Source organism: Aulonocara stuartgranti (assembly GCF_965226115.1).
Source record: "Aulonocara stuartgranti genome assembly, chromosome: 12".
NCBI classification, from domain to species: Eukaryota; Metazoa; Chordata; class Actinopteri; order Cichliformes; family Cichlidae; genus Aulonocara; species Aulonocara stuartgranti.
In genome coordinates, this window is record NC_138948.1 from 16,553,341 (window position 1) to 16,697,519 (window position 144,179).

The window sequence follows — 144,179 nt, forward strand, 5'->3', positions numbered from 1 at the left end:
TTGGACCATGAAAGTAAACAGCAAAGCAATGAGTGACCCTCTGGTGAATTGATGCAGAGGATAATCTCCATATAAACTCTGTTTAAAAGGGACGGCGATGACAGATTTACTGTCCCAAAGCTGTGGGGCTGCGAGCAAACACAGGAAGACAGCCAGGAACACGAGCATGCAATGTGGTCTGCGTGTATCCACGCTGAAAGCTTCATTTGAAATATATAAGAGGGGAGATGCTGACATCTGGCAGCTAGCAGTTATGGAAAAGTCCAGATTATTGGAGATTAAAGGAGCTCCTGTTGCATTGAGTTTAGGACAGCACCTTACCACTTGCATCATTTATACATTAAGCTTGCCAGTTATTATTTTTAAGTCAGAGATAAAATGCTTAACCTAAAAAATGTCAGATGAATAATGAAAGACATGCTGGAAACATGCTGGAGGCAGGGTGAAGGTATGGGCACATATAGCTGCCAGTGGACCCGGGTCACTAGTGTTTATTGATGATGTGACAGCTGATAGACGTAGCAGGATGAATTGTGAAGTGTACAGGGATATACTCTCTTCTCTGGTTCAGCCAATTGCTGCAAAACTGATCAGACTTCACTGTGCAACTAGAAAAGGACCCAAAGCATACTGCAAGAGCAATTCAGGAGTTTCTCAAGGCAAAGAAATTGGATATTCTTCAATAGCCATCTCAATCACCTGATCTCAGAACAGCATAGCATGCATCTGAATTACTGAAGACAGAACTGGATGAGAGAAACCTACAATCAAGCTTAAGTGAATGTGGCTGCAGTGAAAGCAGAGCATCTCAAGGGAGGAAAACCCCAAAACAATCAATTCTCAATCACTAAACACAATGAAATCCATCCTTGAAACTAGAACCAGACAATGTTATTCTTAAAGAGATATTTTCTTTATTAGAGAAGTTAAATGACTAAGCAAAAAATGGAAACATTGCCTATTGTGTCATTGCATGAGAGCAAAGTCCAAAGAAAATTAGTTTCAAAAGCAGCAATCAGTTTGTCCCTGAACATTGCTTCTATTGATGCTTTTTCTGTGCAGTAAGTCAGACCATCTGACTAGAAAATCAGGTTTCCTTTGAGTCGTGACCGGAGAATTCATCCATTTATAAAGCTTTCGAGTCTCCTGCTGCTGTGGGGAAGGCCAGAGAGGATCGAAGAGACGGCAGACTGACAGCCACACACAATAACGCAGGCAGAGCTCCTTCAGTGACAGACTGCTGCATCCTCGATGCATGAAGGAGCGTTTCCGCAGGTCCTTCCTCCCTGCAGCTGTCAGACTGTACAATCAGAACTGCTCCCAACAAACATAGATGTCTACATCTGCGCTGTAACTGCAATAATTTAATCAACCGATTCAACCTGGTTCGCCTCTTATCTGTAGTTATTTGTATTTAATTTATTAACTGTACAGTACTCTGTTTATAGTAACCATTGTCCATATGTAAATATGTAAGAAAAATTGTGTATGTTTCTGTCCTGTGTACTGTTTGTTTGTTTGTATATATGTCTTTCTGGCTGCTGTTACAACCAAATTTCTCCTTGTGGGACAATTAAAGGATTATTCTAATCTAGAGAAAAGCAGTAAAGCGTTAAAAAAGGACAATAGACCAGATTTTTGTATTCATATTCATGTCTTGGTTTTGTATGGTAGCATTATCCTGCTTGTCTTGGCACTGAAGCGAGCTGAAATGGGTTGAGTGGCACACAGAGACAGGCTGAGGCACGGGGAAAGAAAAGGTGTCTGGTGGTGAGTTCATCTGCAGGTATTCAGACACGGAGGAGCACGGTTAATGTAGGACAGCTTTCCAGCAGGGCATTATTCAGCCCTAAATATAGACAGGGCAGAAGTAGGCCGAGCTGACAGCACTGCCAAAAGCCATAAAAATAAGACTTGATGTGAAGCCTTGTGTACAGTGAGTGAGGACTCACGGTTACACGTTCAATCTTCACTTTCCGCTTTCTTTTTTCTGCCCTGATTGAATGTGCAAATGTTTAAATAAATTCAATTAGCTGCTATTTCTGAGCTGTACTGAGCTTGTACATAATAGAAAAAGGTGGCAAAACAGTGTCAAAGCACCGTAATTGTGAAAAAAATATATACAAAAATGTCATTTTTATACTGGAAATGGCAGAAACACATACCTGTATATACACTTTGCCAAAACAAAATCAGTCTGGAGTTTAAGTGACGCATCATAAGCATTGCTCTCAGATACAGAATATATGGAGCAGGTGATTAAAGCCTCCCACAGAGTCACTGATATCAGTAAGATGAGATGTCTGCGAAGAACCCAAAGGATACTAAAAGACAGTTCTCACCCCAGCTGCAGCCTGTTCACCCTGCTGCCATCTGACAAGTGATACAGAAGTATCTGAAACCGCTAAACTCCAGACAGTTTCTCCTCTCAGGCTCTGAAAGTACTGAGCTCACCCTGTACACTTCACAAGTAATGGCTTTATTACTTTATCACTTGTCTGTTTATTCACTCATATTTAGTTTTCTGGAGGCATGCAGGGGCTTCATTGCAATTTCATTATGCAGCCTTGTGTTACACAATTAAAATGAGGCTTGAATCTCAAACTCCTCTGTATTAGCTCATTTGTATTAGCTCACTGATTGTTACAGCTGTAATCGCAACTAGAGAAACAACAGTCTTCAGAGAATTTCTCAAACATGTCACCAGCTCAAAATCATATTCCTGAGCAAACCTCACTAAATAGCTAACTGATCATCTGCAAGGGAACGGCTTATTCTGAGAGTTTCACTCAGGATTTAGAGTGTCACAGAAACAGCACTCGTGGGTGTTGCTAACAACCTTCCTATGGTCTGTGACAGTGGATTCATTTCTGTAGACCAGAGTGCAGCATTTGAATCATATCTATCTGTCAGACTCCAACCTACTCATGTAAATGCGGAGTCGTCTTCAAACATTAGGGTTAATTATGGAGTTCCACAGGGCTCTGTGCTTGGACCAAGTCTATTTACATGATACTTATTTCCTTTAAGCAGAATTATTATAAAATATTCATTCATTTCATTTCATTCTCTCCCACAGAGATTCTTTTCCTCTCTTTTCTTTCCTTCACCCCAAATGGTTGTGACAGGGGGGTAAGGGAGATTTTCCTTCTCACCATCTCCACGTGCTTTTTAATTGGAGGTCATCTGATTTCTCTATTTTTGTCTTGTTATTTAGTTTGTTTGATATTGTAGGTTCTGTAGCCTGCGATATAAAGCACACTGAGGCAATAGTTGTGAGTTGGGGATATATAAATACAATGAATTTAATTAAATGAGGAAATCTTTTCCCTTTTTTTTTGGCTGATCCTTAAGGGGTCACCACAGCAAATCGTCCATCTCACCCTATCCCTAGCACCCTCCTCACACCAACCCTCTCCATCTACTCCTTCAATACATCCACAAACCTCCTCTGTGGTCTTCCTCTTTACCTCCTTCCTATGTACCCATGTGTAACTCTGCACCTTAAAGCAAGAGATGGAGAAAAATACATTTGCAAACACTTCAAAGTTAAGCAGTTAATAAGAATGTGTTGGTGGAAATAAGGGCATGTCACTATTTTAACAGAGATATGAACAGTTTCATCCTTTGAATAGGCGTTTTATTATAGTTTAGTGAGAAAGAATGACACAATTTTGAAAGCTGGTAGGGAGCCTGAATTTTAGTAAAAGACAGTTCAGCATGGTAGATTCTCATCATCTTCATTCGTGAGACTTCATGGGCATTCCTCTGACTCAGTACACCCCCTCCCTGCTGAGCTGACAATTCCTTTTCTAGAAACTCTGGCTTTTATCCACACAGCCTTAGTACAAACTTAACATCCTCATATCAGCCTTTCACCTTTTTTCCCCTGCACCCTTTTCAAACTCTTCCTTGTTGGACACAGAGCCACTTCTAGTGGGGCTGAGCGACGTAAACACCAGTACAGTGATAAGCCTCGACTTGTTCCGTGCACTTCGACCCAGAAACATCTAAACTGTATATTTCACAATTACCATCAATGAGGTATGTTAGCGTTCCTGCAGAAGGAAAAGAAGGTTACCTGAGCTTTGCATAACTGAGGCTGGAATGGAAGATGTGCGTAAAACCAAATAGATTTTCCAGCTACAGTTACACCTCACACTAAATAAAAACATGTGTCCACTTTCACCTCATGATACCTTTGCTAATTTTAGAAAGGTAATTCTGGGCGTGGTTGTGAAAATGCAAAACAGCAAAGTTCAATTGCACTTCTCAGAAAGAATGGCGGTAAATACTTCCTCAGAAAATTGATTTACCTGTTTATTTGTCTCCATTTCTCTTTTCAAGAGGTTTTTTTTTTTGTGTGTGGCTAGATCTGTTACACAAGAGTGACATGATTTCAGATGGCTACATGCTATAACCACTTATTAAGGAAGGTTGGTTGAAAAAGTCCCTGAAGGTTGCGAAATCCATTTTTATAGACCACAAAATGGTTGCAGGTCGTAAAAGAGATTCATACATATCTAACCAGACGCACTCAGTCCAGCCTCTGCGGCCTGGCGCACACACACACCTACAGTGATCGTGACTCATTAAGAAAGTCCCACTCTCTGCTTTACAGGAGATCCTGGCAGTGACTCATCACAGAACATTCAGGACGGGTTTCACATTTTGGGGATGAACGCTGCCGGCTCTACATGTGGAGGAAGCAAGGAATAAATGTGTATTCGTGAAGGTATCTGTCCGTTTGTGTGTGAGGAAGCTGCATCATCTGGCTGTTACATGACAGTTCTTTACATTTCACCCTTTCACTTTGTTAAACTGAAACGGGAGTAGCTATGATCACTCGGGAGATTAAACCAAGGCAGCGCATGTGGTGAATGTGGATTTTGTATCAATTAAGAAATCTAAAGTCATACTTTTAGCTGAGTGATGCCTTGAGTTTCTCCCAAATTCACCCATAAACCAAAAGTATAAGAACATCAGTAATTAACTGGCAGGACTGCAGTGTAGGCACCAGATTTTCTAAATAAAACCACCGAAGTTCATCCCGATATAAGACATCTATCGTCCCATAACGATATAAATCACAAAATTTTTACATTTTCTGTAAATTCTGTGAAAATCGGGCAGCTCGACCCGCATGAAGTGTTTCCAGCTGGGCTTCGTATACCTGGAGTCGAGTGTTTTAACAGATGCATGAAACGATACATTTTTAGACATAAGTTGTAAAGGCCGCTGTTTTCTTTGTGAGTATTTATTACACAGCGGTGCTGCGGGGAAAAGCCTGTTCTAACGTTTGAGTCTAAGGTTTATTTTTTAGCATCTGGCGGCTCTTTTTTGCTTCTCATCCATAAATACTCGGCATAATCTTTCACGTGATTCAGTTTATTTTGAAAAGTCTCAACAGGATCTTGAGCTTTATTGTGAAAAGTTTATGTGGAACAAACAAGCGGACACCCGATGGTTTTACCGTCATTGTTGCTAATGACAACGCATAAAAACAGGCGCTTGTCCATCCTTAGTGTGGTTATATTAAATATAAAAGAAAGAGAGAACTTTAAGAAATTAATATAGCCACTACAGTGACCATCAAAAAGATGAAACAATATTACTGTAAACAGTTTATTTTGCGACACCACGAAACAAACAATAGCGTAAAATGAAACGATAGACGTTTGTATATGTTATCCGATATATAGCGTTATATCGAACAGCCCTAGTCCAGATCCATCCACTCGATGTTGTCGACTGATATCATACCACACTTGAAGTTAATCCATTCATTTGTGTGAAGCCTTTTTTTTCTAAAATAAGAAAACCTCTGGCTCCTGGTGAAATGTTGATGTAATCCTGGAGGGTAATGTGCAAAGTAAATGACATTGCCACCAGTGGAGCCATAACACAGCATGGCTGAACACCAATCATATCATCTTGGGTCTTTAAATAATTCATTAGATTTTTCTTGTTGATTCTTGTGGAGCATCAAGGGCCTCGCTGATGTGTTTTTGATGCTTTGAGCCTCACAGAGTTAATATACAACGCAGCACATCGGGTGTTGGATACAGAGACAATACTTGTTACTGGGTCCTAATGACTGTAGTCTAGAGAAGAATAAACACTCCAAGGTTCTCTGCACACCAGTCAGCTGCTGTTTTTAATTGCTTCATGCACAAAGTATTGAACAAGCAAGTCATAAATTAGCTTGTTTTTACTTGGGGGCATTTCTTGGAAGCAACTCACGAACAACATGAGCAACCACATCTCAGGGGTCCTCTTTGCTTCACCCAACTCAAAGATCTGCTCAGTGACTATAGAGCAAAAGCAGTGGGAACACTGACTCAATCAGCTGTTGCCTTTTTGCGCTCTTCCACCATTAGCCACAACATTAAAACCGCAGACAAGTCAAGTAACATTGCCTTATTAGAATGCAGAGTTCACTTAAGACACATAAAACCCACCTAAACATTGTTGGAGGTCAAGCACAACACGCATTGTCCTCCTGGGAGAGGCTGCTGTCAATGTGTCAATGCCACAGCGCAAAGAATCTAACCAGAGCCAGGTGCATCAATCCGGCCACCAAACTGCTCAACTCCCAATCCAGTCAGGCATTTATGGGAGACAAGTCTCATCCTGAAAGGATTTTCTCCAGCTTTCCTAATCCAGAAACCACATGACACCCCCAGAGGTCCCTTGTGCCTGACCCAGTAAGTCACAATAGGGGTCTCACACTGTGTTAGGCAGCTGGTTTTAATGTTGTGGCTGACTGGTGTATAGCTATTAAAACAAAGAGAGAAAAACCAGGAAATAAAGACATTTGGACAAGACGACAAGTGCAACATGGGTTTATTGTCAAACTGGTTATTAAGACATGAACTCAATTAATGCCATATCAAATCTTAAACTCCGCTGTAGTAAAGTGCAGATTCACATCAAGTTGCCCTGGGTGTCCTCAATACATTTGCTATGTCTGCTTTTTTTTCTTTTTAAACTGTAATATGAAATCCTAAGAATTATGAAAAGCCCTTTTTTAAAATTTCCAACCCACACATCTAAAGCTAATGTGCAAATGAGATAATTCACAAAGCTTTCCTATTCTGTATGTAGAGGCATCCTCCCACTCGTGTCTTCAACTCCTCACACAGCTGGATGACAGCTGTATAAGACAAACAGATCTACCCTTGCTCTGCTCTAGTTTGGAGTGTAGGTGTTGTCATGAAAGGTCTTCTGCAGTGATTGGTTGGTTGATATGTTGCTGCACGCGAACAGTGGGACAATGTTTACCCAAACGTTTTTTTTGGGGGGGGGGGGGGGATAAAAATTATTAAAGAACGACAGTATTTAAAGGTCGGCCATGTATGAATGTTAAAGAGGTCACTTCTGTGTACGAGCCTGCACTCGCCAGCGGTTGTGAACTGTTAGTTTGGCCGCTGTGGTTTCTACTGGCAGTCACGTGCATTGTGGAATCTCCATGAGCGCCACTTCACCAAAATTCCCATTGTCAACAATTTGTGTAAAGTCAAACAAAAAACAAAAGCAAAAAACCCACTCTGCTTACAAGGAACGCACCGTGGGGGGGCACTCGCATTTCTTTCACACACGCACTCACGCAAAAAAAAACAAAAAACAGTTGCTCAAATTCATTCACTCGTCTTACAACAATCAGTACAATGTTTTTTTGCACCCCTCTCCCCCTCCTTTTTGAGTGAAGTAGGTGGATACTGAAGAAAACGGCAGCAATGAGGTAAACACAACAACTCATGAGAGATATTGCACAGACAAGTGCCGGCACAGAATACAACAGTCTCTCTTTCCAACAGCCTAGCCTGTGCATAGAAAGAATAAAGCACTTATGGTGTTTGCACGCATTAAACCCTTCTTGTAAAGCTTTGTTGTACACTTAAGTGGGAACGACAAATGAGTCTCGAATCCACAGCACTTGGCAGATGTCCAGATTTGCATGACCAAAAACTAGGTGTATTTGTAAAAGTACAAAAGAACTAAAACAAACAAAAAAAAAAAATAATTTCTAATGACTGAGGAAGGGTCCATGACTGTTGGCAAACCAAAAATATTTTTTAAAAATAATAATAACAACCTGAACTCCCAGTATATGTAGAAATGCCTTGAGACTGAGAAGACGTGAGCAGGCAATGTTGAGACTGGGTCGCAGCCAGCATGGAGAAAAATCTCTCAAGTTTCATTTAATAAATAGAAGTAGATGAATATGCAAAAAAACAAACAAAAAAAAAAAAAAACAAAAAAAAAAAACCCTCAAGCAAAAATACATAAACCCCTTTGCTCAGTTCATCCAGAGATGCAGCTGTTTGTGTCAATGTTGCAATCCACTCCTGATGCATCCCCAAAAAAATTGGGCCAGTTAATCCAAATCATTTTAAGTCCATCCTGGTTAGTTGAGGACTTTTTGTGTGCACTTAATTCTTCCAACAAGTCCATACTCTCCATGTAGTTTGAATTTGCAAACCTAACCCACATAATTGTCTCTGTTTTTCAAGCACCCTGTGGGTGAGGCGTTGAGATTATGTTGCTCCTTTTCACACTTTTCCCCGTGCACCCATCCATTCTTCTCCACTCCTTCACAATCATTATCTGTGGAGCAAGACGAAGGCCTCCAGTTTCTCTGGGATGTTTCCCCGGTAGTCGAGGCCGTGCTTGATGATAGCCCTGGCGGCTAGGCACTGCAGAGTGGTGTGGTTAATGGGCTGGATGACATTCCTGGCCAGCTCCTTCTCATCCAGGAGGTCGCAGGCCGTTTGCTGGAAGGCGTTGGTGCTGTCGAAGTGAGTCCCGCAGGAAATGAGCAGGTTCATGATGTCAGGGTGACCGTTGGATGCCGCTATGTGGAGGGGGCTGGTGGATACAAAGATAATAGATCTGTAAGAGGATTATCCTGTACAACATACAAGCACACATGTCTTCTTATCCACTTTCTGCCATTTTCCCCCAGAACAAATCTAGGTGAAAACTAAAAGCTGGAGAGTGTGGGTGAAACAGAAGCGCGATATTTAAAAACAGACCTGTTGTCATCGTCATCTCGACTGTTGACATCTGCCCCACACTCAAGTAGGATTGAAGCGACCGTGAGGGAAGGGAACTTGCAGACGGGATAACGGCCCACGCAGGTAGTGTTGCGGTCGACTGCCAAGTGCAGTGGGCTGAAGCCATTCTTACCACATGGGTGGAGCTTCAGGAATCTAGAGATGCAACAGTGTCAGAATGAAAGGCAAAGAATTATGAATATGAACAATAAGTTTGATTAAACTAATGTTTTTTTTTTTAAAATCAACATTACTGACAGAATTGCAAAAAGCCTGTGGCAAAGGTCAATTAACATCCTGCCGGTTTGCTAAAAAAACAGTTGTATATGTGACTGAAAGGAACATTAACAAAAATCACTGTCACAGGAAACTTTTAGACCCTTCCAACTGCCATATTGTGTACAGAGACATATGTGACCTTTATAAACAACACTGAGGAGATTTTCAATAGGAACACACCTATAGATGGTCTCCTTCTTGAAATGGTCCTGCTCTGCAGTACATGGCACCTTCTCTAAAAGACAAATGAGGTGGAGAATAATTGAGAGGGCCTTGCTGAGCTGAGCAGGGTCAGGAGGCATTGGTCCACTTTGTTTAATGGCTCGTTCAATCTCCATCACACTCTTGGACAGTATCCCCATCAAGTCCTCAAACGACACCGATGTCCCCAAGAGCCCCTTGGCCCTGTCCTGCAGCATGAAGGAGAAGAGCTCAGCGAATGACAGCAGGCTGGAGGAAGTCATGGGACTGAGGGGGTCCAGGTTGCTTTGTTGCATGTCCAGCGCGTACTTCCACAGATTTATGCAGCGTTCGAAGTTTCCAGAGTCAGCATAGACGGCACCACGGTAACGGATGTAGTAGGAAGTGTCTGGGTGTTGTGGACCGAGGATTCGCTCTCGGATGAGCAGAGCCTGCATGCGCATCTCATCTGGGTCAGAAATAAGTCCATCCAGCTCTTCTGCGTTTGTTACCTAGAAAGCAGATTTAAAAAGTAGCAGAGTGACTTGTGACTTCAGCACCAAGACGCATATCGATATATGGGTCTTGGATTTAATCTATATAGCTAATTAACAAAGTTTTAGGCTACATCTCCAATACTAAAGACCAGAGTGTAACATTAAAGGTTTTCCCCAGAAAAATGAAAACATTTACTTTTTCCATCTTGATATCAAAATGTGACATCATGTGAAAAGAAAACCTATTTCAAGAGCTTTAAACACATTGCAAGCCCACTTTAAGGTGGTGCTGGGTAAATGCACTCACCTCTCTAGCATAATCGTATGCCATGATCAGCTGCTTGGGTTCTGGCTTCTGGATGATGTTGTTACTGTCCATGTACCTCAGATCCATGGCTCTTTTCCAGTATTTTAAAGCTCCAAGCAGATCTCTTTTTTTGTCTACAAACGTAGCTCCCAAGAGCTCCAGGGCATCAATGCGCTCTGTGTGCCTCGTCTGCAGAGACAAAATATGTGATTTATGTGATCCTCACACAACTCTACACAAACAAACTTTAACTGTAGGTGACAGGAAGCCTGACCTGCTGATGCGTAGTCAGGTAGTCTACAATATTAGTATGGCCTGTAACACTGGCAGAAAGTAAGGGTGTCATGCCGTAGCCATCCTGCTCCATGGTTGCGCCATACTGCAGTAACATCCGCATGATCTCCAGGCTGCCTGACTCCGCACAGTCGTGAAGCGCCGTGTTGCCTGTGAACAAAGAAGACGCATGTTGTGCAGTGAGTTAAACATAAGACCTAGATTAGCTCACAGAAGACTAGCAGGAATTCAGTTTGCAAATCCATGACTACATCCATCCTATTACCTTGATATAGACTTAAGGAATTTCTCTCTCCATGTTATCATAAGCTGGTAATTAAAAAAAAAAAAAACATTTAAAAGGCTCAATGACTGATGCTAAAGTTCTTATGGATGCTACCACTTTACATTTATTTATTCCATAAGATGAGTCATATTCACTTTTTTTAGCGGTTTCATCAGTTTTAGAACAGAAAAAGAGAATCAACTTCTACAAAGGATTTGAGCAAACAGACACACATCACATGAAGTATTTTTCAGCACAACACGGACAAAGAAAAACAACAACAACAAACAAACCAAAAAAAACCCATGCAACACAATAAAAAACTAACAAAAAAACAAATAAGCAGTTCAAAAGACAAAGACAAATATGAATGTCTAACTAGGAAGAGCACAAAATGCATTCTTTAAAAGTTTAATCCATTTAATTTAGTTTCCTTTTAATTGATAATGTTCCATTCCAGGGATACCAGAGATCTAGTTTAATCCAGTTTAGCAACAAAAATAAGACATCTCTCCACCTTGGGGGTTTCCCAGGAATTTACCAAACTCAAAACAAGGAAGTACTCCCAATCACACTTCTGTTTAACTCCATTCACTACTGAGACTAAATACAACTATTAAGAGTCAATAAGAAGAAGACAATTAGTCACCAAGCTTCGAGTACCTTGGTGTTATTGTGGTGCTGAATTTCAGAGAAGCTGTTCTGATAACAGTTTCTTACGACTGCAAACTTACAGAGTGAAAATGCCTGAAGCGCGCTTAAATTAGCATATCAGACCACCGTATGGACCTATGTGGTTCACCATTAAGGAAAACACAGGGCCAGACATTTGTACAACAGAAAAGTCTGAGAAACTCCACTGGTTCTTTGGACTGCAGGACGTAAAGGTGAGTCAAGGGCAGATAACTTCCATCATGAATTGTAAGAATATTTAGGGATGACCACAAACTTCCAATGCCACATTCCTCAGATAAAAGGGAGAAACTGCACTTTGTAAGGTGAGCTAAGCTATTGTTAAAAAGAAAAAGGGAGAACCTATTACAAACAATTACAGTGAAAAATGAAGTTCCACCAGCAGTGTTTTCAGTCTTGACTTGTTTGCCTTCGTTGGAGGGTATGTCACATTGTCAGTGAAACCGTGCAAGAGTCACACAGTGGTATTGTAGCCAAGGAAAAAAACAACAACAAAAAAACAATAAAACAAACCCACAATTTGAAAGTACAAAAAATAACATTCAAGATCACTCATGGAGCAGAAGCAGGACCATTTCCACCACTGCTACATTTACTCAAGTCTGGCATGTTAAAAGTAGGTCACTCAGTCCTGAAAAATCAGGTTCAGTTTTCCCCAAAGAGGAAGGGATCTACAGACACACACACGTGCTTACTGAACTTTGAGTCCCATAAAGATAAGTAAATCCCTTTGAGGAAATTCAACACATGCCATGACTGGGAATTATAAACACTTCAAGCTCACCCCCCTTTTTTTTTTTCTTCTGGTTAACAGTGCGTTTGTTTTTCTTTCTGCTCTCTGAGGCTACTCCACACTCAGTCAGATGAGACCAAACAGGGTTAGTTTGGGATCAACCAGCAGTTATATTCTTTGGTTTCTGCAAACATAACAATTCTGGACAGAAAACTGCAGCAGCAGCGCTACAGTTTCCCCCCTCAGTTAAATATGTACAAGCAAAACTGGGTAAACAACAAGAAAGCCATGTTTATACTAAAAAATGGTTTAAACTGACTTTTGATTATATAATCAGTGTTTTAATGTGGTTTGGATAAATAACACTGATTGGAAAAACTTCAAGAAATGATTTAAGATTTGTTTGTCTGCATTAATCGATTCAAGATGACACCTCACCAAACAGGTTATTTACTGAAAGTCTTTCATGAACTGAAAAGTGATGACTTTTCTGAGAAGGAAGTGAGCAGGGCACAACTTCTGAAGCAGTCTAGTCATCTGTGATTATTTTGTCAGGACTGTTTTTCTCCTCTAACTTGCTCACTTTCCTGCCTAAACATAAGCTTTATTGTTTTTGAAATGTTTCCAGTCATATCTAATAATAGAGATTTACCCTCTTATGTCAATACAGCTGTTTTGTGAAAAGCAGTGTAGAGAGGGTGGTTTGTGCCCTGCTCTTGAGTTTAGTGCTAGTCACAGGAAATTAAGTATAAGCTTCAACTATATAGTTCTGATCACACAAGAGCTAAAAGTAGGGACTTTAATGTGCCAATCTAGGTAGGTATCCAAAGGTCTGTGGTTGTAATTCACTGTAAAACCGTGAATTCAAGCCTACCAAAGCAGCCGTTTCCATAGAAAGAGAAAACAATGAACATCCTGAGAAGTTAAGTGCTTTTATTTTTAACCACACGTATAAAAGACAATGATCTTAAAGACAAATTCTTATTGTTCCTGTATTTAGAAAACACCATCCAAAGTATGAGCTTCCAGACACACCCTGACACACACGCACGCATCCAGGCTGACGTAGCTAGCTTGCAACTTTCCACTGTGAAACCAGAAGTTCATGATTTGCTGTTGAGTCATTTCATACAGGAAAAAAAGCAATTGCAAATTAGTTAATTTTGTCATCCGATAACAAACCCTATATTTGGATGCATGCGTGTCACGTGCATTTTGCCCATTTGTTGCTCGATTTTCTCAAACTATCTGCTATCGGCTCAAAAAAAAAAAAAAAAAAAAAAGGAAAAAGAAAATAGGGCTTATCATCCATGTAGTCAACATTTTACTGTGGAAAGCTTTTTACAGACTCACCTTTGATGCTTTTCCTGTTGACATCTGCCCCTTTCTCCAGCAGGTACTGCGCTATCTCCTTGTGCCCCTTGTAGCATGAAATCATGAGACAAGTATGGCCGTGTCTGTTGGCTACTTCCAGGTCAGCATTGTGCTCCACCAGGTATTTCACAATATCCAGGTGGCCGTCAAAGCAGGCCGCCCTCAGGGGCGTTGAGTTGGTCAGCGTTGTGCTGTTGACAGAAGCTCCGTGACCCAGCAGGGACTGGACTACCTTCAGATGTCCCGCTGCCGAGGCAGCCCAGAGAGGGGGCGCCCCTCGATAGTCTCCCCGTCAAAGTTCACCGATCCACCGACCTCGACAGGAGCACTGCAGCACTCCAGCAGATACTCCACCAGGTCCAAGTGGCCGTACCGGGCAGCCATCAGGAGCGGGGTGGCCCCGTTTGTCTTCTCGCCCATTAACTTGGTCACCTCGTGCCCATCTTTGTTCTCCAGCAGCTTCTGAAGCAGCCGGAGCTTACCATCTCTGGCTGCGTTAAACACCGCGGTCTTTAAATCCATCCCCGAGACTTAAATTCACGGTTTAATGGTAGTTAAAAAAATGGCAGCGCTGTCTGTCAAACAATGGGGTCGACGACCCGTGGATGTGTAAGGTCGCTGTGGACAGGTGAAGCTTGGCAGCCTTTGTTTATAACAAGCTTCGACTTTCTAGCTAACTGTTAAACCAATGCGCTACCTTTTCTTGTTGTTGGGGATTAAAATCCGCAAATAGTTCGTGACTTTCTAAATCTCCAGCTTTAAAAAGTTGACACCACTTAAATCTTAATCTATATTACTAACTCAGACGTTTTTAGCCCAGTTAGCAAAAGTGGCTAGTCAACTTCCTCGATCCGTTTAGCTAACCGACTAGCTCCGCTTAGCCGAACCACTCTTCACCGCTGCTCATCCACTGACATGTCCGCTCCACTCGAGAAGCCCTTCTTCCTTAGATCTGTCCCCTTCGCTGGTCATTGTTCCCCAGCATAACGTTACTCCTCAGTGGGTTATTTATATTTGCTTTCCAAGGGCCGAAGTGTAGAAATCCACCCCCACCCGTTTACGCTGCTGCTGCTTATGCTAGCTTAGCCAGGAAAAACGACGTTCAGTCAAACAAGCGAGGGGATATCCCCCACTAACCGTGCCGCGTTTCTCTCTCACAGACACACCTCGTCCCCTTCCAAAAACCAACAGGCGTTACCACAAAAACGGCAGGTTACCAGTCGTCCACACAGCCGCTCAACAAGCTGGCAGGTCCGCCAAAGGAAAAGAAGGTAAACAGGGGAGGCTAACTAACCACCCACGGCTCAACCGGATGATCACGACTCGGTTTGTGTCAAATCACAAACCCGACGCAGTCTTTTTTTTTTTCTCCAGTGGAGCACATGATTGACAGGTGGACAGCCAATCAGAGAGCTGGAAGCCCTGTTACGCAGACAACAACAAAGAGTTAAAAGAGAGTGTTTTTCAAGCACCAATGAATTTTCTTACTACCATAGAAAGAGAAACAGAGGCACAGGAAAGACTCAAATACTGCACTGATAGCTGAGGAAGACACACGGTAATGCACATCCTCAGCAGCTTCCAGAGGCAGTTTGAAATTAAAGAGACAGCATGAAAAATGATTAAAAAAAATTATATTAATGACTATACTTATTTATTTATGTATGAAGTTATTCATTCAGTCTGATCTTTTATTTTTCCTTTAACTTATTTGTTAGGGTTAGATCAACTATTGCAATAAAAACGCGGGACTCACAGTCATTTGGAGATTCCAGTCCCACTAACATCTGCATCAATACCCTGTAATACATTAATCATATATTGTATGCTTTATTTATTTAGTTTGCAAATTATTGTTTTTTGTTAATAACTGTAATATGCTTGGTCAGGACAGTGAGACAGGTTGATGAGGCCAGACAGGATTCTTTGTTGACACTGATGTTTGCAGATGACATTGTGATCTGTAGAAAACAGTAGACAGTAGAAAACAGGTGAAAGAGAGGTTGGAGAGGGGGGAGTTATCACCTTTTTTCAAGCATTTGTCTTAGGTGAATGTAACTGACATGTATAGATAAACCACAAGGCATATAAATATACAATCATACTGAAAGTAAAGTTAAGTCACGTTTTCCTATATGGATATATATTTAATAGAATAAAATCTTGTATAACAATTTTTCACCATAAACTTAATGGGGATAGGTGCCTGATGAGTGTAGTAGCATATAGTTATTTTTGTACACATACCAAGGTCTTGTAATCATATGTAGATGTATGCATACATTTTACTGTATATAAACAGAGAACGAGTCCCTATTGATCTTCTAGTTATATAAATAACATCTACCACCTTTTTATTTCAACTTTTCTCACTTTGATTATGCACATCAGTTTGCCAACAGTACAAATGCACCAAATAATACTATAACTTGGGATATAGTTATAGTTTATAATAACAGAACCCAGAAAACATATCAAGTGTTCAAGCTGTGTTTACCCCTGCACAGCATCCACTCTTCTTTGACAATCTGTAAATATCTGTGAACTTATGAGACCAGGTGTTGGACTTCTGGGAGATGACATCTGTAAAAGTCCCATTCATGTCTGATTCTAGATGCTCAACAGTTCTGGGTGGGTCTGCTTTTTCATATTTATTCATTTAGCTGCAAAATGTTTTCAGTTGGAAAAAGGTCTGGATTGCATGCTTGGCAGTTCAGCACCTGGACTTTTCTACTATGATGCCACGCTGTTGTAATAGCGGAATTATATGATTTAGTCTCGTCTTACTGAAATATGCTATGTGCAGGATCCATCCATCCATCTTCTATTGCTTAGCCAGGTCTGGGCCATGCGGACAGCAGTTTCGGCAGAGATGCCAAGACCTCCCCTCCCCAGCCACTTACTCCAGCTCATCCGAGTGAACACCGGGGCGCTCTCAGACCAGCCAAGAGACATCATCTCTCCAGCGTGTCCTGAGTCTACCACGGGGCCTCATCTAGAGCTTTTCCACATTCTACTGTGAATAAAATGCAGGTTTATGAGTTTTTCTACACAACATTCTACACACTTCCTAAAGATCGAGCTGTGTGTAAATTTGTTTTTTAAAATGAGAAAAATAATTAAATAAAGAATAAGACTGCATGTGACAAAGGAAATAAACGGAGTCTTGACACCCCTGACCTAAAGGAAACCATGAACATGCTTTAGAAAATTGTGATGGCCTTGACAATATCACCCCCCTCAGGATAAAAGAAGCATGAGCAGATTGTGTTATCTAGAAACCCAACACCTCAATGTAGTTTATTAATTAATGGTGACTAAATAAGTGCAGAATTTAACATTTAAACAAAAAGTTTATTCATCCATCCCACAATAACTTAACAACTTCCCACAATGCCTCGGAGCTAAACCTGTGCAAATGGAAATGCCAAAATTGCACCACATAAAACATGGCGACCTCTGGAGAGAGAATAACAGATCAAATTGATTGTTCTTGAAGTTTTTGTTGTTTTTAATCACTTCTATCCCAAGTAGGACACTTCTATAAACCTGGACAATAAAATGAAACAAGCTTTTTTGGCTTCTTTCAGTGGGATAATATTTGTACACTGAATTTTTTTTTCTTTTCCCATCCCTGACTGAAAAGGTTTAACATATAACCACAATCTTTTAGCTTTCGATCTGTTCTCATCTCTTTTCATATAGCTGTGTATAGTAAAATTATGTAGGTTAAAACAGCTTCTTTATACTTGTGCTTTAGCCAATGTCTATGTGAAAGAGATACATTTACAGTAAGATGTTTGTAAACCACAAATAAAGATCCACGTGATTCCTGCCTGAAAGTCAAAACCACCCAGGTGAACTAAGCCCATAAACCATTGCATGTGACCTACACTAGTACAAAAAAACTGCTCACCAAAATTTGTAGTGAAACCCCTAAAAATAAACATGCATGTTTAAGATTTCTTTCTGCACTGCTAAATAAATGTCAAAAAAGGGTGAGATGAGAGTTTTGAAACATCAAATTATAACTCGTATTCACTTGAATTATCTTCTATTCAAGCAACAATTCTTCCGACCACACAAATGTTACAATATTGTTGTACAAAACCAAATGGACAGCGTCGGCTCAAAGAAAGACAGTGACTTAAGGAACTGGTGCACCTCTAACAGCTGGGATTGCCACTTAACAGACAAAACGATGCGGTTTTAAATACAAGAATGAGTCATTTCTTTTTTGTCTGCCACAGAGTCACACAGATGTAATAATAAAAAACAACAACAACAAAAAAAACCTACATCCCATATGTTAGAATTTATGTTGCACACTTAAACCGATCAATATTTCCCCCAATGTAAAAGAGAGCAAATGGAAACAAAGCAAAAACGTACTTTTAATTTATAGAGATTTTCTTTAAGGAATTAGGTTTGCAGTCACTCGTGGTATACCTTCTGCACTTTAATTCAATCCTTCAACCCAACAACCACCTTATGAACAAAGGGTGTCAAACTAATATTGGATTAAAGGACTGCTTACTCTCTGCAGAGCACAGCAAACTCCTTTCTAACTACTATCTAAAATGGCAAAGCCGATCAAAACAAAAAACACAACATCTACCATTTCTCACTTAATAAAGTGAGTTTTAGTAACACAGGAAAAAAATGCAACAGATTTTTCATAAACAAATCCAACCTTCGCACTGAGAGTGTGGCTTTTGAGAGCTAGTGCAGATAAAGACAAATATCTGCAGTATCCTTATAATATGACTACATTTAGTCCCAGTATCCACTTGGGTGCTTATTTCAGAGCAGTTTGGGATGAAAATTGGAACAGATCATGAAGACAGGGGTTAGAAAAGGACACATTTAAAATAAGAACACATTTAGAAATCATTTCAAATATTCAAATGACTTAAAGTTTTTCTTTAGCTATATGGCCGGTGCTTGAACTGCTTCAAATACAGATAGTTACAAGCAACACAATCAAGTCTTCCTCCTGTTTTTTTTTTAATCCTCAAAAACACTTTTAACCCACAACTATTTTTTCTCCTCAAGACTAATTTGCATAAAGTTGTAAGAACAGCTGTACTGATTTAAGAGGCCGCATCAGATTGTAGGACCTGGCCGCTTGATATGATTCAATTACAGATCAGCGCGGCTGTTCCTATGCACTCCATGCACACAAGCTCAAGAACAGACAAAGGAAGTGATGAGTCAGATCTCAGAGGCTGTTATGAGCCCACACGCGTTGTCGTGGTCTTCTTGTCAGAGAAGAAGCTTCGCAGCAAGACCACCTGGCTGATGCTGACCACCAGAAGGATAATGGCTTCTCCGATGGACCAGAAAGCGACGCGGGTATTGAGGTCCTCGGCGCGACTGCGTCCCTGGGCCTCACGGAGGCGAAAGTGTGTCTGATAGTCGATCACCGACTTCAGAGCCTCATGGATGGACACGCAGGCTGACTCCATCTGTAAATGGTGAAGATTGGAAAACAAAACTGATTTTAGATTTTTGGAAGATGGCTGAAAATATTTACTAAATTCATCCACCAGGAACATTAAATCTGCAGGGCTGACAAATATGAGTCTGTCACTTAAGGGAGGGGTGGTTCTTGTATTTATATCATTGGTATTCTTTTGGCAACAGTGGTTTTGGCAGTGCTTTTTAATTATATTTCCTTAGCTAATATTACAGTAGGCAGATGATATTTTGTGCTTTTTCTAGTCTGTCTGAACAGACATATATTTCAGTATTTGAACATCCCACATCTTGCTGTCTTTTTCTGCCTTTAGTTTTGTGCCTGATAAATGACAACCATCATTTACTTAATCTAATGAAACACAAAAAGGTGATAAGGTCAGACATTTCCAGAAGGAGGGGACTAACATCTGCAACATTTAGCAGGAATTTTCCCCCCATTATTCTAAAAAGAATGACTCCAGCTCAGCCATATTTTTAGGATGTAATCAGCTTCCCTGAAGTAATTGCACAAAGTTCAAACGGTCATTTTCTGGGTTTGTCTGGGTCTCTCCAAATGTCTTTTTTTTGTTTGTTTAAAATCGTTCTTTGGTAGATCACTGGTTAGGATCACCGTCTTGCTACATCACCAAATTTCAGCCTTCTTTTAGTTGATATTATCTTGTGAGAGTAGCCACAGTACTGAGATTTCATTTACAGATAAAGCTTGTCTGGTGACCCTTTCTATCTGAATAAAATAAACAAACTCTGCAAGGTGGCTGCTCTGCTTTTTGGGGGTTATTTATCACCAGGATTTATTTGCTTTTAATTTAAAGAAACTGTGTTGGTTCATTTGTGCAACCAGGATGAAGACAGGGTAACCGTTTAGGTTATTTCGCCCTAACAAATACAATGAAGGAAACATCAGTGAGAGAAACAGGCAGTTAACAGGTTTATGTGTGCATCCTCACAGTTTACCTGAGTAAGAGCAGTGACTCTGTTCTCGTTGGGGAAAAGTGGAGGGTCATCGCCAACCTGGAAGTCAAAGTAAACTGTCTTATGGGTGAAGGTGGAGAACTCATTGCTGAAGCAGAATTTGTAGGTGCCGTTCTTGGCTGCTGTGAAGGTAAAGCTGTCATATTGCTTCTTCATCTCCTTATAGAGTGTTGTGCCATCTGGGTCCTCCAAGCGGCAGTCCACATCGTAATGACCACCGGTCACCACCTGGGAATCGAAAGCACAGAAGGAATGAGTAACAAAGCCAAGGAGGGGTAGGATGGATACTGACAAAGTGTTTTTAAAAATATATATGGATAGTGTTTTTGCTTACAGGTCAGATTCTTTATCAATTTCATGTCTGAGTCCTACACATGTTTTCAGTGTCAGTGCAAATTAATCTGAACACAGTGTAGAAACAGAGTTTAAAACAACTGCCCCAACATAAGATAAGACAACCTTTATTAGTCCCACACGTGGGAAATTTGTTTTGTTACAGCAGAAAGTGGACAGTGAAAAGTTATATATCATCAGATTGTTATTACAGGCTAATTATGCACACAATTAAAAATAAAAACAATCACCCAGATTAATCTTCATTTATTGCACTTTTTCTCTTTTTTGGCAAATACACTTGAGGCACCAGTATGTGATTATTGCACTTTAAAAATAACACAACACTATGATCCTAATGTATACTTGTACAATAATTCCCCACTCGACCTGTGGGCTCGTCAGCCCTTGGTATTTCTCAAGCTTCTTGTATTCCTTCTTCTTGATTCACTTGGTATAGCTACATCCATCACCGTGGCCTTCTTCCTCTGATGGTCCACCATGTGGACATTATATTTGATTGGTTAACCATCACCAGTTTGTTTGTCTGCATCTGGAGGTCTAAATGGATGTTAGCTTGGGTTACTCTCAATCACCTTTGGGGTGTATCCCATTTTGACCTCCGGATTTCCAGACCATACTCGTCAAAGATGTTCCTGTATACGATGCCACACACTTGGTTATGGTGTTCAATGTATGCCCTACCTGCTAGCATCTTGCACTCTGCTGTTATGTGCTGGATTATCTCTGGGGTATCTTTGCACAGCCTGTATGATAGACCTCGACCTCTAAGGATCTTTTGCTACCATGAGTAGTGTTTCTGTGCCGTCTACCCTGTCAAGCTTTAACCAGCCATTGGTAGAATCTTTCAATATCAGCCACTTCTTGTGTTTGTTATACACCCTGCATGTGTGTGTGTGTGTGTAGTTCTAGTGAAATGTTTAAGGCACATGTCACAGATAATGAACAAGATCATTTAATAGTATTTATTACTTATAACTAGGCCTGCTGCTACCTGGACACCTCTTATTAAATTTAAATATTTACCTGAAGATCTTTCAGGTAGAAGTACAGTAACTGAGTTGGTTTACATTTCTAATGTTTATCAGACATGCACATGAAGCTGTTCATGTCCCTGGGTTTTCATCTTTGACGCCTGATACAGATTTCAAGGGGACAATCTATACTCGATTTAATTTGGGGGGGAAAACGACAAGGATGATTCGCATGGATGGGAGGGATCGAAAGAACAGACACGCACCTGGAACTCCAGGGTGCATTTGGTGCCCATGATGATGTCTTCGTAGAAACACTGTTTAGCGTTGTCTGGCAGCTCAAAAGTTAGCTCGGAGCCGAGCACCCACCCACAAAGCAGCTGGGCCCAGAGCACCTGAAGCAACACCCGAAGCGATCCGTGCATCCTGAAGACTGAGAGCCGACAGCTTCTAAGAAAAAAACTGTAAAAACAACAGATTTAAAACTAAAACCGTCACCGAAGGTGGCGAAAATACCGACAAGGAAAACCCGGACACTGATATAAGCGGCTAGCTGCTAGCTTAAAGCTAACTAGCGAGCTAGCTGGTCTTTATATTTTAGAGAAAGAAAGAAGCTCGGGATTTGTAATATGTTTCAATGGTTGCTGTGTTGTTGTTTTATTAGGATATAAGTAGTAACAGGCGTTAAAATAAATCCAAATATTTACGATTTTAGATTATGTTTTACTTAGAATTACCTACTCACCCCAGTCCTCACCCGGATGCAACTAATGCTAAGACGCGTATTACTAACGACACATCTCATTGGCCGTCATCCGTAAAAGCCCGCCTTTGCTTGCTCTCACTGGTGGAAAAACATAAAAGGAGGAGCCATTGTAACATCACGTGGGCCACAACCACGTAAGTGTGAGCAAAGCGTAGCTTCCCTTTTAGTACCTGAATCCAGGGCTCCAACGTGGCCGCCGGTTAAAATGAAAGTGAAGGCAGTTTGAATGGAGTAGAAATGCTGCTTAAGCCCTATCGGTATAGCATGGTGGTTACATTTATGTTACTTATAACCAAATTTCATTAGACACATTAAATGTTTCGTAACAATTTGGGATATTTAACCCCCATGACAGCGTCACACTCTGGCAACAAAACATGTTTTTTTGTTTGTTTGATTTGTCTTGTTTGTTTATTTCCTTTTGTCTTTTTTGTTATTACACTGTGCCTTAAGTTTTATATTCATTTATTTTTATATAATGACACAATATATAAGGAGTAAGGGGGTGAAATAATCTTTAAAATTTACCTGTATGTGGATGAATGTGTGAAGAAGTATATTTGGTTGTTGAAAGGAAAATTTTGATTTCATTTATTACTAGAAAAACATTTTGGCTCATTTTCTCAGTTGCATTATGGGTTTAGACCACTTTTCCAAACTACTTTGAGCTCTACTTTGGGTCCTTTCTGTATGGTGTAAAATGAATGACTGACTTAAATATTAGTGGATAGTTTTCATTCACAATATGTAGTAGACTTGATTTTAAAGGTTATCGTGCCAGATAATGATCTATTTTCCCTGTGTGTTTAAAACAAATATATAGAAAAAATTGTTTTTAAAACATTTTTGCTGGAGTTGAACATTGCAAAGTAACCCCTAAAATCATGAAAAAGAAATATTGCTCTTGAGTACATATTAGCATTTCTGTTGTGAATTGTAAGAATGAAAAACAAAAACAAAACTATATCATTCTATTCATAGCAGGCTTACCTTTTAAATGTTCAGGACAGCTGTCTTCAAACCCTTGCACTTTTCCACTTAGAGATGTTATAGATGGCAAGGAGCCAGACTTACATCGATCCTCTTGCCTTGCAAATAAAAACTCTCCATGCCTTCATTATACATTTACATCCCATCCCTATAAGCATTTATATTTATCTCTCAATCTTTATGCCAACAAAACGCACACTGAAAACACCACAATGTCTTTCTCTCACATCTAATATTCATGTACTCATTTAATACTTTTGGGGTGTAGACCATGCCAACACCCACAGATGTTGTATCATTTTAATATTCCCATGACACAACGCCCCTCATAATGTACGTTGAGTGCATCTTCCTGACAGTTGTGAAATTGCATCTCACCCTGAAAACAAGCTTCACATGAACATGCAGTGTGTATGCAGTGAAAGCAAAACAAGCCACAGAAATCAGTTAGATGGATTTTATGGTTGGGTTATGGTTAAGCAGGAAATAAAGCAAATGCATTATGAAGCAGGTGTCGAATGAAAGGTATCAAAAACAGTCAAAGGTTAAGAGGAAAGACTAGAGTTTAATTAAACGAAAGTGGGAGAAAGTAGGTGTGGAGAAAGGAATGACTTTTTCATCAGACACACTGGAACATCATTAAAATATTCAACTGTGGAACAGCTTTGCGTCTTTCACTTTCACGCCCCCCCGCCGCCTTTTCTGAACGTTGAAATGATTGGGTCGACGCTCACTCCATACCACTTGGGGCAGTAGTGCGCCAAATAATCGAAAGCCAGCTGTAAATGCGCCTCAATAAAGAAGAGAAGAGGAGCGCCGTAAAGACAAAACAAAGCCACACATTTCAACGAACAGGCGCTGGTCGCTTTTTTATTTTTTGTAATCAAACAAATTTCATTCATTATTCATAACGATTACCGGCAATATCAATAAAAGGCTTGCATCATGCCGAGTAGTACGTCTTTGCTGGAGGCCGATGAGGGAGAGTCCGAGGTCCCACCGCCGCTCCTGCACGCTTTCGCCGGTATGGGCCTTGACGAGCAGCACGGCGCTCATAGCCAGACGCCCGAACTAGCTGACGAGAGCCTCCCCTATCACCACCTCCCGCTCTCCCATTTCAGCCTCCTCGGTACGGTCCTCGACTTGAAGCCCTTGCCACTGCCTCGTCCGCCCTCGGGAGACGAAATTAACAAAACGGCAGCGGCTGAGGACGAGCCATTAGTTGCAACCGATTCCTCGTTGCTAACGCAGGCCCACCACCGCAACCAACACCTCCTTTCTGGGCCGGCTAGCTCCGGGATGGAGCACATCGAGACTGTGTTGCTATACAACGGAGACGAGCGGGACGATCCTGCGGTCGGCGGCGCTCTCCCGCCGGCTAACAGCATGACGATGCTACCGTCCGGCGGGTTCGGGGAGCCGGATTACGGAGAGGCCGAGACATCACTGTTGAACCGGCGTAAGAGCGTAAACACGACCGAGTGTGTGGCCGTACCGAGCTCGGAGCACGTCGCGGAGATCGTTGGCAGGCAGGGTGAGTCGCTTTCTTTTTGACTGCTTGTGGAGCTAACGTTAAGGTGCTAACGGAGTTTAGACTAAACTTTGTGGGGAGAGTTAGGCAGGACCGAATTAAGGGACAAAATAAAGAAACTTGAAGAATCGCGAGTTTATCTTCTAATTAATTAAAGGCGTGGAACAGAAAAGCAACGAGATAAAACTAAGTTATAGCTTTAAAAAAAAAATCGTCGCGAAGAAAAGTGGCATAGTCAGCTACTAGCTTAGCATTCCTCCCCCTTCAAACTGGGTCAACAATAACACCCTCGCCCAACACCCTGAAAAAAGTTTACAGCTAAAGTTTTATTGGTCTCCGGAACCCACTCTGTGGCCTCGGTGCAGTAGCTCGCCTATATCACGGGTATGCTGTCAGTGAGCCTCCCCGTAGCCGTGTTTCGCTGAGCTAAACCAGCCTGGGCTTTGTCTCGGAGGAGAGGGCACCATTCTTTTGCCACATCAGCTGCAGGTTATAGTTAGCTCCGTGACATAACCGATATGATTTCAGCTAAACATCCCCTCGCTGTTCTTAGACCCTTATATGTGGTCTTTGTTTTATCTAAACTTTACATAGATGGCTGGACTCGGTTAGTGGGGCAGTGTGATTATGTTTGAGAGTAAGTTGGGGGATGGTGCACAGACTGCGGTGTTGACAACAACAGGAAATGGCTCTGGTAATGATGCTGGACTCTCAACCACTGCTGAATGGAATATTAAATTTATAAGCTATGCAACTTTTATGTGGCATTAATGACTGGAGACCTGTGCTGTAGTGCTTGTGTCATGATCTTTTATTAGTTCATTAGTTTATTAGGAGATGCAGAGTTTCAAGAGTTCAATGTTGAATCTGTGAAGGTTAATGTGGTTCCCTTATGTGTTTTTTAACTTGCCCATGTGACAGGCTGTAAGATCAAGGCACTTCGAGCCAAGACCAACACCTACATTAAGACACCAGTGAGGGGGGAACAGCCAGTCTTTGTTGTGACGGGGCGTAAAGAAGATGTGGCCATGGCTAAAAGGGAGATCATGTCTGCGGCTGAGCACTTTTCCCTTATCAGAGCCTCTCGGAACAGGACCGGCCCTCTTACTGCAGGAGCCAGCCTCGGGACTCCGGCTTTACCTGGACGGACTACCATTCAGGTCAGCAAGCTTGACTTTAAATGAAAAAAAAAAAAAGAAGTCATTCAGGGGTTGAGAACAACCGTTAGGATGACTCTGTGTTATTAGTGTCAGTATCTAGGCAAAATTATTGTATAAATAAGGCTCTCTGTTGTGTTTTGTATTTTAAAGTGTGTGTAGCTAACCTTTATCGTTTTAACTGTACAGGTGCGGGTACCATATCGTGTTGTTGGGTTGGTTGTGGGTCCTAAAGGTGGGTATTTAATTTGTATTGTTTGCATGTATGTAACTGCTGAAAGTCATAGTTTTAAAGAAAGTCTCTAAAACAAAAATCAGAATTGCCCTTTAGCTTAATTATATGTTGTTTTAGCATAGATGGCAGGAAAGGTGTGAAACATACAATTTAGGACAAAAAGAGTCAGAAAAACAAATTTCATGTTAGTAGATGCAGACTAAAAGTGTTTTTTGGATGATATAGGCACTATGGGACTGTTCAGTTGTGTAGCTCTGCTATCAGGCCCCACATCTAACGGCTTTCTGTTTCTGTGTTGTCTAATGGATATCCTGTATTTCTAAAAGCCTCTGCATCTTGATATCCATCAGCTCAAGTCCAGAAGATTCCCTGTCGCTCTCAGCTAGTCTTTGTACACATTAGCACCTGTGTGTGGAAAAAGCCCTGAGGCTGATTATGATTTGCTCACTGTCTTTAACTCTTTGCCCTGTTGACATTACCAGCTGTGTGTCAAATAGCATGGGCTGTTTTTTTGTTTGTTAAACCAACCAAACTTGCGATAATACCTGTAGAGGAAGTGGTGACGTGTCAAAAAAAGTCACTGGAGTTGAAAATTTAGGATGAAACACTGCGTCACACAAACACAGAGTCGAGAGGTGTGCTGTGGAGTATTTACAAGCATCAAAATGCACTCTAGGATATTGTTCTCGGTTAAAAACACAGTATTGACATTTGATAAGGTTTCCACACTGGATCTGAATTCAGTGTTTTGGTCAGGTGGTGTGGATTTCAGCCAGATGAGTCAGTAGGCCAGCCTGTAGTTGAGCACTGTAATTACTGCACAGCTGTGCTGTTTCCATTTTCAAAGCAACACACACAATGATTAAATAGATCTGAGTGTGGGGCGCTGGTTTGACTCACTGGGTTGAGCAACGGTGATGCATATGCTATAAGGTTAATGCTGAGGCCCGCTTTTGAGTTATGTCTTTCTCCAAGCTTCTCTCCTGTCCTGTCCAAAAAAAAAAATCTATAAAAAAAACAACAACCAAGAAACAAGTGTAACTGCCGTAAATGCACAATACTGTCGTTTAGAGCAGGGCGATATGACCAGAAATATTTCTGACGATATACATTTGAAAATTTGCGATAACGATGTAACTGACGATATAATTGACACTAGACAAAATACTTTACAACTCCACAACTTTATTTGTGCAAAAAAACCCATCAATGTATTTTCACTTAAACAAGCAGCTGTTTTTTTTTATGTGCATTAAAGTTATATAAAAACTTAACAGTGCAAATTCCTTGCTGACAGTTTAACCAAAAGGCATTTCCAGTGGAAATTGGCCGACATATTCTCAGTATAACCATGTATAATATCCACGAAACTTAAAAAGAGGTTATACACACACAATACGGTAATATTATGTTGAAGCGCAGTACGTATCACTCCGCGAGACTCCTGTCTACGATAGCCGTAATGCTCCGACAATCCATCAAGCGGTGCGGGTTCGTAGCTTAGCAAAGTCGTACTAAAACATTCGACAGATTTTCGAGTGCGGTGTACCACATAAAATCGTTTCGAGGTCAGTAAACACAACCAGAATTCATACATAAGGCACATGGGATTATAAGGGGCACTGTCGATTTTCAGGAAAATCAAATGATTGATTTTAAGTGTGCCGTATTTTCCAAACAACACGGTAATAACGACGGCCCGCTAGCATGCGCTACCAAAAATAGTGCTTTGTTGTGTATCTGACGGACGAAAGCTAAACCAGTTCCACACCACTGAAGTTGCAGCATTTTTACAAACCAATTCTGGTTCATCCGTTTCATTTAACGATCCACTTTCGCTCTTCTCATTCTGCTTTTTCTGCCATGTGTGTATGTAAACAAAGGCACTGCACATGCGCGTTTTACCATATTCTATCGTGATATTTCATTTTCCTATCGTTGCCCAAAATTACACCGGTATCATCATGAACGGTATGATATAGCCCAGCCCTACTGTCGTTGTGATTAAAATCTTGAGTATTTAGCTGTGACTGCAGTTTCTGTGTGACTCAGCTTGGCCTATTTTGTCAGATTGTCAAGCTGCAGTTGTTAAAAGACAAACAAGTACACAGAGCTGTTAGTGATGCAGTCTGAGATTTTGATGGACTATTATTTGATTTATGAGATTTGTACCACCAGCTACTAAAAATTAAGTGTCCATGTGCCATTTGTTTGCTTTACATTGGTGGCTGCTCATATTAAACATGGACAAAGTTTCTGATCATGAGGTTAAGGTTAGGTGACACTTTTGTTCAAGCACTTTTTTTCTACTCTTGTATCTGTGTGACGTCAAAGGGGGGAGGGGTATATCCCCAATACAGCAATCTCACTGCTCTGACTATGAGGACCTAAGCCCCGCCCACGTCATATTCAGACTCTTGAAAATGTGAAAATGAACATATTATATCCACTTCAAACTATAACCGACAGTCATGTTGCAAAGTGAGCAGAACGTTGATTGAGTCTTTGTATTCAACATGTGTCTCTCATGTTTTGAGTGAAAGAGCTGGTCTGGTCATATCTTTCAGGAGCAACCATAAAACGCATTCAGCAGCAGACCCACACCTACATTGTGACGCCGAGCCGGGACAAAGAGCCAGTGTTCGAGGTTACGGGCATGCCGGAAAACGTGGACCGGGCGAGGGAGGAGATAGAGGCCCATATCGCCCTCCGCACCGGAACCTGTGGGGGCATCGAGGCTCCAGGTGTAGACAACAATGACTTTCAGTTCAACGGGACAGATGTCAGCTTCGAGACATCGGCTGTTTTGGGAGAGGCCGGATGGCTTCAGGCAGTTGCATCATCACCAGGCGGCGGTGGCTTGCTGCCACTAAACATCAGCGGTACTCAGCGAGTCAATAGCAATATCAACAATGGCGCCAGGATGTCTTCCAACTACCGCAACGACAGCTCCAGCTCCCTGGGCAGCGGCACCAGCTCAGCCGATTCTTTTTATAGCAGCGGGAACGTCAACCGACTGGCAGACGTCAGCCCGACCGGCCCGTTTAATGCCAACGCTAACAACAACAGCAATGGCGGCAGTGCAAGTTTCTGGTTTGGCGAGGGCCTTCTTCCCGTGGGGTCTGAGGAGCTGGTTGGGCTGGGAGGTGGAGGCTCCTCCTCAGGATTTGACCCATTAACCATTTCCACTGCCCATTCGTCACACCCTACTGCACAGCCACACATCTGGAGCCCCTTTGTGGACCACCAGCCCCTCCAGGCCTTTGATGCTCTTCAGTCTCAGGTAAGAGAAATTTAACAGCTGCAGTTTTATGGCCTCCTGTGCAGTTTTATTTTAGTCTTTTTATGGTCAGCAGCGTGCAGGGGGAGTTTGATATGCAAATTGCAGGCTCAGAACTGTGATTTATCACAGATGTGCATTTATAAGGATTTTGTTATAACATTAGAAATCCCTTAAAAAATGATGGTGGATATAAAACTTGGTAAGCTAAGTTAATATGTTGTTTCTCACTAACTTATTTGCCTGCATAGCTCAATTTTAACATAAACTTTTTGATGGTGTCCATTTATCTAATCTTCAACACCTATGATGTCTCCAGACAAGCCAGCCTGGGACACCCCGGCTCTCGCCAACCTTCTCTGGGACCGATGCCCTGGAGCATCCTCAGGCCCAGCGTGTTCACCGGGGACCGTTTGGCTCGGCCGGGGCTCTCGACGCTCACAGGTTCCCCTCTTACAGCTCAGCCTTCTCCTCCTCAAGTGAAAGCACCGCCTCCTCTTCCTCCCCTCCCGAATCCTCGCTCGCCTATCGACTGGGGCTCGGATCAACAGGGAGGGGACAGGATTTGTGCGTCCAGTGTATGAATAACCAGGCGATCGCCGCCTTGGTTCCTTGCGGCCATAACCTCTTCTGTCTAAATTGTGCCACCCAGATATGCCAGGGTCCAGATGCTGTGTGCCCTGAGTGTCTGTCCCCAGCCACCCAGGCCATTCAGCTTCACAATATGTGATTTTCTTCTTCTTCTCTTTTTTTCCCCTTAATTTCCTTTATAACTGATTAGAGATCAGCCTGCCCAACACTTATGGTTCATGACGTGTGTGTGTGTAGGGGAGGGAAATACAAAACTGACCCCAGGTCAGTGTCTAAGTGTAATTCTCATCTGGCTTCCTTTAAGCTGGTGAAGCAGAGTAGGTGAATAAGGAATGATGTTGATTTAGGGCCGAGGTTAGGGTGCTGAGCCCGTTCACGTGCCTGGTATTGTGAAGTCTTCTTCCTTGATTGATCAACGAGAGGGTTCGAAACCCTCTATGTAGCATTGGGGGGAGGGTGGGGTTGGGATAGATATATTTTTTGATTCATATTTTCTTTTTTGTCCTTAAAATCTTTAGTTATTGTTATTTTTTTGTACCTACCTATAATTTTATTTGTTTTAAATTGAGTTTGAATTCTATTGGCCTTTTTTGTCTACATCTCAAACGTTTTTTTTCCTTCTTTAAAATACATTGAATTATGGCCAAGACCCTTTGCCTTTATTTTAAGTAAAAAAAAAAAAAAAAAAAAGTAGAGGCAAATGAGTTTCCATGAGTTCCACATGTGACTGTATAACTACACTATTAAGGAAAAATAGTGTTCTTCTTGTTACTTAAAAACAAACAAACAAAAAACCAAGTTAATGCAGTAAATCTGATACAGCGTAGGTCGTCTTTTCAGAATTCATGTTTCCCAGATGATTGGTGCAAATATCATCAGGCTACCGGCGCACACCTGCGCGTCTTTAAAAAGGATGTTTACATTCAGTAGGACTTGAATGAGAGGTTTTGAGTACTGCTAATATAATAACAGTGTAACACACACGGACACACACCCGCGGCGTGTTTTGACTTTATTAACTACAATTTGAAAGTTGTCGCACTCCAACGGCAATCTCTCGTTGCCTCATTTCTTTATTCTTTTCCCAGAATAACACCGACAAGTGAGTAACTTTTTTTTATTACTTTTGGGGTCGAGATACCGCTTCAGTATCGCCACGTTGCTTTCCACTTATACTTACAAACTGTTTACGGTAAACTTGTGCCTAATTCCACTCTGAGTGTAAACAGAAGTAAACCGGTTCAGCGGACACATGGCGTTGCTCTATCTTTAAACAAACTTGTGGCCTTTTTTTGGGAAGCCAGTAATGAATTCACAACACTATCTTCAGATCCAGATTTTCGGGCTCAAAAGAACACAAGCTGACAGACCGAAGTCTTAATATATTTGTCGAGGTTCAGTCTCCCAAGACGCTCCTCGCTGGAACAAATCTTGTCTCACGAGGACTCTTTCTTTCGCTTCCTATTTTCCCAAGCTGATATCGAGTGTTGCGTTCATATTTTTTGGCACCAAACTTTCTTATTTTGTCCATTTCTGTTGTCACATTTCCCCACCCCCACCTGAGTTTATTTACTTCTAATTTATATGTCCGTTACGACCTTGTATGGAAACAAAGTACTGTTTTTCAGCCAAAAACAGATATGCACAGCTTGTACCTTTGGAAACATTCCTCCTCCCTGTTGTTAAAGTATTTACTCTTACTTAAATCACACCTGGGAGCAAAAAAGAGATTTTTCTGAAACTATGAAGACAGCTGTGATCTGGAACAAATCCCTGTACTGTACAGGCAGGCTACTGATTCTTTTCTTTTTTCTTTTTGTAGACATCTCAGTAATATCCTTCTCTTTCACTTGAATGTCGACTCGTTTGGACGGCTCCACCCCGTGGCTGTCTCTTCACAGCTTTTCGGTTGGAAGTCAGGAAAATGATTCCAATGGGATGCAAAACTGAGATGAAGGCCGCTCGTTGCTTCACTTTTGTAATCCCACGTCTCTTCTGCCAGGCCTATGCAAAATTCATCTCAGCACGAAGCACTAAGTGAAGCTTCTCGGGTTTCAAACAAACAAACTTTGGGGTTAAACTTGTAGACAGAAATAATCCGTCTGTTTATTTTAGTTTTTTATTCCTATTACATTTCAGTTCTTTAATGAGATGTTTTAACGGTACACACTTCACCTTTAACCAGCTCAGTTGCTTTTGTCCTGTGCACTACTAAGCACAGAGCTTCCCCATTATCATATCACACTATTGACTGGCCGGGACAGGCATGTTATCGACTTTCCTCTCACCTTCTCATCTCAAATCGTAGCTTTAAATATCTGTGTCTTTAGACTAGTACAGGACAGAATGAGCTCACGGACACTTTTAAAAGGGGGAAGCACTGGAACGAGTTCAGCTCGGACTGCGCTCGCACTACATTAGGTCAGTGCTGTCTCTCTGGTGTGTGGACACTGGATTGCAGTCCCTCTAGCATTCCAGCTGTAAACAGTATTTTGGGAGTTTTTACACAGCTTTGCTCCGTTTCTTTTTAATATCCATCATCTTGGCTTTCATAACAAAATGCAACCAAACAAGTCCCGCTTCTGCCCCCCTCTTTGGGTCATCCATCCGTCCCGTTGTATTCTCAGCTCTACGATGAGCCGATCTCCTTTTAGTCTTTCTCTCTCTGAGGGAATGCAATACACTGTCGGCCCTCAGTTTATCGATATGAATCTATTTACATTTTTGTGTATGTATTATATAATGTTACTGTTAATGACTGATAAATATACAGAACTTATTTTTATTTTGTTACATTTCATATATACATAAATATATATATCTTTAAAATGTTTACAATAAGATTTTTGTAAAAAAATGTTTCTTTTTTTTCTTTAATTTTCTGAGTGATTAGGTGAACGAAGAGTTGGAAACACAGACATGTTTCCACGCAGGAGAGTGTCAGTGCTGTCTGCTTGTAGTCTAGGTATTAGTTTACAGTATTGATCATAATAGTATTGATAGCTGCCGTTTAAACCTAGTGGAAAATGGAATGTGCATCACGAGCATGTCTTCATAATTTACCGCCAATGTAAAGCATCACACTGCAACTGTAAAAAGGCCAAGGATCCAAGCTGCCTGTCATGTCTGTACACCACCAAATTAAGAACGGTATACTATTAAAATGTATCTTAGATTATCTCTATATAAATACATATATTGTTAAGCTGTACCAACAGTTCAAAGTATTTGCTAATTTTACTACTTTTGTTATGTATATGTAGGGGGAGTCTTATGGCATATAAATTCTTTCAAATTGAGTCAGGAGTTTAAAAGCAGACTATATTTTATAACGGCCTTTTAAGTTATTGTGGCCAAAGCACTGATATTATATATTTGCTGTAAAGAGAATTTAAGAGTTTTATTTTTCTGATATTAAAGTTACTTAATAAAGACTGTTTCATTTTAAGCCATGCCAGACTGCTGTCATTTTTTTCTTTTCATATTTCCCGTGGGATTGTTTTCACGAGGAGTTCAGATTTCATCAGAATTACAACATACGGGAGGATGTTTTTTGCGATTGAGTGGGAAGGTTCAGGTGAAATTTTAAGTTATTATCTCAAAAGTTCAACTCAGACTTCTAAGTAAGTTGAAATTTTGGAACGCTAACCTTGAAACTCTTATGAGAAGGGTTTGTTTTGTTTTGTTTTCCCACCAGTGGCAGAAATAAGCTTTCATTTTAACAGGTATTCCTGACGAAAGCAGCACCACACTCCTCACTAGTGAGCATTAATGTCCCTCAGGACCTGCAAAAATTGAATTATTGGATCAAGATTGCAGAAAAAAGAACGATGCAAAGTGCAGCCTTTGAAAAAAATATTGATATGGAGTTGGGTAAGCGTTAAATAGCACGAGGACTTTGTTCTTTGAATTCTGCTGCTCAGACTAGGGTGAAGTTAGAAATTGTGATTAGAAATTCCAGTTTGGAAACACAGCACATAGTTGTTGTTTTTTTTTTTTTTTTTTATAGATTCAATAATTTGCCGCTCATCATCTCTGTAGATAAAGCAAAAAAATAGAAATACAGTGTGTGTGTCAGTGTTGGAGCGTTTTTTACATCCATTTTTTATGGCTTTCTCTACATTACTTTTTCCATATGCTTTACAGTAGCCGTAGGGATTTTTGTACTTGTGTTTCTTTTATTTATTTCACACCACTCAAATATCCAGCCTTGTACAGAAAGAAATCAGATATTAGAGGCAGCACGACTGAACGTAAGATGTACACGACTGCTAACGGTTTTCATCAGGCAGTAAATTTGAAAAAGCCCACCCACATGTGCCTTCTATTCTTTTTAATTAAACATCAGCTGAAGTGCACGTTGTTCTGCTGGTATTATAAAGAATGTGTGTATTTACAGAATGCTTGTTGCCCCAGAGGTTTTGAGCTGTGACAGTTGGAAAACTACACGTGTAAATAAGGCAGGGTCTGCTGTGTCCTCTGACCTCATGGATGTCCTTTAAAAATCATTTTCTTGATTTGTTGTCCAAATGTCTTCTGTGACAAACGAACATGGAAAAAAATGGGTGCAACAGAGCAAAAAGAAGAATGAGGGGAGATATGAAATATAGCAAAAGTGCATTTGAATGAGGGGGTGGGGTCAATATTTACCCACTTTTCTTTGCAAAGGGCATCTCCAGGACACAGGTGGGATTCAGGTATGGGCTCTGAGTGGATGGGGTATTGAAAATCTTCTTTGTTGAAGTCATTTTTTTGTTGATTATATGCTTTAACTTGTTACAGCAAAAGATAAAACTGTTCTTTATCTTTAGATGTCTTCTTGTGTTAAAACTTCTACCACTCTGACTAAAGCACAAGTCCCAGCAGAGGAAAATCAGCCCCAAAGCATAACGCTGCCACCGTAATCATGATGTCCCTGTGATGTGCAGTGCTGTAGGAATTATGGCTACAAAGTTCAACATGGCCCCACATGCTTTTTAATAACCTGGTGTACACGGTTGCAAAATGTATTCAGGGTTGGATGGTTCATGTCTTGCCACTACAGCCCATTTAGTACACGACCATTGCTCGCCAGAAATTCCTGCAGCTCCCCTAATGCTGCTGTAGGCCTCTCAGCAGCCTCCAGACCAGTTTTCCCATCAGTTTTGGAGGGATATCCAGGTCTTGGTTGTGCCATATATATGTGTCTCCAATGATCGTGTGCCATGGCATACCCACGCACCCTTCTCTTGATTGATATATTTTTCATTACTTGTTTTATAAAACATTTGTCTCAACTCTTCTTTGTACACTTAAATCACCTCTTAAGATCAGAGGAATTATCAAAAGTGGAGCCAGTAAAAGTAGCAGCACTGAAACAGACATCAGCTGAGCTTTTCAATCCTTTGTTCTTTGTTGAAATTCAAAGTGTTCTTCTAACTTTAACTTGAGCTCTGGTGTAACTGTACACTCCCGTGTGTCTATCCAGGCCTTTTCATTAAGGATCACCTCATTTAATAATTGCTTTCTTATGTTGCTGTGAAAAAAAAGAACAGGACACTGTGTAGAGAATATCAGGCCATTTTTAATTATAGACTCTCACATAAGAAATACAGGTAAACTTTATATCTGCAATTTGTCATAGTAGTCAGCATCAACTCATCTGAGCTGTCTTTTGGCTCCTATAATAACCGCAAGTTATATAAAAACATCTGTCCACCTTAAAGCACAACATCATATAACGGACTCTATTCTTCAGCATAAATTCTCTATCCTGTTTCCTGCCATGCAATAGATTAGATCCATAATAAGAAGTGTCAAGATTTTAACATTTTTGAACACAGCTCTTCAAAATGATGGTGACATAATGCAAACAGGGATGAGGAAAGCGAACCACGGCTTAGTTATGGTTACTTGTTGGGTTGTGAAGATCCCTGTGAACAAAGAATAAAAGGACAGACGGACATTCGTGAAGAAAAATCCTTTTCATGAAGCTATGACTGAGCGGAAGTTTGTGTGTTAAAATAACAAGCGTGAGTTGATGGTTGCGAGTGATCAACATGTGACAACTTGCATCAAACAGTGCAACAGAATCCATCAGACGCGCTTTTCTTGACTAGTTTGTCACACTTCACCCGTTTCAGGTTTCAACCTGCAAGCGAAGTGGTCGTTTATTAGAGGTGGACCGCTAATAACCAGAGATTTATGTCTTTAAGGTGCCTTTTTTTTAATAGGACGTGCTAAAATTTTTACATGAATTCATTAGATCATTTGAGTAAGTTACGTCTATGCAGATTCCCTCTATTTGCCTTTACTACAACACACAAACATCAGTACACAGCAGGTGCTGGTTTCTACTCTCTTCTGATGATAATTTGCATGTAATGCAGAGCAAATGAATCACTCCATTTTAAAAAGGGCTTTCTTTGACATTAAAATTCATGCAAACACTGACATGCATTTCGAAAGCAAAGTTATTTACATGGATTAAAGAGGAAAACAAAACTGCAAATCAAAAGAAGAGGAAAAAAAGTCTGATAAGCCAAAAGAAAAACTAAGATGTGTTTAAATGAAAAGTGAGAGGGCAAAAGGTGTCCCAATGCTGCATACAGTATGTTTTCATTACAAAGCATCACACGATGCTGCCTGATCACAGCCCTGCGTTAGCTGTAAACCAGCCTATTTGCTCTACTGTTCATTCGCCACCTCAAAACAATGGTTATTGAATTAAATCGAGGAAAAAAAGTAAAGTGCTAAAAATTTACAAAGAAAGGTAACAAAAATAAAACCAAGAAAATATATCAATATTGCTGTTAACCGCCTTAAACTCTCCTTCTCTTTGTGGGTAAACTACACACAGGTGACCTGGATAAGTGGGCTGCAAGTCATAAGGTATTTAAGTGCAATTAGGTCTAGGCCTTTAAAATCCAATTAAAGAAACCTCAGCTAACAGAGGTTGAGAAACAGCTGCCAGTGACTGGACTTTCATGCTGTCATGATCACACATTTATACCGTTTCTCAGTATTTATCGCTTTGGTTTGCCAAAACAAAGCCTGCTCATTATTCTGCAAGCACATCACAGATAAAAATTAGCAGTCTGCCTCTGCTCTGCTCATCTTATCGTACCCAAAGAATCTCAGCTTTTCTCTTTGTGTTCTCAGCACAAAAGTGAGGAGGTACAGAGCCCGAGTATCATGGCGGCATTATGGAGGGTGTATCTGAAACCGATGGGAGGCGACCATGGTTTAAAAGAAGACTGAATGATCATCTACAAAGGCCTCTTGCCAGAAATGAATCATTTGTGTATGCTTATGTGAATTTTGTTATGTGCAGTGTGTGTCTGGTGTAAAGCATGTTGTAACGCTGGTTTTGAAGTGCTAAGCTAACAAACGTTATTACTTATTTTTCAGTTATTCTTGAGACACCAAACGTCTGCTGGGAAATCTTGACTCTGAGCTTTTGTACGAATGTTACTTTGACGCCCATCTAAATGCAACATCTAGCATGACAGAAGGCTCTTCTAGTATGATAAAACACCCCGCCACAAGATCTCCAATCCAGATGTTCTGCTCATTGCACAGAACACTGTATAATAACTGGTGAAACTAGGACATCAGGACACCCATGGGCACAGACTTGCACCTATCACTTGAAGTCCAAACCTGTACTTTGACAACACCACACCAAAAAGCAAACAAACAAAAAACCCCAAGTCCACAGAGATGTTTCAGTTAGGGAGCTGGAAGCAGTCTTCAGGCACGGGGGCATGTTGTTTTCTCCTGCAACATTTGTGGATGGGTGAGAATCGAGCTGGTGTTGAGGGGTTTCCCTCCTCTGAGTGTTGGGGGTGCTGCTGCTTTGCTATTCAGCCTGACAGCTGAATGAACCTGTGCCTTTCTCCAAGTGTAAAGCAGTCTGTAACAGTTTAAATAAAACTTGACACACCACAAACCAGTAATACACAGATGTTTTTGCCTGCGTGTGATTTTAATATCCGTCAGTAGTGGGGTGGTTGTGTTGGTGAACATTCCAGTTTAATGGGGTCTGCAGGTCAACCTTGTGCATGTTTGGTGATTTATACTTTGAAGCTGTGTGACTTTAAGCCATTCCAGTCATTCCAAATTAAAGCCATCTATCAAAAATGTGGATAAGCATTTTTAATAAACTGCTTCCGCTAATTTAGTGTCACGAGCTAAAGTTAGGGCCACAGTGCACAGAAGGTGCTTTAAACACACCTGGAAGTATTTATTCATGTGGGACAGCTTCAGTTTCACCTTCTCTACCCAAAACAATTCACAGAGGAAGACTTTCCATTGCCACTGTATACTGCAGCGACATGCTGCTGTTACAAAGATCTCAGTCGAGAGGCTGTGGGTCTGCTATAGGCATAGTGTGCAGAACCTCGTCCAGTAACTGCAGAGCTCTATGCAGGTGGATCTCAATCCAGCAGGGGGTCTCCTTGATGCTCTGGCGTGGGTAGTCAGGCCCCCAGCCTTTAACAAAGCTCATCCTGAGAATACATAACCTCCGCAGGTCGTCCACACCGATTCCAGCTGCTGCTGACAAACCTGACAGGAGACAGAAAGACACAATTAAAACCACTGTGACAAAAACAAACCAACCCAAAATGCATCCCTCAATCAGGCAATTTTCACAGATGAATTCGGGACAATGTTGGGAACAAGTCTAAAGTATCCATGTCTCTGTACCAGAGCACAGCAAGGGGGATAGTGTGCTTAGTACACAGCCTGCAGGAGGCCAGAAAACCACTAGCTGTAAACTCACTGGACTATCAGAAGCAATATCCCCAAAAACTCTATGAATAAAAGCAACCATAGAGAATTCAGTATCTGAGCTGACTATACAGTGGGGCAAAAAAGTATTTAGTCAGCCACCGATTGTGCAAGTTCCCCCACTTAAAATGATGACAGAGGTCAGTAATTTGCACCAGAGGTACACTTCAACTGTGAGAGACAGAATGTGAAAAAAAAAATCCATGAATCCACATGGTAGGATTTGTAAAGAATTTATTCGTAAATCAGGGTGGAAAATAAGTATTTGGTCAATAACAAAAATACAACTCAATACTTTGTAACATAACCTTTGTTGGCAATAACAGAGGTCAAACGTTTACTATAGGTCTTTACCAGGTTTGCACACACAGTAGCTGGTATTTTGGCCCATTCCTCCATGCAGATCTTCTCGAGAGCAGTGATGTTTTGGGGCTGTCGCCGAGCAACACGGACTTTCAACTCCCGCCACAGATTTTCTATGGGGTTGAGGTCTGGAGACTGGCTAGGCCACTCCAGGACTTTCAAATGCTTCTTACGGAGCCACTCCTTTGTTGCCCGGGCGGTGTGTTTTGGATCATTGTCATGTTGGAAGACCCAGCCTCGTTTCATCTTCAAAGTTCTCACTGATGGAAGGAGGTTTTGGCTCAAAATCTCACGATACATGGCCCCATTCATTCTGTCCTTAACACGGATCAGTCGTCCTGTCCCCTTGGCAGAAAAACAGCCCCATAGCATGAGGTTTCCACCCCCATGCTTCACAGTAGGTATGGTGTTCTTGGGATGCAACTCAGTATTCTTCTTCCTCCAAACACGACGAGTTGAGTTTATACCAAAAAGTTCTACTTTGGTTTCATCTGACCACATGACATTCTCCCAATCCTCTGCTGTATCATCCATGTGCTCTCTGGCAAACTTCAGACGGGCCTGGACATGCACTGGCTTCAGCAGCGGAACACGTCTGGCACTGCGGGATTTGATTCCCTGCCGTTGTAGTGTGTTACTGATGGTGACCTTTGTTACTTTGGTCCCAGCTCTCTGCAGGTCATTCACCAGGTCCCCCCGTGTGGTTCTGGGATCTTTGCTCACCGTTCTCATGATCATTTTGACCCCACGGGATGAGATCTTGCGTGGAGCCCCAGATCGAGGGAGATTATCAGTGGTCTTGTATGTCTTCCATTTTCTGATGATTGCTCCCACAGTTGATTTTTTCACACCAAGCTGCTTGCCTATTGTAGATTCACTCTTCCCAGTCTGGTGCAGGTCTACAATACTTTTCCTGGTGTCCTTCGAAAGCTCTTTGGTCTTGGCCATGGCGGAGTTTGGAGTCTGACTGTTTGAGGCTGTGGACAGGTGTCTTTTATACAGATGATGAGTTCAAACAGGTGCCATTCATACAGGTAACGAGTGGGGGACAGAAAAGCTTCTTACAGAAGACGTTACAGGTCTGTGAGAGCCAGAGATTTTCCTTGTTTGAGGTGACCAAATACTTATTTTCCACCATAATTTACGAATAAATTCTTTACAAATCCTACCATGTGAATTCATGGATTTTTTTTTCACATTCTGTCTCTCACAGTTGAAGTGTACCTCTGGTGCAAATTACTGACCTCTGTCATCATTTTAAGTGGGGGAACTTGCACAATCGGTGGCTGACTAAATACTTTTTTGCCCCACTGTATCAAACAGTTGTGTTCTTCTGTTCACCTCCGTCAGGTAATATCCAGGAAAAGTCTTCAGGTGAGCTTACAAGTGATTCTCATCAACTACAAGTGAAGCTATTTATTAAACTTAATAGTAAGGACATTTTAAAATCAAAATATGTTTTTCAGATGATTGTTTTTCTTATACTTAGATGACAGTAAACTCAATATTGTGAGGTTTTGGATGTACAGACACTCAGATTATGTCTATATGAAAAGTAACACATCCAAAGATTTCCAGCTTCAGTTTTGGAGTGGGGTAGTCAAGACTCTACTGAGCAGGAGTCCATAAAATCATTTTGATTTAATTTCTGTTCATAGCATCAGTATTTGCAGTTGCTATATCTTACTAATAGCAGGAGCTATCCCTCCTACTGATCCAGGTCCAGGTATATTTCCAGCCACAGCTGCTGCTTGAGCTGCTGCTGCTGCTTGAGCCGTAGCAGCCTGCTGTTGCATCTGTCTGTGGCACTGACGCAAGTCGAATACCTGGTGGGACAGAAGACACTCTGAATACTGTTTTTATTTACATTTCTCAAACCAAAATATATGAAAGCTGACAAGTTTATTACACAGGAAAAATTGCTGTGGACTGAAACCTGTGGCCTCACCTTGATGTAAGCGCTGGGGTAGATTTTGTGAACTGCGTCACCGGGGGCTCGGCCCGCCTCTCTGTCCAGGTAGTAACTCTGAACAAACACAGCATGGTCACTGAGGCATCGCACCCACACATCTCCCTCGCCTTTACACTCCAGCTGGACCCCTTTACCAATGTGTAGTCTGTCAGAAAAGAAGGAAAACATGAGAAAGAGAATGAACTGGAGTGACTTTCTCCAAAACATGGTGTGCACTTCCTATAAATGTCAGCTTTGCACTCAGAAATTACACATAAACAAGGCCTTGATCCATAGATCATTTCAAAGGTAAACACACAATGTGATTGTCATTTTTGATGTGGACACATATTTACACAAAACAAACAGCAATTCCAAAATCTACTTTCATTCAGCCTCAGAGGTAAATGTTTGAAATTATTCCTGTAAAATTCATGTTTATAGGAGACTCCAGCTGCCTCCTCTGATATTCCTCTATTATGCAACTCCTCACTTCTCTAAATCTATAGTTGAGGATGGCATGACCCACAGAACACCCATTGTCACATTTACAGGAAATACGCAAGTTGTCGCTTAAAATGTAGCAAAAAGTGCCAAACGTTATGTTTCAAGTCAAATGACTTCTCATGCCAGTAGAATAAAGGGTCTCTTTAAGTAAACAGGAAGGCATAAACGGAAGTTATAAGAAGAACAGATTCTTCTGAAATTTCTACCTACAGTCATGTGAAAAGACATTATTTTTCTCTTGGCAATCTTACTGCATCCATATGATTTAAGAGGGTACGTAGAAATTCATCAAATGGACTTTATTCTTTGATCACCAGCAAATGTGACCACCTTGACAAAAGCAGAAATTTTGGAGCATCCAGGTTTGTGACAAGACAATACTAAAGAGGACAGACATCAGCAGTGATCTTAGAGAAACAATTACTGCTGTCCATCAATCTGGGAAGAGTTGGAGGGTCATTTCCAAACAAATTGAAGTTTGTCATTCTACAGTAAGAAAGACATTAACAAGTAGAAAACATTCAAGAGAGCTGCCAATCTTCCCTGGCCTCAAGGTCAATGCTCAGAGAAACTGCAAAAAAATAAAACAAAACAAAAAACCCCACAAACATATCACTCATCTAAGCATGACGTTCAAAACAGTGTGGCTTGTATGGAAGTGCTGCCAGAAGAAAACATCTCTCTACAAAGAACACGGCAGCACGGATTCGTTTGCAAAGTTTTATATGAAAAAACTGCCAGATTTCTGGAAGATTGTCCTTTAGACTGTGGCTATAATCCACAGCACCACATTTGGCATAAAACAAACAACATATTAGCACAAATACCTCATAACAACTGTCAAGCACGGTGGTGGTCATGTGAGGATTTTGGTGTGTTTTGTAACCACAGGACCTGAGCACCTTGTTCTAAATGAGGCAACCATGAAATCTCCTGTATAGCAACGTATTCTAAAGTCAAAAGTGAGGTTATCAGTAGGACAACTACAGCTTGGCTAAAAGGTCGTCATGCAACAGGACAATGATCCCTAGCACAGCAGCAAATCTACAACAGCATGACTGAGATGTGGATTTGGCCCAGCCAAAGTCCAGACCTCAAGACCAATACTCAAGAAAACCAATACTTAAGAACACCATACTCAAGACCTGCTTTGACAGGACCTTTAGAGATCTACACATAAACAAATGGCCACAAATCACAATAAACCGAATCAAAGGTGTAAAGAAGAGCACGCCAAAATTACACAATGATGTAAGAGACTGATTAAGTCACACAGAAAATGATTACTTTGAGTTATTGCTGGTAAAGGTGGTTTGCTGGTAAACAGTTGACTGGTGTGGTGCATTTGGTTTTTCACGTGGCTGTATGTAACATATGGTACTGTTCAGTTTCAAACATTTAACCAAAACTGATACAACTAATCTGTAAAAAATAGGGATGGGTATCGTTTAGGTTTTATCCGATACCGGTGCCAAATCGGTACTTTTGAAACTGTGCCGGTGCTCAAACAGTGCTCTAAGAATGGAGAACACCAACTTTGTCCAAAAACCTCTCATGTTCAGCTGGGTTTTTTTGTAAAAAGATAACAATGTTAGCCTTTTCTGCAGCTATGGGGCATATATGGTATCATTCTTGGCTGGAAGCAGTGCTTAAACAATGGAAAAAACACAAACTTTGTCCAAAAACCTCTCATGTTTAACTGTTTTCCACTTTTTCTTTGGTCATTTTAGCCTTTTTAGCCAGGGTGAAGGGAGTATCTGCCATCAAACAAGAAGACAGCCGCATGTAGCTATGAAGATGTTTGCTAGTTCACCTTACATGCATTAATGTAATAACGTGGTTAGCCTACTCAACGTAAATTACACACGAACAACATTAAGCTACTCACGCAGAGAAGAACGGCTGCTGCTGCATCATCATCCTCATCATTTCTGCTACACTGGCAGGGCTAGGGGCCAGGACTCTATTCTTCGGGTTTTTGGGGGATGTTGCTCTGGGTCCGATAACAGGCAACCCACCCGCAGTAGATGTGCACGGAGTGAGGTCTCTCAGCAAGCTATCAAATACGGCGCATTTCTCGGCTTAAAAAAAAAAAAAAAAAAACAAAAAAAAAAAAAACCCTCTATGCGTCGCCAGGTGTTTCATTGGATTTGAGGTGTTACCTCCTTTGACAGTATCACAGTATCAGCTTAAAGCACTTGTTGCAGGCTGCTGAGTTTGCATCTTTTGCTGTGAAGTACAGCCATACATTTGACCGCTTCGCCTTGGGCATTTTAATCTGTAGCTCTGCTCTAAAAGAACGTACGTACCTGGCCCCGCCTACTATCCTCGGAAACGTAAAATGATTGGCTAGAATCTAAAGTGTATCACAGCTCAGGAAAAAAAAAGCACCGAAATAAAGCACCGAAATGTGCGCTGCTTTTCGGTCTGGTTACTACCGTTTATGTCAGAACCGGTGCTATTTTACCCATCCCTAGTAAAAAAACAATACAAAACAAACAAACAAACAAAAACGCAAACCAAGCAAAACACGTTAAAATCTCAGTTCATTATTCTTGTTGGTGCCTACCTTGCTCTCTCGATAGCCTCAGTGCGATGTACATTACTGAGCTGGCCCAAACAGAACCTGTCACCGCCTGAGGGGTCCACATAGCCATCTACAGTCACTATGGGGCACGAGGAGGGCACTTTAAATGTCTCCCCAACCTGAACATCCATCTCAAAGTAGGCAATGGAACACCAGTAGTCAGGAGCTGAAACAGAGGGTAAGAAGATCTCAATAATTTCACATCAATAGAAATAAACCATAGTTAATCCTCAAGGCTACATAAACTTTCTTATCTTTGAGTTATATATGTATATATAAATCTATAATGAAAGAAAAACCAAACTACATTTTACATTTATAAAAGTGTGATGCTTTCAAATCAGACTTTCTATTGTATTCACCCCTGAAACAGGGTTTGTGTATTTGGGTGGGTGGGCTGCGTTTCCTCACCTGGATGATTGGATATAGGAGGCTGAAAGGCGAGCTCATTGTGCACTGGCCCTGAGAAAGAGAGAGATGTCAGCGATCACCTGCTCTGCAAAGAAAAGTCTGTGATTTTATAAACAGTTACAGCTGTAGTGTCAGTGTGTACCTACAGTAGTGTGCTGGATGTGGTATAGGAGGGTGATGCTGTAGATGCCCGTTGCTGTGGTGGGGTATGGTGGGAGTGAAGCCGTTCCTGGGCCAGGCGGAGGTGGGATCTGAGGAGAGAACGAAAGTCAGATCTGAAGCTGGACAGACAAAGACAAGGAACTCCAAAAAGTGCAACACACTTTCAAAGACGAGAAGCAGACTGTATGAAACGTTCACACTGACAAGCAAGTTTACGAGGTGATGTTTTATGACTGTATCTTACTGCCTGATCCAGCAGCAACAGCAGGAAAGGATGCCGTTGAGGCAGAGGTGGAGGGCTCAGGGGGCGGGAGCAGAGTTGGAGTTGGAAATGATTCCGACGGTGGTGGCCGACTACTGGTTGGGGGATGCTGGATGGTCTGAAGGGAGTGGCTGCCATCAATGGAGGACACACTCTGCTGTCCGTCAAAATCAAACTCATCCTTAACGATCATGGATGAGCTGTGCCCGGCGGAGCTGTTTATGGTCAGTCCTGATAAGTCTGCACACCGAGAGAAAGGACAGGTGGAACAGGTCACTGGCAGCACCAGATGCTCATGGGTATGCAGATGTGTGTAAATATCACAACACTTAAGGCGGCAAAGCAGCTGTCAAACTACAATCTGTGTTACAGACCAGAGTTATTATAGTTTTGTGTTTTTTTTTAATTAAATTTTGATTCTTGTTTTTGATTCAGTTTAGTTTTTATTTTTGAAAATGTTTAGTTTGGGCTTATTTTTGTATTAGTTTCAGTTTTAAAATATTATCATATGGAGGGCATATGTTAGAGACAATATTAGAAAATCAGCACAGGTATTACAATAAACACATAACCTTTTATCCATCAATACCTCATCAGGCAAGTATTACCTTTTTTTTTTTTTTTTTTTTAAACAAAACTACCAAATGAATGAATAAAAGCGAAATGCTTCACAGTAACTTTGTACGTCCACAAATGTGTTTTATTAACTGTTGGTAGCCAAATTTGTAACTCAGATTATAACTGGATCAACTGCAAATCTTAAATGAACCTCACCAACATTACTCACCTATACCAGGAGACACCACCCTCTCATAGTGATAGGGGTTCACGCACACACAGTCACACTTGAGGTCAAAGGCAAACTGGCAGTATTTCACGTGCTTCAGTTCATTCTTATGCAGGTCAGGCCAGCGCCACAGCCGTGCATAGATTACATGAGGGAAGCCTTTACGTCCAGCCACCTGGGAACAATGAGAAACAGAAAACAGAGTTAATTCATTTATATTCTTGCTGCAGAAAAGAACGCCTATTGTCAACTTTTGTGTAGCTCATTGATATTTCTCAAACGGAAACCGATGTTTTAATAGTTTAACTGTATATAATATCTGTAAATACAATACCATTGCATTTATGTGTCACAAATTATTATGAATGCAAACAAAGAAAAAAAAAAAGGAAAACAAAATCATTGACAATTAACAATGTCAAATAAATGAAGGTACCGTAATTGTCGGGCTATAAGCCGCTACTTTTTGCACAAGCTTTGAACCCTGCGGCTTTTCTATGGATTGTCCATGATTTTTGTCATATTGTAAGACGATTTGTTTTGTTTGTTCCGCTGTTGTACGGCACTACGTTGCCTGGCGGAAGGGCATGCGATCAGACACACAGTATCGGGGTTCAAGAGTGGTATGTTGGTCACATGTCCATCCGCCAGGCAACATAGTGCCGTACAAGTAGCGCGAAAAACAAACTTCAAAGTAGCGCTACGCGTTCAGCGGGAGACGTGGATGACGAGCGGCAATAATCTTGCGAAAAGCAAGTTATGCTCAACTCCACCGGTGGAATCTGACAGCGTGGAAAAATGTGAAAACGAAGGAAGGAAAGCTGAGAGTGGATGACGAAGCCACCCTGAGCCTGTTCGTTTCCGACACTGGAGAAGAGGACTTTGGTGGTTTTAGTGCGCAGGAAGAAGAGAAAGATGGTGAATGACTGACTTTTCTTCTTGTTAAAGCCGTGTCGTTGCACCTGAGCCTAAAAGGTAGTCTGAATCTATTTTTCTGGTGTGCTGTAGGTTATTGTTATGTACTACATTTGTTACTCATTTATGAAGCACAGTACATGTTTCGTACTTGTAATTACCGCTACTTGTACATATACCTAAAAAGTTATGCAAATATGTACCCATAACTTGTTTTTCAAAATATTAATAAAAGGGATGTGTCTCCAAACAGCCATCTCTTTCCTGACAATTCCCTTTGTGCATATTCTCTTACATATGATAAGACAACATTGAAACACCTGCGGCTTTTAGTCAGGTGTGGCTAATGTATGTACAAAACAGGATTTTCCCCTGATTTTAGCTTGTGCGGCTAATATTCAGGTGCACTTTGTAGTCCGGGAAATACGGTACATACAACCTAAAGTAAGGCATAAAAATTTCCTCTTTTTTTCTTGGAAGTCCTTCTTACATTAGCAGGAGGCAAAAAGAGTTCTGACTGGATGAATTACCATTAGGTTAGGGCTGCCACAAACGATTATTTTGATAGTCGACTAGTCACCGATTATTTATGCGATTAGTCGACTAATCAGATCATCATCCACTGGACGTAAAACTACAGCTTATTGCACCAGCAGCATCTGCTCTTATATAACTATCATTAGCTTACAGCTTTAAGTGTTACAGGTGCTAACTAAAAATAAAGACAAGATGATAGTTTATTCAATTTTAATGAAATTTGCAGATTGTTTCGGTGAAGTTTAATGAACTCCTTGCTATCTAAAATATAACAGGACAACGGAGTATATTCTCCAGCATCTCACACTTTTGATAATCAGCTGTCTGCTTGACGTTTATTCAGCTGTGTAAAAACTATAACTTTAATCTCAGACAAACCGATTTACTCAGGAACAAATAAAATACAAAAAAAAAAAAAGCCAAACAACAACATTTTTAATTTATCTAAGTGATTCATATATATTTAACCTGAGTAGCGAAAGACGGCGGTGGGTTTGAAAACAATTTGCCGGGAGTCCGGTGTTCTCACGGCGCTAGTGACCTAGCCCCCGGCTAGCTATCGAGCTGGTGGGTAACAGACGTCTCCGAAAACGTCGGAGCGCTTTTGAAAATATGTGGTGTCCTGATAAACTGAGCCGATATTTGAGGTTTATACAGTTACATTCTCGCCTGAAAATATGTTAAACGTTTATTTTCTGACCCAGAAAGAATAATAAGAGTAATATTAAAACTAACTAGCTGCCGCCATTGTTGGAAACTAAGCTGGGCTGCGCTATGAATTCTGGGACACAGCTGCTTCTTCTTCTTCTTCGGGGTTTAACGGCAGCTGGCATCCTTGTACATGCAGTGCTGCCATCTTCTGTTTCAGTCCGTTATTACACTCTTAAATCCTGCTACTTATTCCTGCGTCTTTTGGGATCTTACAAAGCTTCAAACGACGCGTCGACTATTAAATCAGTCGTCGACGATTTTGATAGTCGACGTAATCGTGACTAGTCGACAAATCGTGGCAGCCCTACATTAGGTATATGTTCACCTGTGTGTCGGCATGTTTAAACGTGCTAGTAAATGAGTGAGTATGTGTGTTTGTAAGCCTTTAAAAGAAAATGTGGCGGGTGCGCTCAAGAAAAGCGAGCATATCAGGATTCTCTGAGGTTTGCCCTGCACTTTGATGTGACGTTTCCTGCTGCAGATAACAGACGTTCTGATGGAGTAGATGTTAGCATACAGTTTAAAAGCCCTCGGGTCAGTGGATCAGCGTTTTATTGGCCCATGTATGTTTTTTATGGGCCTCTGGGGAAAAAGAATATATTCATGCAATTTTCAAACTTACATGATGACAGTGCAAAACCATGACATAGTCTCCACCGTGTTTTACAGATGGCTATAGATTTTCACTGTTGTACCTCTCTCCTGATCTCATCTGTGTATATCAGTGACAATTTGATCCAAAAATATCAAATTAAGTTTCTTCCCTCTCACCTGTTGCCACTGATTTTCCGCCCTAGTTTCCCTTCCAGTGACACCATTTCTGGCAGATGGCTCATCTTAAGGGCCATTCCTTAGTTTAGTTTTAAGGCCTGCCACATATTTTGTCCTCCTCTTGTCCAGTTTCCTCAAATTTCTTTAAGAACTCACTGCACACCATGCTGAGATCTGCCAAATCTGTTGGATAATAGCTCTTTGCAAATTACCTTTGCGGTGCAGAAATACTATTTTTTTTCTGACAAGCGGTGCTATCTTTGGCAATTTTCATAGATGTGTAAAACCTCATGACCACTGATGTATTAAGCAGAAACAGCCTTTATATTTAAATACCTGCAGCCGTCCATCAAGTGTCCTCTGAATGGTCACACACTTGCTCGGGTGAGCCCCATTGGTGGTGATAGCTGTAATGAGAGAGTCAAGTTCGTCTTTTTTCTCCTTCAGCTTCTTCACCAAGCTCTCGATGGCGCGCTTGGCAAACGTCTCGCTCTCGCCGCCCTGCCTGTGACACATGAGGCTGTGTACAATGCTAAGGCAGGCATCATTGCTGGTAGGAGTGTTGGTGATGGACATCTCGGCTAATGTTTTTCCCACTGCGGCTTTTTGACACGGTTTCACCTCATTGTCAAGATGTTAGGGCAGAGAGACTGTCACAGTTCAGCAGTGCTTCTTAATGAGACTGGTGACAAGCTCTGGAAGTAAAATGAAAAGCAAAAAAATAAAATCAGTTTGAAACCTCTAGAATAGATTATGGTGCTGCACAGCTCAGTAGGTAAATATAAAGACATAAGACAAAACATTTTAACAGCATTTTTTCCTGTTGAGTTACTGCCTTGTTAATTCAAAAGACAGATTAGCTTTCCAGGAAAACAAAACAACAACAACAACAACAACAAACAAACAGGATTTCTGTTTTGAGTCTGGGTGGCTGGCAGCAGGTGTGAACCAGAAACTCTAACCTTATAAAGAAAAAAGAAGTTTTTAGCCGCATAATGACAATGCTAGCTCACCAACAACCAAATGACATGTCGAAGCGGCCTTCCGTATATCCACAGCCGAGTTTAGAAACTCCCGTAGCTTTTTATTCGTGGGTAAAAATTAAGTTTGAGTTGTTGTGTTCGCTAGCTGCTCAGCTAACTAGCGGCGCCAGTCTGGCTGCCGCTTGTTCAGGAGGAAGCTTCAGGAAATTACTCCCAATTGACAGACATAACCGGAAATGCGCGCACAATCTCTTCAAAATTAAAGGTTGGGCACTCAACAATGGTTTGGTCTACAGGCGCATTAAAAGTTGGTCATACAAGCCACAAAGTATTATTTTCTTTTCAACACAAATTCAGAGGGATCAAAATATATATTAGGTGCATAGATTAATCGCCTTTGCCTGTAATTTTATTTTGATGTGCTTTCACGGATATAACTGCTTTAATTAAAGCCAACTCTCTTGTAGTTCTTGCTACCCGATACCAAAATATCAGCTAGCACAGATGACTGTTGATAGCAAACTACGTAGCGTGCAACCGTGAGGTTAGCAGACATGTTTGTTATTGTGGCAAGTTCCGCCGCACACGACATCAAGCAACAACGTGATCACTCACAAGTAGTAAAACACTCTTTGGTGAGTAAGGTCTTTGTAGTTTAAAAACACAAACTCGTTTTTAGTGTTTCAAACCTTCCACTTTACGCTTACCTGGAGTTAGCAGGTGTAGCGGCTAACAGACGAGCCCTGTCCCCAAGTAGCCGTGCCGACAGGGGCCAGCGATGGGTCTGTGCAGGTCCTGCACACCGCCTAGGTTATCCTTATAATTTCCAGCAGGTGTTTTAAGGAAAAACGGGGAAAAGCTCCGACGTCCGTAAACCCCTTCTTTATACTCTATAGAGTGAAGCGGGGATTAAATCAGAGTCAAATCTCAGATTTCGTGGAAACTCACGACTGGTCTGCTCACTCCTCTCTAACCATTTCCTTCAGTGGCGCGTTGCGCATGCGTAAAGAGCGCCAGCTCTCGTTCTCATAACTCATGATTTTAATTTTACTTTTAGCTGTATTAGTACACCTGCTGCTATTACAGATATTGTAACTAATTATTACTGCTGCAACTTCTCACTACATCAAAGACCTCATGATTTCTCTGAATGCATTTACTTTGCCTGCCCGTCTATTACTCTGACCTGCACCTGGCGTGTTTTCTCTCCGTTTTGAAAACTTTAAAGTAATATATTTACATTTCTTTCTGTGTCAGAAGAAGGCCCTACAGATATAGATGTTTTTTCCCCTTTTTCTTTCATATCATCAACTTTCTAATAAGTGGATGACCTGCTCTGTCTCCTGAGCTACAGCTATCCCAAAACCAAACCATTCTACCTTCGATATGGGGTATCTTGAAATTTTGGGGGTATTTCCACTGCACTAGAGTGCTTTAGAGGTGGTTTTCAACAGGTCTCCAGTATTTGCGTGATTCTGGACTGAAAGGTTTCAGATTATTTAGCTTTTGGGCAACAGTTAAGTTTGTGCCTATCTTTAAAACAAATGCTGCAAAACTCAGCTACAGATGAGAAAATACAGTAAAATACTTATATGAGATATAATTTTTATTTTATTATTTTTGTTAGATTGTCCTTGACTGAAATAGAACTTTATAAATCATACATTTCCTCAAGGTATGTTTGTATGCAGGATGGCTCTTTAAATAAGGATCATGTGGAAACATTTGTGCTCAGTCAATATTTGATACTGATACTGTCTAGTAAGAATATGTCAGTTTACACATTTCTGCTTTCTGCTGCGCTCTTTAGGGGTTGCCATAGTGGATCGTTTGCCTTCATTTCACCCCATCTCTGCCATCCTATTCTGTCCTCTGCATGTCCTCGTTCACTACATCCATGAATCTTCTTTGTGGGCTTCCTCTTCTCCTGCCTGGAAGCCCAGTATATCCACAATTCCTTCTCTCCACATATCCAAACCATCTCAGGCTTGCCCCCTTAACTTTGTTTCCAAATCGCTCAGCCTGAGCTGTCTCTCTCATATACTCATTTCTAATCCTGTTCACTCTAGTCACTCCCAGCGACAATTTCAGCACCTTCAACTCAGCCATCTCCAGCTCCACCTCCTGTCTCCAAAAAAAAAACATAATAACAAGCCTTATTACCATCTTGTGACCCTTCCCTTGCTGCTATTCTCCTGTCACAAATCACCCCTGACACTGATCTCCACCCACTCTGCCTTGCCTCCCGAACACACCTTTCCCCTTCCTTTACCTTAGGTGAGCATTAGGACCACCACAGTGTTGGCCAACAACACTGGAGAGATGGAGACTGGTCCAGTATGGAAATCTCAGTTTTTTTGCTGGATGCCCTTCCACACTGTTGACGACTACTTTCCTTTTTTCACTCACAAGAAATAATAATAATAATAAAAAAAAAAACGAGACGAAAATTTTCTGGAGAGACGAGAGCCAATCAGAATTAATTAAGTTGTGTAGAGAGGCGGAACAAGTTTGGAAGTGATCCAAACAGAAGTAGTCTCTTGCTACAGCAAGGTTAGATGTGCATAATTTGATCTGCTGCTTACAAACAGGGTGCAGAAGCTCCCATGCACCCTGTTTCTCAGGAAAATGCGGCAAAATGTCAACGCCCGGGAGGAAGAGAAGAGCGGATGGGGACCAGGTAAATCTAAGAGACTGAAACCAGCAATAAAAGATTTACAAATACACACACCCATATGTTAGAAAGAAAGTTACCTGAGGGTCTAACATTTACAATGAGGCAAGAGGTCACTGTAATTACATATTTACATACAATCTAACACATACCTTACAATCTCTGTGTCATAGTGTTATATATCTTTAGTCAGTATAAACATTGTTAACACAGGGTTGCAGTTACTGCAAACACGATTCTCAGCAGAAGGAAATGTTTCGTATTGATCTTCCAGCGTTTAGTGAAACATGAAGGTTTTATTTTAGCTGCTCCTCCACAGCTGCTTATTTTATTTACACATTATTTTCCCCTCTGCGCTTAACGAGGTGCTAATTACAGACGTGAAAACATCTGCTGCGGTGTTTATTTGGGATGAAGAGTAGACGCTGTTTATCTTTGATGGCACGCTCATTTTACCCTCTTCACGTTAATGAGAGCATGTTTTGCACACACGCACGCACACACACCAAAGTTTAAATGCCCCACTGGTTACCCATTTGTCCCAATTACAGATGTGACTATTACCCACTGACAGGCACACGATGATGATTAATTATCAGCTTTGGTAGCTAATGTAGTTGGCATGCCCCCATAATATGACTTTAATTGTCTATCATCTTTCTCTTTGTTTCCCTTTCTTATCACCCCCTCACTGAGCTCATTGTGCTCTGATCTTTATTCCTAGCAAATAACCTTGACTGAAGAAATTGCGAGGACAATTATTTTTTAATTCTCAGTGCCTCCCTTTTCTCTGTTCTTGTCAGTTGCACTTTATTCCAATTTCTCACTCTTAAGTGATACTTCTTTTTCTTCCCCTCCCACTGTCCATGAGCAACATGATAATTAAAAATCGTGACCTCGTTATTTTAGTTTCAGTCACAATTCATGAATAGAGGGAGCACCAGAGCTGAAAGGGAAATGAAAAACTGATCTAGAAATATACACACTCACACACGGCCTGACTTGGCTGTATGTTGTTTAAGTCCCATCACTTACCAGCAGAGTGCAGTAACCACCAGCCTATAAACCACCAGCTCTGCTCTGTGTCCACCTCCCGACGAAATTTATGATGAATTTTGTTGGTTCATTTGCTGTGACAAATATGTGTAATGCAAGCTCTAAAAATAAAATCTCTTTGGGTTCCACAGAACTTGAATAAAGGCTAAAGAAGTGCAATCAAATACACATATCCTCATAAACCAACAACAATGCTTCATTGCATTTATAGTAAACTTATGTACTATAAGTATGTAAAATGTAAAATGTATTTTAATTTACGTTCAAATGGCATAACAAAAAGTGTTTTGTGAATATTTTAAGCATTAAACCAGCACACATCACGGATGCCACTTAACGAATTCATGCCACAAGCTCACAAATAGCTCAGATGCACTGAAAGGCAGCAAGGTCTGCACCATTACACCGGAGACAGAGCATTTCAGAGGTGAATATTATCATTCTAGTGCCTTAGATATTTGTGGCTACATACATCCTAACTGGAAATCCCTTTTAACCCTGTAACGTTACCTTCCATGCAATGTGATGTGCACCTCCAGAGAAAGGTAACTACATGTCAGATGTATTTAAGCCTGCAATGTCTGAATGGAAGAGGGGTTTCTGGTTGCATTGTAAGGTACGACACAGATTTTTAAATTAGGCTTTGGTGTGTGGGCTTTACGCTGTGCACCCATGGTCAAAGCTGTAAATAAAACAGAAAAGCAAGACAGGTGATGTGATTATCTCTCTGCCGAGAGGAAAGAATAAAGGGACGAGGTCATTCACCTCGTCACTGCTTGTTCACTTGACTTTGACCATCAGTCCATTAGCAGCAGTTCTCCTGCTGCACCTCCATTCACCAGTCTATCAAACTCCTGAAGTTTGCAGATGACACCACCCTCATCAGGTTGAGAAGGTGATTGGCTGGAATCTTCCTTCCCTCCAACACCTCATTTGTGTGGAAAACATGGCAATAAATGCACTTCTGATTCTGACGTGCTTTTGTCTGCACCCTGTCCCAGGGGGACAGGTTACATCCTGTGGTTATGTAGAAGGAGAGTCGAGGTACACTGTGGACAGGTTACCAGTGTGTCACAAGCCTAACACAGTGAGACAGAAAACCGCCCGCACTCACATGCAATTTAGAATCACCTCTGCTGACCAACTGAAGGAACTGCAGCTTCAGGCACTTCTGCTCTGGCTTCAGTTTTCAGCCTGAGAAGTTGCTGCTTGTTGTCACACTGTCTTCTGTCTCCTGCTTTTGTTCTTATGTCTTTCCATTTCTGCATCACTTCTAAAAGACCTTTTGATTTAAGATGAAAAATTGTGAGACATGATGTACAGATAATGATGTCTCTCAAGGTTGTTGAGATAACGCCTAAAAATTTGCAATGCTTCTTGATTTCAGACAGCTGTGTGTCTAATCATGTTTCAAACTACTGCTTGTGGCCACTAATTATGCTGTCTGAAGTGACTCGTGACACGAGGAGATTCTGTCATCTGTGAACTAGATTTGTAATTAAGCTGCCGTTGGCTGAAATTGCTGTTGATTGACACCGCATGTTAAACAGTGTATTTCACTTTTAATGTCAAGGATAAAGACAGACTGCTGTGTTTGAATAATGTAAGAGGACCCTGGGTAACGTTTCCCTTCATTCATGTATTCATCCTACAACTTTGCTTCTGCTGCTTCCCGTTCCCTGTCCTCCATCGAACCCCTCACCTCTTCCTCTGAAGCCTGAGCACATCACACGAGTGGGGGATGTATTAAATCTGAAATCCTTCCACCTCAGTGCGATTGTGGAAATTGTGTATCCCTGCAGGAAGTAAATGCAGATTGAGGGATGGGTACATGGAACGAGGAGAAGTGAATGGAAGAAGAGATGAATTTAGTGAGGAAAGGTTGGATTGATTGGGTGGTATTTAGAAGATGGATGGAAGATGGTGAACACGAGGGAGAGAAGGAATGAAGGGATGGATGTGAGAGGTGGTGTGTGTGAGACGAATGAGCTGTCCGTTTGAAGATAAATCAGAGAGGCAGCGTAGTGAGGAGCTCTATAACTACACGCACACACACACATATACAAACAGATGCGTGTGTGCGCACGCTCATGTTTTGACTCACACACATGCAAACACAAATACACTGACTGACTTACTCCCTCGTGCACATTCTGCCCCACGGCGAGGTGGTAAAAGGCCACGGCTGATTGGATGCTGGAGGCTGATTTTGCGCCGAGTGGCAGAGCAGGGCATGTTGGGATGTTTGGATACAAATGCAGTCATCCATGAAGGCATGAGGTAGGTCACCCCTCTTCTCTCTGTTTCTTTCGTCCTTCCGATTTTAACATCTCTTTCCTTCCTCACGTCCTCATTCTCTTGTTTCTTTCTCCGTCTTTGTTACGTTTCACACATTTCACCACTGGGCTTTTCAATGACGCCCTCTGTTCCCATCTATCCATCTTTCATACAGAGTGCTTTCTCTCTGGGTAATAACTGCAGCTCTCACGGCTCCTCAATTTTTCCCACTATTGTTCTCCTTTGTCTGGCCTTATCCATTTCCATCTGCCCTCCATATCCATATCTCTTATATATCTCCCCTGTTCTAGCTACTAGCTGCTCGCCCTCCATCTTTCCTTGCTTACAGCTCCCTAACGCATGCACGCACGCACACACGCACACACACACACACACACACACACACACACACACACACACACACACATGTATCCCTGCAGTGTAGTGTGCTAACAGAATAATTAGTCGTGCTTGATGTCTCTGACAGCTCTAATCCTTCTAAATGGCCACCACATGCCTCCCCTCATCTACTCATGGTTAGACACGCACACGCGCACACGCGCGCACACACACACACACACACACACACACACACACACACACTCTTGCTCTCTCATGGTTGTAGATACACACACATTCTTGCACCGCTTGTTAGAAACCAAAATCTCTTCCATCTGTGTTTAAAGCATTTTGGGATGCTGTTTGTTAAAGGTTTTCTTCTCTAATAGCTAATTCAACTGAAACAAAAAGTTGGATATGTTGGGCAAATGGTAGGAGCCACCCTCCTCAGGCTGGGAAGCAGACAGACTGCATAATGTTGAGTAAAATTTGGTCCTTTGTGGAAGGACGTCAGAGATGAGTGCAGATTACTTCAAAAGAAATTCCACCAGATTCCGAGATATTTTTTTCTTCGTTTGCAGCCAAAAGAACACACCTCTGATAGAAATCAAAAATGTCTAAGAGAAATCAAACACAACACTTCTTGATAAAAATCTAAAGACTTGATAAAATGTTATGTTAGAAAACCAAAGAAGGTGTTTGTAAAAGATTTACCAGTTCTAAAAGAAATTCAACCAGTATGATTATTTTCAAGTATTTATTGTGTTTTTCTTTTTCTTTGAATTTAAATGTTTTGTTTGCTGCACGTCTTTGCCATGAGTAAAGTCAAAGTTATTAAAACAACCCAGATAGGGGACAACATGGAGTCCAAAGTGCAGGGGATAAACAAATAATGGACTAAATCATGGACTGCTCCAAAAATTAAGAAGGATATTCCAACAAGAGGAGATGAGGAAACAGCAGAACTCCAAAAGAAGGGAATGGGAACAAACCCTGAGACAGACTGGCGACCTCTCGAGCAGCTATAGGGTTCAGCTCTCCAGCGCTGTGATCTTGAATTAGATAGTGGTTAAGAAGATGAACGCTCGACACTAAAACGCAATGGACACAGAAAGGTGAGCATACAATCTAACAATGAGACACAACAATCGGAACAGTAAAGTGAAAACAGCACATCAGAAAAGTAACTAAAAAGAAATGACTAACAAGCAAATGTGAGAACAGAGATGAGGGCACAGTGGAGGATAGAAAAAACAGGGAAACACAAAAATGAGTAATTCATCATGAATTTTCTTTTATTTGTGGTATTTACCCCAAAATTCCTTGGTGCTGCAACAAGTGGTGCAAACAAAGAAGCACTTCAGAAAAGTTTATTTTAGTTTCTCTAAAAGAGCTCAGAAAGTGTTTGTTGAATGTGTTGAATGTTTTTGTGACTCTATTGAGAGTTTGTTTCTGTTTGGTACGCTTTGTGGGTGGTAAGAAGCTCACTTGGGACACAGGGATAAATGCTATCAAGGCAACACATCAACCCGTGATGCTTGGATTGCTCTGGGTTCCTCAAGGACACTGAACCTCCTCGAAATTGATTAGCTGTATGTGCTTCTGAATATTGTTTGCCTAAGTCTGCCGACGATGCCTCTGGCCCCAATGAACCAGTCAACATCATACTGGGAAACATATTAGCTAATTGTATTATTGCGCCGTAGTCGACTGTGTGTATCAGGCCGAGGGATGCAAACCAATGCTGTTACGTCAAAGGTGTAGCTGCATGTCTTAGTAACTCATAGGATTTCCTTTGGTGGGCCTTCACAGCTCACCAGATTGTGGTATTAGTGCCATACAGGGAGTTTCACACAGGATGTTAAATTCAGTCTGCTGGCTGGTGAACTGATAACGGTGACACCAACACCTCTCCAACCTCCTGCAGTCTTTAACCCCCAAACTGGACTGCTGTTTCTTTTTTTAGTGGTAATTACCACTAAAAAAAGAAACAGCAGACCAGTATCTTAAGATATCTACTATTTATCAAATAGATGTAGATAAGAGTACTTCTTGTTAGGACTCTAGATTCTCCTAAGCTGTTTTCACACATACTAGCTTGTCCCGAACATTATCTGATAGACTGGATGTCCAGAAAAGGTAATGGTAAAAACCAAAGAAGAGCATATCCGCATGGATACTTCATACCAACTGTCAAACATGGTGGTGGAGGGGTGATGATTTGGGCTTGTTTTGCAGCCACAGGGTGCCTCGCAGTCACTGAGGTGATGAACTCTTTATACCAAAGTATTCTACAGTTAAATGTGGCAGGAGCTGAAGAGAGCTGTGCATGAGCAAATGTCCACAAACCTTTAAGAATGTAAACAAGTGGGCCAAAATTTGTCCACAAGGATGTAAGAGACTGAAAAAAATCACAGAGGACATTATTGCAGAATGTAATGCTGTATTTTTTATTAATCTTATATTTTTTTTACTCACTTCTTCCATTCCTGGTGATCTCTGGCCCACTTATCAACCAATCGGCATTCAACCAATACATTATTATTTTTACTGTTAGTATTATTATCATCACTACTGATGCTGCTACTACTAAGAATCAGAATAACTTTTCATGTTCCCGTGAGCAGATTAACCCACATTTGATACTGAAGTTAACACAGGATTAAAATCAGGACTGTAACAGTGTGAGAGAGCTTTACTTGTGCACAAAGATACATATGTGAGTGTTTGTTTGCTGCTTCAAACACTTGTGGTGGTGGAGTTATCCAATCCCCTGTAGTTATTTATTGTCTGGGAGTATATTGTACTTATTTATCTATGCAGTTGTGACTATAAGCCTGAAGCCTGTAGAAGCCCTGTGTGTGTGTGTGTGTGTGTGTGTGTGTGTGTGTGTGTGTGTGTGTGTGTGTGTGTGTGTGTGTGCCCGCACACATGTGAGTAGGCTCATTCTTTGTTGTGGAACATGACAAGCATCATTACAGCGCTGAACTGAGTCAACATGGAATAAATACAAATAGCTGTGTTCACTCTGTTTCGCTCTACTACACAAACACACTCTAATGTGAGTGTTGTTTGTGCCTGCATTAGTGCATATTTGTTTACTGTATTTGTGTGTGTGTGTGCACTCTCTTTGTATGGTGAACCTTGTATTGCCATGATAGGAAACTGAGACAGAGTCACAGGGGGTTTGCAGCGTTGTACTGCTCTTCTGAAAGATTTCCCCAGAGAAAACACCGATCAGCCAAAGAGAACCACAGGTAAGAAATGGAGACACCCCCCCCCCATCATGACATGCTAGGTAGACTGGTGAAGAGAAAAGTAAAAAGGAAGGAGGCAATAGTTCTATTGAGACTGAATGAACTCAATCAAAATGGAAAAGGGACAAAAAGAAATAAAAAAAGCAAAATACAAAAAAAAGAAGGAAAGGTGTGGTTTGGAAAGATGAAATGATTTGGCGAAGAACAGAGAGAATGAGAAAGGGTGTATAACAGAGCTCCCAAAGGAATTCCTACCAAAATCCTTATCCTCAGATGTTCACTGGTGCTATTTAAGTTGCACTACAGCTCCATCAGGTGTCCATCCCCATCCTGACTGGATGTGATACAGTAGAAAAACATCCTCAACCAGTCCCTTTTACAGCAACCACATTCGGTTTCACAGATTTAAATTTACTTTGTTGCTATAGTCATTTTATTTAAAGCACAGAGATTAGCATTTAATGCCTTATGTAGCTTTAGATATTTAGATTTCTAAATAGTGTATGTAGCATGTGCAGAAAGAACAGGAGCAAATAAACGAGACAAAAGTGTTTTGCAATATGTGTTGAAAGGTAAAGTTAAAGCTAACGAAGAGCGCCTTAAAACAAATAAGTCTTTGTAAGGTTAGAATTGAAATTATTTCATCAATAACACTTAGAAAGTCTACAATAACTCAGCTCTTGGTCTGCTTTGTAGCCTCCCAGTTGGATTTTCTTCCAGTACCTCTCCAGAGATTTGTCTGGATGGTATCACAGTCAGAAAACAAAACCAACTTCGTCCGAGCTCCACCTCTGTCCTGAAGTATGAGTCCACACTCCTTCCAGCCACCTGTATCTATGATCTCTTCACAAACCAAAGCTCATAATAGACAAAATCATGGATCCTGCCATTTTACTGAATTTTACATTTTACTTGAATTTCTTCCCTATCTTCTTACACATCAATTACTGCTCCTCCTCCTACATTTCTCCAGTGGTAGCAACAGCATCCTCTTGTGACTGCCAGGGCTTTATTAGTTATTCCTGGCACTACTGTTTACCGTGCAACTGCTAATGTTTCCGTGATTCTGACACTATTTGCTGCATCTATTTCTAGTTCTCTCTTAGCTTTTCAGCCCCACCTTTTCTTTGTTTTTGCTTTTGTTTCTTCATCCTTATCGACCACTTCTTGCACATTAAACTCCGTTCTGCAAGGTGCATGAGCGCACAGCGAAGGCCAGAAGAGGGCCGGTTGGAAACTGAACTGAACTGGAACACTAGTGTCACGGTGCATGGCGGCCATAGCATCATGCTGTTACATGGAATAATGAAGAAGGAGGACTACCTCCAAATTCTTCAACTTCACCTCAAATCAACATCTAAATGGTTGAAATGGTTGCAGTTTGTTAAGGGACATTTCACCAAATATTAGTGAAGGTGTATATATTTGAGCCTGTGGGCATTAGAGATAATCCAAAATAAATCCAATCTTGTGCACCCAAGTCTTATTTTTTAAAGTAATGCTGTACAATAATTCCACCTTGGAAGAAGAACAGTTCCCATAATTACTATGACATTCATGCCCATAATGAGTGTGAGCATGAAACCTTTGACCCAAGCTTTAGGTGAGGAAAGAAACATAGACTGACAGGTAAAGTGAAAACTTCACTGAGTCTCAACTCCCTCTGCACCATGACACAGGCTAATATTGATAGACCAACACAAGAACATGAATTGCTGTTGGGAATGGATAACGGTTCTGTTTGTATTAGTGTGCTGTCCATAATCTATTGACCAATCCAAGTTAAGTGGGTTTTTCTGTATGCAGGTGAACACTCCATGTGGAGACCAAAAAAGGAACTGAATTTGCTGAATTACAACCTGCAGCTAGGGTGCGACAAATATTTTGCATTTTTATTTTATTTATTAGCTTCTTAAGTTCATATTTGTAAACAATGCCTGGTGCATGGAATCAGTTACCACTTATCCAGATATTGTGGTTACACAGGAAGCCGAACAATGACTGTTGCCCACAGAGGCTAGCTTTTGTGTTGTGATTTTGTCCGCAGGCTAACAAAGCCCTGACAGAATGACTTGAGTTCATGATCCAATCTGATCAAAGCTTTCCGAGAATACCGTTCAGCCTTTTTATGTATACGGCTGCAGTTCAGCAGCTATGAAAATAGCAAACAGGAGCAAGTGTGAGTGAGTCAGCTGTTTAAATGGGTTTGCACAGTCAAATAATAAGTAAGCGAGCGCACACAGGTATGGTAATCCCTGAAGCAGCAACGTCAAGAAAAGACAAGCTAAACAAAGAGATGAGACATTTGACCAGCAGCACTCACAAAGAAACAGAAAGAGAAAAGGCTGAAGTCAGGGTTCAACGGTGGTTAAACAATTCACAAGACAAACATTTACGCAGTCAAACCATCTTCAAATACACTTTCTTTTTTCTTCTTCTTTCTTTTTCAGGGTACACAAAGGCAGTCATGCGTCTCTTCTGATGTTCCCTCGCGCACAGTGTTACAATCATCGTAATCAGTGACAGCAGCAGTTTTTAACTGAAAGGCGTTTGCGCACAGTCGCCTCAAAATGTAGCTTGTAACAAACTACTCATAGACAGTATGGATGGACAGGTAGCTTCCGGGTCGTCACATCCATGTTTTTTGCAAAAAGATGGCGATGGCCCAAATGCTCATCTCGAGGCTTCAAAATGGGACTTCAGAAACTAGTTGGTGTAGCTACGTCCATCTTTTATACCATCCATGGAACTACTTTAACTGTAACTCAACAAAAAGTTCACATGAACAAAAATAAAAGCGAGTGTTATAACTAAGGCTACAATGCAAAACTTTCACGGTGAAATAATGAAACATTTCGTGTGAGTAAGATTGAGTTCAGTTTACAAAAAAACCCCCAGTTTTTAAAAAAGGGCTAAAATGTGTACCAGCCACAGAGCAGTCCTTTGAGTCAGTCCTTGTTTCTGTGTGATCAGTGCAGCTGAAGGCAAATGTCACTGGATTGGTAGTTGCACAGTACTTTGCTAAAACAAATGTTTTCACTTGCATTGCTCTCTCCCTCTCAATTGCACACACTCTTTCTTTTTGTGCCTGTGTGTGTGTGTGTGTGTGTGTGTGTGTTTGAGGCCATTAACTCATCACATGTGTAAAGTGAACATGTGACCACACACACACCGTATGCCCCTCTGTGTCTCAGAGAGCTGCATGTGGAGATCAAACACTGGTTCTGTCATATGGTTTGCATTAGGTTCAGTCTTCATGTTTCATCATAAAACTTCAGTAAAGCCAGACGCACACACACACACAAACACACATATGCTCCCCGTGTCAGGGTGTTTGGTTTATGTGAGCAATGCTTGTTATGATGTGTGTCACACTATCGAGGGTGTTTTTTCATGTGTGTGCGCATGTGTGTATATAGTTTGGCACGACGGTGTGGTTATGTGTGTTGTGGTTAGTGTTGATGTGTGGTTGTGGTTCGGAACATTTTTTCCTAAACCACTGACCCATAAGCTATGAGAGGTTGTGGGCTAATGGGCCCACCCACAATCAGGAAATATATATACACACACAGACACAGACACACAGACACAGACACAGACACAGACACACACACACACACACACACACACACACACACACACACACACACACACACACACACACACACACACACACATCTGCATGAACACACAAATTCGATGTGTGAGACATTGGCTTTACACACATGAATGTCTCTCAGTGGGAATAAGCTCCCTGATTTGCAGCTTTGCTTCAGATACAGATGGGTTCACTTAATAATAAAAACAAATCATGTTCGGGATCAAATATTTACGCACAGGAGATGAAAAACACAATGTTATAACAAGAAAATAGTATATCCTATTACAATTTTTTTTCATTAAAAGGTTTGGTTTCAAAGTCAAAATAACATCTCCGACAATTCCTCCAGTTGGATGATTATACTGGTTGTTTGTTCCTACTGTCTCAACTGACCCATGGAAGCATTCCTGAAATTAGAAATAGGACGGTTTCCACATAAACGTCTGCTTTAGGAGGAAACTTACTTTCAAACAGGGGGAGCTTGAATAGGATGTAACAAAGAGCTGTTTCATTACTTGCTAGGAGGAATTTGCATTTTGTTTTAGGTAACGACGAACGCTTTTATGTGCATGTTTGCACTTTAAGAAACATGGTTATGAGAACCCTTCAATACTTAATGAGCTATTCCGTGGATGTTGGGCAGATGCTGTGAGATAAAGAGACAGTGTTAGCCACAAATGCAATTGATTATCATTTGGTTAGGAATAGTGTGGGTAAAAGCATTTGTGCAAATATTTTGAATATGAGTGATGATTTTAGTGAATTTATGACATAATAAACACTCACCTGTGTTCAGGCAAATGTGTCCTTGGGGGTCTGAACACTAGTTAAAGGTTCTGGGACAGGTAAAGGATAACATTTGGTGGGTGGGGGGTGAGTTAATTGGGTGATTTAGGTTCTATTTGGGGATTTATAGGGTCATAGAGCTTTAATGCAAGTATAGGGTTTATGGATGCTTTTGCGTGATAGTTTTAATGACAGATTATGATGTACATATGGTTATATGGCTTATCTGACTATGATAAGCAGTGTTGGTCAAGTTACTTGAAAAAAGTAATCAGTAACTAATTACTGATTACTTCCCCCAAAAAGTAATCCCGTTACTTTACTGATTACTTATTTTCAAAAGTAATTAATTACTTAGTTACTTTTTAAAAACACGATTTACAACCTGAATAGGTGATAAAGCGATAGATCTTTCAGCCCAATTCTACTTTTTCTGCATAATCCATCATACAAAATGTAATCAAATGGAAAGGTCCCTTTTTAAAACTTGTTTTATTAGTTTGAATTTTTAACTTTATGCATCAAGCAAAAATTTGATTATATGCAACATTCTCTGAAATTTGTTTAATATTTAAACCTATATTTTCTGCACATTCCAGCACATAATTATTATTTTTTTGTGTGTGTTTACACTCAGTCTTTCAAATAGATGGAAGTAAAACACAGCAGAAAATAAATAAAATCAAAGACTAGCGGTCCTTTGGCTCTATTTTCACCTGTAAAGCAGGAGTAGGGTTTACCCTGGTGCAGGAGAGCCGCAGCGGTCAGTGGAAGAATCCGCGAGTTTCTCTGAGTTTTCCCATTACGTGGTAGCGCACTTGGTGCTTGCTTGGAAGTTTAGGGTTTTTTTTTTTCGCTGTTAAAAGAAGTTTTCTTCCCACGCACAACGGACGTTAATGTTTTTGTCACATTTTATGGAATCAAACTCAAAATAAGGTCAGTACTTCCACGCTTTAAACGCTGCATGCTCATACTCTCTCCCGCACTGATATATGATCCACTGTTGATCTGCACACAGCTGTTGTCACAAACATCGCACTTGCTTAAGTCACTGTCATGAGACATTCTCGCAAAAAAAATCACGTTTTTAGTAACGCAGTAATGCAGCGTTCCTACGGTAAAGCAACGGTAATCTAATTACTGTTTTTGCAATAGTAATCCCTTACTTTACTCGTTACTTGAAAAAAGTAATCGGCGTCTCTGCAAATACTGAAAAAGCCAACACACTTGAGCGTAAATTGACAGAAGCAGAGACACGAATAGCGGAAGCGGAGAAATTAAAGGCAGCCATGAAAGATGCTTTAATCAAAGTTATGGAAAACTACAAATCTATACAAAGAAAGATGACGGATTTGGAAGGACGATCCAGGAGGAATAATATTCGACTTTACGGAGTCCCGGAAGGAGTAGAAGGTGAATCGATGCCACAGTTCGTGGAAGATTTATTGAAAAAAGCTCTTTCATTGCCACAGGATATGAGACTACGGATACAACGAGCCCATAGAGCCTTGACGGGAAAACCGGGTCAGAACGCACCGCCCAGGTCAATAATAATAAATTTTCAGGAATATATATGTAAGGAGGACATCTTGAAAAGAGCCTGGGCTGGCAAAGTGGAGTATGAAGGTCAGCATATATTATTTGACCATGATTATGCCACAGAGGTGGCCCAGAAACGTCGGGAATATGGGAACATCAAAAGGGCATTGAAAGAAAAAGGCGTCAGATTCCAAACACCGCTTGATAAAATTCGTATCCATTGGGATACGGGTGTACGAACCTACGGCAGCGCAAGGGAGGCTGCGCTTGAGCTGAGAAAGAGAGGATACACTGTGCAGCTGCCAGGAGCAGATTCAACGGATTTGGGACCGGAGATGGAGCATCTTTCACGAGCAATACTGTGGCAGTGAATCGACACAGTAAGAGGATAATACAAGCTGCTCTCAAGACATGAAGATCTCATCTATGTCACTCAAGGTATCGATTATTTTTCCCACGGGGTTATTTAACTTTAGAACTGTGAGTCCTCAATTATTCTCTACCCGGGGTTTCCCCCTTCCCCTTTTTTTTTTTTTCTTTCTTCCTTCCTCTTCAGAGAGTGACAATCTATTCCTAAGTGTGAGAACAACGATCAAAAAAGAGCACCTTACTGAATAGTTTAATACAAAATAGACTTCGCTGTGACTCTAAATATCGCTGCCAGAGATCGTTGGACTTTTGGATGTGTGAAACATTATGTATCACCGCCAAGGAGGGGCCCTCTGTGAAGAGACTTTCTCCTCAGCCTGCCAACGGGGATTCGGGGTGGGAAGCGTTCACCCCAACGTGGAAGTCGGGTGTTATAGGGTTTGTTTGTTTTTTCTTTTACTTATTTTGCACTGTTGTAATGGTATATGGTGGTTGGCCAAATGTCAAGGCCACAATTTTTTGTTGTCTGGAGAATTACGATCTACAATCGCGTGGATTATATGCCTTTTAATAATATAAAACTGGTGTCACTGAATGTGAATGGTCTGAATAACCCAATCAAAAGAAGTAAAGTGGTAACAAAACTCAAAAAAGAAAAGGCACAGGTAATATTCTTGCAGGAGACTCACCTGCCCCAACAGGAACATGAAAAATTGAAAAGATTTGGTTATAAAAACACCTATTACAATTCCTACAGACAAAGTCAGAAAAGAGGAGTAGCTATTTTAATAGCAAACTCTGTACAATTTGAATGCCACAAAGAAGTGTCTGATAAAGAGGGTAGATACTTACTAATTAAAGGGAAATTGGAAAATAAACTAGTTACCCTGGTTAATATCTACGCCCACCAGGAAGTAAGAAAAGTGATTATAAAGATTTATTCAATTTAGTGACACAAGAATCTGAAGGTCTGGTGATATGTGCAGGGGATTACAATGTTGTGCTAAATCGGGATATTGACACTACCAGTGCTGCAACATGTAAACATCGTTTGTCTAATTTTATGAATACAATATTACAAGAGGTGGGACTGATTGATGTATGGAGAACACGTAATCCTCAAACCAGGGACTAAACCCACTACTCTGCACCTCATGCCACATATTCGAGAATTGATTATTTTCTAATTAATATTGAAGAACTTCATAATGTTACAGATTGTAAAATAGGTGTGGCAGATGTCTCAGACCATAGTTTGATTAGTCTAGAAATCAGTCTCGATAATAGGAAAATACATACAGCATGGAGACTTAATTTGGGTATTTTAAATAGGGATGAACATGTTAAGAAAATTAAAGAAGATATAAAAATGTATATAGAAGACAATGATACCGTAGATGTGAGCCCAACTATACTTTGGGATGCATTAAAGGCAGTCTTAAGGGGAAAACTCATAGCCCTAACAGCAGCACAAAAAAAAGCGCGACTGGCCCTATATAAAAATTTGACAGAAAAACTTAAACATCTGGAGAGGGAACAGAAACTACTTAAAAATCCAGAAATTCTAGAAGAAATATCAGACATCAGAAACCAAATTGATGAATTATTAAAAGAAGAAGTAGAAAAAAAGGCTAGGTATATGCAACAAACCTATTACGAATCAGGGCCCAAAGCAACTAAAATACTTGCCAGTAGACTGCGTAAAAAGCAGGCATCAAGGATTATTGATAAAGTAAGAAACTTGGATAGTAACAAATTACATTATATGCCCAATGAGCAGTGTTGGGGAGTAACGGAATACATGTACCGCCGTTACGTATTTAGAATACAAAATATGAGTAACTGTATTCCGTTACAGTTACCGTTTAAAAATGTGGTATTCAGAATACAGTTACTTTGTTGAAATAAATGGATTACACTGCGGTACTTTCCTGTTTCATATTGTCGCGGGTCAGGACTGTTTGGGTTTTGTTTGACAGCTACGTTCTTTCGTTCCAGGCGGCAGCGTTACGGTTGCCATGGTTACAGGGCGACGCTCTCTCTCTCTCTCTGCGACTGTGTGTTTCCTGGGTGAGAGAGCGCCTTTTCGTTGTTGTTGTTGTGCTAAGCTAACAGGCAGAATGCTACAAGCATAGCTCTAAAGAATGCAGCATCATGGGCAGTGTAGTCCGTGCTGCAGGGAGAATGCACTGCCATACACGTTATGTGTCTGTGAGCGCGAGGAGGGAGAAAAAGGCGAGTGGAAAGGTACGAGTTGTCGTCGAGGAAAAACGGGAGCTGGAAGCATGTAAATATAATAATAACCACTGCAGCCAAGAAGAGTGCCTGACGAGCCCAGCTGTAAGTAAGCTATTAAGACTCGACTGTACACCGTGTTCGTGTTTTCCTCCGAAAACAATAAGTTCCGTTGGAGCAGTCTTTCAACGCCTCTCTCTGTCTCTCGCAAGAAAAATTGACCCACACAACAAAGTAAAGCTATTTTTCGGCTATGAGCCGACAGGGACCCCGCCGTATTAGTCAGAGGTCCCTTTACTACAGTTTGGAGTCGCGGACCTTCAGTAATAGTAATAAATCACACAGCAATAGTACATTCACGTTGTTGTAAAAAGCACGATAATATATTAAGTAATCCAAAGTATTCAGAATACGTTACTCTCATTGAGTAACGTAACGGAATATGTTACAGAATACATTTTGGGGCATGTATTCTGTATTCTGTAACGGAATACATTTTAAAAGTAACCTTCCCAACACTGCCAATGAGATAGAAAATGAATTTAAAAAATATTACACGAGACTGTATTCACAACCGGCAGCTGCAGACCTTGAGACAATTAAAAATTTTCTTGACCCGCTGGATCTGCCCTCCATAGGAGATACCCAAAACAAGTTACTGATTTCACAGATTACGGATAAGGAACTAGATACAGTTATTGCCGAACAGAAAACAAATAAAGCCCCAGGAAGCGATGGCTTTCAGGCTGAATTTTACAAAGTTTTCAAAGAAGAACTCAAGCCACTTCTTCTATATTGCTTCAACTGGACTCTGAATCAGGAATAGCTCCACCATCATGGGGAGAAGCTATTATAACAATTTTACCCAAAGAAGGAAAAAAACAAAGAATATTGCAAGAATTATAGACCCATTTCCCTCCTAAATAACGACTATAAATTGTACGCTTCGATCATTAGCAAAAGACTTCAAAAATTTGTACCAGATCTGATAGAAGTGGATCAAACTGGATTCATCAAGGGACGTCAGGCACAGGACAATATAAGGAGAGTCTTTCACATTATTGACAATGCAGAAAAAACTAATATCGGTACTGTGTTAATTAGCTTAGATCAAGAAAAGGCATTTGATAGCGTAAGCTGGCTCTTCCTATTTGGAGTATTGGAAAAATTCGGGTTTAAGGACAGCTCAATACAATGTATAAGGACAATCTATAATCAACCTACAGCTAGAATCAAGGTGAATGGTAGTCTGACAGATAGAATTCGGCTATATAGAGGTACAAAACAGGGCTGTGTCTTGTCACCAATTCTTTTTGCCTTATACGTTGAGCCACTAGCACAAGCAGTGCGACAACATTCAAAGTTGGAGGGGGTATCCCTTGCTGGACAAAAACACCTTATTGGATTGTTTGCTGATGACGTTATTATTTTTCTACGAAACCCTGACAAGTGCTTCCCAATTTTGATGCAACTATTCCATACCTTTGACTACTTATCAGGCTATAAAATTAATGTATCCAAAACACAAATTCTATCATTCAATTATATACCCTCCCAAAAGATCAGAGACGAATACAAATTAAATTGGCACTCGAACAACATGAAATATTTGGGCGTAACCTTGACAAAATCATTATCAGATATGGCGGACATAAACTATAATCAGGTGGAGGGCAACATTAGAAAAGCTCTAGAACGGTGGTCGGCAACACCTACAAACTTTTACTCAAGAATCCAAATAATAAAGATGAATGTTCTCCCAAGACTGTTATACATGTTTCAGTCACTCCCACTTCCTATATCTCAAAAAAAATTCAAAATATGGGACAAGATGATATCAAGGTTTATTTGGGGTGGGAAGAAGCCCAGAATAAGACTAACAACACTGCAACTCCCGAAGCGCAAGGGAGGGATGGCCTTGCCGAACCTAAGGGAATACTTCTATGCAGCCCAATTCAGACCACTTGTTGGTTGGTGTTGTTAAGATTCAAAAGTTGAGAAAGGGTACAAGAGGTGATCGAAAAATAACCACACTGGTCCGGCCGGGTGAAGTCAAACGAAGATTTTAATTCACACGTGGGAAGATCACTGAACACAGCAATTGATCTTCAACTTACTAAAGCACAAACAATTATTTTATAACATCAGGGTTTGTTTACTGACGCCCCTTCATGCGTCACAGATACATTTTATACATAGATCAGATCAACATCATCATGACTTTTCACCTAGAAAATCATCTTCTATTTTCATGGCTAGCCCTTCCTGTCTACCTTTCAGTTCTTGTCTTGTTCCTCTTTCTTGCCGAGACACCAAGAAACGGTTCCTCTTTTACCAAGACAATTTTGCAGTTACCGCCAAACATAACTAACCTCTCCTCTAAATAAATCTAATTTAAAGTGTGTGTGTATGTGTGTGTGTTGACCTCACATGCTCTTTGTGTCACCTCTTCACCTACTGTCTGTGTCTCGTCCTCAAATGCTCTTTCTCAATTCACCTGTTGCACTTCTGACCTTTTACCAGACCAGAAGCTCACTGAGACTATGTGTATGTCTTCTACTAAATAAATGTTTTAACCAGAAACCTCTACTAAAACCTTAATATAAGAATATGAACATATAAAAGATAATAAAATAAACTAATATAAGTGTTTTGTAAGCATGTATTGCAATTCCTTCTATGTTCTAGTTTTCCCTCAGCATGTATCACCTGAACAGTCACGTCAGTGAGGCTTAAAACCTTTAAAGAACCTGAACATCAACTCAAATAAGCACAGATATGCAATATGTATAAAATAGTTATAACTGCACCTGAAATACAAAGTTAATATCATCATAAACATCCTAAGGCCATCTTAAAGCTATCTGTTACATTGTTAAAGCAATGATCATACTGCAGATTATATTATGCTGGTAAAATACTTTTCTGTTCATCCCTACAATCCCCCTTTCGACCTCTGGCACACCAGAGGTCGATACATAGGTTGTTGTTCACTCCTCAGTCCACTCGACTACTTCCAGATCCATCATCGGCATCATGGACATAGGGGCCACCGCCCCAGGGTCCACTGCCTTTACAATCACTTTCTCTACCAACCTTCGGGCACAAGGAATGAGACAACAACCACAGGTCACCAAAATACCCACCAATACAGATAGAGACAACATAATTGACAGAACAAGCCCCTTCCACTTTCCCTTTTTTTTTTTTTTTTTTATTTAAACCACCCCTTTTCAAACTCTCAATTTGTTACCACTCCTTTTTGTAGGCGCGGCGATCTCCTCCTAGGCTGCTCTTCTTTCTTCGGCCTTCCAGGTAGACTACTGGTCGGCCCGTTGCACAGGTGAAGAGGTTTATTCTGCCTCTGTTTCTTGACACCTGCGTTCTTTGAAGACGAATTTTCCTCCACCAAGCTCTCGTGTGCGGGTGCACACTGCGACCAGTGGTACCAGGTGTCGCCTTTCCCTTTCAGCTGGACTGCTGTAGCCGTCCGGGCGGTCACCTCATACGGACCAGTCCAGCGGGGCTCCTTCCACTTTCGCTTAATGACCTTCAGCCACACTGCCTTTGCGTCCGGGACCTCTCCGTTCCCCGTGGGTCTCTCACAAGTGACCTGTTTTGTAAAGCTGGACACAAGAGCTTTCAACTCATTAAAATATTCTGCATGAGACCTGTTGCTTGTCCTGGGCTGCTCCACCGGGACCACTGTCCAGGGTGCTGGAAACTGTCTCCCAGTCAGCAGCTCATAAGGGGTGAAACCTGTGGATTGGTTAACAGAACATCTTATGGTCATCAAAGCAATGGGCAGGGCTGCGACCCAATTTAGCCCTGTCTGCGCACAGATTTTAGCCAACTTGTTTTTCAAATTTAGGTTCATCCTCTCTACCTTTCCTTGAGATTGAGGATGATAGACCGTCCCGAACTTATGTTGCACTCCCAACATCCTCTCTACCTCTTGCAAATCTTTATTCTTGAAGTGAGTACCATTGTCTGATCTAATTCTCTTGGGAAACCCATGCCTTGGAATGTAATGATTGATTAAGCACTTAATCACGCTTTTCGCGTCTTCACATTTGGTCGCCCATGCTTCGGGCCATCTAGTCAGAACATCCACACACACCAACAAATACCTCACCCCACCTGGGCCTGTATCAATCATGTCGGTATAATCAATCACGACCTCCTCTCCTGGCCTTTCTGGCATGAGAAACTTACCAGCTTCAGGTTTTACTGCTGGCTTTGGATTGTGTGCCCCACAAATTAGGCACGTTCTGGCCTTTTCTAGTATCATCCTTCTCAAATCAGGATGCCACCATCGGCACAAATTTCTCTCCATCTGTTTCACTCCCACGTGACCAAGCCCGTGAGCCTCATTCACCTTCTGTTCCGCCATTTTGACCGTTAAAGCGGGACGCCCATCTGGCCCCCTCCACAAACCGCCATCTTGCCAGGCTCCTTTGTTTTCCCACACCCCCTTTTCCTCTGGGGATGTCTCCTCCTGAGCCTTTCTAACTTCTTCCATGCTGTTAGTGCTAACCTCCTCTTCTGGGGTTACCTGCACCAGTTGTCTCTGTCCTTTGTAGCCCGCTGCTTCCTTTGCGGCTTCATCAGCTTTCTGATTTCCTCTTGCCACCATACTGTCTGCTTGTGAGTGGCCTTTGCATTTTATAATACTTACCTCGTCTGGGTCCTCCAGGGCCTTTTCCAGTTCCTCCATTTCCTTTTTGTGACAGATGGGTGCATTAGTGGCCGTTCTGAACCCGGCTCTCTTCCACTGAACCAGTTCCACATGAGCTGCTCCAAACGCATATGCTGAGTCAGTGTAGATGTTCACTCTCATGTTTTTAGCCAGCCTCAGGGCTCGAGTTAGGGCTATCACTTCAGCTCTCTGGGCCGACTGTTGTCCCTCAATTTTTCCTGCTTCTTTCACCTGAAACTCAGTTCCTACTCTACAGACTACTGCATAGCCCGCTTTCAATCCTTCTTCATCTCTGTGGCAGCATCCATCTGTGAACCAATCCTCAGCTCCAAGTATGGGCTCTGCCTTTAGGTCTTCCCTGATTTTTCCTTCAACCTGGGCTTTCTTAATACAGTCATGTGGTTCTCCTGACCCCATTAGGTCTGCCATATTTATTCCTTCATGTGTGAATATCAAATTTGGCGCCTCTAAAATTTTGCTCAACCTTTGTTGCGTCAGTGGAGTCATTGTGAATGCCTGTGAGTTCACATAGGCCACTACACTGTGTGTGGTAAGCACTTTCAGTGGGTGTTCCCTCACTATGTGTGCTGTTTTCTGAATTATCTTTGCTACTCCTGCTGCGTGTTGTGTGCATGTGGGATGCCTTGCTTCTGTTGAATTTAATCTTATGCTAACATACATAAGTACATCCCTACCTCCCCCTTTTTTCTGAAACAACACACCATTCACAACTCCCTTTGTTTCTGAAACATCCAGATAAAATGCCTCATCATAGTTAGGTGTGGCCAGATCTGTGGCTCTTGACAAATCCTGTTTTAGCGAAATGAACACTGTCTCTGTGTCCGGCGTCCAAGGCAACTCAGCCTTCAGATTTCGGACACCAACTTTCTTGATCAGGTCCCTTAAAGGGGCAGTTTTACCCGCAAAGTTCGGAATGAACTGCCTGCTGTAACCTGTCAAGCCAAGAAAGGAAAGCAACTCCTTCACAGTTCTTGGTTTTGGATGTGTCAGAATTTGGTCCCTGTGTGTGTTCATTAACCCCACTGATCTGTGTGCAATCACCCGGCCCAGGAATGTTACCTCTGGCCGGACCAACTGCAGTTTTTCTTTGCTCACTTTGAAGCCACACTCCGCCAATCTGTTCAACACCACGAGCGATGCTGCCGTACAGGCCGCTGCTGACGGGGCTGCAATAAGAAGATCATCAACATACTGTATTAATGTACAGCCCTCTGGCAGTTGACATGGGGACAATGCCTCTTTCAACACCTGATTAAAAATTCCTGGTGAGAGTGCAAAGCCTTGTGGTAGGCGTGTGTACCTAAATTTGCGGCCTCTGTATGTGAATGAGAAAATGTCTCTGAGTGACTCGTGCAGTGGGAGACAAAAGAATGCATTCGCTAGGTCAATACATGTGAACCACTTTTGGTCCCCAGTAATTTCGGTCAGAGCCGTGTAGGGATTTGGTACAGGCACAGTGTCAGTCCTCAGTATGGCATTTATTGCTCTCAAATCATGTGCCATACGGTACTTCCCCGTCCCATGTTTTTCCACTGGCAAAATAGGTGTGTTCCAAAATGACCATGAGGGCTCAAGCACTCCTGCTTTCCACAGCCCTTCAATGGTTTCAGCTATACCTTCTTCTGCTTCAGTTTTGTGCTTATATTGTGGTCTGTTAATTGGTATGTCAGACTTCAGCTGGAACAGGACAGGCGAACAGTTAGCTAGACCTACATCTGTGGGCCCTGCGGACCACAAAGTATCAGGCAATTTTGAGAGCTCAGCTACTGCATCAGGATGATCCATTCTTTCCCTGCCATGTATTCTGGAGATTTCTTTATGTTCTAAGATCACTGCATCGTTGGACAAACAAGTTATGCGATATATTTTACATTTCGGTGCATACCAGACATTTGGAATTTGGGTGCTTTGCCAGCATGCGTTGTCCAGCGCCCGCTTGACCATTGGTCCCAGATCTCTTGGCCCATGACCCTCGTGGACCGCCAATGTAATGTGAGGGGCTGAATCCTCTCCCACATTGTACCAAGGCAGTTGTTCATCAGTAAATTTCACAGCCGCGGCCACACCTTCTGGTCCAACATAAATGTTATGTGTTTGCACATTCCACGTCTGTCCCTCAAGATCAGACTGGAACTGTTCCCGATAGATATCGTTATCTTCCCTATCATAAAAGAGTGTAACGTGGAAAGGATCTCGCGGAGGGGAGTAGACGGCCAGGCTCATTATCCAGGGTTTCCATAGCTGATAATGTCTCAGAATGCCTTCTTCCACTAGCCTCCCCCAGTAGATTTCGGCAGTGGGTTGTTCAGAGTTCTGGACTAGATATTGAGTCTTTGGAGGTGATCCCAGACACGGGAATTCTTTTCCTCCAGGCAGAGTAACAATCAGTCCATCTGGTGAGCACATGATTGTGGCTCCCAGTTTCACAAGCAGGTCCCTGCCCATGAGATTTGCAGGCACCTGTGAGGACACCACATATTGGTGTTTCAAAGTCTGTTTTCCCAGCTGTGTCAATGCTGGATCTGTCAATGGCAGTGTCATCGGAATCCCGGAAAAGCCTACCACATTAACTGTGTGACAGGAGAGTGTTGCACTGTCTGGTGTGTCTTTCAATGTTGAGTATGTTGCTCCAGTATCCACCAGGAAGGGCAATTCAGTGCCTTCCACGGTCATCGACAGCATGGGTTCTGCCGTTCCCACGCTGTTCGGTTTCTCCGGGCTCCGTCAGTATTGCTCCCCCTCCCAGCCCCAGTCGGCTACTGGGTACTGGGGGGCTGGTGCTGCATTCGGGTTTGGAGCTTGATGTGCTCCCCTGTAAGCAGCTCTTTGTCTTGGGCCTCCTCGTGCCTGGGATTGATAGCCTCGCCCCTGATAGTTCTGCGGCGGTTCAGGGCAATCTCGGGCCCAGTGTCCTTCTGCTCCACATCTCAGACACGCAGTCCAAGACACACTGCCAGGATTCCCCGGATTCCGAGCCCTTTGTCCTCCCCTCACGGATCCACCACGCCCTCTCTGCGGTCCACCGGTCCCCCAATTCCCTACTGGTTGACGCTGCCTTGGTGCATTGACGGGCCAACGGTCATCAGGGTAGAGACCCGGATCCTGATCTGGCCAGTCAGACACAGGACCGGGCTGAGACCTTGCCACCATTATTTTCCTTGCGCTCTCTTTATCCTCTTTCTTTCTGTCACCTGCCTTGTTTCTCGCCTCCGTCAGCTGTATCTTTACCAGCTGCGCCCGTGCCTCCTCTAACTCTTTCTTTTGTTTGTTTGCCAAATCCTGTTCCTGCTGAAGTCTGTGGGTCACATGTCTTTCCCACTGCACCGAGTCTGCAACGGCAAAATCTGGGTTCTTTTCCAAGTCAACTGCAACCTGATTGGGCAGCCCTGCCAGCACTGCCGAACGAAACCACGCTCTACTTTCACCCTCCTTCCCCGGATGTATTCCTGTTTCTAACAACCATTGTTCCTTTGCTTTAGCTAAAAACTCTCTGGGTGTGTTTTTAGGATCCCAAATAATTTTTGGAATGGCTCCAGAGTTAGGAGTTGGGTACTTCTCCCGGACTGCATCTGCTAAGTCATTCTGCACCTCATGGTATTGCAGGTCATTTGCATATCTGGTTGTTTGAGCTATCTGCTCTACATCTGCTAACCCACCACCCAGCATACAACGTCCGGCCAAAGCGCGAAAATCGCCCAGCGCTAATTCTTCTCCTTCGGTCAATGCGCCCAGCCTTCTCAACCAGCTAGCTCCTCCCTCAGTTATTGGTGGAAGTTGTTTAACCAATGCTTCCAAATCTCTCACCTTATAGGCGCGATAAACTGGTTCGTTCTTTGGACCTGCTATTAGAGGCAGATTTAAACCAGGGTCAGGAGCTCCTTGTTCAAAACTCACTTTTCTACTCTTCCTCGACTTTCCTTTTCCCTTTGAGCTCCTAAATATGGGCTGTCTCTGTGCTTGGTCTCTCTTCACACTTCTTTTCCTCAAAATTAGGCTTGTACTTGGTTGGGGCTCAGGTCCTCCATCTTCGTCCTCCTTATCGTCCTCTTCTTCTGATGACGTCGCACGGTCTTCATTCTCCTCTTCTGGCCCTCCCTGCATTACTCTCTGCTTTATAACCTCCAATGCTGTTAATGCCTCTATTAACGCACGTGGGGGCTCATGCATTTGTCCATACACTTCTCCTTCCCAATGTTCTCCCTTGGTTATCACTCCTTGTGGTATTTTGTCCTTCATTCTAGGGGTCCTTTTGGCCTCCCCGTCCTGCTTTGGCTGTTCCACTGTAGACACTTCGGCCCGTATGATGTTTCCACTATCCACCAAACTGGGAGGCGAGGTCGAGCCTTCATCTGCAGCTGAGGCTATCATTGTCCCTCCCATATTTTGGGACTGACATTCCACTGCCCTTATCCCTTCTTCAGGGATATTCAGGGGAGTAGTAGTATATTCAACATCTGCTATTCCGCCAAGGACAACTCCAGTCTGTCCATCAGGACCACGAACTTGTCCCCCTCCGAGGGTCATTACAGGCATGACATATGGTGGTGGTGGTGCACAACGTGCCAATTCGGCCCAAGGATATAGTTTCGGTGTGTAATACCTGTTAGCCTCTTCTACCTTCGGAGTCAAGTCCTTCACTTGGTCCTTTAGCTTCTTATTTTCCTCCTTCAAATGTTTCAAAGACTCCATTATACTCACCATATCTCCTGATTTTCCTGTGTCATCCTCCTCCTCAGTCATCCAGGAAGAGGCTGCCCTCCACAGGAGCAGCCACTTACAGCACCTGGCATGAGTTTCTTTTAGATCCTTAATTTCTCCTCTGGCTTTCCCAATTCAGACCACTTGTTGGTTGGTGTAGACCAGAATATGAGGCAAGATGGAAGGAAATTGAGAAAGAAATCGAGGGAAACAACATTCAAATTTTTATCTCTGACAAACATTTAATGACAAAGAATAAAAGTGGAATGAATCAAATTGTGAAATTTACATTAGACATATGGCACACAGTAATAGAAAAATGTCAGTAAAAAGAACAATTATTTATACTCAGATGGTTTAGACATGATAAAAATTTCAAGCCAGGACAATTGGACCAAACATTCAAACAGTGGGAACTAAAAGGGATTACAGCAGTTTGTACCCTTATGAAAAACGGAAGACTAATGAGTTTCCAACAACTAAAAAACAAATACAAATTGGAAAATAGAGATTTCTTTAGATATTTGCAAGTTAGGGACTACTGCGCAAAACAAATAAAATCTGACTGGCTTAGGAAACCACTGGGGATTGTCAAAAAAGTAAAAGATTGCTATGAACATAAACAATTTAAAACTATTTCCACCTTCTATAGGTCATTAGAAGAAAATAGACAAGATTCAACACTCTATATTAAAAAGAAAATGGAAGTTGAACTGACCATAAAAATAACAGAGAAAGAATGGCTCAATATGTGTGAATTGCAACACAGTACAACTAATTCGCCGTTTTGACACGTTTTTTCATTATACCCAAAATAAAAAGCAAACTGACCTCAAGTTTACAAAATTGTTGGAGATTGTGTGGAGAAATAGAAGCGGATCATTCTCATGTATTCTGGAAGTGCATTAAAATTAAAAAGTATTGGGAAGACTTAAAAATGAATATGGATAATATTTTGAGTTATACACTCCCAAATACTTGCCAAGTGATGTATCTAGGAAACATAAAAGAACACATACAAAAAGAGGACGTGTATTTAGTCAAAATAATTCCGGCCGCAACAAAAAAAGCAATTACAAAGAAGTGGTTACACCCAGATCCTCCCACCCAGCGGGATTGGATCAGTATTGTAGAGGATATCTCAGAGATGGAAAAAATAACACTCAACATTAGACTGATGGGAGGTAAATACGACAGACTATGGAGGAAGTGGAAAACATTCAGAAGTGACACAAATGAAATAACATAATAGGTTTTCTTTTTTTTTCTGCAACGTGATAAATGGAAAAAGATATGTAAACTCCAGACTCTATGTTCGTTTATATGTATGTTTGTTTGTTATTTTCTTTATTGTATGTCCACAATGTTAACATAACTTAATAAAAATCAAAGTAAAAAAAAAAAAAAAGAAAAAGAAAAAAGTAATCGGATTACAGTAACGCGTTACAAGTAACGCGTTATTGCCCATCTCTGATGATAAGTATGAGATACACCCCTGGCATGTTATGAGCAAAGTATGGCTCATCAGCAGCAGGATATAAAAAGCTGTCAACTACCCAGTTAGTGTATTTGCTGTTGGTATAGGCCACTAGTGCTTCACGGGTCTGCCACATTAAGCTTCGTGAATTACAGCATTGATAAACAAGCTTGTAAAAATTGAGCTTCAATCGCTAGATTTCCAAGGTGCCAAACTTTGCTTGATCTGCAAGTTAATTTCTCTCATTTCTAGTATAAAGATTTCTCTGGATCTCAGAATTTTAGCTTTTCCATTACATAAATACTGTATCACTGACAATGTTCATTCATTGTTTGATGCTTGGTCATTCGGATTTATACAAAATTTTCAGGTTAACCATATTTATAAAGATATCGGTCTTTTTTTAAAAAACATATCCATAGATGCTGATTTTTATTTTCAGTTTGAAAGATCGTCTGTATGTAGAGCTCATCATCAATATCACCGACAGTCATCATCACTTTTGCTGTTTTTGTCTGCAAATATTAGAGGAGTAAAAAACAAAAAAAGGACTTTATTATGGGAAAACTGTTTTCCCTAGTCTTAACAAAGCACTAATCTAACCACTGATCTTTTGTAACCATGATTTTTCAAGAGTGTTAGAAAAAACACTGACAGAAAAAACACTGGTTTTATAGTGCGTGCATGACTTGCATTGCTGTAAAAGTACGATTAGGATGCAGGTCAGGCTGGTTGAGTTTTAAAGACAGATCTTACTTTATAAAAGCTTTTCTAGCTGGGTTGTTAAAACGTTGATTCTGAATACTCCACAGAAACATCCCGAGCCTTATAATTTTGAGCTCACAATTTGTCAGTGTTGTTTCTCAGGCGTTCAGTTGTCTGAGAAACAACTTTCTTCTCGGAACTCCTTCGGTTGTGGAAAAGCAATTTCACTGATGTGGGGTTTAAACTTGGCACCGCTGGTGTCACATGCATCATTGCAAACCACTCGACCATACAACCCCTCTAAAGTGCTTCTAGCGATGAGTTTGTGGGCTCTGAATTGAGGGTTTCTCAAAATTTCATCAAGAGTTTTACAAAACAAGAGTTGCTTCTTATTTTTCTAGTGTGCAGTGAATGTTCAGGGGATAAAGTTTATATATTTACTTTTAGGCCAAGAAAGTCAGTAGCACATTGTCATGCTGCCTCACAATCTGCATGAGAATGTAGTCGCTCTGCCTTTCATTATTTCCTTAGTCGCCCAGGAGCGTTTAGCACGCACGCGCGCACACACACACACACACACACACACACACAGGACCCCACTTAGTGCGTCAGATGTTTTCTCTGCCACTGCGCTGCTTTGTTTTCAACCTGGAAAATCCCCTTTTAACGAACGCAAGTGCAGCAGTCTCTCTCTCTTGCACACACACACACACGCACACACACACACAAGCTGCAGGAGGTAATATGAAGGAAACTATTAGTTACAACTCGACTCCTCTTGGATTGCATTTAATTAGACTTTTTTGGCCCTTGTTTTGCTGTCATCATTTGCCTACAGTCACTCTGACCAAGAGAGAACCATTACTATTGTCCAAGACCTTAACTATCACTCGTAAAAGCCAGGGTGCCAAGATTTTTCTTACATTTGAATGACACGAGCACCAGATAGATAGATAGACACACACAATAGTAACAGTGCACCTTTATACACCATTCAAAATATTTAATCATAATCTGTGTGTATGTGCATAAATAATTTCTATTGAGCCGTGCAGTAGATTTTGTTAGTGTTCAGGCTGTGATCAGCTGAGCTGCTGCTCTGAGGTTTCCTGCTTTTTCTGACACAACTGAATTTAACAACATTTTGATCCACTACACTGACAGTACACTGTTTATGCCGTCTTTTTTCTAGACTAGTGAGAGGCAACTCCAGGCCTCCCTCGAGTGCCGGTGTCCTGCAGGTTTTAGATGTGTCCTTGATCCAACACGGCTGATTCAAATTGTTAAATTATCTCCTCAACATGTCTTGAAGTTCTCCAGAGAAGAATCACCTGATTCAGGTGTGTTGACCCAGGGTGAGATCTAAAACCTGTCAGGGTCCTGGGTCTGAGCGACCCAGGATCCCTGAGCAGTTATGAATTATATTATTATTATTGTATGTATATTTGGTGTTGCTGTCTTTCTCCCTGTTTGCGTGTGTGTATATGTGTTTCAGCGGGCGCCTTCAGGCATGATGGGTGTGGCCCTGCTGACGGTCTGGCCACACCCGAAGCCACACACCTGCTGCTGATCAGGCCTCGTCAGGGGGAGCTACTTAAGAGAGTCTTGGAGCTCCCACCAACGCGGGATCATTCCGTGAGACTCCATGTCAGTCAGCCTGTTGAGCTGAGTTAGTGTGTGTATGCCCGCGGTTATATGTGTCCTGACGGCTGCGTCTATTGTGTCCCCAGGAGAAGTGTGGAGCGCCAGACGGCAGCCAGCACGAGGAGTGCTGAGACATGGGAGCGGAGAGCACTGAGACACGGACTGGTCACGGAGAGACATGACACTGGAGTCAGGGAGAGCACGGGGATTTATTGTTGTTTTGTTCCATCACTGTAAATAAACGCACTGCTTGTACATTGAGCACCGCGCCTGGGTCCTCCTTCCCCACCCCCCCCCACGGTTTGCCATGCCAAACCATGACAAAACCTGCAGGACACCGGCACTCGAGGCCTGGAGTTGCCCACCCTAGATGGTATAAAGAGTTGGTATGAAGATGGAATTCAGTCAATGAATCTAAGCTTCAGCTTAACTTCTAATTGATCCCTGCTATACTTAATGTACTTTACCCTGACCATGAAACCACAACCACTGTGCACCAGTCACACACACTTTAAATCCATCACCGTGCAGCAAACTAACCTGCTTATCCTGCACTAACCTGCAGATTATTTTCATGCAACATTTAAATAGCACAGCTACTCTACCTCAGTTTGTTTTGCAGCATGTTTCACAATATGAAAACAACGTATGTCCCAAGTACAGACCCAATGTCTCATTAATAAACACGAGGACTTACATGTAAGCTTTAAATTTCCATTTGATCAAATCTGACTGAGCAGTCCGTACTGTTAAATCTAGTAGTAATCTAGTAAAGTACAGATACCTGGAAATTCTACTTCCCACCTCTGTCTCACTTCATGAAGCTGAAGATGCTAAATGGTTAGTAAAATGTTACATCCACACAGGTAGAAGACGACATTTTCTGCTGATTGTATGAACTGACATCTTTACCAGTAAAAAGACATCATTTGTCAGTGTCTAGTGTCGTAATATCATACAGCTATGTTTAACATTGGGTTACATTTAGACACAAAGATGACGCGGCTGGGTTAGATCATGGCGTTGGATGATGTGACCACTCATGTAAGGAGACCATTATTGTTTTGGTTTTGGTCATAAACAAGTGAGGCTAGGGAACAATTATGGTTTGGCTGCTGGTCATTGGTCTCCACTGGTAACTTACTCTTTTCTACTATCCACATCAAAGTCCTCCTAAAGGTTCCTTTTTGCTGATGCTCCATTATTTTGTTTCCTTAATTTAAATGTCTTCACACACTTGCTGCTGTTTCGTTTTCATTAACCTTCCATTCCAGCCAACAAGAAGCAGTATTTTCAGTTTAGTACCCTGACACTTTTCAGCACTGCCTGCAGACTAGACGTGGTCATCAGTTCCTTGCACTGATCCTCAGTGATAAAAGCTGTTCTTTTTTTTGGTTATGAGCTGAATCTGGGAACCAAATCAAACTGCTTTTACACACCACTTAAAAGCTTGACTTTGCCTGCAGCCATTGAAAACAATGACTGTGTTTGTTTTTTATAGCATCTGATGCTGTTCAACACCCATGACCTTGAAAATAGGGGCACACAGTTAAAAAAAAAACAACAACCAAGTCATCAGGATCCGATCAGTAACAGCAGACATACCAAAACACTTTGTATTTTTGTAATGTGATACTGATAACACAGCGTGAATAATCAATGTCATGCTTTCATAATTGTCTTTCTCTACTTCCACGAATCCTCCGTCAGTGTGGCTCCATGTTGCTTTCATATGACAACACGATAGCTCTCAGGTCAGGGCACTACTTTATGAAGCATAGGGAAGTTGTTTAATAGATTTAATAGTATAGTCTCCTTTGAAATGTTGCTCTAGTTCAGGGGTAGGCAATTAATTTTCCCAAGGGGCCGCATGAGACACTAGAACTTTTGTGGCGGTCTGCACCAATAAGCTGAACTCAATTTTGCTCAATATTGTTTTAATCTTTTTATAAACTGCACTGGAAAGAATAGATGTTACAGTTAGGTAATAAAAATGTGCCAAGACTTTGGAAGCATGCAGTTATTTCCATGAAAAAATCACTCTGTCACAATCCCTTTCACTGAGTGCATTGCTGCCAGCCCCCTTGGACCCCAGACATTTTTGTTATTCCTTGTCTAAAGATGAGTAACCAGGCTGTGTTCGTCCAAAGGGAGAATTCTTGTATTTCTTTGCGTGGTAGTCTTATGACAATTGTATAATAATTAATAATACTGGCAGTTCAAAAGCAAGTCAATGTGCTCTCCACCAACTAAAGACACTGACTTCCTTCCTTCCTTACCTCATCTCTGACTTCAGTAAATAAATACTCTGAAGTTTAAATCTAGCTAAAAGTGCCACATTATGCACCAATCTTTCTTTTTTTAACGTATGCTGATATCTTCCGAGGGTCAAATCACTCGTAAACATCAGCTCCAACACATTTAAGCGAAGCCACCTTTGCTTGCACACATGTACATTACATAAATTTAAAAACAAAACAAATCAATGACTGTAGAAGAAATGGACGACCTGGCCGCATTTCCTCCCAGTGTGCAAAAATGAAGCCAAAATTTCCTGTTTGTGGGAGCTGCCATGTTGCACTTTTGGACCCAGACTTTGCGCAGTAGTGACTTTCGGTGGAGTCGCCGGGTCACACTCCTGCCCACACACCCAATGGACTCAAACACGCCCCCTTTCCTTTTTACTTGCCCACCTGCTCCAGTTTTGATGGTATCTGCTGATGGGTTCGCTGTGACTGACGGCTCGTTAAATGAAGGCAAATTTACACTGTAGCTCCTGTTGATAATTCATTAGGTAGATTAGTCTTAGCATATGCATTGTGTATGCCGGTTAGCATGGAGTCAAATGATTCATTGGTGATTTGCTGCATTAGTTACCATTCCAACTTTGCTTTGCTGCTATGTGTCAAACATGACCAAAATAACTTGTAACTAGCATTCAGCACATCTTTGATGTTTACCTTAAAAAATGTGAATAAATTTAAGCAGCCTAGCAGGTTTCAGGACTGAGGCTCAGTTTAATGACAGGCCCTCTGGATTTGACATGAAATGTTGTTTCATTTAATTTTTTTCCATGTTCTTTTTTTAAAATCAAGATTTCAGCTTTGCAATAATAACAAGACTAATGGCCTACAGCCATGCTATAGAAGCTCAGCACAGGCTGTGCAAACTGCTTGTTAGTCAAGCCAACATGCACAAAGTGAAAACACCAACTACCCGATGATGGAGCTACACGACAAATGTACCCTGAGAGGGTCTTGAATCTTGGCACAACAGTTCAGCCAAAAAATGGTAAGTGGCTGTATATGCTTTGCCCCACACCTATTCACTTGTTCACATACTCAAACTGACACTCTAATGGCAGTGACAGCACCATGCAGGTTGATGGCCTCACCATCAGGCATAAAAATGTCTTGGCCAAGAACACTTTGACATGTGGAGACACAAAAAACCTGTGCTTTGTGGAAGACTTGCTCAGTTGCCTTTTTGGTGCGTTTTTAGTCATTATTGAGAGGGATAGAGGTGGAAGATGGAAGTACAGTTGAAGAGAGTACAGGAGTGATATGTAGCCAGCCGGCATTCAGCATATTTTTGCAGGGTTGAATGAACTTAATCACACCACAGATGGCACTGGTTAAAGTGAAGGCCACAGAGACAGGTTAGTAAGGACAGTTGGTATAGCCAGGAATGTCTTTGCAGCTATCTGATACACTAAAGCCATCTCCTCATAGCCATGCACAGACATTGTGAGGGGCATGCGCTCCAGCGTGCCTATCCAGAAGAAAAAAGACAGAAAAGTATTTGTTAAAAAGATGAAGTTGCATACAGTAGTACACCTTTTATTTCCTCGGATACTTACTGATCTCACTCATCCTATCCTATTCACTGCAACATGGCCTAATACCTGACAGAAGAGAGCTGCAATCCTGAGCTGCCTGATGCAGTTCACTTTATTTCTGTTTTCTTACCATGTCCTTTCTCAGCAAATACAACGTCAACATCATACATGTGTTAAGGGTCAATATTAATTAAAATAATGTTTTTGTGCTCATGTAAACAAAAGATATAGATAACTAAATGAGTGACACTTTGGACTGATTTTAAGCCTGCATTTAGGGTTTGCACTTGTATTTTTGCACTTGCACTTTCTCTCTGAATATGTGATAATATTTCAATCAGGTGGTGTTAAAAAACCAACAATAAAGTAGTCCAGACATCACACACAACATGTTGCTACTCATGTCTCATGGACTCGCGCACAAACTTTGAAGTGCTCTTTCATCTTGCTCGTGTTGCTGAACAGTCCACTCTGAGAGAAAGCATTTCCACGTGGAGCACCTACAGCGGCAGACAACACTGGTTCAGTCTTGCACACACCGTGACTGGATGGGTCCATTTAACACAATGTATGTGCACGTGAAAAAAGTTAGCGTTCATCCTCCAGCTTCACTGTTTATATTATGCTAACATAGCTGTGTTGCTAGTGATCACGTAGCACATCGTTATATGCTAGCCAAACTTCAGTAACCCTACAAACCTTTCAGCCACTGCTGTTTACTTTCCTGTCTTCATTTATGTTGGAAGTGATAGCAGAGCTGTACGTCTTAATTTGTTTCAGAAATTCCTCAGTCAGAAGATGGTATATTATATTTAGATTGAAACTAGCGAGCTAACTCCCTGCTAACTTCTAACTCCGTTAAATGTAATAAATTCCATTTTCATGGATGCCTGGATGTTAAATTTCATTGTTACACCTGGTAGAGCAGCCACACTGATCATTTTATTACAGATGAAAGAATTTAGACAGTTTTTCAACTCTCAGTGATGCCGCAGTGATCGTTTGACTTTGGGCCCAGATATGGCTAATAACGTCAGACTTAAAGACCGGATGGCATTCGTAGCTAAATGTGAAGTCAAAGAAAGTGGAAGAATAGAAGGTTAGAGCGGGTATGGTCAAGCAGAACTATAAACATACAGTTTGGGGGCTTTTAATTAGAAACTGATGCCGTGGCCAAATATAAAGTTAAAATATTGAATTATAAAGTAGCTGACTTTCAGAAAGGGTTCTTTACCAAGTAAGAAGCCATAAGGGCAGCACTTTATCTGTGCGTGTCTTTTCTCCTTATCAAAGTAACCTCCATTTATTTATTGCTGTGCGATTACAGTTAGTCATAAATTTGTGACCTCATAACCTCAACAATAATTCTTATTTAGAGATTTTTTTTCTCAGTCTCAAAGAATTGTCTTTTTTTTTAAAAGTAAATTTACTTTTATCTTCGATCTTGGTAATTCTGAGTTGCTGATTTTTTTTTCTGAGAATAGTAACCCACCCTTATATCGTCATAATTTTCTTTTCTGTTCTTCTGTTTTCCCCCTCTTTTTTTATTGGACCTACATTGCCATTCCTATTAGCGTATCCATGCTGAAATTTAATGGCACCAAGAGCTGTTTGTGAGGCCTCATGTGATGGACTCTGATTAATTTGCTAATTCCTCCCAGGGTGTGTTTGGGTTGTGCAAACTTGTAAGAAAACCTTTTCCTTTTCAAGATGTCCCTCCGGTGTTTACTGTAAATATAAATGTGCTGTCATTTAACTGGTTAAAAAAAGGCAGGGCTGCGGTTTTCCATTCAAAACCACACAGCTGCTGAAGTCTCTCCTTCATCTTCTTTCCTCCTCTCATCTCATCCCTCCGGTCTATCTTCTGTTCATCCACATTAAAGGCATACTGCTAATTCAGCTCCTGCTTTTAAGCTTTACTGCATAATAGGTCAATATCCCATTTAAGCAGGAAGGACTAGAGTCATAGATCAAAATTATTTTTACTTTCTTACATGCATACAGTACTGTGCAACAGTATTGAGCCACCCCTCATTCCTTTATTTTTTGTGTAAAAAGTGAGCTTGAGTAGTTTTCTGATGGTGTTTCAGATGGTATGGTATGGTTTTTATTCCAGTCATTTGCTGCTTTTTCACTCATTTTCAGTTCAGTCCTTCTACTTGAACATTTTCAGAGTACATACTTTGTATGTTAAGCAACTTAACACTGACCTATGAATCATTCAAGCATAAAAAGGGATGAACCAGATTTGGGACTACACATAACAAACAGCATAGCAAAGAATCAATTTTAAATTGTACCTTTAGTCACTTTCTTACCACCAGCCTGTCACAGAAGCACATTATTCATTCCCATTCCTTTAGTTCAAGAAAAATGCCCAAGATAATGCAGTGTGACAGGCATAAAATAGTACATTTGCACTAATAAGGTGATTCCCAAACAACTATTAACTGAAAACTTTGCATATCTTGCCATTTTTGTGCAGTGTGTCCTTAAAATTTTGGAGGACATTGACAAGTGGAGGACGAAAGAAAAAGTGTCAGGCTTAACAAACTATCTAGAGGAGCTGACAGTATCTGAAAGGGATGTCATTAGGCAATAGGAAAAAAAATATCCAAGAAAGAGCTTACACAGGACCTGAGAGATACATCTTCAGCTCGTCCCCCTACTATTCACCGAATCCTCATCAGAAATAGTCTCAGTTGAAGGGGGCCTGTCAAGAAGCCATTCTTATGGAAAGAAAACAGGGAGAAAAGACTGAGGTACGCAAAATTACACAGTAAGTGGAGTGAAAATTAGCAGAAACAGGTCTGATGAAGGGATGAATTCAGATTTTAATCTGGAAAGCAACATTTGGAAAAGGTCTGATTGGCATTAAGTTCATTTTTCAGCATGACAATGCTCCCAAACACACTTGACATGGCAGCAAAAGAATCCCCGAATAGGAAAACTCAGTCATGGATTGGCCTCCCCAGAGCCCGGACCTCAACACTGTTAAAGCAGTGTGCGATCATCTTCATAAAAAATGGAATAAAAGGCAAAAGGGAACCTGAACAACTATTCCTGAAGACTACTTTAAGAAATTACAAAAAAGGTTGTCTGAGAGAGTTCAGGTTGTGTGGTTCAAGACTTTCAAACTTGTTCGAAGTGTACAAATCCATTGCATACTCTGTTTCGTGTATGTTTGCGCATGTTTTAATAAATCTCTAATTCAATCTTTTTGTGAGCGAAAGATACGGAAATCAGGGATTAAACAAGACTTTTGCACTGTACTGTAAGTGTTTCCCTTTGCGTGTCACCTTCCATCCACATGTCATGTTTACTTTCCAGTCTGTTTCACTCCTCTCACCTCCTCTTATGGTAATGTGGCCTCATTAGACTCTTCTAATTGGCCAGCAAGTTCTGACCTTTTTGAAGCTACCTTAGTTTTATAATGGCTTTCATCACTGGCTGTGGCTGGTCCAGTGCCAATAGCAGCATTAGCATTAGTCTGTATTTACACCTGAGATCCCAGTAGATACTGGGCTAGCCATTACGCTCTGCCTTAATGCTAATCTCTTCTAATAGATTTTGCATTGATCTGTAAGGCTGTAAAGTTGTTAGCAAGGTTCATAAAAGGTCAAACAGCTGTCACTGAGACTAAATGGATAGCTGAGACTGCTGCTTTACTGCTAAGCATGACCTCATCCTATGAGCCCTGGAATGCCACGGGAATAATGTGCGTTCATCAGAACAACAGTTTTATGGATATTTTTTTAGTAATGGAACATGTCCTTTGGTGTTGCTATGGCAGTTGTATTTGTGCTGTTGATTTCTTGTATTTTTTTTTACCCATATTTTTTTTTTACTACTGCTGGAAAAACAACATAAAGTGCTCAGGTGACGAGGGAGTTGGTAGGCTAATGGTCATTTTATTGTAACAGGCCAAATCTCTGTCTGTTTCAGGTCAACTCCCTCTACGTAATCATGGGTTCAGCAATTAAACCTTGTTAGGCCCCTGAAGATTCTTATCAGTATCAGATATTATTACAATTTAATGACCTAAAATGGTCAATTTTAGCATTTGCTGCCTATAAAAGCATTGTATTACTTTTATTTAATGGCAATATCATCCACAGAACAATATTATGATATATATCCTTCACACACACACACACACACACACACACACACACACACACACACACACACACACACACACACACACACACACACACACACACACACACACACACGTGTGTGCCTGTCAGTGTGATGGACTGAAATGTACTAGTGTACATCTGCAGTATTCATGGTCCTGTATCTCTTATTTCTTGTCTATCATGTAATTAACATTATCCAACTGAAACTAAATACCAACAAACAGATTAACATTATCTTTGTTTCTGACATGAGTGGCACACGTGTGTGTACACAGTTAAGCATCAGTAGCTTGTCATTAGATACGAAAATAGTGGACAGCTTTGTCGAGTGGTGTGAGCTAAACCACCTACAACCTAACATCACAAAGACAAAAGAACTGATTATGGACTTTAGGAAGCAGGCTCCTCCTCCTAACCCTGTCACCATCAGAGGGGCTGATGTGGAGATCGTTGAGGACTACCGGTACCTGGGGGTCCACTTGGACTGTAAACTGGACTGGATCAAGAACACCAATGCTATCTTTAAAAAAGGGCAGAGTTGGCTTTTCCTACTGAGGCGACTCGGGTCCTTCAATGTTGGTAGAAAAATGCTGACCATGTTCTATCACTCGGTGTTGGAGAGCGTTGTGTTCTTTGCAGCTGTGTGCTGGGGAAGTGGGGTGAAAACAGCTGATGCCAACAGGCTGAACAAACTGATTAAAAAGGCTGGTTCTGTCCTGGGTATCAGACTTGAGAACCTGGAGGAGGTGTATGAGAGGAGAATGCTAAAAAAGCTTCTTTCTATCATGGACAACCCCTGTCACCCCATGCACGCCCCCATGATGGACCATCGGAGCAAATGCAGCAAAAGACTCATTGCCCCGAAATGCAGAACTGACCGCCACAGTAAATCCTTTGTGCCGGTGGCAATAAGACTGTATAACTCTTCCTAGCTCTGTAGGTGATTTTCCTGAGACAATTACCAATGTTATTCTGTTCCCTTTCAGACCGTGCAATATTACCCAACAGTACCTTATTGAATATTGAATATTTGTTTCATCCCCCCATCATACGCTGCTACTTCCTTTATTCTATTGCACAATACTGTCACTTTCTAGAATTACACTGATAGTTAAGTTATTTATACTCCAGGATACAGTCATTTATATTACTTTGTTAGAGTTATTTGATACTATGTCTTGCACTATCCTACTATTATTGTATATATTGTATATCTTATTTATCTGTTCCTCTGTCTCTCCTGCTGCTTTGAGCATGTACATGACAAAAGAATTTTCCTCGGGATAAATAAAGTTATTCTTATTATTCTTATTATTTTGAAAATCTGTAGTTTTATATGTAAATACACAAGTTTATGATCGCCATTGTGTGTGCGTTTGTGCCTTCCCTTGCCAAATAGACTCATGAATCTAAATCCAGGGGCCAGTTCTTAGTTCAGATGGATTCACAGTGATCCTATTATGCAAAAACTGGGCTGTAACACACACACACACACACACACACGCACGCACGCACGCACGCACGCACGCACGCACGCACGCACACGCACACTCACGGTCAGGCCTACAAGGGAACAGTCAGATGATGACAGACAGTGTGTGTGGTTGTGTGTGTGTGTAGCTGGGAGTGATGCTGGAATCATAAGCCTCTTTAACATTAGTGTTGAATAACTCAGTTACTTAAAGCTTCTTAACCTCTCCTTTCCTCTGTCAGACTCTCCGTTCCTCTATCGCTGGATCTCTGTATCTTTATTTTTGCCGGCCCTCCCACTTTTAATCTCTTTTACTGGCTCACACCATTCTTATGAAATGAACACTCACATGTACTTACAGTTTACATTTTGTCTTTTTTATTTTTATTTTTTACAGTAAAGCTATAATAAATTAAGCTCCTTGTGGTTTTTGGAGAGATAACATGTGATTCTATCAATACTAGACTATAACTGTATTTAGAGTTGGTGGATTGTATTGTGTTCACTATAATCGTCTAACATTAATGTTACCACATGTCAGTTCAATAATAGATACTTTAATTTAGACGACTGTGGTTTTTCTCCGTCTGACCATGTCATAATATTTTGTAATGTATATTTAGTGCTTTATAATCATTTTGTTGTGTAAAAATCTAGATCCAGTGGCTCTGATGTAATCCTTATCCTGCCCAGGGTCACAAAAGCAGGCTAGACGATCGTGATGTAAAACCCCATCTTTGTTCTTTTTGGCCCAGCTGATTGTTCAAATTTTCAAAATCACCACTGAACAATTCAGAGGCATGGCTATAAATGGAAGATTAGAGGTTCATACAGTAAGCAATATATGTGTTTGCTTATGTTACTGTGTGAGTGCGCGCGTGTGTGTGTGTGTGTGTGTGTGTGTGGGGGGGGGGGGGGGGGGTAGAGCTCACACATGGCATCTATCTTTATCTGCTCTCTCAGAGTGTGTGTAAGAGCTCAGTTGTGGTTTAACGGTATTAGTGCTTACTTAAAGGGTCGCAAGAGTCTCAGTGTCTAAGCCTGTCTCTTGGATTAGTGCAACAGCTGAGAAGAGCGTCCTCAAGACAGCCAAGGAGAGTGTGCACACACACACACACACATGCACAAACACACACACACACACACACACACACACACACACAAACACTCTTGTATTTGCATCTCTTTCCACAATGAGATCATTGTCACACAAATTTTGTGCAAATTATTTAAACAAGGAGATTTTAACGTCAAGCTATCTTGTGAAATGTGTGTGTTCTAAAACTGCACATGACTTTGCCATACACATAAAGCACAGTGATACACATGCAAACGCACACACACACACACACACTGTTATTTGCATTCCCATGACCATAACAAGCCTTTGATTATCACTCATGGTGGGTATTTCCCAAAAGCCTGTTTGCATGGCTGTTAAACAAACTGGGTGTTGGTGTATCAAGAGAGGCATCTTTGTTCCTTTTTCACACAAAGGGCCAGCCATGAATAGCGCACACATGCACGCATAATTGTTTGATAGTGGTTAGTCAGAAAACACACACCTGTTGACCTTGAATCCACTCCTTGGCACCTACTTCCTGACCCACACCTACAGATACACGGCCGTGCGTGGACAAAAACAAACAAATGTGGTGGAAGCTCTGAGCAGCCACAGAGATTATAAATGCAATACAGTATGTTCGAGTGTATTTGCAGGGCAACATGCACACCCACACACCCTACAATAACAATAACAACAAAAAGAATGCATATAAACTGGCAATATTGTCTCCAGTTAAGAGGCTGCAGAAGTAGAAGTAGACTTCATCTTTCATTCCACGCTCAACAAAAAAGTTTTTTTTTTGGTTCCTGAGCGACTTGGCATCTACAATTCTGCTTTCTGTTTTATCCTTGTTAAAGTGAAGAGGAAAACTAAAAGGAGAGTGCTTCAAAAAGAATAGCCAGATCAAACGCGCAGATCAAAAAGACAGATCAAAATACCCTAGTGGTATAAAGTTTGACTCTCAGCGTTAGACTTTGAACATTTCTAGCTCGCTGTAAAATCATGAGATGCTATGCGGAATACCATTATGTGAACATGGACATGCAAAAACCCTACAAAGCTTTCAGATAGGACTTCAAGACAAAAGTGGGAGCCTTGGATTTTGAGCTCATGTCCTCGAGCTCTTACACAACACGGTGGAGCACTTTATTGTCAGTATTTAATACAAGTTTTAATTATGGGCTATTCCTTGGGGGATTTGTAAGCCTCGACTGACTTATTTCTGAGCTACAGAGGACAAATAGTTATCCCACATGATGAGCAAGAAAAACAAAACAAAACCTCCTGCAGCAATAGGGCATGTTAGGTGAAGAGGATGGAAGTAGATTTTACTGATATGTATATGGAAAAATGTAGAACTTTGGAATACAAAGAGCAGTTGTCTCTTCTCTTGATCAGCTTCATTCCACCCCAGGTTTCCCCTGACTTTGGTCAGCCCAGTGAATAATAAAAGCAAGAAAATAAGCCATACTGTGCTCTTCTTTTCTTTTCTTTTCTTTTCTTTTCTTTTTTACTTGCTTAGCTGGTTTCTGGAGAATTTTCTCTCAGCCTTTCTTTATTTTATATTTCAGCACGACTAAAGCCATCATTCTGGTGCACAATAAGACAAAATGCAAGTGAAAATGAATTCTACAGAGCTGCATGCATTTGTCTCACATGTCTGTCTAACATGGTTGCCATTTTCCCCGAGTAGGCCGGCTTTCTGCCTTCTTCTGCGATGAAATTTAAATTGAAGGGTCACCTTTGTGACACACTGAAGGTGATCCAAGTGCAGCTGTTTCGAAGGAGACTTCCAGGGAGAGGTAAGGCATTGTGTACGGAGACTAACTTGAGCATGATAACTCAAAGTGTCGTCATATACAATATGTCAGCACGCAACCTCTTGCAGCCACGTGTGCTGTTTTATACCACACGGGAAGGAATGAGGGAAAATGTAGCTGGATGATAAAACCAGTGTGATGATCACATACAAGAAACATACAAGAAAGTTCACAGCATCCTTAATTACAGCTTTGTTGCTAAAGCACACACATGTTTGTCCACGACAGTGTTAGTTATTCTGACAGTAGTATAATCTCCTACCACTGTGACCAGATGTGGTCTGTGCTAATTGCTGTATAATATGTTCTATGATGTCTTCTTTAGAATTCATTTTCAGCATTGAGTATGATTAGCTGTTTTTTTTTCCAGTCTGTGGCATATATATGGCACAAGTCTTACCCACTCTTTGAACTTGCATGTGTGGATGTGTCTTTTTCTAACCCATCTGCTGTAGATCATGCCTTTGACTGCAACTACACATGTTAGGACACACAAAGTAACCTCTTAAAAACACATCCACACGATCCGCACAGTTAGAGACTCTTTATTCTCCCCACTGACAATATGCAGTTCTGGCTTGGTTGGCTATCTTTGTGATCAGAAACACAGACGGACGTCCTGGTGGCTCGAAGCCAAGTTACACAACCCACACGCACGATACGAGCCTGAACCGGTTCGTCGCTTTTGTTGCATGTCACCCCTGTGGTTACTATTTGGGTTTGCTAAAACAGGAAAGCCATAAAATAAAACAAAGGGCCAGAACAGAGGAGAAACGATCAGTCTGGCGGCTGGAGCAATATATACAGTAACGTAACTAAGTCGGATATGATGGCAGAGGTGAGCAGATCTGTCTGACAGACTAAACCCATCTGGACCTGATCTTCTCTGCAGCACCACAGCCCTGCTCCACATGTTGCCTTTGATACGACTCTGCTCACAGCTGCACTTGATAAAATTGGAGGTTTTGTGGAACTTTGGTTAATGTGTGTGTGTGTGTCCATATGTGAGTATGTGTGTGTGTTTGAAAGTTTTTAATGTGTGGATTTTTGCCTCACGCTGCGTCACTTCCACATTATCTTGCAGTGAACCCTCCACACACACACACACGTGCGCGTGCAGTGCCACACATGTTTTCCATTTGGATTTTAATTTCCCTCCTTTTCCTTTCGTCTGTTTAAACAGCCGGCAAGAGGGCTGTAAAATCCTGATCTGTTTACATGATAGGCAGCCTGGTGCTTGGCTGTTTAATGCGCCGTCATAAATTATACACGAGCTCAGCGTACTGGGAATGAACACAATACTGCAACTTCAAGAAATGCCAAAAACCTGTTTCACAGGTTCAGTTTAAATCTGTGACGCCCTTTAAGTAAAAAGGACTCTTGAAGAGTGAAATGGGAAGTCTTACATTCAACCTGGAATAAAAAAAAAAATCTCCACGTGATTCATAAAGACTTTTGAAAAGTAGATCAGCCACGTATAATTGATTATTTCACTGTAACGTGATTTAAATTTAAAGAAATTATGATCTTGTCTGTGCACGCTTCATGCTGCTTTAGTCACTGTACATAAAATATTAATCAATTAATCAGTTTTTTTATGATCTGAACACACAAACTGTTAATGAATTAGTCCAATTTTACAGTATATTTTGTTGTTTAAGTGTGGCAATTTATAGACTCTTGACCTTTAGGTGGAGTTAACCCTTCAAGTAACAAGTAAGAGTGCCGGGAACCAATTTAACCCAGGGCCCAATCAGAATTTAAGTGCATAGATGATATATAAAGAAAAAGTGCTTACTCTATACATCAGTAAAATACAATGAAAACATTGCAGCCAGGTTTTCTGACCTATATAAAGATGAAACACGAACTTATAGTCTGAATAAACAGAACCACACTCAGGGTGCTTTCAATACCATTTACATATTTGCATTCCATATTTACATAGGACTTTCCCCTTCTCTGATTTCAGCTATGTGTCTATAAGAATGTATACACAGTGTTAAAACGAATAGCGCTGATCCAGCATTACAAAACAAAAGTCTGTGGAAAGAGAATCACTCTCTGCATGACAACACGACACCAGAGCGACTGGAGATGATGGGAAACTGCAAACGAGTGATTTACCAAAGGCATGGGTGGAGGTTCAGTTGAAGATGCTCATTCCTGTAGGCATAGCAGTAAAAATAAGACAAGACTGCAGTAGTGTGTTCACTGCTACTCAGATTTCAGTGCGCACACAACAGTTCACTCTGTGCCATGTATCAAGTGTAAATGGCAAGGAAGGATGAGGTGATGCTCGTGGTGAAGTATTAGCTCAAGACATCCACCAATCCAGTATTTAATGCTTATCCAGGTCTTTGTCAATCAGGTCAGGAGCCTAATCAGAGCTACCCACATTTCCCTATTGCTGTATATAAGTCTCCTGGAGAGATATTGCAATTTTTTCCAAGCCTGATAAAAAAAACAAAACCTCTCCAGTGTGATCTGGTCCTGCTTGAGGCTGTCCTCTGAGATGGACATGACTGAAGCACTTAAGAGTCAGTCTTTTTTCAAAAAGAAAGAAAGAAAGAAAGAAATCTGTTGCATATCAAAATATCTCACTATAACATAAGGAAGCTCTATCCGTCTGTCTTTCTGTTTCCTTGTCAGCAAACTAATCCTACACAATCAGAAGTTGAGAAACTAGATTTGGTTCTCAGGTATATCTGAGGCACCTGAAGGTTGTTATCAGATATTATGACATAATTGTGTTGTCTAGCAACCAAGCAACAGGCTAAAATAACCCATTTCAGCAGTTAGACACCAATACCACCTCATAAAAGCATCATATAAATTTCATTTCCAGGTAGTATGATCTAATTTAACAAATACTGAATATATTAATTTTGATATTTCCATCCATTATATAAAAAAATCTTTTATACGTGTTTTTCAACCACACTGAAATTCTCTATTCCTAATATAATCAACCTTGGTGAAGTTAATAGAATAGAATAGAATTGTCCTTTATTGTCCCTCATTGGGAAAATGCAGGTGTTCCGGCAGCAAAGTGACAGGAAGATGGAGCACACAGATTCGCACAAAAGTAGAGAATATCAAACTGTACGGTTATTAAAGACAGCAGGCTCACATTGAAAGAAATGTGCAACTGAGTAAGATTTTTTTTAATGTAGAAAAAGTGCATTTAAAATGATTTGCGCTTAAAAAACAAACAAACAACCGACTATTTACAGAAAATGGGAAAACTGTGCAAATAACAGCAGGGATATAAACAACTTGTTGTTGTACTAAATCCTCTTTTCTTAAATGAAATGATCACAATAAGCAACATTGGTGAAGTTAAACATTAAGGGAAACCTAAACTTAGTTTTAAAAGTTTTAAAATGACAGGAAACACACAATATTACCTTTGGACAAGTTCACAATTTACTCATGAAAGAAACAGAATGTTTATTTTTTCTTACATTAACTATTGTTAACAGTTTTTTAAAAAATAACGTTGCAAAAAACTTTATTCAGCTGCTAAGAATATATTTATTCTGGAGCTTTGAGATACTCTGCTTTCTCCCAACCTGCATCTTCTTTTAAAACTATTATCTTCCTGAATGCTTGAAATCTGGAATACATCTCTAGTCTGTCTCATGTGATATCAAAAGGTGGATTTTGAGAATCTGTCAAAAACAGAGAGTTTGTAGTCCTTTTGTTTCTTTTAAATATGAAGATTTAAGAGGGCCATTTAGGTGTCTTTGATATTTCAGTATGATTCACACACATTCATACTCCAGTGGCTGCATCAGAGAGCAACTCGAGTAGACGGGATCAACCCACAAACCTTCCAATTAGTAGGTGACCTGATCTACCACCTGAGCTGAGCTTTGGGTTATCATGTGGGAACTGTGAGTAGGTTGTATATTAGTATCATTTGTTCCTTGATGATGTTTTTTTGTGTATTTTTATTACAGTTTGACCCACCCAGAGACTGCAGATGGAAATTAGCAAATATCTAAATCTGGTTCAGTGAGTCGCTTAGGAGACTAATTTTTGTACATGGCCACTGAAAAATAAATAAATACTAATGCAAATTCAGGATACCAATTTTTTTCCCTTTACACTTTACAGGGGTTGACAGTGTCTGATGAATGAAGTTATATGTTGACCTGGACCCGTATATATATATATTAGTGCTAAACAAATTTATTAAACCACCTGTCATAAAAACAAGAAAACACAAATATCTTATAAAGCTCTCAAAATCTTATTTAAAACTAAAAATTATTATTAAATATTGCTATTTATTATACAACTTTATTAATATTATAATTTGTGTAACAAATCAGGATACTTTTATATTAAAGATATTTGTATTATTAAGCTATATGGAATTTTGTAATATATTGTATTATTTTATTTTAGTACATTAACTTGTTTATTATTGTTCTCAGAGCAACTGTGATCACATAATTTCCTCTGGGACTAACAAAGTATTCTGACTCTGAAATGAGAAACTGAATTCACATTTTTATACACAAATTTGAGGTGACACACTGGAAATGAGTCAATCCAAGTAAATAACTGTAATTTGACTGTAATAACGTGTGTTGCTGTTTTTTTCTGCCTTTTTGTAAAATAGTACATTTGAACATTCATGGATAACAACAATAATCACATTTTAGTATTAAACCTGTGATTTTGATTAAAGAGATTGTACATACTTGTGGATTAATATTACAGAAACACAAATAATGATTTGGGTAATTACCAGTACTGTTAATTTAGGTAAGATGCTGCATAAACCTTACATTGGATGTATTGTGCAGAGGTGGGACCAAGTCATTGTTTTGCAAGTCTCAAGTAAGTCTCAAGTCTTTATCCTCAAGTCTCAAGTCAAGTCTCAAGTAATGTCAGGCAAGTCAGAGTCGAGTCTCAAGTCACTGGTGTAAAAGTCCGAGTCAAGTCACAAGTCTGAAACTTTGAATTTCAAGTCCTTTCGAGTCTTTAAAAAAAACAAACGAAAAAATAATGTTGCAGTTATGCTAAATGTAAATATTAGACCATGTAATTTTAAAATCTGTGTTTTTCTCAACACATACAAAATAGTGAACTTAGAAAATATACACAAATTGTGAAATTGCACCTCTTTAAAATGCAGCTCAATTAAACCTAGCTCCAAGAATAATTTTCACCGACAGTTCTGAGATACGCTGCATGTTATTCTTGGATGCGGTTGTAGGACCAGCTTTAAAATCGCATGACAAAAATATCATACACATTAAAAAAACTGTATCACCAACGTAGCCTGGACAACATTTGCTAGTTAGATGAAGTCAGCTATCTCATCGTAGCATATTTATATGCATATTTATAATTATACGCTTCTTGGAGTGAGTGCACACACTCATGAAGTTTAGTAACTTCAGGTCACTGCAACAAGCCCAGGTACAGTTTACCGACGGATGGGTACAGGACCTTGAAATGCACCGTGTAGAAAGAAAGACCATCGTACGTATCATAAGTTTACCAGTCTCACAAATCGTCTTCATAAATACACATTCCTTAACCGTTTATTAATAGGACCTTTGAGCTCAACGGTAATTAATTAGTAGTGGAAATAATTTCTGGTAGCATCACAGAAATGTAGCAGTGACAATAATACTGTATGCTGTAATCGTACTGGGCAATTAGTGATACAAAAACCCTGTTTTATCCTGTGAATAAAAGTATATGTTTTTGTCAATGTACCATAATAACAGAAGCGAAACGCAATATTGTGTCAGGATAATTTACTATTTATGCACAATAAATAAAGGAGCATAGCGCACAATTTCTGTTCAGCGCCAGACTTGCTTGTAACCTATATCACCAATTATGTTATGAAAATGACGCATTAACTACAACAGCAGACTGACCTTTGTGTAAATGCTTGGAGCAGACTAACCTGTGAGCTGGAGTGTTCTAGGACGTTATATTTGATCTTTGAATGGCTGCAATCCAGTCGCGTCTTTGTTACTTCGGAAACATGGCTCGAACAATTTCTCTTCAACGACGTAATCCGATAACAACCGATCTCTTTACCCGTCGGCTTCCCGTGGCTGTCATGCGACCGGCTATTGTAGTTAATAATACAACAGCTTCTTGACATTTTTGTGTTTCTTTTTATCGCTGTGTGACTGATTTTAATTGAAAGCCTGCGTGCGCTAGTACCGCTTGCCACGAGTTCCCAGAATCCTTTGCGGTTCTACCCGTGAATGACGTCACATTTTCAATCTCCATATAATATGCATGTTAAATTTTATATTTGGGGTAAAATATCAAGTCTTTTCAAGTAAACCGGTTCAAGTCCAATTCAAGTCCCAAGTCATTGGTGTAAAAGTCCAAGTCAAGTCACAAGTCTTAGAACATTTTTTCAAGTCAAGTCTAAAGTCATAAAATTAATGACTCGAGTCTGACTCGAGTCCAAGTCATGTGACTCGAGTCCACACCTCTGGTATTGTGTGATGGTGTAATAAATTCGTTAAGCACTGTAAACACAGTGAATTGCATACTTTTCTTCTGTTTATTTAAAAAACCATCTACCACTCCGGATTTTTTATTTTTTTTTTACTTTTCCCAGTGTGGTTAAACACGTCAGCTTGCCAACACCTGAAACACACCAAATAATACAGCAGCATGCGCATGTACTAGTGAAAATGATTAAAATGATTAATTAAAACTAATGAAATCAATTCACAAACTTTAGCTTTGTAGATCCAAGATACCTCTCGCTCAAACATCCATTGTCAGTATATGTGTACCTGTGGTTTCAGCTTTCCACATCACACTTGCGTAAGTTGCATATTGGATCGCAACTGGCTTCCAAACTAGTTGCTACATCTCAAAATCCTGTTTGTATATGGGCACTCCTTAGACTGAGATTGAACTTGAGCAAGAGGGTGATACAAGTGATCCAGGCGGATGCCAAAACAGACTTCCAGAGTCACAATAAAAAAGCATGTTTTTGATTGGAAAGGTGAAATCTGATAAATATGTAAAAGATTTTATATTTGCTCTTGAAGAAAAATGGAAAATGACAAAAAAAAAAGGGTTGTGTTAACTGAGAAGGCATCAAGAGTGAAGTTCTGAAAGGGTACAGTGAAACAAGCAAAGCAAATACATTTCTGTATGTTTGCGTCATGGCTCTTCACTGGCAGCAGTTTATGTTGACTCTACAGATTAGAGATGGTTTTGATCTTTCAGTTGATCCTGACAAATATTGAACCAGTGAACAGATTCAGACATCTGCCCAAAGACTTTGGCCTCCTACCTGTTTTGGAACATATATACAGTATTATATCCTTTGCTCTTCTTCATGCAGAACCTCATCCCAAAGTGTGCACAGGATGACTGGATTTGGCACAAAGGGAGTTGCGTTTTTCCAGAGAAGGAGCTGACCGGTGCCTAGAACTTCCACAGCCAGAATACAGAGAAAGTGGCACACAGGCGGGGTCGGTGGTATTCAAATTACGCCCTTGGTTGTCTATTAAAAACAGAAGAGTCAAAACAAAACAAAAGGCCTCCGTAGGACAGCTTGGCCAGAACCCTCACGCAAATCATCTGCTGTTGACACACACCACCTCCTGACCATGAATACACTCTTTAACACCCTCTCCTGACACACACACACACACACACACACACACACACACACACACACACACACACACACACACACACACACACAATGACACTAACCAAACTAACCCGATGTATGCATATGCACACATTCAAATGACACACAGCCCAACAAAACACATATGTTTGCATATAAGATCGCGCACAAAGACACACACACTGCGCCAAAGCTCTTCTTGTGGTAAGTGGGATGAGAGTGGGATCACTCCATTTGTCATCCCACACAAAGCTGCTTGTTCAGTCATTATCTGGGAGAGCCTCTTCTCTCCTCTACAGGCAAGATGACCGGGTCACAGTTAAAATAGCCACTTCTGCCTCCTCGCTCCTCTCACTCTCTCGCTCTACCCCACTCTCTCTCCCTCCTCTTTTATAAACAAAGCTCAAGCATTTGTTTTAGCTACTAAAATCAGAAAGAAATTGGGCATTTGCAAACCAAATGAGGCCTGTATGGCAGGTTCTTGTACCCCATCGAAAGCAGAGGCTAATTGTGTGCTTGCCCACTCTAAACAAATGACTGGGACACAGAGAGGGAGAGACTTTAGAAGTGAATGAAGGGAAGGGCATTTGTTAGGGAAAGCATGAGGCCAGTGAGCTCATGCGCCATCTTCACTGTCGCCGTCTAATCGCTGTTGCCGTCTAATCACTGGAGTGGAACTCAAGGTATCATTGAGGGCATTGGACCCACTCCCTTGAATCTTCCTGAGGATATCTGAGGCATGTGGCAGTAGAAATGAACGCTTCATACCAGGGATGTCAAACTCTTTTTACATTGAGAACCACATTCAGCCCAAGTGGGCTGCACCAGTGAAATCACTGTAACAAAAACCAAACAAACAGAAGAGACATTTCTATAGCAGATAGTTGAAAAACGCGAACTTTTGTGTCATTTAATTGTTCATTCATTTCTTAATTACTTTGGTGTAATAAAATGGTATGGGAGAGAAGGGGGGCGTCTTTATCACAAGAAAAAGCTGCAATTGAACTAAAGTTAAAAACCTTTATGCGCTCCTTCACATTTTCCAAAGCCATCAGATGGCTGGACTGGAGTCTTTGCCAGGCCAATTCTGGCCCCTGGACCTTAAGTTTGATACCCCTGCTTTAGAAGACCTGCTTAAATATATTTATAGAGGTCTAGATTTACCAAGTATGGATACCTCTTTTTTATGTTCACTGCACAGGATACAGACTTTCAAACATCCGCTACTGATCCACTGATGACCTTTAGATTTTTATCAACGCTCATGAGTGAATTAGAGATTCTTTTGATACTAGTCCCAGAAATCATGATTAATCCTGTCATGATACATTGATTAATGTACTTACATCAAGATAGAATACAAATAGAATAGAATATAAAATGAATAGAATGCAAATAGAATACAAAATGACAAGTAAAGGCAAAGAGGTTGTGTTTTGCATTTTTATCATATGTATCCCTTAAGTTTTTCCACTAATTTGTGCCTTCCTTCCCTTAATCTGATTCTGCAGTCCCAGTCTAGAGATTTGCTGACGTCTTTGAGTACTTATATTGAGGTGATGACTGTTATCATCGCACTGATAAATTCAAAAACTGAAGTGAAAAACTAGCTGAACACGCACAGCGGGTACACACAGCGGCCGATCACAATAGCTGGGGGCTGTTATGGCGCAGATTTAAACCAGCACTATAAATGTAATATATATAAATAAGAAGACATCCTATCTAGTTTTGGGGTTAAGGTCAAACCATTTTTGGTAAAGCTTATAGTTAGAGCTAAATCAACTGACTTATCTATTATGCCTCTTTTTCAATAGTACATACTTGGGTCAGATCGAATCTACCCGTAATAATGGGTTTTATTACTTATGGGTTTCCAAGTAAGGTGAGTTGAACCAAAAATGTAACGTTAACAGACTGCATGTCATTAATTGGCCAGGAAGTGATGTCACTGGATGAGTCATGAGAGCAACTCCTTCACAAGAATAAAGCCTGTGATTTTTGAAACTGAGGGAAATGGCAACACGCAAACCAACATCGTGGTCTGGAGTGTTTTGTCTTGCCAACTTCACTCTTTTCCGGTGCTCTTCTTTTACCCTGAGTCTGACAGAAAGCCATGGACCGAGCAGCAGGTATACCATCGCTTCGTTGTGCTGTGTTTGTGTTGTATACAAATAATGTGAACATACTTTCTGGCAGTCTTTCTATAATGACCCCACCCACATTGAGGTGATACTTAGTTGTAATGGAAAATGATGGAAACCGGGTAGAGTAGATTTGAGTCGAATCGAGCCAAGTAGGGTGTTGGGGGACTTCCCCTGCTGCACTGAGCATTTCTTCTCCACACTACTCTTTTCACTTTCCGTGTTTTACTTCTAACATAATTTGTGATGTGTCCTTATCTCCTCATGCTTTCTATTTTTCTTATATTTCCCTTCACCCCGTAACCAATCACAGCACATAGCTGCCCCTCTCTGGTTGCATCTTCCTGTTAAAAGGCAGTTCTTCCTTCCTACTTTCGCCAAGTGCACGATATGGAGGTTTCTACATTAGAGTACCTTGAGGAAACTGTTCTTGTGAGTTGATGCCATATAATTTAAATTAAACTGAACTGTATTTAAAAAACCGCCAGTGTTTCTTTTAAGAAAAAATGCAGCGTTCTATTATACAGGACATGTGTTTTTCTGTATTTTTACTTTTTTCTCCAGTAACCTGTGGTTAACATTAGGTAGAAGCAATTTGTCTCACTCATCACTTTCATCATTACTCAACACTTTGTGGTGTCTTGTGTCTATAACCTCAAATGCAAATCTCTCATAAAGTAATAATAAAATGCTAATCATCCTGTTTATTTGGGGATACTGGATGATTAGCATATTCAAAATACAGTGTTAAATAAAATACTATAGTGCAGAAAAGACACCAACAGAAAACATGGATCTTTATTAATACAATGTATAGTTTAACTATAGATGTTGTGTTGTGTATTAAAAAGGTTTAGTTTTGACTGGTGTGTGACCTCTTAACTATTACTTGATGGGCTGTTAGGATCTTTGCATTGAGGTGAGTTAAGGTAAGGAAAAAAGGAGCATATTGCCTTGTGCTTCTTCTTGTTTTGCTGTGTTTGTAGAACTAATAGAGCACTAAAAATGTTAATGATTACAACCCCAGTTTTTGAAAAGGTTGGGATTCTCTGTAAAGAGTAGATCAAAATAGAATGCAGTGATTTGCACTGAACCATATTTTTTATCCACATAAGAACATGAAAAACATCAAATATTTAAATTTTTACTATTTCATGAAAAATAACAGCTCAAATATAATTTGATGGCAGCAACATGCTTCACAAAAGTTGGGATGCTCTTGATCTTTGGGCCCTTGGGCAACATTGCATTAAAAACAGGGATGATTCTGTCATGCAAATCACTGAAGAAGTCATATGTGAACATGATCCTGAAATTCTGCTGGTGTCTTCTGTGGGCCAAAGCTGGACAGAGGAGAGTGGGAAACTGTTTTGTGATCAGATGAATCGAAATTTGAAATTCTCTTGGGAAAACATGGACGCTGCATCCTCTAGGCTAAAGAGGACAGGGACCATCTGGTTTGCAGCACTCAGTTCAAAAGTCTGCAGTTCAAAAGTCTCTGATGCTATGGCGATATAATAGTGAAAAGAACTGGCAGCTTCCACATCTGGAAAGGCATCAATGCTGAACGGTATACAGAGGCTTTAGACAACGTATCCTAAAAGATGACATCTTTTTCTTGGAAGACCTTGCATACCTCAGCAAGACAATGCTAAACTGCATGTTCCATCTATTTTACAACAGCATGACTTTGTAGTAGAAGAGTTCAGATGCTGAACTGGATTGCTTGCGGCCCACTCCTTCCAACAACTAAAAGAAATTGGCAGATCATAAAATGGAAAATATGATAAAGAAGACCCAGGGAATGGGATGACATTGCTCTAAAGGGGGGCAGCCGCTGGTCTCCACAGTTCCGAGACACTTACAGAGTGGTAAAGAGGAGGGGATACTACACAGGTGTAAATGTGGCAGTACTCCAACTTTTGAGACATGTTGCTGTCACCGAATTCAATTCAATACTTTAAAAAGAAAGATTTGATGTGTAAATAAAGTATGTGTTTATGAGATTATTTATTAATTAATTTTTTACATTTTTCACCACATCACAACTTTGCAGAACTGGGATTGTACCTCTTTTTTGTAGGAACTTATCACACAGTATGGACAAGTTATTGATCTAAATTTTAGATTACGTTTCAGGTACACTCAATAAGGCCAACACTGCACTTGATTCTGAACAACTGAATCTGCACTAAAAAAATGATGACATTAAGCCTTGAAGCATTTGAGAAGAACAGAAGAGAAGATGGGGGAACTGGGGCCATGAAAGTGTAGCAATGTGCATAATTCAGTGCACCGTAGAGAGGTTTAAGAATGGAAAACAATAAAAAACAAAACATTATGCAGCAAACAGATAACTAGCCAAGATTCTAAAAACATGCTGTAAATTTCAGAAATTACACACACTCAGGATGATTTTCTTTAGTGGAAATTTACCATATATTCAAAGGCAGTAACTGTGATTAACTGTAGCTCCAGAAGCCAGTCGCATACAGCCAAAACGAATAAATTAATATAAACAGCCTAAATGAAAAGGTCCAACCATTAGGTTGATGCACACTCTTAGAAGGGATGTGTTAAAATTGACACATCATGTGTTAAATTTTAACACATGTGCTGCATCAGATTAGGGACAACACATGATGTGTCAGTTTTAACACAATTAATGTGTCTGCTCCTTTAACACATCTTCTGTGTTAAAAAATGTAAACACAAAGATGTGTTATTTTGACACAAAGATGTGTTAAAATGTGTACATTTCAATTTTTTTTAAAAAAGGAGAAAAAAGATGGGTATATATTATACATTTATTGAATTCCATTTTTTATTTGGCATATTATAAATCATTACAAACTGAATGAACAACAGCTGTCAGAATCTTTTCAATTAAAATGTTTTAAATTCAATTTTAGCCAAAGCTATATCACAATTTTTACTTTACAAAATCAAACAAAATTCATATCTGACTAGCTTTCTATCTCTCTAGATCATTAAAATGTCAAAAAAATTTGAGGGCAATATATATGATTGCCCTTTTTTCAATTTTTTCAATATATATATAATGTTCTGATATAATCCAGACAATACATGAATTAAAATTTTTAAAGGTAACAATTGTCATCTTCAACAAATTGTCAACATTTAACAAATGTGCAGTTGCATGCAAACAGAAAAACATACATTTTGGCGAATATAGCATCCAGGTTATACAATTTTGTACCTTGGGTTTAAATACGAAAATCAAAAATTTCAGCCAATCAGTTCATATTGTCTGACCTTTCCACTGCATAGGCATAAAAATGGTCAGTCCTGATAAGCAGTGTATTTGACAAAGATGCCAAATGAGGTTTCTCACCTCTGTGAACAGAGACTCTCTACATTTTGGACAGGTGAACATTTTACTTGCATCCTTTAATCTGTGCAATCAGCTCCAGTACTTTGGTTTTCCTTTGGGTGGACAGCGGCAGGTCATAGACAAACTCAAAGAAGGTGAAGACGGAGCCAAGTGGTGCTGGATAGGACAAGTTACATACCCAGTACAGTTTGAAAAGCTTATCCACAGCACACGTCAGGCCATCATTCAGAGAAATGGTTACTCTGTCATTCTTAGCAACAATGATGTACTGCCTGGTTGCCCTCTTTAGATCACCGATGCATATCAGCTGGGGTTGGTGTGTTGTGGATGATGCTTCAGGATCACTGCAAAGCGATGCAATACTTGTTCCAGGCTTGGAGATGGGGAAGATAAAGATAGTATTCAGTGAGGTGTAGACAAATGCTTTCCTCAGGTAAATACCGTGAGAACTTTACTGAATACATACCAGTGCAAAAAAGGCTGCAACGACTGGCACCAACTGGTGGGAGTAGGTGTGTTAACACATGGCGGGGGGGTTCTTGTTTCCAGGGCAGCTACTGATTTGAGCTTCGGAATGATACTGGCTTCTAGGGCTGCCACGATTTGTCGACTAGTCACGATTACGTCGACTATCAAAATCGTCGACGACTGATTTAATAGTCGACGTGTCGTTTGAGGCTTTGTAAGATCGCAAAAGACGCAGGAATAATAGCAGGATTTAAGAGTGTAATAACGGACTGAAACAGAAGATGGCAGCACAGCATGTACAAGGATGCCAGCTGCCGTTAAACCCCGAAGAAGAAGAAGAAGCAGCTGTGTCCCAGAATTCATAGCGCGGCCCAGCTTAGTTTCCAACAATGGCGGTAGCTAGTTAGTTTTAATATTACTCTTATTATTCTTTCTGGGTCACAAAATAAACGTTTAACATATTTTCAGGCGAGAATGTAGCTGTGTAAACCTCAAATATCTGCTCAGTTTATCAGGACACCACATATTTTCAAAAGCGCTCCGACGTTTTCGGAGACGTCTGTTACCCACTAGCTCGATAGCTAGCCGGGGGCTAGGTCACTAGCGCCGTGAGAACACCGGACTCCCGGCAAATTGTTTTCAAACCCACCGCCGTCTTTCGCGACTCAGGTTAAATATATATGAGTCACTTAGATAAATTAAAAATGTTGTTGTTTGGCTTTTTTTTTTTTTTTTTTTTTTTTTAGTATTTTATTTGTTCCTGAGTAAATCGGTTTGGCTGAGATTAAAGTTATAGTTTTTACACAGCTGAATAAACGTCAAGCAGACAGCTGATCATCAGAAGTGTGAGATGCTGGAGAATATACTCCGGTGTCCTGTTATATTTTAGATAGCAAGGAGTTTATTAAACTTTACCGAAACAATCTGCAAATTTCATTAAAATTGAATAAACTATCATCTTGTCTTTATTTTTAGTTAGCACCTTAAAAGCTTAAAGCTGTAAGCTAATGATAGTTATATAAGAGCAGATGCTGCTGGTGCAATAAGCTGTAGTTTTACGTCCAGTGGATGATGATCTGATTAGTCGACTAATCGCATAAATAATCGGTGACTAGTCGACTATCAAAATAATCGTTTGTGGCAGCCCTACTGGCTTCCTTTCGCAAAAAGAGGTCCACCTTTCCTCCTGTAAGATTGCCAAACTCCAAGTCCAGCCTACGGAAATAAAAGAAGTGTTTACGTTTAAAATGAAGCATTAAATACATTAAATCAAAAGTACATTCTGTCCATTTGGTAGCTGAAAGGCTAAAATCAAACTTTATAGTATCACATTTCTATTACCCATTCCACATCAAGCTTACCTACACAGTGAAACAACAATTTACTTGGAGTGGTATTTGAATACAAGTCCATTATTCCTTAATTTTAGCTATGATTTGGGTCCCATCAGACCCTGAGAAAAAATTAGGACTTTTTAGCTGATGTTCAACTTTCTAGCAGACAATTTCTTATGTTGTCTGTCTGCGGTTTGTCCTGTAGAGCTTTTTTGTTGAAAATAGTGCTGCTGAAAGCAGTTTCATACAGATTTAGGTGATTTTTTTTGTAGGGTTTTCACTTCCACGAGCAGCACTTTCTGCATTGTCATTTGATGTCCCTACTATTAGATAGTCATTTGGTGGTACGACTAAGATTTTGGACCATGTGAAAAGTGATGCTCATTGTAATCAGTGCGCAGGGAGTAATGATCAAACTCTGAAGTTATAAAACTTTCAAAATATTCACTAGGAGCTCATAAACATACCTCCAAATGTATCGACTCCTGTTACATACTTTGTATGCAAAACACAACTGAGTGGAGAAGGAGTACATAAACCATTACCAGAGAACCAAGCAACTTACCAGACTTGGCATGTCCAAAAACCGTGGGTACTCTCCGAATATTCCAGGCTCTGAGACTGGTGTATGTTTCCTCCATGCCTGACATGATAATTGGAAGGTTCTCAGCTGAGGGCCGCAATAACTTGGGTGACCCACTCATCTGTGCTGCTGGTATTCCCATCCTCTCGCCTGAGCTTCTTGTCTTCACCACAGTCATCTGTCACTTTTCGCTTCTTATAACGTCTCTGCCCCTGGTCGAGATTCCGTCTAAGGTTGCGCAGTTTAGTCTCTAGGAATCCACAATGAGAGACTGGATCATAATAATGCTCCTGAGGAAGAAAGGACAGAGGTATATGGGTAACAGCTGAGCAATTTTAACTGAGAAAAAAAGCTCTAATAAATAATTAGATAAAGGTTAAACGATACACAGTAAGTGGGAACAAGTGCAATTTACAGTATGTAGTGGAATTTACATTATTAAAATGCTAAATTTACTTACAAATCCTTCCCCCTGTCCTGCCACTTAAGGGTGGAAAAGTGGTGAGGATGCTTTTTGCTACAGTTAGCTTCTCTGCACTAAGAGGGTAACTGGAAAACAAACTTTTTTACTTCTGTGCACTTCAACATTTTTAAAGGAAAACATTCATTGCAAAATTTTAACAAAGTACAGTAAAGTGCTATACTTACTAACCACACCTCTCCACCAAATCCCCAATGCAAGTCTTCACAAGGAGCCTCCTCGATGGCACCGACAGGTTTCATACTCCTTAAGAATCTGTGGGGCTTTCCTGAGTGACTTCAGGGGTTGACTTTGTTCTTCTGTGGTAATGGTAGACTGTGTAAAGGCAACACCAGACACTTTACCTCTCTGCAATAATCTTCAAAGTCATGACAGCAAATTTCCACAGAGCATAAAAGCACGAGTTTACTCAAAAAGCTGCAGCAGAAGAAGGCGGTTTCTTAACTACGTGATTATAACGCAATGACTAAAAGAAATTCTGAATAATAAATAAATTGATTTTATCTTCTAGTTGCTATTTGGTGAATAAATCTGATCCTGACTAATAGTGATGTCTGATGTCTGTGGCACTGCTGACAATAAGAATTTTTTTTTTTACAAATTTCTTTCTCATCTATAAAAGTGGTTACAAGGACTTTGACAGATTCTAAGTTGTCATATGTGTGCTGAAAAAATGAAACACATGGCTAAATAAGTAAGATAATTTGCATGGTCAAGTTGCTGTTGTTTGGTTTTTTAAATAACACTGACTATTACTTCCTCAGAAGTTCTGCATAAAAAAGAAACTATATCAGAGCATGTTTCCAGCAATAAGCCTTAAAAAAGAATGTGCACATACTTTAGTTAATCATACTAGATGCAAAAACTGCTTTAACTGCTTGAAAAAATAATTATCTCTGTCAATATGAGGTATATTTCATGTTAAAGTTACTCAGTCTTTATTCCTATTCTCTGCTAGTAAACGAATGGTCGCGGTGATAACTACATTTGCTATATTCAGAGCTAACGACAATATTGTCATTTTACTCAACACTGCTACGGTTAGGTGCTGACTCTGGCGTTGCTCATAGACAACATAATGCCTGTCGGAGCCGCTAGCCAACTACCACACTGGTTCTAAGAGCAATTTCTGAATACTCTAATACATAAATAAAGTAAATAGATAAATACATGAATAAAGTAATACATAAAAATACTACCAAAACACATTAACTCTAATGGAGTATGGCACGAAATCCAAGAACTAATAATAAAATTAAGAGTAGGATATGTTAGCAAGACTGTTACATTAAGGTTAGTTAGGTATAGTTAAGCAGTAATTAACTTAAACTCTAAACTCCTACATAACTCCTATATTTTATATAAATTCACATTCTTCCAGAAACCCGGCATATTTTCAGTACATTAAGATAAACTGGTAAATGATACTTACTGTAAGGTCTGACAACATACTAGGCGACGTAACCTCCATCTTTGTCTCCTTTGTCTCAGTGGCGCGAAAGATAGCGCCCCCTTCCCGCCGCCGGTATGTCATGTTGCTGGGCAGAATTTGTTTCAATTTTAAGCATGTGTATTCTTACTCATTTCATTTTCTACTTTTGCTTCAATTATATTCACATGTTACGGTCAAAATTAAGCCTGTTCTTTGTGGATACTTATGCTTATAGTATAGCCATGGCCATTAATTGGTATGCCATACATATTGAGAAATAAAAAATTAATCCTCTTTCAGAATTTTAGTACACCATACACACCTTGGTCCACATTACATTATAAAATGTTTTATTTGTTGAAAGTAATGAGGAAAGGATTAAGGAAAACAAACAATAACTAAACATTTTATTTATTCAGTTAATATAGTTATAATACATTGTTAATCTACAATTTATTTCACTAAACACAGGGCTAGCATCAAATTACTGAGCTGCTAATTTTAGGTCCTGTTGTTAGATTCTGAAAATAACACACAAAATGTGTTAAACTGTGCAACACATCAAGTGTGTTAAGCGTTTTACACATTTTTTCAATGTTTACACATTTTCTTACACATGTTATGTTAAAATTTACACAAAATGTGTTAATAGTGTAACAACACATTTTTTGTGTCATTTTTTAACACATCCTTTCTAAGAGTGCAGCACAAAATTTTCCTGTGAATTCCAAACAGTGTGGCTGAGTTGCACTTCAAGGAAATCCTGGTTGTTCATTTTAGAGGGACCGGGGGTGGGGTGAGGGTGTGGGTCACAGGCAGCAAAGGTTAACACAAATGTGAACCAACACTTATAAAAGACAAAATGCGTTTAAGCACCCACACAAATGTGTAGCTGCCATGCAAGCCTTTGTAACCGTACCACCCACTCCACAGCACCTGTGTGTCTGTGCATGTGTGAGACCTGCAAAAAAAGGTCACTGTTGGTCACAGTCAGGAGTCTCTCATATGGACTGGATCAGCCACCATAGAGGTCAGAGGTCACGTGGGTCAGGGGGTTGAGGTCTCCAAGCCAATCACAGGCCAGTGTGTCTCTGAGGGGCCATCCAATGTGAAGTGAGCAGTGCGTAGATGGGATAAGAGGAGTAGAGAAGATCCCGCGAGCCTCCTTTATGACTCAGCTTCAAACACCCCTCGCCAGTCACAACGTGGTGACTTCAGCCATGCAGTATTTCATCAGGTAGCTGGCACATGAGTGTAACTTAGCAATAGCCTTTATTGGGAATGGAGCTATAACTTGTGCTTGTTGGTTAGAAGAGCAATAAATGGTGACGTCTTTATTTTAAAAACATTGCTGAAACTTTTATGTGCAAAAGATATGGTCTTCGTTTTTGATGAAGGTGGCATATCTCTTCACACATTTTCAATAAAAGCCTCTTTATCATTTATATTTTTGTATTCATTACTTTAGCAGCTACTCTTGACTTGTTATCTGCTTTTTTTCTTTGTGTGCGCTGCTCACTTGTTAGTGTGTCTTTATTTACAGCTGCTTCAGTCTGGCTTTGACTGCTGGTATAATAAAATACCATTCTGTGAGCTTTATTACAACGAATCGGGAACCCCCCTGGCATTTTTCTGCTTTCTTTGGGTCAAAATCGCATTTGCACAATGCCGAGCTACGTTTTTGAAGAGATATAAAGACATCACAGTACAAGTAAGGAGTTTTGGATTTGTCCTTGGCCAGCGAAGGAAACATGATCAGGCAAACTGAGCGATTTCTGTAGACTGACTGTATGAAAATAGCAATAAACTGCAACAGATGAGCAGCATAATTAGATTTTTTTTAGGAGCAGAACATAAAGCGCGTTCAAGTCCTACTAAATCAATTCCCACGCTGAAAATTATTACATAGAAGGGGAGAGAAAGCAGAGGAAGAGAGAGATTTGGGGTTATTTGTCACGACACTTGCTGGGAAGGTTCACGGCAGCTAAGAAAAACAATATTTGTGTTTTTCTGTTTGAGTGTGTGCCTGCGTGTGCTTGTTAATGTGTGCGTGTGTGTGTATGTGTGGACGCGCACATTTACAGCTCTGCTCTTGGAACCCACGTTACTTTGATTGACAGCTGAGACTTGCCTTTTTCCCCACCGCACTGCCCGCCCTGCGCGCTTCCGAAGTGGCAGCTCCTTGCGACGCGCTGATTGGTCAAAATCTGCGTAGCTCAACGAGGTCAACGGAATCGAGGAACTTCGCAGAGAGACCATTGGCCAGTTTCATAACCCACATTATTGTCCCCACGTGGAGCGGAGACTTTGATTGGTTCGGAGGCGTTTTGTGGGCTGGCCTATAGTTTCGGTTAGCTGGGTGAGCGTGAAACCGCGTGAGAAAGTTGCCATTGAGGTAAAGCAGAGCAAGACCGTGAACAGTTCCCGCCGCTGTGGGAGTTGTTGTTATCAAAATTAACGATATATTTCCTCGTTTTTTATCTTTTGTCTTAAAAACGAGAAATCTATTTTGGAGGCAAGGCTTGCTTCCACACTGATCGAGGAAGTAAATATTTCTGTATTTGTTGACCGTTCAACCGCCAGCCAGCGACTGCGGCGAGTCAAGTGGGAACTCTTCTCTACAATTAACTTGTGTGGATTTGTTTCTGATGCTCTGACTGAGCGCCGGCAGTTTGCGGCTGTCTGTTGAGGATCTACGGGGTTGATTTTATCTTGTTTGTTTGTTTGGTCGGCCCTCCGTACTCGGAATACATCAGTTCGCACACAAAACAAACGCCGGAGTGGCGAAGGTGGCTCCAGCCCTATTTTTTTTTCTTCATTTCTCACCTGGCTCTCCTGCCCTTCTCTTCCCTCCCCCTTCAGCTGCTTTCAACTAATGAGCCGTTTCCCGTGTTTTTCCGGTTGATTTACGGTCGCGCTGCCTGTGGAGCGGAGGACAGACGACCGAGAGACAGGGAGAAGCGGAAATTCACGTTAAACGGTCGGTGAACCCAGACGAAGCGGACAAGCGGTGCTTTTTTGTAATTAACGACCGGGGGTCCTAATAACAACGGCGGATGGATTCCTCTCCGTGATTGGGAGCTTCCCACAACCTTACTTTTCATCCCCATTTGATCCCACTTTGACGGGGTTTTAAGAAAGAAACAGTTTCATCCTCCCGGAGATAACAATGTTTCCCCAGGGGCGACACCCGGTAAGACGCTCTTTGTGCATTAACAGACGCTCATTTCACCGGGCTAACCGGGTAACATTACCTCGTTATATGACCCGCCCCTCCGGGCTGCCTGTGTGTTTATATTAAGCTCAGTCCTCTAACTAATTGGGCTCTACAGTGGGATTGATTATACTGCGTTTTAGCTTTTTGTGTTTTTTTTTTTTTTTTTAAAGAACGACTAATATTTCGAAGTTGTTGATATTGTATTTGTGCTGAAAAGTACCAGATTCATAATGTAACCAATAATGTGTAAGTAATGTACCAGTGTGATGTTGGTAATCCGTCTGTGTGTGTGTGTGTGTGTTTGCGCGCGCGCGCACGCGCCAGACGCCCCACCAGGCTCCAGGCCAGCCCTTCAAGTTCACCATCCCAGAGTCACTGGACCGCATCAAGGAGGAGTTTCAGTTTCTTCAGGCACAGTACCACAGGTGGATAACACAAACACTCAATTCACATTTTCCTCTATTGTCATCTGCCCTCCCAACACTAAACTTCACCCTAACCACAGTCATCCTCATAACCATAATGAACAAAACCTCAACCCTGGCTTCAGACTAACCCATAAACCTGGATTAGGTTCACGTACACATACAAAAGTGCACACATATGCAAGCAGGCATCAGTGTTAGCGCTTGCACTGCGGTAGGTCTACATCTTCTTGATGGGTGAGAGCCAGAGGGGTGGCGTGTGGGCTGAGGGTTTCATAAATCACGCCTTATTTTCCCCTGTGTGTGTAGCTGTGTAGGGAAAAGGCTTGCTTAAGTACTACATGTGAGTGTTTCTTTTTTTTCTTTTTGTTTTTTTTAACTTTGCTCTAGATGTTGTCAGTGCGGGTCATTCACAACAGGTGAAAGCTAGACCTGCAGACATAATGTTTCTGATTTACATATTCAAAGAAGAGGATTGTCATAAACATATACCCATTATTTGACGGGAACAATCATTGTATTTTCCATTTTTGCACCAATTCTTTTAAAAACATCTCCATGGTCTGTTTTAGAAGGTGTTTAAATCATCAAGCAAGAGGGGTGAGAGAAAGAATGAAAACTGATTAGTTTAACTTGAAATGTTGAGTCCCACTCAAAGTAAATGGTGTATTGCATTTCTTGTTGTTTTTTTTTTAAAGTCTCAAACTGGAGTGTGAGAAGCTGGCCAGTGAAAAAACAGAGATGCAGAGGCACTACGTCATGGTGAGCTCCCTATACTCAATTCATTTGCCCTGCAGGGTCACACATCACATGCCTGAGTTCTAAAGTTTCCTAGAGGAGAAAGTTGTCCATATCTTATAAAGCAGAATACAAATTCCTATCTGAAGACTCGTAATACAAAATATATGTATTGTTAAATACTAAATGAAGGGAAGAGGAAGAGCAACATGCAAGTGTCACCTGCTTTTACTGCGTAAAGATGCTGTGCTGTTACGACTTTTCATGTTGATTTAAAATGTGTTTCACTGTTTCAGAAAATAAAATATACATGAGAGCTTACTTTTCACCTTAAATCACTGAAGTTTTACCTCTTTTACACAAAGCAATGTGGCTGTGTGTCAAAAGCTTCTAATCTAGCACAGAAACAAACATAACATGGACACGAATGCTGTTCAGTTCAGATTGTTTGCGAGCATGTTGCATTGCCTCATGTTCAAGTTAAAAAGCATTTGACTTGCATGTTTTGACTTTCAAAGTAGTTTGACCTTTTTGTGGAACACTTCATTTAAAAAGATCTGCAAATATCCTCAAAGACATCTACAGTGTAGCTAATTATTGTTTAAGTTATTCAGGCTTTTTCTTTCAGGGGTTTAGGATTTGTTTCACCCCCTCTAACCCTCTCACTCTTTGCCTCCCTCCCCTCCCCCAGTACTATGAGATGTCGTATGGCCTCAACATTGAAATGCACAAACAGGTATGGCTGCTCGTCTACTCTGTCGGTCTTCTTGTTTATCTCTCTTCCTCTCATGGATGGATTTTGATGTATGTGGAGTGTGGGCCTGTTGACGTGTCCTTGCGTGTGCACGAGTGCATTTGTGTGTGTGTGTGTCTCTCTTTTACTGTATGCTTGTATATGTGTGTGTGGATGTGTGTTTATTTGTGATCGATGGGGCTCTGTCTCCATTTCCCCAGTTAGGGCCGGCCGGCTGAGCCCAGAGGCAGGATGAATGGCTCTGTAGATTGATTGGTGCTGTCTAGGGGAGCGGCCTGCTTTATTACATTAGAGGGGTAGGGCTGGTGAGGGCAGAGGAATCGATCACGGTGAGGCAGACGGAGGAGATACAGTGGAGCTCTCCCTTTTTTGAAGTTGGGAGGTTAACACAGTAACGAGGCAGACTCAAACATGAAGCGCACAATAACAAGGGCAATTACCCAATCAGTGTACATGCACATGCAGAAAGGCAAGGGCACTTTGCATAGCTCTAAGTAATGTATGCAAAAACGCGACGATAGTGACAGTTTCAGTTCACAGACGGTAGAGTGAACACAAGCACAGAACTTGTTGATGCATATACATATGTACACAGACAGTGAAAGTTAAAAATTTTCTTTTAAGTGTGTAGACATGTGGATGATGAGCAGGGAAAAACTCACCCTCTCGCTACACACAAACACACATTTCCCCACAGGAGTGGTGCAGGGCTCAGAGCGTTTACCAGTAATTACCACAGCTATCGACCAGTCAGACCAGAGGAAATTGGAGGTGGATTGGCTGGATGCTTCAGTGAAGAGTGGGGATACTTCTCCGCCTCTCTCACACTCCTTCCCCTTCCTTCTCCTCTTGTGTTATTCTCCCTTTTTATACCCCAAGTCCTCTTCTTTTCTTTCTGCCTTCCTCTGCTCTCCAATAACAGTTATGGGATCTCTTCTTCCTTTTTGCTACAAACCACCCCCCACCCCAAATTCCCCCTTCTTTGGCTCCTCTTTCATTTTATGTCCATGTGAAGCTACTGCTCTTTCATTGTAAGGGAGATGCATCTCTTCCTATTGTCCACACACACACATAAACACACAGTTACACTCACTAAAGCTCCAGGGGAGGTCATTAGCTTGGGACTGCAGTTGTCAGAGCAACAAGCTTCTGTGGGTGGGTGGGGGTATGGAGGATATAGACTAACAACTCACCTCCTGCTGAGGATGTACGTTTGTGGGGGGTGCATAATGCTCCAATTATATGTGTAATGGGAAGCTGCTTCTCTGTTCGCACATTTTCTGTGTATGCTTGCATCTTGTCTCTGCATCCTCAACTTCTGTTCACCCACTGTCTCAGTTATGAGTCATTGTTCGATTCATTCACTATATAGAAATGTTAATTTAAGGGTTTGGATGCACGGGCTGTGAGTTTTTGTGGATTTTGTTACTTTTTTATGCTTGACATTAGACATGTCTCAATGTTGGGGGAGAGGCGTAGTAGAGTAACAACAGATCATATTGTGTAAAATCACAAAGCAAGCAAAGAAAGCTTTGATTAGCAGTTATGAGCTTAGTGTAGCTGGTTGGGTCTCCCTATACTCATATACATATACAAGAGAACTGGTCGAGCTGGACACTAATATTTGATTATTGGGTGGATATTCAGCTTTCAGTTTTGACATTTAGGTTTAGTAATATCACAGTCACATTGCTTTTTCCTTTAGTGCACACAACAATACTTTATTTCCCTTCCTTTGTACCACCTATACAAAGGCTGGGCACCAAGTAGAGGAAAAAGAAACATGTTTTGTTGCTTCTAACTTGATCATTTTCATCATAAATATTGCCAAAAATCACAAAACAGTCTTCGTCCCTCCACTGATAGAAGTCTAGTTTGTTTTCTGGAGATTATTGCTAAAGTTCAAATGAATGACAGAGTACTCAATCTTCATTCTGCTCTCTCAGGACATTTGCATAACATAATTTGATTGGTTAGCACCTGAGCTGCTGCCTGAAAACTTTTTGCAGCTTTTCCCCACAAGCAAATATAATTCAGTTAGATAACATATAACGTTACCCTGTTCAAAGTGAGTGAGAGGAGAAACTTTTGAGGCCAACACCATGAACTTGTAAGTCTTGGCTGCAGCCTGGGAAATTTGAGCATTTGACTTTGTCTCTCGACTTAGGTTTGCTGGGTTGCCCTAGTATCTGGTCACACTATTCTCAGGCAGCCTAATGATTGACCCTGTATACAAAGCTAATTATAGGCTTACAACTCATAATTCTGAGAATGGATATACATAGTATGCCAGAAATAGCTTTTCATTTCAAAATTTCTTGGTATGGAATGACTTGGTTATTTTTGACGCACTTTGGCAGTACAGGAAAGTCTGAAACTTTAAAACTGGACAGAATACAGGTTTTTAAGATCCCCCTTTCTTATTTGTCGAAAGTGTCCTGTAGCCATCAGGTGCACATACACAGACAGCAATGTTAAAACTGTGGCAAAGCTGCTGAGCTCATGTAGTTATGACACGGAGGTATGCGTACTCTGAAGGCTTAACATGTCTTTTGATTCTGGATAAAGAGTCAGTTGTTCGGTGTTTAGTTTTCTCAGAGGGAAGCTGTTCCATATATACTTACGTCTATTTGTTCTGACTTTGCTTACTTTTACGTGGAGTATTTATTCAACCACCTTATTTAAATTTGTCTGGGGAGTATCATTTGTTGACTTGTCAAGATGTATGTTGTGTTACTTTATAAATATATTCATAATTTTTATAAATATAACTGAAAGTACTATTATTTTTGAAGCAGTTATGTGTGTAGTTCAAGACTCATTGTGAAAATGGTAGCACTTGATTTAGCTCATCCAAGTACATAATTGGCTGAACTGTGGCTGTTTGGCGAGCTGACAGGTGTGTGCGTGACAGAGACATCTAATTGAGCGCAAGTATGCTCCAGCTAAAGAGGACGTCTCCACTTCAGTTTTTCAGGAGCTGTCAGACCCATTAAAATCATTAAATAATTTAGAGCAGCAACGCCATGGTTTTAAAGTTTTAGAGATGGCAGTGCCTGTCAGCCTTTGGACTTTGGCCCAGGCTGAAATATCTTAGTGACTAGTGGAAGGACTGAGATGAAGTTTTAACAGACAGTCATGCTTCCAAAACGGTCGTGCTGTGATGTACCTTCATCGGGTAATAAAACTCTATAACATATTGTATATTGATGTCTCCTTCAAACAGTTGCTGATGTCTGGGAACTTACCATGCCATTAGCTAGGTGTGTAACCTTACTAACACTCCCCTTTACCTAATGAGCGATCCTCCAACTTGTAAAAGAAACATACACCATGCTTTAATATGTTTATTGGCTGTCTCCCTTTTAGACTCTTTGTTTGACAAGACCATCTTCCTTTTTGTGCGGCCAGTTCATGCCAGTGATTGAAGAGCAAGTTTCCCAGTGGGATTTCCCATGACTCAATCAGGGTTTCCATCTGAAGGGACATTCATGTACATCTGCATTTGTAGAACAGCCAACAGGAGCTCCTTTATTCTTAAAAATATAAGCGTTTTCCCAAAGTCTTCCTCTCTGCATTTTTTCACAGTTTTAAAACAGCCAAGAGAACATGCAGAAGTCAGGTTTCCTCTCGGACCATTTTGATTACACTTTACTCATAGATTAGTCTTGAATTTTTGCTCGGTGACAGCATAAAAAAGGTTTTGCCTATGTTAGCTTTACCATCACTCTCTGGATGATCTGTAATAGCTTTAATCCCCTGATTTTGTGGCCATTTCTTCAAATTTCTAATTTGTAAACAATAGCAGATTGTCAGGTTAAATTAATTATATGTAGATGGGAGATTAGGGCAATGAATTCTTGAACAGTTACTTGTTTGCTATTACTGTAAAGTGAGTCAACAGGACATATAACAGTTGCATAGCAAGGGAAGTCATTTTTGGGTTAGTTAAACCCACACAGGTGGTTGCTTTGTGCTGTGGGATATTACATTTCTTTCTAGCTTGATGACTTAATTTTGGCTGAGTTTTGAAAAGTTTCCATAAAACCATTTGTTGTTTCGGTGACGACAACCATCGCATTTTTCCTGAGTATTCACCCAACAATAATACAGGGTGATATGATGCATGTTTCTATGTATCTATATATTTATGTGTGTGTCGTCTGAGCCATTACTACCTTTCATGGTCCCTGATTCCCACTTCACTCTGGTCGTCCTCGTATCAATTTGATTGGATGATGTGTAATATGAGTCCCCTTATCTGATTTGATGCCACCACGGGGGTATCTGGTTTCAGCCAATTGTAACCACCTCCGGGGGTTTAAGGGGCAGGCGGATGTGTTGGCATGGATACCGAGGGAGAGCAAACCAAGTTAGTAGTTGATGAGATTATGTTGAAGTGCTGATGGGAAGGGGGACAAGAACACAGAGGACAGGCGGAGAGGGAGCAAAAGAAATAGAACGGGTAAGAGAGAAACCTGAGCTGAGCCCACAATTATAATTAGAGAGGAAAATCTCATTACACTGTGTGTGCTGAAAATGGCACACACTGGATTTCTGTGTGGACAGAAGTCGATGAGTGTCATCGGTATCATTGTCTGGTAGGGTTTTTTTTTTGGGGGGGGGGGGGGGGTATTTTGCTTGCTTGCTGTGGTGGCAGCACTTTCTTGTGTGTGTGTATGTGTGTGTGTTTGTGTGTGTGTGTGCACGTTTATTGCTCTATTGGTGTTACTGAACAGATGTCTTTTCTAAATGAATGTAATTATGTTATCAACAATTAAGTCTCTTTCTATCTGTGTGTGTCTCTTACTTCATCAGACTGAGATTGCCAAGAGACTAAACACCATCTGTGCACAAGTCATTCCCTTCCTCTCACAGGAGGTAAGTATGTGTGACTTAGAGCTACAGACTGTGCTTTGTATCCCATTTATACACTCTAATTTTACTGGTAAATCTGCCATTACTCTCAGGCTTTGGCAAACGTTTGTGCATCTTTGTTTTACAGCATCAGCAGCAGGTGGTTCAGGCTGTGGAGCGAGCCAAACAGGTGACCATGGCAGAGCTCAATGCTGTCATCGGGGTACGTGGACTGCCCGGTCTTCCACCTACAGTGTGTATTCCTTTAATTTCTCTTTGCATTAACTATCGCAGTGTGTGTGTTTACTCCATAGGAAATATTTCTTTCCCTACACAAACAAGTTTGGAACACAGTTTGATTTTGCTCTGGTAATAAAATTATTTCAGTTCTCAGGTTGTTGTTGGCTACCACAGTAATCTTCTTTGTTTGTTCTTGTTGTTCTTTGTGTGTAATTAACATAGTAAGTATGACTAGTGTTAGTCGCTGCCTAGGGGGCAACCATAATAAGGACATGGACATTAGTATAGCAAATTACCTAATACATTGCATATGCACCATTTAATGATTAACATAGAAGCCACATTTTCCACAGTCTTGTTGTGTCATCAAAGGTCTGTGTTCTATTTGAAGAAACAATTTGTACTGTTTACATAGTAAAAACGGATTGTAAATACACATCTTACTGTTTACTCAAACACAAATGGGTCAAAGTCAAACACAAGGTAAAAGTCCTCATTTTGGTCACCTGTCTTGTCTTTTTTTTTCTCTCTTCTCATTTCAGTTAAAACCCTGAGAACTGCTACCAAATCATAACAGATATCTATATAAAGTTTTAGGAATATGCCTGAGACTGTGTGGTTTTTTTTTTTTTGTTTTTTTTGTTTTTTTTTAAATGAGATTCCTTATTCCTTCGTCACCAGACTTAACTCAAGGATATAACCCAACACTGGACTTAGACTGTAGAATTAGATGTAGGGCATATGAGTGATTTTTATGGGAAATGAAAGAAAATTAACCCTTGTGCAAATATGTTTTCTCTTTTGAGACTATGGTTTTGATTTTGATTGATAGAACTGGACTCTTTCGTTATGAGTAAGTTGACAAAGAGGATATGCTTCAGGAATTATGAAAGGTGTTTATTGAAAAGATGTTGACAGACTTGGAAGACTGATGGGGCATGACCAGCTATTCATACTTAAGTAGAAAATGATTTGGCACACTAAGAGTAAAAAGTAGTTTTTTTCCTTGAGGTTTGACAGTGATGCTCAACGTAAAACGGAGATGGAGAGTCTAGCTGTTGGTGGTGATGACTCTTTGGGTGGGATTAGAGAACCATTATTACTCGGACTTATAGGAGCCATAGGGGCTTGACTGGCTGGAGGAGACGCTATGGGTTTTGGTTCAAGGGGAATGTGGGAAAGAGGAGGGGTCTGGAGAGGGCTTGGTGTGATGTGGGGTGGGCTTGTTAGTTGGCGTGAACTGATGGGGGTCTCTGTTAGTGTCTGATTGGTGTGAGAGGTGGATTTGGCAGTTGCTGTTTGAGTCTTAATTGCAGGATTTTTGTGTTTGTAAAAGGGGGGGTCACAGCGTTGCCCTTACACCCCCCCCCTTCCCATCTCCTCTCGTCTCCCACGCCAGCCTGTCATTCACCCCGTTTGTGAGTTAAATGAGCGTAATGAAGCATGTTGCCCCTACCTTCACACTCTCACACACACACACACGCATGCACATCCCACACAAATGCACGCAGACACACCAGTTCACACTAACATCCCATGACAAACCAGGCTCCCCTTGCCTCTACCAATACTTCCCCTCCATTTACTCCCATCAGGGGTCCTGTTTGTGTATCCGTGTGCGTGCGTGTGTGTGCTTTGCATCTGTTTGTGTGTGTGTGTGCGTTTGTGTGTAGCAGAGCATGCTTTTCTGTTATCCCCAGAAAACAACAGGCAGAGGTAGGATGGTTGAGTGAGGATGTGTGTGCCTGCCTTGTTTATCTAGACTATGCGTATGCATGTTAAGTGTGATCAAGTGTGACGTGTGGGTGTGTTTATGTTTGATTGTTTGGCAGGCGAGCTAACTCTGGAAATTGAGTGTGTGAGCGCAGGCAGGCATGGGGGTTGATGCTAAAAGACTGTTTTGTTGTTTTACCTCCATTCTTTGGGGGAGGATGCAGGGAGCAAAGGATAGATGGAGAGGTAAAAGGAGGCGGGGGATCCAAAGTGAGATGGGGGTGGGTGCGTCAATTAGGTGAGATAAAAGTCGGTTTGACCTTCAGCACTGCTTCCACCCCCGCCGAGTCGCCTCCTGTGCCCCACCTTTCCTTCTTCTCTCCCTCCTTCCTCCTCCCCTCCCTGCGGCGAATCAGTGAGCTTGGATTCCCGCAGCTACTGTCTGAGGAGGCAATAATGATGTTTTGGAACACAAAGGCATTTCACGCTCAGACGAGCGCCTGATTTGGTGTGAAAGAGAGAGCAGGGCTGCCAGCCAAACTGGCTCTCCCTCTCTCTCTGTCTCTCTGACCCTCTTCTCTCCTTCTCTCCTCCCCTCTCTGCTCAGTCGCCTCACTCTCTCACAAGATCTGACAGTGCAAGCAGCAGCTGGGGCTCTCGTCATTCCTCCCTCCTACCCCCTCCACATCCTCAGGGTTTGGGCTGTGATCCCAGCTGTCAGTATTGTTCAGTGTTTGACCTTAGAGGGAGGAGGATGTGTGTAGGGGGGAGAGGCTGTGTTCACCACCTTGTAGAGCGCAGCAGCTTGTTGAGGTGGTGTAAACCCCAGACAGTGGAGAAACTGTCCCATCTGTTGAAGACTTTAATAGGGACAGAAGTCTCTTTTGATTAGGTTACAGAGCATTGTTAAGTTTTAGCTGTTTTTGGCTTGCTTTTATGTTGGGTTTTTGGTGTCAGATACTGATGCTTTAAACATTTATGGTAGTTGTATTATGAAATTTGAGACTTCTCGTTGAACTCAACTTCTCTGTTTTTTTTTGTTTTTTGTTTTAGCCATGATTGTGATGTACTGCACTACATCTCAACTGCTGAATTAAGCCATACCCACATAGGTGTGGTTCTTTTAAACTGCTTTTTATTCATCTGTCTGACCTGTCTGTTACAGGTCCAGCTGTGTATACCACAGACTAAATAAAAATGGACTGGTGCCTCTTTGTAGCAGGTCACTTTTTTAAAAATGTTTTTCCCAACTAACCACCTCTTTCGCCTTCTGTTTTTTTCCCCTTCCCCTCTCTTAAAGCAGCAGCACTTGTCCCATAACCATGGTGGTGCTCCTGTGCCCCTCACTCCTCACCCTGCTGGCCTCCATCCTTCTCAGCTGGGTGGTTCAGCTAGTCTTCTGGCTCTGTCAGGAGCACTCGGAGCTGTTCCTCCTCATCTGGCAGGAAAAGAGAGTGGTGAGAAAAAACCTCACATGTCTGGACAAGACTCTCACCCTGCAGGACCTGAACACCTGAGAGGTAAGGAGACGCACCTTCCAGCACAGAAACACTTCTGATAGAAAGGGGTTGTTTATGTATGAGTTGTGTTGCAATGAAGTCTGTTTGAACTCATTCTTCTTCCCTTATCTGTTTGGTTTTTTTTCTGCTCTGGTAAACCCCCCGTGACCTCAACCACACACATGCTTTTCCAATGACAACAGAGCGAGAGCCCAGCACAGTAAGTACTTCCTCTTTCTGCAGCAATGTTTACTGCTCTGGTGAGCTACTATTGTCTTACTTTTGTTTGAGGGATAGTTTAGGTTTACGGGAAATTTGCTTTGTTCTTCTAGTTAATAGATAGCTGTGAGTAAGTAAACTGCTCCTAAACATGGTCAAATGCAAATTTACACACACATTAATTATACATATTTAATTTATATAATTTCAAGAGATATGCTAATTGCTTGGTTTTTACTAATGCACTTATATAAAAGGTTATTTTTGGCCACTCATACAGTTCTTAGAAGGTGTAGGGCTTAATTGAAAATGCAGTAGCTAAAGGTTGATGTCAAATCCATCCAAATGCTGTAGGACAGAATTTCATAATGCGAGTAGATGTCACCTGTTGCTGTGTGTGTGTGTGTGTGTCCCCATTATATGGAAATTGCTTTTATTATGTAACTCCCCCTGAGGGATCAATAAAATTTATGACATGTCATTATGAATAAAAGCACCTTGTAGTTTTTAGTGCTGTTTCACACCCAGGTAGCTTTTACCTTTTTAAGTTGTGCATTTTGACTCTCAGCTTGTGTGTGTGTGTGTCCGTGTCTCTGTGTGTGTCTGTGTCTGCAGGGGTGGTGGGATTTCTTTGGGTAGGGCTTTGGCCTGCCTCTTTAGTTCTGCCCTAGATCTGCTCTGAACTTAGGTTTCCTTTCTCCTCCAAATGAGCTTTTTAGCATGGTCACACACAGACACACACACATTTTTCATACACACACACTTCTCAACCCTAGCCTGCATTGTTGTGCCTATTTAACACCTCAGTGAGCAGATTACCCCCTTCTCCCCCTCCCACCGCCCCTTATCCCGCGCTTAAAGACTCTCATTGTGTTTAATATCATCACCACTGAGAGGGGAGGGCTTGGGGAAGAGTGGGGGGTGAGGGACCAGCAGTCATGTGACATCGTGTGTATATGTGTGTATTTCAGAGATGGGAGAGAGAGGCACCATGCTAAAAGCGAACAGAGAGTGAGGGAGGGGGGAAATTGCTTACGTTTTGCGGGTCAGTGCTTCTGTGCTCAGCTCACTAAAACCTTTCAATAAAGAGAGGAGGGGAGGAAAGGAGGTTTGGGGGGGTATGAAGGAAGGGGCCTTTGGCAGAATACAGATCCCCCCCCCCCCCCGAAACTCTTTTCCGTCCCTCGTCTCTTGTCACCCTTTCTTTTCCTCCACACTCTCACACCCTCCCTCCATTCCTCCTTCATTTACCCTTTTCCCCCCTCAAAGCCCAAGCACTCACTCCCTTGCTTGATTTGTGCATGCGCATGTGTTTGTGTATGTTGGATGCACATTTCATTGACAGGTTGAGACTATAATGGACTCAACATGAAGCTTTAATCCATTAAAGGATCCATTGGTCAGGAGGCCAGGGGGAGGCAGCTCTGTGTGTATGTGTAGTCTTGGGACGCAGGGACACAGGAGTGTTATGCAAGCAATACACACTCACAGTCTGTTACACACTTGTTCGTACACACAGGCTTTCACAGTCAATTACACACTGTGCACACAAACACACACACTCTCACCCACACTCTCAGTACAGCCAGTGCAGCTTGTCAGAGCCAGGAGAGGGAGCACTGATAGATTTTGAGAGCCACTTAATGTAATCATCAACTTCAGAGGCATGTGTTTGTGTGTGGCTGTGACGGGCTTTGGTCAAGTGAGAAAAGAGGTTGCTGTTTAAGTGTTAGTGCTGCTTAATTCATGCTTCTGTGAACTATTAACCTATTTGCAAGTAGGAGTATGTTTTTCTAACCTGCTCTACATAGCTGAATAGCTCTTGTAATTAGTGGTAGACGGATCAGACACTTTAGTGAGCTCATGCAGGATGCATACACAACTGAGTGAAATCAGAACCGTAAATGGCAAAATTTGTCTTTATCCTCCAAATTGTCCTTTTTCTTTTTCATATTTTTATGAACGGCAGTGTTCTGCCCTTCTCATCCTCCTCGTTGCTTTCATTCGCAGAGTAACTCATTGCTGCCAGAAAGTCTTAGGAATTCAGATAAGCGACGCAACGGACCTGACTTCTCAAATGACACCAAAAAGCGAAAGGTGGATGACAAGGACTCAAGTCACTATGTAAGGAATCTCTCTGGTACCTGTGTCTTTAATGTAACGTGACAAAGGAAAAGGAATGTCTTCATTCATTTGAACATATTTTATTAGTTATACAGCCAGTCAATGGACTAATTTGATTATCTAACTGATCCTCTTCCCTAGGATAGTGACGCAGAGAAAAGTGATGACAATTTGGTGGTGGATGTCTCAAATGAGGTCAGTACATTTGAATATATTTTATAAATGTTAGTTTTTGTGCTGTCTGGTACATGCTTAAATTACATTACATCAATGGTCCATTTTTAAGATGTGCATCATATTCAGGCGTCTGTGGTCTTCTTCTTTCAAGGATTGTATTAAGTTGAACTCCCAAATAGTTAACAGAATTCTTGTTACTTCACCAGGATCCAGCCTCCCCTCGTGGCACACCTCTTCCTTCTCCTAGAGAAAATGGTTTGGATAAAGCGCGTCTTCTCAAGAAAGACCCCTGTAGTCCAGCCTCTACTGCATCATCAGCCAGCTCCTCCTCCTTAAAGTCTAAAGAGATGGCAATGGTAGGAATGGAAAAGAAAAACTTATTTGTTTTATATAAATAAACCCAGTAAATGGAGTGATTTATTTATTTATTGTATATTTATAATTATTCCTTGGTGTTTGGCAGCGAGATAAGGCAGGTACACCTGGGCTGAAGTCAAGCACACCCACGCCTAGAGGTGACTCCACCCCCGGGCCCAGCTCCACACCTGGAATCCGACCAAATCTTTCAAAACCCCCCTCAATGGAAATACCACATCCACCTAGTAGGTCATTTAAACTTACTACTTAATAAATGGTTATAAAAATGATGTAGTTTTCTGTTAGAGGCAAATAAAATGAGTTTGCTTGCTTCAGGCAGAAGTCTGCTCGTTCAGTCAGTTTCATGGAAGATATTTAAAACCTTATCCTAGAGACAGCTTAATATGAAGTGTGACTGCAAGATATCTGGTTAGAAATCTCAGTTTACCTAGGCTTAAGTTGCTTTTACATGATAGTCTAGTCAAGCGTTGGCAGTAATGTCTGGTAAGTGCATGGTGAAAAGACGTAGACTTGCATTCTTAGACATTAACTAATTAATCCTCTTGTGCTTGTTTCCAGCTGCAGGTTTGCGAACTCCCCTGGCTGTACCAGGTCCATATCCAGGTGCATTTGGCATGTTGCCCCACACAGCAGGAATGAACGGGGAGCTAGCTGGTGCAGCTGGAGCTGCAGCCTATGCTGCTGGGCTGCACAACATGTCACCTCAGATGAGTGCTGCAGCGGCAGCTGCAGTGGCCGCATACGGGCGGTCACCAATGGTGAGTAGAAGAACAAGACTAACGTGATAAAATGAGGTGACCCTTTAAATCTGTGTATGTCTATGGATTGCATGCCAAGATAGAACTTTGGCAGAAACTCAGATGCTAGAGTTATGTTAGCCTGGTGTCAGGTTTGCACTTCTGGATTCTTTAGTTTTATGAATTTTCATGTCAGTGAATGTGTGTGAAAAGAACAGAGTGCATTTTTGAGTTCTGCTCCCTTCACATGAAACTTTTCAACTGTGCCTTTCTCTTTGCTATTATACCTGAAGCAGGTGGGCAGCAGTTGTTGTCACCTCTCAGCCATAAAACTCTGTAACCTGCTCCAGGCAGATTTTCATCTCTACCACATTCATTGAACTTACACCCCTCTAAAGAAATAGTCATTATGTTGTAGTTTCCCGTGTCATGCATTGTAACTTAAAAGGGCATTTAAATACTCAAAAGAATGGAAATTTTATTTTAAAGAAAGTGACATTAATCAATGTGAATACTTTAAAACAAGAATCAAAACAACAGCAAAAACCTACTATTAAATTGTGAATAGTTGCAAAGCTTCATGTCCCTGCTTTCTTTTGGATAGTATTTATACAGATGGCATACCTATGTGCAGTACATTCGCCACATTACTCTTTGCTGTATTTGCATAGTGTTCATTACACTGTTTAAATATCTTTAGTAGTCACACAGCAGTGTCTGAGCAACACTTGATAGCAACTCAGGTTGTGTACTTAGCAGCTGTGTGTGTTTGTTTGTTGGATGAGGATGGGGTGGGAGGCAGTCACAAATACCTACAGCTCTGCCTGTGTGTGTTTGCTGTCTCTTGTAGTTGTCATTTAGAATAAGCAGTTTAATGTGTGCTTGAGAGTATGTGTTAGCTTTGCGCTCATGAGTGTTTATGCTCTTTTTCACAGGTTAGTATTGACCTGTGAGCATTTTGCCAATTCTCATGGGTATTTGTTAGTCCTGGGCTTATAAAATGTCTGTTTTCTGTCCAAAAGGTTGGTTTTGATCCTCATCCTCACATGCGAGTTCCTGGAATGCCTCCTAGTCTGACAGGAATCCCTGGTGGCAAACCGTAAGTATAGTTGTAAAACTAATTAGTCTTATAATTCCCATGATGATGGTGACAATGATGATTTCTTTTTCTTGATCCTTTTTCCACTCTGTCATCAGTGCTTATTCATTTCATGTCGCGGCCGACGGACAGATGCAGCCAGTTCCATTTCCTCCAGATGCTTTGGTGGGGCCTGGGATCCCTCGCCATGCCCGTCAGATCAACACACTGAACCACGGAGAGGTGGTGTGTGCCGTTACCATCAGTAACCCCACCCGACATGTGTACACAGGAGGAAAGGGCTGTGTCAAGGTGTGGGACATTAGTCACCCAGGAAACAAGAGTCCTGTGTCCCAGCTAGACTGTCTGGTGAGTGAGGTGTATTGTTATGAGCTGGCTCATGGTTTGCATAAAGTGGATAGCAGTTTACAAACACAGGAGAATTTTTCTATATATACATAGCTTAAGTTAGAATTTAGGGGATAATTTGCAAAGGAATCAGCCGCCACAAGAGCAAGGCGAGTTGTAGCAGCAAATGAATTCTAACAAAACAAGTCTTCCCAGGCCTACCAGTTTGAGACTCTCAAAATTGCACCACCCAAAAGTTAATGTACTTTTGCTGCAAGGCCTGTTGAGGTGCAGAAGTGGAAAATATTTCCTGCCACAATAGGGTTTTGGACTAGCTCAAAAGAGGAGACCACATATAACAATGAGTTTATTTTGCAGAAGTAAAAGGGAAATTAACATGAGCACAAAACAAAGCCAAACATAGAAGCTGTGAGGGGAGACTGGCCAGCTGCCATCAACATGCATAGCGGAGAAAACTGTTCTACAACACTAATTTGTTGTTATTCTGCCTGTCTGTGTTATTCGTGTGGTGACAACAGCTTCCCTTTTACCTGTCCAGACTTGGTTTGACCACTTGGCAGTGTTTTGATGGTGATCAGTCCATATAACAAAAAGTATTGGACTGTTTGGACAGGCCAAATTTGTCGAATCCCCATGAAAAATTAGCTTTACTTACTATACTCCTTCCGGGATAGGACTACAGTAATGGCCTTATAATATATAGTTGAGTATTAGTTTGAGGAACACTTGTTTGTCAGAAATGATCAGACTAGAATTTGTGCTCTAGATTGCAGAATAGTGAATGAAATGTATGTGGTGAATATACAACACAATAAAATGTTGTATATTGTACTAAATATTAACTTTTTTTGTGCCTACCAAATTAGAACCGAGACAACTACATCCGGTCTTGCCGTCTTCTCCCTGATGGTCGGACGCTTATTGTGGGAGGCGAGGCAAGCACGTTGTCAATCTGGGATTTGGCCACGCCTACTCCCAGGATTAAAGCAGAGTTAACATCATCAGCACCAGCATGCTACGCTCTGGCAATTAGCCCAGACTCCAAAGTTTGCTTTTCTTGCTGCAGCGATGGAAACATTGCAGTCTGGGACTTGCACAACCAGACACTCGTTAGGTAAAAGATAACTGTATGCTTTTACTTCTGTCACTCTTCAGAAGATTGCTGCAAATAAATATATGCCTCTGCTAAATGTTAAGGACATCTACAATCACTGCTTGGCTTTTCTAATCTCCTCTAAGCAACAGATTTGACCTTTAATTTGCAGTCTCAGCCCCTGACTGATTTAACCTTTATGATTGTAGCACCAAGAGGCAGACAATCTGTAGTGTTAGTACTACAAAAGTGGCTTCTGATGAGAAATGCTGTAAGCACTCTCCTATGGTAACATGTGATGCATACCAACTGCCCTGCACAGCTCATGGTTGGTGCCTTGTTCCAAAATGTCCGTCTTTATTTAATTGAGAATGTATGTGTGTATCCCACAGGCAGTTCCAGGGCCACACAGATGGAGCCAGCTGTATCGACATCTCCAATGATGGCACCAAGCTGTGGACCGGAGGCTTGGATAACACAGTCCGCTCCTGGGATCTGAGGGAGGGACGGCAGCTGCAGCAGCATGACTTTACATCACAGGTGCACAATCATACAGGCATTTGAACATTATTTCAGTCATTTACTTAAAAAGAAATCCACAAGTTTCAGTTTTTATTTTAAAGTAGCATCCCCACTAAAACAAAATCTGTGTGTATCAGTTGGTTAAATTTGTAATCCTGACAGGACTTATTAATATTTATTTTCTCTTGTGTTCAGATCTTCTCGCTCGGCTACTGTCCGACAGGAGAATGGCTCGCTGTTGGAATGGAGAGTAGCAATGTTGAGGTCCTTCATGTAACCAAACCGGATAAATACCAGCTTCATCTACATGAGAGCTGTGTGCTCTCCCTGCAGTTTGCCTACTGTGGTAAGCAACTTGCATATTAAATGAGCTGCAAAATAGAGGTGGAAAAAAAAAAAACGTGGGCTTGGAATCCATTGTTAGGTGAAGACACCCCCAGCCCAGTGGTTTCACTGAAGTTATGTCTGTACGTTGTATGTTCCATTCTACAGTGCTTTCATTTTTTATATTGTGCATGCTTGTATTTACTCTTCTACTAGGCAAATGGTTTGTGAGCACAGGAAAGGACAACTTACTGAATGCATGGAGGACACCTTATGGGGCGAGCATATTCCAGGTTGGTGGCAATTGATCAGTACATTCATTGTATTATATATTTTCATAAATGACACAAAATGTGCTCCTCGAAAGTTGCTGCATTGGCTTTAATAAACCACCCTGCAAAATCCACTAGCACTGTTTTGCATCCATGCAGTAACTGAGTCAATGCTATGAAACAGTCAGTGCTGTCCAACAAAGGAGGTTGTTTAAAGAGAATTATACAGAAAAATGTGCTTAAACTTTGAATAGGAGTACTGAGGTAAAAGCCTCGCAGTCTCATAGTCGCTCCTATATTACTTTCAGTACTATTCAGTAAATTTTAAAAGCACAACTTTAAAACTTTTAAGCACTGTGTTCCATACAAACACACATGAATTTATTTTCTAGTTTTCTTTTAAAACGTTTCATTACTGACTTTTTTTTTTCTCCCCTATCTCTTTTTTCCTCAGTCTAAAGAATCATCCTCGGTACTAAGCTGTGACATATCTGTGGATGACAAGTACATTGTTACTGGTTCAGGGGACAAGAAGGCCACTGTTTATGAGGTCATCTACTAAATATATGGAAAGAAAGCTGGGACATTTCTTCTTTTTCCAATATGCTCTGTGTTTCTAGAAACACACCACAGATAAGGTGGACCTTGATGGCACATTCTTTATTCTGTTAGAAACCTTCAGAGAAACACATTAAGGAGACCCATGTTGTATATGCACTGATCTGTTGTGCCTGTGTACATGACTCCAACTCAGCTGGGAATAAACTGGAGCAAGTGGATGATAATGGAAGCACAGGAAATATTCAGATATCTGCTTACTGCTGGGGGCTAACCTGGGATCATTTACACGAATCAGAGAAGGACCAAAGGGGACTCTGAAACGAGCTCTTCAGACAACACTGCTGAACATCAGATATTGAAACACACTAAATGTCAGCACAACTACATTTGGACAACCTCTCAGGCCTGCGGGGTGACTGTGTAAAAAAAACGACAAATGGAAAAGGAAGAATGGACAAGAATTGGCATCATGTTGGAAAGATGGTAGAAAAAGAGGAACAACAGAATGGAGGGACATTTTCAAACAGTGAATGCAGAATATGTTGATTTGTATTTTGGTTCAGAAGACGCTCACAGCCTTTCGTTCCTCTTAGCTATGGCTGTTTGACCTTAAAACCTCAGCTTACTGTTCTGATACGCCTACTCTGTCTGAAAAGTACATTCTCTGTCTTTACCTTAAGTCCTATCCTCACTAACTGCACTGTAGTTGTAGCTTTCCACCTACACGCTGTACTTAACTACTTAAAATGTCCAAATGGTACATTTTTTTTAAAACACGCTGAAGGCTATGATGACTTGTCTCACATTATGCTGCCACGAACATCTGTCATGAGTTTATTTGATCCTCATGTAACATGATAGGGTTTTTTTTGTTGTTTTCTTTTTTAAAGATCCATACCAGTTTCAAATGGAAAAAGTGAAGCACTCAGCTATGTGAAGAAAAATTAGCATAACAATCCAGATAAGCTTCAAGAACAGGAAATGGTAATATGTTACAGAATGCTTAACTTGGGTTATTCTGAAAAACCTTCTTTCTGTGATCTTAATTTTAAAAAAGAAAAGGGGAAAAGGTGAGAGCAAGAGTGAAAACCTGGTGTTTTCAAAAAAGTTGATTAACTAATTGTCAAATTCTATTATTACATAGGTTTCATATATTTTCACACTAAAGTTGTCCTACACAAATGTAAAATCTCCACAATATTGACAGAAATATTTAGATGGAGCTTTATTCTAACAAAAGCAAGGGGCAGGGGCATGGCAATAATAACAATATGGCAGTAATCTATGCCATCAGTGCATGTTGGTGGGTGTTTCCTTAGAGTAACCCCACAGTTAAGTCCCTTTCAGACATCATACTCCATGGCTTCATCATACTGGTAAAGTGCTTTTTGTTTCTTCCAGGTTGACTACTTTGGGGTAGTGAAGTGAGTATAATGACTTTAAAAAAAATATTTGGGGTTTATGTTCTTTGACTTGTAGGGTGTGGGCAGTGGTAAAGTAAACACGAATTCATTCAGACGTGATATATGCAGATGTCCGATTTGAGTTTTGCAATACGTGCAAAAGATTTATTGCACTGGCAGTGTTAACTCTAGTGTGGTTACATTTGGATGTTTAAAACTCCCTGTCAGTCACTGAAAGGTGTGTGTGTGTGTGTGTGTGTGTGTGTGTGTGTGTGTGTGTGTGTGTGTGTGTGTGTGAGAGAGAGAGAGAGAGAGAGCAGTAGTTTTTGTGCATCCGTTAATACAGTGGCATGACAAATAGACTTTGTTCTGTGTTGAAAGTGACACTTCAGTGTTTCCGGCTCCATTCTAGTGTGACAGGCTGCTTCGTGCATTCAGACATGAAGCTGTGTGATTAAAGGAAAGAAATGCATGTCGGAAAGGGCTTTGCTCAATGGATCTGAAATGATGTCACAGAATCACCATGTCTTTACCGCTGTAAGTCACCCCCACCCTGCCTTTACCAATCTTTGAAACACGTCATGTCTTATTGTATGAATCGATGATTATATTTCCTGGATGGGAACAAATTAAGGCTTAACATGTAATTTAATGTTCTTGTATTTGGAAAATCATAAGTGACTAGGATGGGTAAAAAAACAAAACAAAACTTCTCCTGATTATACTCACTAAATAAATTACTTTTTTTTTTTTTTTTTTTTTGCTATATACTTTCTTTACCTTGTATTTCTGAATTTGGACACTAGGTCAAAGTTTAGCTTTGAAATGAAACATGTGATGTCACTTTTTAAAGAAAAGATTAAATCGTTATTTTTCACCGTCGTCTTAAGGACGAGGGTAGAGAAGGTGCAGTCGCGCTTCAGCTTCAGGAAGGAGTCGGTTAGCTTCAGCTCATTAATTTCACGACCTTGTGCTTAGCTTGTTCTTAAATCTGTTTCTGTTTGTATAAATGTACATATGTTCTTTTTTTCTTACCAGATTTGCTTTAGAAACAAACTTTTTGTACGTCTTTTACATGAAGCAGAAACGTCTAATCGGGAGAACTACTAAGTGATCTTAATGCTAGTGGGTCTAAAATGATTGAAATGTCTAGACAATAAATGTTTCTTTTTTAAAACGTGTGTCTTTTAACTTTGCACTTTGATACAACAACACTCAAGTTTTTAAAGGAGGAAGATGTAGGGAATTATTGGCTTTTGTGGATGAATCATGAAAATAAAATGCACTGTAGTTGAGTGTCATTATGTAACTCTCATACAACACATTGCTTTTCTTAGCTAAAAGCTGCATCCTGTCTGCTCCTATTGGCCATCTTACCACTATAAACTTGCATGAAATGAATAGCTGTGACTTGGCCTACTGCATCTGATCAAGGATAATTATTTTGGGAGTCACATGAAAAACATCCAGTGAAGATTCAGAGTACGCTGCTTCCCACATAACTGCTGACACGAGATAAAATCTTATGATTTTGTCACCTCTGTTACTTTATAAGCTGAAAGGTCCAACCTGTACAGTCCTAAGTGAAGCTAGCATGCCAGTGCATCTAACAACAACAACAAAAAGATATTATGAGAACATAGTTTTTTCATAATTTAGAAACTCTTTACTGAACATGGCATATTGCAAGCCTTTTTTTTGTTTTAACTTTGAAGGCTTTTTACAGATCATAAAAATCATAAAATCAGCACCTCAAATGATCAGAATAGATCGTTTCAAGTTTGAGTACATCCAGAACACAAAGTTCAATAAATGCAACCACAATCATGGGGAACACTGCTGATTTGACAGTTGCTTAGATGATGATTATCGATACTCTTCACAAGGAGGGTACACCACAGAAAGCTGGCTGCTCACAGATTAACTTTATCAAAGCATTTAAATTGAACGTTAACTGGAAACGTGTGGCAGGAAAAGTTTCACGAGCAACTGGGATGACTGCAGCTTTGAGAGGGTCGCCAAGAAAAGTCAGCTGAATAACTTGGGAGATGTACTGGTGCTTGCTTTGTCCAAAATACTTCCTCAGGGCCTTACCTTTGCCAAGATTGCAACACTAGTACAACATCTGAATGGTGAGACCTGCCGTTAAGGCAACGCAGTTGTGTAACTGTTTCACTCACTAATGACAGCACTCTGGTATATTACAGTTGGTTATTGCTAAAGGGAGGCGTGACACAGTCTGTCCCGGTTGGGGTTGAACGTTGTTTGAACAGGAAGACACCTAATGAGTATGTTTTGACCATAATTACTGACTGGATTGGGTTTGGGTCTGCTGGTGTTGACAGTTGGAGAATAACCTCATGGGATGTCTTAAATGTAAACATATATAGGTGCTAAATGGAAAACGCACAACATCAGCAAATAAACAGAAGAAGAGCAGTGAGCGAAATGTTTTGGTATTAGACTGCACTGAATGATTAAAAGCAAAAGGGCATAGAAGGTTTTCAGAGTTTTAAATCACCATGAACTGAGAGGGTGCAGACTAAAAAAAAGGCCCTGCTTCAAAATTGACACCTTCAGGCTCCACTGAAATTTGTAGCTGCCTGTAGGAGAAAGTCAGGTGCCTTCTGGGGAATGTTTTTTTTTATCTTCAGATCAATAAAAGACGGAGTTATCTGACCTCAATGACAGTAAAGGGGAGGCTTTCAAACCTAAGAACCCTGTAGCAAATGTCAAGCATGGTGGTGGTAGCATCATGCTTTGGTCCCAGGGGCACTGGTACATTGCATGTAGATGGAATAATGAAAGACTACCTCCAAATTCTTCAAGTAAACAGCTAAGGTAAATCGATAAAATCAATAGTTTCAATAGCTGAAACTGAAACACAACTGGGTGTTCCAACAGGACGATGGTCTCAACAAACACACATCAAAACCAACCTAACCTTAACCCTACTGAAAATCTGTGGACTATTCTTAAAAGCTGGGTCCGTGCCAGGAAACCAACCAATTTTGTTGATGGCTACCAAAAACATCTGGTGGATGTCCAACTGCATACTGGGATGTTTGACAAAATATAACCACCTACTTTTGCATCCAGCTCTCTTTGAAAAAATCTTTTTTAAATTCTGATGCATGTTGTACAATTAAGAACAGTTCAAAGAAATCATCAAAATCCACAAATCACCATGACATTAACGACCCATGATGAGTGTATGTAAACTTCTGACCACATCTGTACGTGACAGCGTCCATTTCTCCTGTTGCTTCAGTTGACTGCCTTCGTCTTGCTAACAAGTTGCTGAATTTCACTAAAGTCTAACCTCTTCCTGTGTTACCACTCATTTTGACTAGAAGAAACACCTGACCTCCATCTATGAAGTGTTTTCCTGCTTTCTGTGCATTGCTTTGAGGGTAAATCTCATGGCTAAGAGTAGCATTAAATGGGTAGATGAAGAATGGAGCTGTTGGGTGGCCCACTTAACAATCTGTCCGCAGGAAAAAAAAGTTGTTGTTTTTTAAACATTTTTTGTCTGTATTGTACTGATGTGGACATATAGATAACAGCTGAACAAAGCAGCTGTTCAAATCATCTGTGTGTTAAATAACTAAGTCCAATCCCCTGCTTAATACTAACACCAACAACAAGCAGACTAGCTCGCTGTTTCCCCCGATGTAAACTGTAAATCTGATTAATTACTTTGAATATATAATTCTCCATCCGTTCCTGGCACTTGCATAAACACACTGTCGTACAGTACGAGGTGATTATGTGGCAATTACAGCACTCACAGTGACAAAATGAGAGCTGATCCTTGGAGGAAAAAAATGGAGAAAATGTCACTCCAAGTTTTCAGTCCATCCGGAGATGTCTGAGCTCCGAATCACAGTGTTCTCTTTTGATCATCACCGCTGCTGCCTCTCTCCGATACACAGACGGATTATTCCTCCTAAATCTCCCAAATCCCTAATCCTATTTATCTCAACGCCACACAAAAAAGGTGCTCTCTTCCTGCTGCTCAGCTTATGTGTACAGTACGGGTGTGAGTATGTAGAAACGAATCTCTACATTCATGAGGACCGGTTTGGGATATAAGATATTTCAGGCTGTGCTCTTTCTGTTGAAGGATTTAAACACAAGTAGAGATTGGATTTGGGTTCCTACAGCGTTCATACAGACAAATACAAAAACCCCATACGGTGAAGTGCGTATGTATGGTACAAGATATTTCTTCCTTCAGCATGCCTGAGACAGAAAGAAATGATCTACTGATGAATGAAAAAGTTCCGTTAACGCGACTGATGCATGCACGTGCAGGGTTCAACCTTATCACAAACTATAATGCATGGATTCAGCATAATTCAGACTTTATTGTGTTTTAAGGCCGACAATCAGCGTCTTCCATCTCTCAGGGAAGTGACACGAGTTGCACTCAGATATTACAGCTTTAAATGTTAAAGCAAACATGTTTATCCGGATGACACAGAGACACAAGGACAGCTTTGTTTTCTTTTGTAGTTTTGTTTCTAGCCACCTTTTTAGTAATATTTAATGTTCACTCTTCTTTTATCTTTTCTGGTTTCTACACATGAATCTTTAACTGATAAATGTGACACCATATCTGTACCTACTGGTTGTTAACGCCACGGACCATTTCATGTTACGAGGTGGTGCACAGTGGGTTATTGTCTTTATCGCAGATTTTTGGAGTGCCTAAAAACAGTTGGCTGTGGACAAAATCTCAGTTAAGATCAGAGAAACTCAACGTTAAACAGTAAAGTTTTAGACTGGAAGATCAGAACGACCAAAAAAGCTCTTAAAATACTTCATACAGTCAGTTCCATCATTGTGATTAATATTTATATTATTCAGGCATGCATAGTCAATGCAAAAAAGAAAGTTCTCACTGGACACTACTATGCAGTTCCTGTGAACAACTAAGTACTCCCCAATAATCCTTTCTGTATGACTTTATCAGTCTCTTGTCATTGTGAAAGAATTTCAGCTCTCTCTTCCTTACAGCGCTGATTCAGTTCATTGAGGTTTGTGGGCATTTGTTTGTGTACAGCGCTCTTAAAGTTCCCACCACAGCATTTAAATCGGGTTGAGGTCTCGTCTCTGCAACACCTTGATTCTTTTCTTTTTCAGTCTTTCTGTTCCTGTTTTGCTTGTTGTTCTCCTCTTGCATGGCCCAGCTTTGGGAAGCTTTAGGTGTCAGACAGATGGAGTCGCCTATACAAAAGTTACACATTTACTTATACTGGAATACAGTTGAATGTCATCTGAATGACTGCGTGGCGTCTAGGTGCTGTGGCTACAAAGCAAGTTTAAATCATCACTCCTTCACCAGTGTGCTTGACAGCTGGTGGGAGCTGTTTGTGCTGATATGCTGTGTTTGGTTTCCTCCAAATGTGATGCTGTGCATTATAGCGAAACATCCTCACTAGAGAGAAGATGTTTTCTCCTGGCAACCCAGGCCAGGCTTGTCCAGTCTTTATCTAACTGTGCTGTCATGAAAAATTGAACATGCTAACTGAGGCCTGTAGTGTCTGAGATGTAGCCTTTATGGTTTTTGCAGTTTCTCTGACATGTCCACTCCCGGGAAGATTGGCAAATGCCTGAAGGATTTCTTTTTTCTTTTTTCTTTTTTTATTGATAAATTATCATTTTTAAAAAGCCAACTTTACCTTCTAGCTCACGCTACGTACATACTCACTTACCCAAGTACTGAATTTGAACTATGTACAAAGTATTTCTTAGTATTTTCTGCTTCATTGTCATAATCACATTCAAAACAAGGTTAGGAGTTTGAACTGTGCACACCGGTCAAGGTCAAGAGATAAGATGCTGAGTTAGCGTATAGCAATGCTAGCTAGACAGAGTTCACTGGAGGTCAAAGAGCAGCGATATAAGCAAAGGGAGGAGGGTTTACATTCTAACTCACAGGCAGAAGGAGCAAAGACAGGAACATCATAGGCTTCAACTACCTCTAAAACTGGAAAAGAAAAAAAAGTTGGCATGCAAACGTGAGTCACCATGTTTTGTTTTGTTTTTGTGGATAATTTTGAGAAGGTAACGGTGAAAAGCTTGGGGACAGAGGACCAGGAAGCTTCATAACAACTCAAACTGGTTATTGCTGTAGTGAGTTAAAAGCTGCATGGCACAAAGAAATGATTTAAAAAAAAAAAACACAAGCTCCTCTTGATCTGACACTCTTCCTGACTAAACACTTGGAAGCAAAGTTGGCACACATGGGTATTTAAGGATAATTTCTCCTCAAAAATCAACATTTTCAGGAGTTAAAATCATATAGCAATACTATGTCAGTGCACACAGGCATGAGAAATGGTTACAATGCAGTATGAATATGCAGCTTTCTGCAGCTGGACATTAACTAGCAGCAAAACAACACAATTGCATATAATTGTAGTGCAATGGGAAAACTGTTCTTAGGTTGTTTCAATTTGGTCTGGTCGGTAACGAGAAAAATCAAGTGGGTGCAGTCACGTCATTCAGGCTGCTGAAGGAAAGAAAACTGATAAAAAAAAAAAAAAATCCTAAACCCAGCCAGTCTCTTGCACATCAGCCTGAAGGATTTCTACCTATGAATAATTTTTTTGACTGTAGAACTTCAAAGTGTTTGGACATGACCTTATAACCCTTCCTAAACTGGCAGACAGCAATAACGATCCTTGCTGATGTCTTTCCTATTTGGTAATTGTATACACTGACACCTTACTGCGCCAGACCAGCAACCTGCCCAAACCTCTGCTTTTAGAGAGGTGAAACTTTGTCTACCTGCTGCATAGTTTTTCAAGTTATTTTGTTTTATCTGCTCTTTAAACCGAGTGCCATCCAATTCTGTGTTATTCTGCTAAACCTGGCCAACACACACACACGCACGCACGCACGCACGCACGCACACACATACACACACACAAACAATCTAGTGAATAAGTATCACTGCAGGCTGGGGGAAACATTGATTTTTAGGTCGAATTAACCCTTCAAGTTGAAAAATGACACCTCGATGTGAAAGATGATAATAGCACGAGCTATAATGTTGTCACACAAGCACTCCAACACTATTAATGGTCACTCCGGGATCACTTGTGTGCTTTATGTTACTCTATTCTAATGCTGTTTACATTTTCCTCACAGAGTTTGAGGACATCTCTCATACAGTAGAGAGTCTGAAGAAAGACAAGCTACAAAATGCCTATATTAAATTAAATTCACACAAATCTGACTAGGGGATAATGAGAGAGCGGGTGCTGCCAGCATGAATAAAACCGGGGCCTCTAAAACTATTACATGCTGTTATGCTGTGTCTTCAAGCCTCCTTCTACTTTTCTTTCTCCTCCTTTCTCTATTCCTGCCCTCACTCTCATTTTTATTTCCCACCTCCCTCTGTTCTATCTTCTTTCAAAGCTAAGATGCTTTTGCCTTTTGTGGTTCCTCTTCTCTTATAGTTCCGCTTGGTCCTGCTTGGTGCGCCTTCCTTCATCTTTCTCTACTTGTTTTCCACACGTCTCCTTCTCCTTTGGAAACATACGATGGTTTCTCCTCCTCGCTCTCCCCCGAGCTTATTCGATTTTTCCCTTTTACTTTTCTATTTCCTACTATTATTATTATCATTATTATAATAATCCCCCCCCCCCCCCCCCCGTGTGTGTGTGTGTTTCTGTGCATGCGTGTGTGCGTGTTAATAAGCTTAGAGTTGCCTCCCTCCCAAGGTGAGGTACCATGCTGGGGTGATCAGCACTGCTGGAGCTGCAGGTATCAACCACAAACACCTGCCTGTTTCAGGACTACTACTACACACACACACACACACACACACACACACACACACACATACACACGCACTAATTTTCATTCCATTTTACTCACATTAACACAGACACGTGAGAATAAAATCATTTCCTTCTTCCTCCTCTGCTACACTCGTACACATAAATGCAGAATACATCTTTCCTTTTCCTTTTCATGTTCATTCACACATCAAACACGGTATGTTTTTCTCAACCACACACACACACACACACACACACACACACACACACACACACACACACACACACACACACACAGCTGACCGCTGACTGCTGCGCAGGGCCGATAGCACAACTCTGTCCTGTCAACACACAGGATAATCAGCTGCTGGGGATTGTGGGTAAGCTGTAATAATCCCTTGCATGGAATATGGAAAGCATCAGAGAGTTATTCAATAGGACAGAGATAAAGGTGTGTACTTGCATCTGTGTGTGTATGTGTGTGTGAATGTGAGTGAGGCTTTTCCATCTTTAATATGCATCCTCACCTGAAGCTGACTGTCAGTCAGAGTTATTGAAAAAATTAAAAAAAAAAGAAGCACACCACAGCGGTCCGCACCAGCAGCTAAACCTCAGCCTGGGCCCCACCCAGAGGAACTGCAGCTGCTGAAATGTCATCTACAATAAAGTCTTAATTAGGAGCTTAATTGTTAAGCAGACGAACGCCAAAGAACATCCTGCGTCCTGCCTTTTTGTTAGTGTCACCGTCTCCAAATCATACCTCGCAGCAGGTCTCACTACTATCTTATAAACCTTCCCTTTCACTCCATCTGTCAAAAAACACCCCTGACTCTCATCTCCACCCATGCCACCCTGCCTACACTCTCTTTATCACCTCTCATATGCACTGTCCGTTGCTTTGGATTTAAACTTATCCACCTTCACAACCTCTGCTCATTCCATTTTCACTATTACACCTGTCTCTCTTTCATTCCCACATATGTAGTCTATCTTTTTTCTACTGACTTTCATTCCTCTTCTCTCCAGATCATACCTCCACCTTTCCAGCCTGATCTCTACTCCTGCCACACAAATTTCATTTATTGAGTTTGTGGGTGGCAATTTGTTGAAGGGGTGTGTAATTGTAGTTATTCATTATATGTGAATGTGTTTTTCATATTTGAGTCAGTTGAGGTTTTAGGATTAAATAAGCCACAGAGTTTTCCTAACCTTGGACTTGCATAATCAGAGAAATGTAACTTGGATTAGTCTTGTAAAATAAATCGTTTATGAAAATGTGGTAATGATTAGAGTGCCGTGTAAGTGAATAGTGCTAAGGTATCTAAGAAACCTCAGCCACTGGCACAGATGATAGCATTCACAAGGATTCGGTCTTTGCACATTTACTATTTTCTCACTCATTGTAGGTTTAAACACTGAATTCACTCATAGGATACAGTTGTCTGCATCACAATAATCACTCTATCTGCGATCCTGGTAAGGTGGGAAGTAACACAATACTGTACTTCAACTTTTAGGCAGCGTAGGTGTTTAACTTGTTGCCCATTATCCAGGAGCATCAGGGAAGTGTCTGACTTATCCCAGATACGCAGAGATCTTTCCTCAGCAACAACAAAAACAAGGAGTCCTGCAACAGATGGAGCCCTGATCTCTGCATCACTGAGTAAATGTGGGATTAGACGAGGCGGAAGTCACTAAGACAGCCTAAATCCACAGAAGAACTACAGTAAGCTCATCCAGATGTCTTGCGTGGCCTACCTGGGTGGTAATGGGAGGTGACTTTATTTACCTCACTTGGCCTTTGCACAATAATGCACTGTAGAGACCGATTGAAAATACAGCACCACATAAAAAGTCATATTCAGTAAAGTTTACTAAGGAAAAAACTGCACTTGCATTTATTTTCTTCTTCTTTCAGTCTTATTTTAGGGTCATTTCTATATGTGCAAGACTTCTTCTGATGTACTGGCTCTTTGATCCTAGTACACTGACCTTATCTGCTGTTTATTTTGTGTGCGTGTGTGCGTTTAACTTGCAGCATATACCAGCACAAGCTTCTTCAATATTTCTAATTTATGAGTCTAACTGAGCTTGTTTTCCTATGAGTGGAACAACTTTCGACATTCAGCCCTTGACTCACCCAGTTTTGGGGAATTGATCAGAAAATTGGCGAGCTGCTTTCAAACACACGGCTCCAGGGTTGTTTTTCCCAGCAGGCTGAAAGCTCATCATGTATTGACCACCCAGTCAATAGCTATAAACTGGAGTCTGCCGATCAGAGACATCGATTACCTTTAGCGTGACTCATTTCAGCTATCGCTAACCACAAGCAACTAAACATACATGCATAAACCCCCTCGTAGTTCATATCTCCATTTTCTTTATTTCATTTTTAATTCAAAATGTTATGTTTTCAGTCAGCAATAGAGTGGAGGGGAAAAGGGGATTTCTCATCAATCATCAGGATACAAAGGGAATTAAAATTCTTTTATCGCTCTCTGGGTCATACTAATCCTCTATCTTCATTCATTTTAGCCTGCCTCTGCCACTGCTCACACACTCAGGGGGCAACTCAGAAAATTTTCTTTAATTATGCTTGAGGAAACTCTGAATACAGACGCTAAATGGAATGGGTCTTCCCCAGAGTCTGGATTTTTAAGGGTTTTAATCAGTTAAACATGTGTGTGGCTACGTGGCTAATCTGCTGGTTAATCTCACTAACACTTTTTATGGGATTGCTTGCTGTGGCGAGGATTACCGCACCAGAGATCACAACCTGATTTCCATAATCCT

General features: G+C 40.9%; 6 protein-coding genes and 2 long non-coding RNA genes across 15 annotated transcripts in view; 3 read left to right on the forward strand and 5 right to left on the reverse strand.

Moving 5' to 3' along the window:
- Positions 1-4,183, reverse strand: part of LOC309719703 — a 13,734-nt gene extending 9,551 nt beyond the window's left edge. Inside the window, exons 1-2 of the long non-coding RNA XR_014280299.1 lie at positions 4,082-4,183; positions 3,447-3,503 (exon numbers count right to left, since the gene is read on the reverse strand). This is a non-coding gene — a long non-coding RNA (uncharacterized lncRNA). The remainder of the gene's footprint in view (positions 1-3,446; positions 3,504-4,081) is intronic.
- A 2,646-nt stretch (positions 4,184-6,829) lies between these two features.
- On the reverse strand, positions 6,830-15,183 carry fem1c (fem-1 homolog c). The gene is given in 7 exon segments (XM_082554317.1): positions 6,830-8,871; positions 9,039-9,215; positions 9,519-10,030; positions 10,323-10,511; positions 10,597-10,766; positions 13,661-13,954; positions 13,957-15,183. Coding segments are annotated over 7 exon segments (1,854 nt in total). The 5' UTR covers positions 14,204-15,183; the 3' UTR covers positions 6,830-8,606.
- A 2,535-nt stretch (positions 15,184-17,718) lies between these two features.
- tmed7 (transmembrane p24 trafficking protein 7) lies at positions 17,719-22,313 on the reverse strand. 2 transcript variants are annotated; one of them, XM_082554319.1, is made up of 4 exons: positions 22,208-22,313; positions 21,729-21,924; positions 20,117-20,362; positions 17,719-19,149 (listed from the first exon to the last, which is right to left on the reverse strand). In XM_082554319.1, the coding sequence occupies exons 2-4, from the start codon at positions 21,885-21,887 to the stop codon at positions 18,913-18,915; spliced, it is 642 nt and encodes a 213-aa protein (XP_082410445.1). In that variant the 5' UTR covers positions 21,888-21,924; positions 22,208-22,313; the 3' UTR covers positions 17,719-18,912. The 2 variants fall into 2 exon arrangements, with proteins under 2 accessions (XP_082410445.1, XP_082410444.1); XM_082554318.1 differs by having other exon boundaries at positions 22,200-22,284.
- A 1,670-nt stretch (positions 22,314-23,983) lies between these two features.
- LOC309719222 (RNA-binding protein MEX3B-like) lies at positions 23,984-33,464 on the forward strand. Its single transcript, XM_082555183.1, has 5 exons — positions 23,984-24,752; positions 25,671-25,909; positions 26,096-26,141; positions 28,709-29,424; positions 29,741-33,464. The coding sequence occupies exons 1-5, from the start codon at positions 24,164-24,166 to the stop codon at positions 30,149-30,151; spliced, it is 2,001 nt and encodes a 666-aa protein (XP_082411309.1). The 5' UTR covers positions 23,984-24,163; the 3' UTR covers positions 30,152-33,464.
- A 2,091-nt stretch (positions 33,465-35,555) lies between these two features.
- Positions 35,556-49,956, reverse strand: LOC309718411 (mothers against decapentaplegic homolog 4-like). The gene is made up of 10 exons (XM_082553616.1): positions 49,762-49,956; positions 49,085-49,443; positions 45,815-45,989; positions 45,010-45,267; positions 44,750-44,854; positions 44,604-44,654; positions 44,175-44,358; positions 41,096-41,264; positions 40,835-40,973; positions 35,556-38,559 (listed from the first exon to the last, which is right to left on the reverse strand). The coding sequence occupies exons 2-10, from the start codon at positions 49,322-49,324 to the stop codon at positions 38,348-38,350; spliced, it is 1,533 nt and encodes a 510-aa protein (XP_082409742.1). The 5' UTR covers positions 49,325-49,443; positions 49,762-49,956; the 3' UTR covers positions 35,556-38,347.
- A 17,592-nt stretch (positions 49,957-67,548) lies between these two features.
- Positions 67,549-82,427, forward strand: LOC309718415 (uncharacterized protein). Of its 2 annotated transcripts, none has more exons than XM_082553629.1 (4): positions 67,549-67,876; positions 80,657-80,804; positions 80,960-81,111; positions 81,195-82,427. In XM_082553629.1, exons 1-4 carry the CDS (start codon positions 67,784-67,786, stop codon positions 81,237-81,239), a joined length of 438 nt encoding a protein of 145 aa, XP_082409755.1. In that variant the 5' UTR covers positions 67,549-67,783; the 3' UTR covers positions 81,240-82,427. The 2 variants fall into 2 exon arrangements, with proteins under 2 accessions (XP_082409755.1, XP_082409754.1); XM_082553628.1 differs by having other exon boundaries at positions 67,565-67,969.
- Positions 82,428-108,233: 25,806 nt separating this feature from the next.
- On the reverse strand, positions 108,234-111,020 carry LOC309718416. 2 transcript variants are annotated; one of them, XR_014279967.1, is made up of 5 exons: positions 110,891-111,020; positions 109,626-109,773; positions 109,438-109,526; positions 108,960-109,267; positions 108,234-108,275 (listed from the first exon to the last, which is right to left on the reverse strand). It is a non-coding gene; the product is annotated as an uncharacterized lncRNA (long non-coding RNA). The 2 variants fall into 2 exon arrangements; XR_014279968.1 differs by lacking the exon at positions 110,891-111,020 and adding an exon at positions 110,658-110,730.
- A 2,038-nt stretch (positions 111,021-113,058) lies between these two features.
- Positions 113,059-134,767, forward strand: LOC309718406 (transducin-like enhancer protein 1). 5 transcript variants are annotated; one of them, XM_082553601.1, is made up of 20 exons: positions 113,059-114,083; positions 114,432-114,532; positions 115,231-115,294; positions 115,962-116,006; positions 120,843-120,905; positions 121,030-121,134; positions 124,135-124,354; positions 124,537-124,553; positions 126,563-126,676; positions 126,818-126,871; positions 127,060-127,209; positions 127,317-127,455; positions 127,790-127,989; positions 128,991-129,067; positions 129,166-129,415; positions 130,282-130,529; positions 130,901-131,048; positions 131,226-131,376; positions 131,571-131,647; positions 132,081-134,767. In XM_082553601.1, the coding sequence occupies exons 1-20, from the start codon at positions 114,060-114,062 to the stop codon at positions 132,186-132,188; spliced, it is 2,355 nt and encodes a 784-aa protein (XP_082409727.1). In that variant the 5' UTR covers positions 113,059-114,059; the 3' UTR covers positions 132,189-134,767. The 5 variants fall into 5 exon arrangements, with proteins under 5 accessions (XP_082409727.1, XP_082409730.1, XP_082409731.1 ...); XM_082553604.1 differs by having other exon boundaries at positions 121,030-121,104; XM_082553605.1 differs by having other exon boundaries at positions 121,030-121,104; positions 124,138-124,354.
- The last annotated feature ends 9,412 nt before the right edge of the window (positions 134,768-144,179 follow it).

Bases quoted from the DNA above. Each gene is read 5' to 3' on its own strand.
- tmed7 (XM_082554318.1), bottom strand. From the start codon at position 22,267: ATGAGATGTGTCGTTAGTAATACGCGTCTTAGCATTAGTTGCATCCGG. The intron at 21,925-22,199 runs GTAATTCTAAGT...TTGTTTTTACAG, and splicing joins GTGAGGACTGGGGTGAGTAG to TTTTTTTCTTAGAAGCTGTC. The intron at 20,363-21,728 runs GTGCGTGTCTGT...TTCGATTCCCAG, and splicing joins AATGCACCCTGGAGTTCCAG to GTGGTGACCGGTGGTCATTA.
- LOC309718411 (XM_082553616.1), bottom strand. From the start codon at position 49,324: ATGTCCATCACCAACACTCCTACCAGCAATGATGCCTGCCTTAGCATT. The intron at 44,855-45,009 runs GTAAGATACAGT...TTCTCTCCTCAG, and splicing joins TGTTGCTGCTGGATCAGGCA to ATCCCACCTCCGCCTGGCCC. The intron at 40,974-41,095 runs GTGAGGCCACAG...CTGTCCCACCAG, and splicing joins ACCCCAGCGCTTACATCAAG to GTATTCGACTTGCGTCAGTG.
- LOC309718415 (XM_082553628.1), top strand. From the start codon at position 67,784: ATGGGCAGTGTAGTCCGTGCTGCAGGGAGAATGCACTGCCATACACGT. The intron at 67,970-80,656 runs GTAAGTAAGCTA...TCTTTTTTCTAG, and splicing joins AGTGCCTGACGAGCCCAGCT to ACTAGTGAGAGGCAACTCCA. The intron at 81,112-81,194 runs GTCAGTCAGCCT...TTGTGTCCCCAG, and splicing joins ATCATTCCGTGAGACTCCAT to GAGAAGTGTGGAGCGCCAGA.
- LOC309718406 (XM_082553601.1), top strand. From the start codon at position 114,060: ATGTTTCCCCAGGGGCGACACCCG. The intron at 120,906-121,029 runs GTAAGTATGTGT...TTTGTTTTACAG, and splicing joins TTCCCTTCCTCTCACAGGAG to CATCAGCAGCAGGTGGTTCA. The intron at 121,135-124,134 runs GTGTGTATTCCT...CCTCTCTTAAAG, and splicing joins TGCCCGGTCTTCCACCTACA to CAGCAGCACTTGTCCCATAA.
- LOC309719222 (XM_082555183.1), top strand. From the start codon at position 24,164: ATGCCGAGTAGTACGTCTTTGCTGGAGGCCGATGAGGGAGAGTCCGAG. The intron at 25,910-26,095 runs GTCAGCAAGCTT...TTAACTGTACAG, and splicing joins CTGGACGGACTACCATTCAG to GTGCGGGTACCATATCGTGT. The intron at 26,142-28,708 runs GTGGGTATTTAA...CATATCTTTCAG, and splicing joins GTTGGTTGTGGGTCCTAAAG to GAGCAACCATAAAACGCATT.